This window comes from Paramisgurnus dabryanus, chromosome 19 (assembly GCF_030506205.2).
Source record: "Paramisgurnus dabryanus chromosome 19, PD_genome_1.1, whole genome shotgun sequence".
Classification (NCBI taxonomy): Eukaryota; Metazoa; Chordata; class Actinopteri; order Cypriniformes; family Cobitidae; genus Paramisgurnus; species Paramisgurnus dabryanus.
Genome location: NC_133355.1, coordinates 31,428,256 through 31,541,576, shown reverse-complemented (window position 1 = coordinate 31,541,576; position 113,321 = coordinate 31,428,256). Strand labels below are relative to the sequence as shown.

Here is a 113,321-nt window from a genome sequence, read left to right as displayed (position 1 = left end):
CTTATTTTCTCAAAACCTTGAACACAAATCCAAATTGTCAATCTAAATTCACAGAACCCCTGACTTTTCTAGCAAAATCGAACCATTTCTTCAAAACAATTTTACCTGTGCTCAAACTCAAACTAAGCTTTTACACATAAGTCTATAATCTACACCAGAGATCATCCATTAGACACTACCTTAAAAAAAATGTAAAAACCCAACATACAGGACATCTGCTAACAGAAAAACACATGTTTATTGTATATACCAATACAATTGACAAATACTGTTAAAAATCTCTATTACTGTTATTACAAGTTTAGTTCAGTAAATATAAATATAGTGGATACACAAATGGGTAAAGGCCACTATGAATTTGGTTCAGAGATTGGGGTTTAGTGTTTTAGCAGTTCAGAAAAACTGTAATGGCTGTGTTTGAAAAAGGAAATCAAAATACATCCTGTTAGATTTTTGGGTCTCACATAGAGAAATGTGTGTTGTGTTTGCAAAAAGTGTTTCATAAAATTGAAAATGGGGTCAAAGGCCAAGAATTAGTGTATGGTTTGCAGATTTGGTGCGTGGTTCTGTTGTTTGAGGGTCAGGTTTCAGATACGTGTAACAAGTAAGGATTTTGTGTGGAAATAGTGTTGTTTTTGGCAGCCTATTTTAGTTTTAGTCTAGTCTTTGTGTCAAGCTATCATTTTTGTTTTTATTAGTTTTAATCACATTCATACTCATTTTTTTTCTAGTCAAGTTTTATTCGACTAAAAGTCTGGACATTTTAGTCTTATTTTAGTCAGACTTATCCATGACTATTTTTGTCTAGTTTAAGTTGACGAAAACTGATGCCATTTGTAGAAGCCATTTAGTTATGTTGGGTCTGTAATTTTCTTTCACGCCAATAGAGGGCGCTTAATGTATATATGGCCTTGAGTTACCGCAGCCAGGTGTGCGAGAAGTAATCAGGTCAAACAAACTTTTTGACCGTCAGCGTCACAGTCATTATTAACGTAATATTTGAACTTGAGTAATTCTATTTTTATTTTATTTTTCTTTATTGTTTATTAATGATCAAATTTTGGAGTGCAAAGGAAGACACACCAATAAATGGATTGGAATATCCAAAAGTATATTTTGAGTTTTGCAAAGTGTTTTATCTAAGATCAAGTTTCAAACGACGCGTCAGAAGAACAAAGACCTCAAAATGGACAATCACGCACCTACACCATTTTAGTCTAGTTTTAGTCAGTGAAAATTGTATTTTAGTGTCTTTTTAGTAATGCAATTTTATTTAACCCATATAGTATAATGACCTAGTAGTAGTATAGACAAAACAATATTTTCTTTTAGCCAAACCCATTTTAATCAAAAGTTATCCTGTTATATTATTGTTACCTTATAGACTCAATAAAACATCCATTCCAGACATGGAATATGCTCTGATTTGAATTTACAAGATATTTATTTTACTAACCTCTGAGTGAGTGACTTGCCTCTTCGTAAAAGAAAAGTCTAAATAATCAAAACAGAAGTAGTCTAAGCAGAAACACACACAAAGGGCCGCTGCTGGTCAAATGGGTGCCCTAAGCGGATTTTTACAGTGGTGCCCCTTTAGTTAAAAACACAACATCATCACACACAACTATAGTATGTTATCTGTGAGAATAAAACTTTATTAAAATGCAATTGTTATCATTTATAATTGTATTTTGACAGCAGCACAAACTACAATCATACAAATATTATACATTATAGCCTATATTTCTGCATCTGTACCTGTGTAGCTTAAGGACTTAAGCTTAATCTAAATGACAAAGCTGGTCTTACATGTCATTATAAATCCAAGCAATTTTGGAGAATTACTAAATGTCTTTCTTGTAAGTAAATGAAAAATAAGCTTTAAGAAAACAGCAGATGTATATTACAGTTTTTCACGATTGCTTACATACAAAATCTTTTTATGTCAAACGATTTTTGAAACCTCTCACTCAAAGTGCAAAACTACATGCCAAATCTTCATTAATAAGCCATTTCTCAGCCTTTTAAAGTTTTAATTGCACAAAACACTTTTTTCAAACCACTACACACAATTCTTTACCTAAAACACAAAGATCTATGAGGAAGAGACTTTCTTTCCTTTTCCAAACACAACCAATCAAAATGCTACACTTATTCACAATGTCACACAAACACACCTCACATGTGCAAACACTAATTGCTTAACTGATCACTAACCAATCACTGCTTTACTTACAGTAATATAATACAGTAATAGTATACAGTAGTAAAGATAGGCCTATAAATAGGTCAAAGGTCAGATTACCTGTTTTGGCAATCTGTGCCCCCCCCCGCCAATTCCTGGACCAGGATCCCACACACAATTTACTGTTTTATACTTTAAAGAATATACTTTTGGTTTACATGTTTATAGTTTTGTTGTATGCTAATGTAGTTTGGACTAATAAATATTTTCTGTTTCTACATTGCATTGGCATTTTCGGTGTACTTGTTACCCCTCTCAGTAGATTACTTTCACTGTGGAACATTGTACTGAAATGTAGATATAAGCCCATGAAAGACCAAAGAGCTTTAGATTTAGAACAGCAGTGTTTAGATGGTATTTCCAAAAATGTATTATTATGAAAGAAGTATTTGCCATTTGATCATGTGTTTATGGCATTTTGAATGCAGTGTTGCATTTTGAAGGAGATGTGAGCTACTTTGCATTTGTGTGTGAAGTTTTGAGAATTGTGAGTAGAGTTTTGAAAAAAACGAGACTTAGTTTTGAAAACGTGTGTAAGCAATTGGTAAAAATTGTAACAAAAGCAAAAGTTGGTATGTAGGCTATGGTTATGATCTCAATAATACTGTCAGGATCCTGCCGGAACCTTGTCTTGTTTTAATTTCTAGTCCAGTATGGCAGGGTTCTGACAGTAGTGATGGGAAGTTCGGTTCATTTTTCTGATTCAGGATCTTTGAATCTCGTTCATCAAAACAAACAAATCTTTTTTCAAGTCATTTCGTTATTTTTGTTCATTTGATTATGATTACTTGTTATTTCACAAATTCCCCCAGAACGGCCACTTATGCAAACAATTATGACATTTCTAACAAGTTATGAGAAATAAAAATGCTTATTTCATTATTTCTTGACATTCACAGAAGCTGACCCCTGCACAAGAGACTCAAGCGATTAGCTTACCTCCTAAGTCAGTCCTCGTGTACAAGAAATTGTGCTTCTGTCGCATGACAGTCCCCTACAGACTGTGTATGCCATCAGAATTGATTAGTTCATGTCAAGTTTTCGGGTTTGACTCGAGTCATTCGATCTTTCCAATATAAGGCTATGCAGCCCATAGCGGATATAGATTTGATTAGTTAATCTCGAGTCTTTGGGTCAGAGTTGTTCTGCCTTTTGTCACGTTATGTCACTGGATACAGAAAGTTAATAACTGCAAACCTTATTAAAGAGTAACTAAACCCTAAACCAACTTTTTTTAGTTAATGATCTGTAAGAATGATGCCTTATTAGTGCTGTTCATTGATTTTAGTCAGTTTTTTGACATTTGGATATAAAGTGTTTTAATACTACAATATATGGTGTAAAAACGTCTGAGTGCTGCCCTCTTCAGGTTGAACGGTGGCTACTGCAGTTTAATTTTCCTATTGGATGTTAGGTCCAAAAAAATGACTCGTGACGTAAGCAGGTTCAAGCTCACCACGCCCTTGTTACAATCTAACCACACACTTGGTACGAGCTTAGTTCGTCCCCTCTATCTCCGTTGGGATCTGCCCACTTTTCTTGCGTTTTTCAAATATTGGCTGTGGGTGGAGTCAGGCTCTGACCAGGGGTTTAGTTACGCTTTAACAATAATTACATGATTAATATAAATTAAATGTACAATTATTTAATAATAGAGATGCCTGTGTAAGTTTATAACATAGCAATGATGTACACATAAACACTGTACACATAATTGTTATTTATTGTTTACACTGTATATCATGCCAACAAAAAAAATATTTAAAATAATTAAAACACACACGTGTGCACCACAGATCCTGAAGAAATTAAATATAATTTAGAGACTGACAGAAACAATAGCAGAACACAACTTTCATTTTTCAGGAAAAGTTTATTGTACTTTGTCTTTTGCACTGCGGATAATTTCAAGATAATAAATGGTCTGTAAATATACTGAACCGGGAAGCTGCCGACACATGACAAATGAACGAACGACTTGGAGGACCCAAAGACTCAAGATGAACTAATCATTTATCTCTCCGGTACAGATAGCATAGCCCATTGGGTTGTCACGTGTGAAAGGAACGAACAACTCGGAGGACCCAAAAACTCGAGATGAACTAATAATTTCTCTTTCTGGTACATACAACATAGCATAGCTCACAGGGTTGTCACGGGTGAAAGGAACGAACGACTCGGAGGGCCCGAAGACTCGGCAGGTGAACTAACCAATTCTCTTTCCGTAACAGAACCAATAGATGTTGCACATGCGCGGTCAACACAAAATGAACGAATCACTCTCCAAGACGACTCGTTACTCCTGAGTCCTACTATACTAAAGATTCGTTCAAAATGAACGAATCGTTCATGAACAACCCATCACTATCTGACAGTACAACGTTTGTGTGGGGAATGCGTGGTCTGTATTGTGGATGCTAACCACGTATTTCCCGTGTCTCGTCACTTTTTACCCGATCCCTTACCTGTTATGATTTTCACCTGTTCCCCTCATTAGTTCTTATTTATAGTCCTTGTGTTTGGTGTACTGTACTGGTTCGTTTTGTGCTGTTCCCTGTGAGTACTGAGTCAAATTTATCCAGTCCAGTCCAGTCCAGTCCAGTCCAGTCCAGTCTAGTGTTATCTGTTTTGTTTAGTTCAGTTTTGTGTGTAACCTGTCATTTATTTATAAGTCTTGTTTCCCCATCGTGGGTTTTTGTTTTCCTGTTTTTTTGTAAATAAAAGTTTTATTGTTACATCTTCGTCTGTGCTTGGGTTTGTTTCCTGTTTAAATTAACACTCAAGCATTCAGTTAAGCAGGTTTAGTTCATTCAAATAATAAGCGTAATTTATTTACAATGAATGTCTTTAGCATAGATATCTTTACCATAAATTAAACGCAACGCAGCACAATGTCATTTACAGTTTTTTTCAATCGCTAACAAGCCCTTACCCATACTTCAGATACTTTTTCTAAACACTTAACACAGACTCACACCTACAAAACACAAATGGCCAAATGGATCATTTTCTCCTCAAAAACACATTTAGTTAAATATATACTAACTCTTCATTTCAAAACAGAACACATCTTTTAGAGTAGCAGTACTGAGAGACTTCCGGCGCTGCACTGTGGCGACGAGTGCCTAAAGCACGTCTGAAAATGTTTGTTTGTTTGTTTGTTTTATGGTTTTCAAGTGTTTTTTTTGTTCGTTATATAAACCCTGAACTACAGGTTTGGAAGTGTTATTGTTAAGTCAGAGCGGGCCAACGAGGTTAAGATGCGTTTTGTTACGCAGCTTTTGTTTATTGTCCTGGTGATTCATCTGTTGCTGTCGACATCCCTTTTACGAAGCCAGGGATATGCGTCGGCCGCCGTAACAACACATGGGATTATACGTTATACCCGGGATCAACTCTGGCAACTTAGGGATCTGCACAGCGGAAACTTCCCAGTCGATCTGCCTGAGGAGTGTCTACGCACATCCACCGCAGCGAGGAAAAGAGGCCGGCGCGGAGGTGTACGGCGTAGGGTTCGCGCACGGGGGAGAAAGCCACCTCTACCTACGGTCATTCTGGCTAACACCCGCTCCTTGGTGAAGCAACTTACGGAGCTACGGAACGCTGTGAGGTACCTCTCAGAGTATCGGGAAAGTTGTATGTTGTGCTTTACGGAAACATGGCTTAAAGATACGATTGATAACTCAACACTCAGGATTAGCGGGTTTAGCGACCCGATTAGACTGGACCGTGATGCACAGGTAACCGGTAAAAGAATTGGTGGGGGAGTGTGTGTATATATCAATGAAGGATGGTGTGGAAACTACATTGTAAGAGACTCCCACTGCTCGGAAGACATTGAGCTATTGACACTGTCGGTCAGACCTTATTATCTACCTAGAGAATTTGGTCAGGTGTTTGTCACTGTGGTGTACATTCATCCCCGCGCTAATACTAAGGTCGCGGCAAATAGAATATATGACACAATGACCAAATTAGAAAACATGGCACCTGACGCGCCGAAGTTTGTTCTCGGAGATTTTAATGGATGTTCAATCAAAGGCGTTTTGCCCAATTACTATCAATACGTCAAATGCCCGACAAGAAGGGAAAAGACACTTGATCTATGTTTTGGGAATATTAAAGACGCTTATAAGGGTTATGCTAAACCACCCCTTGGAGATTCTGATCATAATGCAATTCAGCTTGTCCCGCAGTATAAACAAAAGCTAAAGACCAGCAAACCCGAGATAAAGACAATCAAACAGTGGACCGATGAGTCAGTTGAATGCCTAAGAGGCTGTTTCGAATGCACTGTGTGGGACATTTTTGTGAATACGAGTAAAAATTTGGAAGAGCTGACTTCAGTGGTGACTGACTATATTCGGTTCTGTGTAGACTGTATAATTCCCGAAAAAACTTTTAGGGTTTTTCCAAATGATAAACCTTGGGTAAATAAAGAATTAAAAGTTGCACTGCACAGGAAAAGGAAAGCCTTTGAACAGGGAGACAGGCTTAAAATGAAAGAAATTCAGAAGGAGATTAGACAAATAACAAATGACTGTAAACAGAAATATAAACGGCATATAGAGGCGGAAATGAGGGGGAATAACCTGAAACATGCATGGCAAGGGATGTATACAATGATAGGGAAGGAAGAGAAGAAAAGGCACATAGATACAAAGGGACATGATCAAGCATTTGCAAATGAACTAAATGTTTTTTATGCACGGTTTGAAACATCAGACTTTCTTCTGGAGCGTGATGCTATTAGACAGCAGCTACAGTGTGGTACTCCGCCAATTATTACAGCAGATGAGGTGCGTAGAGTTTTTAAAAAAATTGATTTCAAAAAAGCATCGGGCCCTGATCAAATAAGTGGAAGGGTTCTGCAGAAGTGTAGTGAACAACTTAGTACAATTTTCTGCCAACTTTTTCAGAAGTCTTTATATACACACTATATTCCGAAAGCTTGGAAGTCATCGCTCATAGTGCCAATTCCTAAGGTAGCAAGACCAGCTGATTTGAATGATTATCGTCCAATTGCCCTCACATCAATTGTGATGAAGAGCCTAGAAAAAATAATTCTGAGACATATTCTGCATGATGTGCAATGTAATATTGACCCCTTACAGTTTGCCTATAGAACTAGGCGGAGCACAGATGACGCCCTCCTGTATATGCTCCATAATATCTATTGCCATCTGGATAAGCCTAAACGATATGCACGGGTTCTCTTTATAGACTTTTCATCCGCCTTTAATACAATCAGACCCCACATTATGATGGAGAGGTTGGGGCAGTTAGGGGTGAATCCTAACATAATTAGGTGGGTTGAGTCCTTTCTGACGGAGAGAACACAGTGTGTTAGGGTGAATGAAGCTGTGTCCTCTCCAATTAACACCAATACAGGATCGCCACAAGGCAGTGTCATCTCACCAGTATTATTCACTCTTTACACTAATGAATGTAGAAGTGATACATCTGAGCATCTTACTATAAAATTTGCAGATGACACAGCAATAGTGGGGCTAATACAGAATAATGATGAGACCAACTATAGGGCTTGGGTGGACCGATTCGTAGATTGGTGTAGGTCCAGCTGTCTTCTTCTAAATGTAAACAAAACAAAGGAAATAATAATAGATTACAGAACTGTGAGCCAATCCCATCAGTGTTTGAGACTAAATGGAGAGGAAGTTGCGATAGTAACTGAGCATAAGTACTTAGGCACAATAGTAGACAATAAGCTGAAATGGAACAGTAATATTGACACCATCTATAAAAAGGGGATGCAAAGGCTGCATTTCATGAGGAGGTTGAGACAATTTAGAGTGGATAGAGAAATTATGCTACTTTTCTACCATTCATTTGTGGAGAGCACGCTACTTTTTTGTTGTGTAGCCTGGTATTTCTCCTTGTCTGTAATCAACAAAAACAGACTGAGTAAGATAGTTAATTTGGCCAGTAAGGTTGCAGGAACAGAATTAGAAAGCATGGCTAGTACCTGTGCAAGAAGGGTGTTGAAGAAAGGTCAAGCAATACATAAAGATGAGTCACATCCCCTACATCAGGCATATGAGATGTTGCCATCAAGGAGGAGATTTAGGCTACCTTATTTTCAAACAAATCGAGCTAGTAAGTCTTTTATACCAACTAGCATTGTATTGATGAATAAGGAGGGGTACCTGGAGGACAGCACTTTACAATAGCACCATGCACTTTCTCCCTTGTGGGACTATCATGGTATGCAAAACTGCACTTTGTCCTTGTTATGTAGTGGGGGTCTTTTGTCCTGATGTTTTGTATATGAGTGAGGGGTTGTTGGGGCGAGGGGAACTCTTTTGTATATTTTGTGTTGTGTTTGTTCTGTTATTTGTTTAATTGTCATTATGTATAGATGTATCAGGCATGCTTTATGGTGCAGAACAAGTTTCCAAAAGGATAAATAAATAAATCTCATCTCATCTTTCTCTGCACACAATAACTTTACCAAAACACTGGAAATCTGACTCAAAATAAAATTATTCTGTCAAAGAATAACACTTGTTTTCACTTCACAAGGTACATGCAGTCAATCAAAGTACAACAGGTTTCAAAATACTGGCTATTGTTGACATTACAAAAACTGCATAGACTTTTATGTTTTAGTTTTACAGGTATTTGCATGCAACATGCAATCAACCTTTTTTACACAAAATTTATTGGTTGGGAACTGTATGTCCACATGTACAGCAATGTTCACATTCAAAAGCATTCTAGTAAGAAGCAAATTAGTTGTTTTCCCTTTCCTGTTGACTACCAGAGGTACGGCTTGATAGAACAGAAAAAGTTTTACAGTATTGATCTTGATCATTATTGAGGAGCTTTCCTCTTCCCCCAGACCAGGGGTGGACAATTCTGGTCCTGGAGGGCCACAGTCCAACCCTAATCAAGCACAACCGTTGACCGCCTTAAATTGGGCTGCACGCTTTAACCATCCTCTCTTTGTAAAAATCAGTGAATTTCATCACTGACTACTGTTCTTGCAGCCCTTGGAATGCCACCACCACACATTCTTAAACCTCTACATTGCCCTCTCCTTGGGCCTGCTCTTCTCCCTGGCCCTGCTCCTCTCACTGCTACTCACCCTTCCACTGCATCTCTCACTGCCCTGCACCTCTCACTGCTCCTGCACCTCTCACTGCATCTCTCACTTCCCTGCACCTCTCACTGCATCTCTAACTGCTCCTGCACCTCTCACTGCACTTGCATCTCTAACTGCACCTCTCAATGGGCCTGCTCTTCTCCATGTGCCCCTTGCTTTTATGCTTCCTCATCCATACGTTACAGTGTTTGTCTTTATCTGTTTTCAAAAAAATCACTCCTCAAAGTCTTCCTTTTACTGTATAAGTATCAATGTAATAGAAAAAATAACCTAAGCCAGACTTGAATCAGCTGTGGTTGGCCCAATTTACCCAACATAAAGGTTTTTATACTCTATCTATGTTTTGGAATATTGTTTTTGCTATTGTGGGATGTTGTGTGTTAACATTTGTAAATACTACAAAAACAATCCATAATTTTGGTGAGAGGTATAGCTTGTCTGTTAAGAAAATGTAAGCATTGTGGAAATGTGTTTACTGACTGCATATTGTGTGAAAACGACATGAAATGAATGAATTGTATGGCCAGAAAAGACCAATGGTGTGCTAATTGTGTTTAGAGTTTTGAAAATGTGACAACTGATTGGACAAATGCTTGTTAGCGACTGAAAAAAATTGTAAACAACTGAAGTTTCATGATAGAATTTGTACACTATTTAAATCACGCAGATGATTAGGTGGTGTCAGCAATCAAAGCTATACATTTTAACAGGCTTGTGAACTGACCTGAAAGTGATGCATAGGCTTTATTTTGGACTTTTCTTTTCCATTTGAAGACAGAATGTTGCGTCTTCTCTGTCATAGCGGTCCATCGACTGTGACGCGTGCAAACGGAGGTGTATGATATCAAAGCATCGCGAGAACACACTGCTTCTCATGGTTTCTAAACGCTCTCGCGGTACTTTTATGTTTTGATTGATCTGCGCAGCCCCAAAATCTGCAGTCAGGTAGTGGGGGCGTGGAGATGGAGGGATGGCTAAAAAGACGAAATAACGTTATAACGTCTCGTTTTTATTCGTCAACAGTATTGCATTATACATTTAATTATAGTCATCGTCACATGACCAGCATTTTTGTTGCCTCTCGTTTTCGTCAAGTGATAAAGGTTTGTAACAACTATATTTAGTCATACTAAATGTGGACACTATGCAACACTATGTGGAAGCAGTTGAAAAAAACAATGTTTGCTTTTGCAAGAGATGCGTGACAAATTGCATGTTGTGTGCATGTTTAGTAGAGTTTTGAGAAAAGGTGCCATAGTTTCAAAAATTGTGTGTAAGCAATTTGGAAAAAAACCTGTAACCATATTTTTCTGTAACCAGATGCCCTGGTTGCTGTGTTTCTTATTTTTTGATGTGGCGTCTAATAAATGCTCTTTAGTGTTTTATATATTTACTGGCTGTGTTTATCATCTGAAATCACTGTTTGATTGTGAGAACAAACTAAATGGTTTTAAGGTGATTGATTGATTTTTGCCAGTAAAGTCAGAGGTTCTACAAATGTAATTTGAAGATTTGGTTTTGTGTTTAAGGTTTTTAAAAAGTGGGCAACAGTTTCAAGAAATGTGTTTTAGCAATTGTAAAAAAAAAAAACCCTAGAATTACATTTGTGACAATTAATGTTTCCATTTATAATTGGGGTAAGGAATTAAGAATGAGCCATTTATATTGAAGACATGTTTGTAAACCTCTGATCTGAATGGTGTGAGAGCCCCTCTGTTTCTCTGGTGGTTTCTTTGGTACCGTACAGTTTTCCGCTGGGTCACATGTGGACAAAGACCACTTTTAGCAGCAATTTTTCCAAATAAATTTTCAAACATTAAATTTGTAGGAACAATTTATTAAAAATCAACACATTTATGGAAAGATTTAATACAGTTTCCTTTGCTCTTTTATAGCTGTAAGGTAAGTAGCTTGTTGACTACTGAGTTTTTACATTTATGGATTTGGCAGATGCTTTTATCCAAAGCATTTTTAAGAGTAAGAGTGTTCCCTGGCTCGAACCATAGACTGTAAAAAAGATGGACGCAGTGTCCGTGACGTCACCCATTGGTTTCTGAAGATCGTTTTTGAAGCTTAAATTAGGCATTGCCTGAACTTTAAAGCTTAATATAATTTAAATGTATGAGTTATAAAAAAATTCATCCCCTCACAGTTTATTTTCATACAAACATATTATTTTCTACTGTTAAGTTGGCCATTTTAACATGGATACATATGGGAATTGACTCTCTTTTGGAGCCAGCCTTTAGCGGCCAGTCGATGAATTGCAGTTTAAGTCACTTCCGTATTGGCTTCATCAGAGAGATCAGAAGGTTGCCCCTCGGCTCGAAGCCATGAACTTTTGCGTTGTTAACCTAATGCTCTACCATTCTCTCAAAAATGCTATGAGGTTTTAGTGTCAAAGCTTAAGAAAATTGTGTGTTATGTAGGAGAACTTGCTTTGTAAGTTGTGTTCTCAGTTTAAAGACCTAGAGATCATTTGTTAATTGGGGCACACGCATTCTGCTCACATTCATAGGTCATGATTTAAACTCTGTCGTCTTGTAAAGTTAGTCTACCTTTAATACTTAATCTATGTACTGTCTGTGCCCTGTTGTTCTGTCTGTCAGTCTATCATTTGATCTCTATCTCTCTCTCTCTGTGGAGTAATAGCCAGCAGTCCGAATTGTTTCTTGATGTTCTTCCAGTCTGTGTGTTCTGAAAAATGGACAAAGCAGATTTTTCACTAGAAACCATGTGACATTTACTACAGCCAATAGGTAAGCTGAGGACCCTCTACTTTTCATCTGCGCTCCCATATTTTTTTTAACTATTTTATTTTCTCTCTGTTTACTGAAAACATTGGCTGTATGACCCTGCTGAAAAGATTTAGACTCACCAGTTGAAATTATTTTAGCACAAAAACATGATATAGAAAAATTGATATACTGTAGAAAAATGATAGAAATAGAAAGATGACAAACAGGAAAATATCTCAGAAATCTTCAAAAATGTCACCAATACACACAACTGTGGCAAAGAGCGACAGACATGTTACAGGTTAGGCTCAGGCTTTGCATTTTGATATTAAAGCACTTTACTTTTGCATTACAGTTAAGCCTGGCATCTAGACTAATTTTAAGTTTTCTATCCTCATAAAAGGATAAAATCCTGCAGACCCTGTTTAAGTTTAAAAACTCAGTGGTTGCGCTGCAGTGTATATGAACCTAGCTGGATTCTTATGTAAATTAAGGTGTGGGTGCCCACATTCGCTACCTTAATTGGACTTTTGGATCATTGTGTATCCTTTCCTGATATCAAGAGTCCAGGAGGCTTACACAGGTCACTGAAAAGGCAGCACCTGTGGCATTTTGGTACGGTTTTCCAATTCGTCCGTCATTGATGTGATGTCGAAATGACAGACTGAAAGGGACATCTCAGTTATGGATGTAACCCTCGTTCCCTGAAGGAAGCGAACGGAGACGTCATGTCCCCTTGCCACGGTTACTGTATCACTGCTGAGGTGACCTGGTGTCTTATGCTTGGCTTCTCAACAAAAACATAAATATGTGTCACACGGTGACGATTTCAAGGGGCGGAACCAAAAGTAGGGAAGATTGGTTCCGTCCGAAGGTGTTCCCACCTGGACGAGAGAGCGAAAACACTGGAACTTCCGGTAAACGCCGGGAGTCAAATCAAGCTGGATTTAACGCAGGTGTGAGTAATTAAATGTAGCGGCTGGGGATTGGACGATGTGAAGAAGGCGAGGGATATAAAGAGAGCTTCAAACACGCAAAGGTTGTTGTTGTGTTGTGGTAGCAGTGCTGCGGTGTGGTCGGGTGTGCTGACGAACCGTTCCGGTGTACAGAGTAAAGGTCTGGGCGAAGTCACGTTGGATAGCGTCAGGGATTGATGTTTTCTGGACAAAGAAGCAGAGAAGGATACGGAGCACGGGGCTGAGTATATCATTCATTTTTGGATGTTTCCAAATGAAATAACCTGCATGCATCATCGATGTATTTGAGTGTTTGTTGAGGAAACGACTCACCGGAAGTGTTGTCGAGGAAGACTTTTGGCCGTAGATTAAGTACGGAGTGAAGAGGATTTCGTCCGCTATGAGGAGAAGGAAACAAGGAAGAGCATCGTTAACCACTGTGAGTACTTGGGGGCATTGTACAGCGTGTTATTGTGGAAAGTCCATCATTCAACGTGTGTGAGTCTTCAGCAACCAGGTTAGCGGCCCTACCATGGAACAGAAGGGTGGGTGAACCGGGAAGTATAGTGAGCAAAGGAATCTTATAAATACAAGGAGAAGGAACGAAGGGAAGAGCATCATCGTTCATTGTGAGTACTTGGATTATTATACGGAGAATTATTGTGGAAAGTGTGCTGTGCAACGTGTATTGTGAGTCTTCAGCAATCAGGTTAGCGGCCCTACCACGGAGCAGAGTGGTGGGAGAGCCGGGAAGTAACGACCCAGGGAGAACTCTCTGTAAAGAGAGTAGTGTGGATTAACCTTACCTGTCACGGAGCCTCTTCAAAGGTGCGCCCCTGTCCATTTCTTTGTGGCTGTAAGTGAAAGAGAGGAGAGGGAAGCGTTCGGCTCGGCGTGACAGCGAAAAGGTCCCCCTGAAGGACAAGAGGCCTCTGGGTAGGTTTGTGCCACAACGTCCTACTACACCAAGGTCTGTGAGTACACCTACCGACTGGTTACAGTGCAGTCGCCGTAAGTCCACCGTCCACGAGCCGTAAATGAAATTGAATTGCCTGTTGAATGCTAAAGCTATTACCAGCTAAGAGAACGACTACACGAGACGTAGTTATTGATTATTACTTACCTCTGCTTTCTGCTACGAGCCGCCAGAGTGACCAACAAAAGTCCCAGTTACCTGTCAAAGTGATCCTCTGTGTTACAGCTATAAGCCTGCAGAAGGATAGAGAGTCCGAGTCCAGCACCTGTGAAATACTTACCTTGCACACTGCTACGAGATACCTGGGTGAGAACAAAATTCTCAGTTACCTGTCAAAGTAATCCTCTGTGTTACAGCTATAAGCCTGCAGAAGGAGAAAGAGTCCGAGTCCAGCACCTGTGAAATACTTACCTTGCACACTGCTACGAGATACCTGGGTGAGAACAAAAGTCCCAGTTACCTGTCAAAGTGATCCTCTGTGTTACAGCTATAGGCCTGCAGAAGGAGAGAGAGTCCGAGTTCAGCACCTGTGAAGTACTTACCTTGCACACTGCTACGAGTTACCTGGGTGAGAGAGAAACAAAGTCTTAGCCACTGTCAAGTAATACTCTGTGTTTACAGTTGCACGTTTGCAGAAAGAGAGAGGGCGAGCCCAGTCGCCTGGGAGAACCTACCTTGCTCGAACGCTATGACAAAGGCGAGGGACGGACTTCCCTGACGTGAGATAAGTGTCGGACAGTTACTTTACTGAACCCACCTGTGATATACTTTTCCTTTAATCTGCCTCCAGGAGAAGAGGAGGGCGCCACAGGATCAAGAAAACACGGCGTAGGAGCCTTGTTCCCCTGTCTTCCCCGCCCCGCAGCGGTGCCTTGGATCCCTGGCACTTGGCACCTCTCCCTCTCCCCCTGTACAGCGCACCTGGAGGACAGAAGAGAAAACCTTTTAACTCCCCCCTTTCCCCTTTCCCCAAAATCTTTTAAGTAATTTAAATAAAGTTGCCTTTTAAATTAATACTTGCGCTTGTGTTGTCTAGTCATTGGGTTGGCTTTGGGACCTCCTCGAGGTGGAAACTAGGAAGGGGCGTGGCTTGTTACATCTGTGGTCCGCCCCGACCTGTGGCATATGCAGTGCACCTGCGGGACGGAAGATGCAAATACTGCATGCCCATATTCATTGTCTCTTTCTAGTTGCAATCGAAGCAGATTGGTCTCTCTAGCAGCAGGGGTGGGCATTCCTGGTCCTGGAGGGCCACTGTCCTGCAAAGTTTAGCTCAAACCCTAATCAAACACACCTGAAAATCCCAATCAATGGCTTCAGTATGATTTGGAAATGACATTCAGGTGTGTTTGATTAGGGTTGGAGCTAAACTTTGCAGGATAGCTAGACAAGGAATGCCCACCCCTGCTTTAGCTGTACCCAATTTATTGGTCATCAACTATCTTCAGGGAATGAGGGTTACATCCGTAACCGAGAAATTTTTGTCTATCAGCTTGAATTCTGACCCTCAAAGACCTGTTAGTCTGCCTTTAAAATGTCCACCGCACTCCATTTATTATCCTAAATTAGATGCACCTGTTAGCTGCATAAAGACACCTGTCCACCCCATACAATCAGTAGGAATCCAACTACTAACATGGCCAAGACCAAAAAGCTGTTCAAAGATACTAGAGACATAATTGTACACCTCCACAATGCTGGAAAGGGCTAAGGGGAAATTGCCAAGCCGTTTGGTGAAAAAAGGTCCACTGTTGGAGCAATCATTAGAAAATGGATGAAGCTAAACATGACTGTTTCCAAGGTTGCTGTTGGTAATACACTAAGACGTCATGGTTTGAAATCATGCATGGCACGTAAGGTTCCCCTGCTTAAACCAGCACATATCCAGGCCCGTCTTAAGTTTGCCAATGACCATTTGGATGATCCAGAGGAGTCATGTGAGAAAGTCATCTGGTCAGATGAGACCAAAATATAACTTTTTGGTCATAATTCCACTAAACGTGTTTGGAGGAAGAAGAATGATGAGTACCATCCCAAGAACACCATCCCTACTGTGAAGCATGGGGGTGGTAGCATCACATGGGACAGGGCGACTTCACTGTATTAAGGAGAGGATGACCGGGGCAATGTATTGCGAGATTTTGGGGAACAACCTCCTTCCCTCAGGTAGAGCATTGAAGATGGGTCAAGGCTGGGTCTTCCAACATGTCAATGACCCGAAGCACACAGCCAGGATAACCAAGGAGTGGCTCTGTAAGAAGCTTATCAAGGTTCTGGCGTGGCCTAGCCAGTCTCCAGACCTAAACCCAATAGAGAATCTTTGGAGGGAGCTCAAACTCCGTGTTTCTCCGCGACAGGCCAGAAACCTGACTGATCTAGAGAAGATCTGTGAGGAGGAGTGGCCCAAAATCCCTCCTGCACTGTGTGCAAACCTGCTGAAAAACTACAGGAAACGTTTGACCTCTGTAATTGTAAACAAAGGCTACTGTACCAAATATTAACATTGATTTTCTCAGGTGTTTAAATACTTATTTGCAGCTGTATCATACAAATAAATAGTAAAAAAAAAATCATACATTGTTATTTCTGGATTTTCCTTTTTTTAGATTGTCTCTCACAGTGGACATGCACCTACGGTTACAATTTCAGACCTCTCCATGATTTCTAAGTGGGAGAACTTGCAAAATAGCAGGGTGTTCAAATACTGTTTTTCCTTAATGTACTTTTAGTTTACATGTTTATAGTTTTGTTGTATGCTAATGTATACAACAGTAATGTTTGGCATAATAATATGTTCTGTTTCTACATTGCATTGGCATTCCCAGTGTACTTGTTACCCCTCTCAGCAGATTACTTTCTCTGTAGAACATTGTATTGAAATGTAGATATAAGCTAATGACAGACCAAAGAGCTTTAGATTTAGAACAGCAGTGTTTACATGGTAGGCTATATCCAAAAATGTATTATTATGAAAGAAGTGTTTGCCATTTGATGCAAATGCTTCATTCCGACATGTGTTTATGGCATTTTGAATGTGTTGCATTTTGAAGGAGATATTTTCAAGTTTCAAGTTTGTGTTTATTTATATAGCACGTTTAAACACAGCAACCAGGGCTGACCAAAGTGTTGAACAATATAGACAATAAAAGAAAAACTGTCATGGTCTTGTCAGACATCTGTGTTAGATTTAGGTCTGAGTGCATCTGACAGGACCATGACAGTATTATGTTCTGTGTGGGGACATGTGGATTCACATTGTGTGTGTGGTTGCCACATGTTCTCAGTGTCTTGTCGCTGTCATGATCTTGCCAGACCTTAGTATAGGTTTAGGTCTATGTTCTGAGGGCAAGGTCATGGCAGCATTGTGGTCTGTGTGGGAACACGTGTTTTTCACATTATGTATCTGTGTCACGTGTTCCCAGTGTTTCGTCACTTTTACCCTGCTCCCTTATGTACTCGTGTCTTACGTAATTAATTATGTTCACCTGTTCCCCATTGATGTGGTGTCTTTATAATGCCCTCTTGTTCTCTGTCGTGTGCGCGTTCGTTGTTTGGAAATCTGTGTTCATGTGCTGCGTGTTTCTTGATACCTGTTCCTGTTTTCCCATGTTAGAGTTTGTGTTTCATCACAGTGTTTTGTTTATCTTCTGTTTACCCCCACGTGGGTGTTTTTGTTCTTTAATAAATACATAGTTATTTTTGTACATCCTTGCGTTTGGGTTCGTCTCTTAGTTTTTCCTTATTCGGTGTTTATCACACCGTGACAAAAACAGAGATAAAAAGCAACTCCAAAGCAGGCAATCACATTGAGGTAAAAGCTAAAGAGAAAAAATTAGTTTTAAGAGAGGATTTAAAAACATTTAAAGATTGAGCTGTTCTAATGTAAATGGGAAGTCTGTTCCACAACCTAGGCCCAGCAACCGCAAAAGATCTATCTCCTCTTTTCTTTAACCGTGCCCTAGGGGCAAACAGAAGGCCCTGATCACCAGACCTCAAGTTTAGTGAGGGATTATGAGGACGGAGAAGGTCGGACAAATACGTAGGTGCCAGATTGTGAATGGATTTAAAAACAGATACAAGAATTTTAAACTCAATTCTAAAATGCACCGGTAACCAATGCAATGATTTTAGGATCGGTGAAACATGATCAAACTAACGTTTTCTTTTGAGGAACTTTGCAGCAGCATTCTGTACTAATTGAAGACGAGCAATAGAATGTTTAGATATGCCATAATAGAGGGAGTTGCAATAATCCAACCTCATTGTAATGAGCGCATGGACAGCGATCTCTAAGGGGCTTTTTACACCTGGTCACTTCATGCGTTTTCTCTGATCGGATAGCTATCTGATCGTAAAAAGACCAGGTGTAAATGCCCTCTGAAACGATTTCGAGACGGATTTAAATCCGATCGCTCAAACCACTTCAGGAGGTGGTCTGGGACGCATTTCAGAGAACTGTAAATGCATCTGGTTGATGAAACCACATAAGTCGCGCTTTACTCCTCCCAAACGTCAGCACGTCACTCGCAAGTAAGCTGGAAGAGCGCCAAACAAACAAAGCTGACACGCCTATTGCTTTATGGAGAGATGACAGCGGGTAAAAAAGCTTCCTAGAATCAATAAAAGAGTCTAATGACAAATTCAAATGATATTAAACAAAGAAATATAACGTTAAGAGAGAGTTTTGTGAATGCTTTTCCCGTCATGGACCTGCATTAAATCATCGCGCTGTCACTCTCCTGCTGCGCTGTACTGCGAGCTTCAGCTCATGCCGAGCAAGGAGACGCGCGTCCCCTGCCCAACATTCAGTACAACATACAGTAAGTGGAACAGTTTTAACAAATCAGATAGCTATCCGATCAGAGAAAACACATGAAGTGACCAGGTGTAAAAAGGCCCTAAGGTTTTCTCAGAGAGAGAGGATCTGACCTTAGAGAGAAGGCGAAGCTGGAAAAAACAGGAGCTAATCAGCGCATTTATTTGTTTATCAAATTTGAGGTTGTGGTCCCAGAGAACACCTAAGTTCTTAACGCAAGAAGAAATTGGAGGAAGATAGTCCAGATCAATGCTACTGCAATTAAAATTATCATGGGGACCAAAGACAATGACCTCGGTTTTGGATTCATTCAAAAATAGAAAATTTTGAGAGAACCACATTTTTACTTCCTCTAGGCATGCAAAAAGAGAATTAACAGCAAAGTCTTTGTTGTGTTTCAGAGGAAAATAAATTTGGGTATCATCTGCATAACAGTGAAATGATACACCATGTTTTCTGAAAATGCAGCCGAGAGGAAGTAAATATAGAGAAAATAGAATAGGAGCTAGAATAGATCCCTGCGGCACTCCACAGGAGAGTTGGATTGGCGAAGAAGAAAAATTACAGAGTTTAACGGAAAAACTTCTATTTGTTAAATAGGACCTAAACCAGCTAAGGACAGATCCCTGGATGCCCACATTAAATTCTAGTCGGGATAAGAGAGTTTTATGATCGACTGTATCGAAAGCCGAGGTTAAGTCTAAGAGTATTAGGATCACAGGGTCACCAGCATCAGTCGCTAACAGAATATCATTAGACACTTTTAATAAAGCAGATTCCGTGCTGTGCAGAGGTTTAAAACCAGACTGAAAAGTTTCAAATATTTGATTAGAGTTAAGAAAAGTTTGAAGTTGATTAAGAACTGTTTTCTCCAACATTTTTGTAATAAAAGGAAGTGTTGAAATAGGTCGAAAACTATTGAAATCTTTATTATCAAGTGAAGTTTTCTTGAGGAGAGGTGTAACAGTAGCTTGTTTTAGTATATCAGGGATAGTCCCTGTACTCAGGCATTTATTAAAGAGTAACTAAACCCTAAACCAACTTTTTTTAGTTAATGATCTGTAAGAATGGGGCTTTATTAGTGCTGTTCATTGATTCATTGAAGTTTTTTGACATTTGGATGTAAAGTGTTTCAATACTACAATATATGGTGTAAAAACGTCTGAGTGCTGCCCTCTTCAGGTTGAACGGTGGCTACTGCAGTTGAATTTTCCTATTGGATGGTGGGTCCAAAAAATTACTCGTGTCGTAAGCAGGTTCAAGATCACCACGCCCTTGTTACGATCTCACCACACACTTAGTTCGTCCCCTCTATCTCCTTGGGATCTGACCACTTTTCTTGCATTTTTCAAATATTGCCAGTGGGTGGAGTCAGGCTCTGACCAGGGGTTTAGTTACGCTTTAAAAAAGGACACCAAACACATTCTAACCGATTCAAAGATTTGCTTCAAAATACGGGGAGAAAGAACATCAAGAGAGCAGAAGGAGGGCTTTAGATGATCAACAATTTCTCTGAGTGACAGAAGAGAAACTGGGTCAAAAGCACTCCATGTAGCTGAAGAACAGCACAGTTCAAGTGATACATCAGCAAATGGTTGTATCTGAGATCTTAGAGAGGTGATCTTCTCGCAAAAAAACCTTGAGAAGCCATCACATAGTGATACTAAGGGATTTACAAACACATTTACAGGTGGATTTAAAACAGAATTTAAAACAGAGAACAAGGTTTTTGAACTGTGATGATTTTTCAAAATTAGATTGGAAAAATACTTTGATTTAGCAGATGACATAGCTTTCAGAAAAACACTGAGAGAGTTTGACAGCATTTCATAGGATATTTGTAGGTTATCGCTTTTCCATTTGCGTTCTGCTCTTCTACAAGCTCGCCTTAAAGAGCGGATTGTATAATTCAGCCATGGTTCATTCTTAGGTTTAGCCTTTTTAATTTTTAAAGGAGCAGTGGTATTTAAAACCTCAGAGCACACAGTATTAAAAAGACTAAGATGTTCTTCAGCATCTAAGTCAGGTAAGAGTGACTCTAAGGAGTGGGACAGAGACACCTCATTAAAGGTGTTTGTAAATTCATCATGGAAACAGGGAGAAAAGGCACAAGTCCAATTTGCTGTAGGAGTAATGAGTGATATTGACTGAGGAACAGGCATAGAAAACAGTACAGGCATATGGTCAGAGATCAGAGTGTCAAAAACCTGAACGTCAGTAATTAAAATGCCATGAGAAAGGATCAAATCCAGGGTATGTCCGTGAGTATGAGTGGGGTCCTTCACCCACTGTACCGTATTAAATGAGTCAATAAGGTTTAAGAACTCCGTAGTTAAAGGTTTTGTTTGACAGCACACATGAATGTTAAAGTCCCCTAGCAGAATAATTTTGCTGTAATTCGTCATACAATCACCCAAAAAGGCTGTAAATTCATTTATAAAGTCTTTTACTAGGTGAGGGGGGCAGTACACTAGCGCTAATAAAACAGGATTGTCAAATTCTAGTCGCAACAGCTGTACTTCAAAACTACTGTAGATTGTTGAAGATACAGAGTGACAATAGTGACTAAAATTGTTTAAAAAAATTACCGCTAGGCCACCACCACGGCCAGAAGAGCGGGGAGAATTAAAAAATGTGTAGCCTGCTGGAACCAACTCAGCAAAAGGACTAGATCACCAACCTTGGTCCAAGTTTCTGTGATGCACATAAAATCCAATGCATGTGTAGTAAAAAAGTCATTTAATATGAACGTCTTATTGACTAGCGACCGAGCATTAATCAAAGCCATCCTAAAAGGTTGAGCCACGTCGGAGATCGCGGGAAGGAGTACTCTATTCAAAGAGCGAAGACTCTGTAGAGTAGCTCCACCACGGCGAACACGGACAGGTGGGCGATAGAGGATCGCCAATCGGCAGTCCGGGAGAGTATTCCGAAGCCAGCGAACAGGTGGATCGTGCAAACGCCAGCCGGCACGCCGGCCAACGCCCAGATTCCACGTTGTCATGGACGCTAAGCTGGATGCACGGCCGGCGAGAAGCGCCATTTTCAGCCTGACAGCAACCCCTCCGCGCTTGCCACGTCTCCTGCAGCGTTTTCTGCGAGGTACAACATAAGGCCAACTGCGCAAATCCTCTTGAATCTCCCAAGTGAAGTTTGGAGAGCAGGGTTGTGATATAGCCCCAGAGCTTTTTAACTCTGGGTTAAATGTAGCCACAAAGGAGTCACGATTGTCCAAAAGCACTTGGCGATCATAAGTCAAAAATGAGTAGCAGTTTGATGCTGATATAAACACAAGCAATATTAAAAAACAAAGCAGTAGAGACCTCAGACGGCATGCCACGTACACCGGCGCCATCTTTTTTTTTATATTTTGCATTTTGCGTGTGCAATTTGGGAATTGGAAACATGTGTAAGTTCTGAAAACATGTGTAAGCAATTGGTAAACTGTAACACGACAAGCCAAATCAAGTTCAAAAAGGTCCCGAAGTCATTCCGCATCAATAAGTCCACTGAATTACATTAATACAGGAGCAGCATAGAGCGGACTCTCGCTGCAAAAAATTTTGATGTATAAGTCGGACCTGACTATAAGTTCCAAGACCCGCCAAACTATGAAAAAAGGGTGACTTGTAGTCCGGAAAATTTACAGTTTATTACGATTGCTTACACACTAAAATTAAAATTTTCCCACAATTAGCAAAACCTTACACTCAAGGAGCAAAACACATGGCTAGATTTTTACAACTCTAAGCACATTGTCCGCTTCACACTATTTGCAAAACATTACACACAGTGATTTGCAAAACACTAAACAGACTTGTATACATTAGATACAGAAGTATATCAGGATGTCACTTCCTTGCAATTCCAAAGCACTGACTGTCAAATGACCACACTTATGAGCCAATCTGTTAAACACAGCCATCAGGTGCACAAACACATGATTGATAAATTGTAGACACACCAATCAGGTTTAAGAACTATAAAAATGCAGCAGGTCTTGCATGAATTTATATATATTGATGAGACAGGGTTCAAAATCACAAAAGCAAGAAAGAGAGGCAGAAATATCATTGGCCACCGGGCTATAATCATTGTCCCAGAGCAACGTGGGGGTAACATCGCCCTTCACGCTGCCATTTCAGAGCATGGGGTTCTCCTCCATCATGCCAAAATGGACCCTTAGAACACACCTCACATTCTCGCATTTTTGGACCAATTGCACCACATTGTCACAGCAGGAATGGAATGCACCAGATACAATACACTGTCATCTGGGACAATGTGTCATTCTACCGCTCTGCTTTGGTCCAGAACTGGTTTCAACACAATCCATAGTTGACAGTACAATACCTTCCACCATACTCTTCATTTTTAAACCCCTATCGAAGTGTTTTTCTCTGCATGGCGGTGGAAGGTTTACGATCTCCAGGATCAGGTACCCCTCATTCAGGCCATGGAGGATGCATGTGACCAAGCTTACACCGTAGCTGTGCAAGGATGGATTCAACATTCAAGATGGTTCTTCCCGCGTTGTCTTGCTAATGAGGATATTGCTTGTGATGTTGATGAAATTCTCTGGCCAGATCCAGCTAGGCGAAGAGATAATGTATAGTATCCCTGCTGAAAAAACAGCATAGACCAGCATCATTCCCATGCTGGTTTGGTGCTGGTTTAGCTGGTGGTTACCAGCATACCAGCACCATAACACATCATATGCTGGTCTTGCTGGTATGCTGTTTTTTCCAACAGGGATGACTGTAGTATTTTCTTTACAATATTGTCAGTTTTTTCTGATTATTTTTTATGGTTGTTGTTGTTATTTACTGTAATTGTAACCTGTACTGGATACAGTATTTTATGTTTGTCTGTTGTTTGCTGAGCTAACAGTGTTATGCACACTACTGTAGTAGCATGACAACTGGGACATGTTTTGTTTTGATTCTCCATGTTGAGTGATTTGGGTATGGAGAGAAATCAATTATATTTTCCTCAGTCTGCAATATTGGTCTTGTGTAGTGTTTGGTAAACTATTGTATAGTTGCACTTTTTCTTTGTACTTCATTTGCAGTACTCTAATCAATAAGAATTAGACTTGCTAAAAGTGTTTTAGGTTTGCAACAGCAGTGTGTAACTGGTTAAAAAAAATTGAAGTCTTATGAAATGTGTGTGTTTCTTATGGTAACAATATATTGTTTTTATAAAGTTGTGTATAGTTTTCAAAATTGTGCTTAAGCAATCGTAAAAAACTGTAAAGAAATGTGTTTAAGCAACAGCAAAAAACTGTAAACATAAATTCCAACATTTTCCAACAAAATCCAACATTTTCTCCAATATATCAGACTTGCTCATACAAAGTCAGGCTACTGAGTCTGAGTCATACATATATACTGATCTACATATTTTACATATTCAATCTCAACATCTCTCTGACAGTTACTTTAAGTATTGTAAAGAAATGTGCATAAGAGCTCATGAAAGAAGAGCTTAAAGAGCACCAATTATGCTAATAAATTAGCACGTTAGCACGTTAGCGTAATATCCCATAGTACATGTTATTAAAACTTGAACTAATGCACTGTGAGGTTTATAAATTGCTTACATACCTCACCGATTTCTGCATGTCTGGAAAACGCTCGGATTTAGTTCCTGTCTCCGCCTCCCAAAATGTCTAGTGTATTCGGATTGGTCAGATGACTACTCAACTGTTATTGGTCAACTGGGTTCGGCGTGTGTTTGAAAGGTTACGCCCCTGACTACGCGTGGGTTTTCCGGTTCTGACTGAGAGTCACAGGCAACGTAAACAAGCTCTATATTTCTCTATAAACGATGGTGTCTGTACTGCCTTACCACTTCGAGCTCGATCCAGAGAGTTCAGACGGCCGTTACGATATAAACGATCTCCGTCAATGAACGCGATTGGATTTAACTTTTTTAGGTGTCCTTAGCTCTGCCAGAATGCTAAACGAAGACGAAAATGTGTTGCAAAGACATCCAAAAGGTAATTATAACATACTACATTACTTTGCAAACTATATGGAAACACCACATGTAGCACATAGAAAGTATTTTTTGAAATGATTATAAAACTATTTCACTTATTAACATTATTTTACTATAGTAAACTTTATTATAAAAGACCGCTTACATACTATATTACTGTGCAAACTATATGGAAACACCAAATGTAGCACATAGAAAGTATTTGTTGAAATGATTATAAAACTATTTCACTTATTAACATTATTTTACTATAGTAAACTGTATTATAAAAGACTGTTACATACTATATCACTGTGCAAACTATATGGAAACACCAAATGTAGCACAAAGAAATTATTAATTGAAATGAATGTTCTACATTATTTCACTATGGTAAACTTTTTTATGAAAGAATGCTTACTTATAAGTGCTATGTTTTTACTTATTAGGTTTTAAGGAGAATGCAACATGTTCCAGGGCCTCTTACCTGCGTGATTCATCATCCAGGTTTTGCACAAATTGTCTAAATCCCTACACACAGAACATTTATTGTACCGACTATAAGCCTTTGAGGTGCAGGACTAGAGTAAGTTTTATTACATTTTTAAACCAATAACACTAAAGTATCATTATAGTAACAAAGTACCCAAAAGAACAAAAGATGTAACTTTAAAGAAAATATAATAGTCAGTCAAAAGTTTTATTTATTTATTACAAATATATATTTAAATGTTAAACAATATACAAATAAACATACTTTAGTAACCATATTGTGCTCTTCTTTCAAAAATTTTTCAATTTATTTCTTACAGCTATCTATTCAGATAAATGGCATATCAAAGCTTTGTCAGCTGGTGCTATTTAAGACGACACTATAAGGTTATCATCCTGTCGTGTGTTGTTCTCCAGATATGCTTGGAGCTTCCTGATCAGATCGGTCACAATTTTGGCTTTCGACGACCCCTGCACTGAAGATGGCATGCAATCACGTCCTCCTTTGAAGGTCTCTCAAACTGTGATGCCAGGTCCATTGGAATCGGGGTTTCCTTCAGCTTATCTTCACATACCTCATCGAACACAAGCCTGATCACATCCTCCAAATAACTGTAGAAATATTGCGGTCAATAAATCTTTTGTTTCGATCATTTATTTCCCTGCTTCATACATTAAGTTTTTAATTATGAATGTATTTGAAATAAAACATTACTGCTTACGGTGTGTCACTTGTGTGTTTTGGGAACATAGCCTTGTACTTTCCCTCTCCTGCTTTTGTTACGGCTTGGTGACATTGTAATGGATGGCTGCAAGGTACAAATACCTGTAAAATATAAACAAGCAATTAATTTCTTGTAAAAGTAAATACTACTTTATTTAACACGGTTACTAAAATACTTAAATACCTGCACAGCATTCCAATAAATGAGAAAATCAAATTATTTTTGTTGCAAATCTGAAATCTCAGGCTACGGACGGCAAAGGCATCCACTGATGATGGTGATGGAAACATTGTGAAACGATGCTACTGCCTGGGTTCCTATTATTATGCAGAGAAAAAAAACTTTGTCATCATCAGTTATACATCAAAGACTGGTAGCGGTTTCACTAGCTAAATACATCATGTGTGTTACACACCTTTGCTCCTCATATGCCAGTCTGACTCCTTGTACTGTGTGTAATGATGTTGCATGTTTGCATACAGTGTAGAAGGATGTGTCCAGCTGCGAATCTAGGATATAGACAAATAAAACAAACATGTATTCAGTCAAAAAGACATATTATAACAATAGAGTACAACGACTATAAATCGTTAGACTATTCATTAAAACGTAAATGTATTACATATTACATGGCCCAACATTAGCAACACACATTACGTGTTTACTTCGTTTCAAAATCTAAGAAAGCTTCAAGTAAATACAACAGTAAAATACATATAACTTTAAACAAATCATCTGTACTTAGAGTTTCTTGAGTTTGATCATGAGAACAAATTTTACCGGTAACAGTTTAGCTGGTATTTGTATTTAGCTTAGCAACTTAGCAAGTTTGTAAACATGTCTAAACCAACATAGATAAAAAAAAACGATAGTCTGCATAATTCAACATACACGTGTGTAAATATGGTACGTTGTTTATGAAATACAGTATTACAACACAAAACAATTAGCTTGCAAGTTTAGCTCTACACGCACATTATGTTAATCTCCGGTTACCGGTTACGTAACGTACAGTAAAAGGCAAATAATAAACGTGAATACTACTTACAGCCTGTGATCCAGAAGTGCACAGTAATCCAACTTTCAAGAGGAGACGTCGCGCAAATCCAGCTTCGGATCATGAAAAGCAGTTATTGAGAAAACTCCGTTAACAACTTCTGACTGGATTTTTCCGGAACTGTATTAAACATGACAGTGTTTCCGCTATATGCATTCAACCGTGGCGGCCCGCCACGCCTAAAACATCCCCGCCACGCCTGCGGTTGTGGATAGAAGGGATACAGCAAACGAAATCTCGCCGGATGAGCACTGTTTAATCCTAATCCTTCACCCAAACCCACCTCTAAACACAACATTTCACAGGATTGTAGGATGTATGTGTATCTTATGTAGCCAGAGCCGCTGTTTTTATCCTAAAAATCCTACCTCCAAATCTAATCCTAAACTTTTTGGAATTTTCTGTATCCCTTCTAGACAAAACCCGCGGCGGAAGCTCGCAAAATAAATAAAGCTATACCGAAATGTCCGCCCAGCAAGAAAGAAAAAAATTCCTTTCTGGATTCGCGTTGTTCACTCATTTATAAATAAATCTCCTAAAATATCATAATTTCCCCCATGGGTTTAGTTTCATGCACAAATAGATTTAAATCAACGGATGATGATTAGGCTACGTCTCTGTTTTGAGAAATAATAATAAAATAAATAAGTCTACACGAAATATGTTATAATTATCAGATTGACAAAACGAATAAAAAAAGTATTTGAGTTTTTGTTCTTTGTTCTTTTTGTGATGCGCTGTTAAACCAAAGCAGCAGAAATCACGTCATGTTTTTAATGATTTTAAATAAGCACAAGGTTTTCTCCTTATTGTGAGTTTACATAAATAAAAATACACAATTTACAGATTCGAATTTTATTTTACTTTTATCTGTCTGGCAATAAATTAAGGGTAATTTAAGTTGCAAGGTCATCACGCGTATGCTGTTCACAGGCGCATATACACGGACCCAGCGCGGGGCTGCGAGAAATGACATGATTAAACTTTCGATTTAACATATTACGAGTTTTTTGGACATTCATTTGTAATCACTGTACTCATATTATCAACTTATCTGGCCATTAGTTATTCAGAATATAGGCTATAAGCGCAGCGCGCTGCTGACCGCTCAGCTGTCAGTCAATCTTCTGTGCTTTAGATCGACACTCACAAAGTTTCACATTAAATGATAAGATGTTTGTACAAAAACAAAAGGCTAAATACTGAATACAACTCATATACGACTGCAAGACATTAGTCGAATCTGTTTGGAAGGAAACTTATTCCCGTGGAAGAGAAGGACGTTGGTAATAAAAACTGGAGGCAGACGGTGAGACTGTTTCATCTGTTTTCAGACGAAACAACAGGGTCGGGGTACCCGCGGGTGAAACTTCTAATATTTGATGTAACAGGTGTAATAATATTAACGTGTTATATGCGTTGTAGATCCAGGTCGGGACTCAATATGCGAGCGTGAACTGCGGGTCTAACATCCAAGAACAGAATTCGACTCGATTCCGACAGGTAACAGTTTTTAAATGTCCCCGTGCTTATTTGTGTTTAAGATCTGTCTGCGAAGAGCATAAAGGTTTCTATAACTGCGCGATTTGCGGTGTGACCGGGTCGGGCTCTTTATGTCAAACAGCCCGGGTGTGGAATAAATTGCTGCAGATGTCGGGTGTTCTGTCAATCACAGCGGTTCGGATTATCAGACAGTACTGTGCGTGACTTTGCAACAGCTCTGTAACGCTAAACCCGAGCACGAACTTGCACACTACATTAAAACTACAATGAAAGATCCATATGAAGCTATAAAACGTACGTATTTTTTAAGAAAATACAGTTTAGATCAAACATAGAAAAGCAATATGCTATAAATATAAGGAAAAGTAAATGACAGCATGAAAATGATAAAAAACACATGTTAGTTTACTGTAGCCTATTTTCTACATTAAAAAAAATAATGTACATTTATAATCATCATGGGCGCCCCCTGCCGCCACAGCTGGAAAAAATCCTAGAGGAAACACTGCATGATGTCCTCTGTGGAAGTCCATAAAGTGCTATTTTGCCCTCGCATCTAAAGAGACAGCGTCTACTCGAGAGATTTAATATCTTAAACAATGAAACAAGAGTTTGCAAACAGAGTCAAAGCAGGAACTCACAACCTCCGCCATTTTAGCTCTCTTCTGACTCGGCGCTCCCCACCCCCGTCTTTGAGGGCGTACCCAAGCAAAGCAGAGAGGGCTGAACTATGATAATGTTGGTCTTATCTACGTCACTAATCCCAGGAAGTAAACTGTTGCCTACAATCCGAGTGTTTTTTGTAGTCCTCGAACGTTAGAGACGATAACTCGCGTCATTGTTTTCTTTGAGGTATGTACTTTTTTAATATCGTTAGCATGTACTAATACACACTTACACACAAAAGGATGTTTAAAAACGTGTATCCCATAATAGGTGCTCTTTAAGGTTTTGAATAACTGTGTGTATATGATATATCAAAAAATATAATATTATGGCAAAGATGTTTGCAACGTAAAACAAATGTTTTGCTTTTGAGATGTGTTTGTAATATTTTGAATGCACTGCTTCTTTTTGCAAGAGATGTGAGGCATTTTGCATTTTATGTGTGCAATTCTTGGATTTGTGTGTAAAGTTTTGAAAAAATAAAAGAGACAAAGTTATAAAAATGTGTGTAAGGAGTTTAAAAAAACCATAATGAGATCAAAAAGGTGAAATATTTTTCACTAACTGTGGACTTCACCCCTGATATCAGCCATAAAAACAGGTTGCATTAACTATTCTAGCCGTGGCATTACACAATGTGGAAGTTAAAAAAACATTTTATGGGATTCCTTGAAGAAATTAACTAGGGGTGGGAATCGCTTGGACCCTCATGAATCGATTCAAAATCGATTCTTAGGGTGCCCTTATTCGATTTAGAATCGATTCTTGGCGTACTAATTTGCATATCTGTGTCGTCATTACGTCACATTTGCCCTCAAAGCCAGGTTAATGTTTGCGCTTTTGCTACTAGTCTCTGAACTGTCATATACTGTACTTTAATGCAACTAAGGGATAAATAATGTCTTTCTTATATACATATATGTCCTGTTTTAAGACATTAAACCCCATTAACCCCCCCCCCCTTACGAAAATTAACCATGGTTTTACTACAGTTAAAACCAAAAAACCATGGTTACTGTAGTAAAACCATAGTAACTACAAAATAACCATGGTTTTGGCAATCATGGTTTTCTAAAACCATAGTTAAACCATAGTTAGGGTAGTAAAACCATGGTTTTGCTGATAGTAATCAATACACCAAAAAACCATGGTTACTACACTTTTACCACAATATAACCATGGTTAATTTTCGTAAGGGCGGTTGAGTTCTGCCTTTTGGTTCTGATAACGTCACGTTATTATTTTGTAAACTAACATTTAGAATCAATTCTTGACATTTGTGAATTGATTTCAGAATCGATTTCAGAATTTTTTGTCCCACACCTAAAATTAATGGTCTTTTTGTGCCCTGTGCAGCACATTATTTAAACCTGTTGGTAGCTGATGCAGGAAAAAGCTCCCCAGAAACTGCCTATTTGGTTATCTGCAAAAGCTATTCACCTTTTCTCAGCTTCCACTCAATATTGGAATATTCTAAAAAGCCACTTCAATATCACTCTAAAATCCTGGACAGAGACTAGACTAGAGAGTCAGGTGATGAGCATAAAACCTGTCAGGTACCAGGCTGCAAAGGTTAGTGATGCTCTTCTAGAAGTAAAGTAAAAAGCCACTGATCCAGTTATTAAAGCTGAGGCTCACACTTTAGCTGAGGAAGTGGGATCATAACGCTTTAAAATCTGCACTGTTGTATGGTATGATATTCTTACCCAAATTCACCATTTAAGCACACAAACATCATTTAAGCACCACAAAACATCACTTTTTATATGAGTCTCCTGATGAGCCATTTCATGATGCAATGAAACAAACAGTTTTTTTTTTATAATTTTGTGGATGTTTGCATTGAATCACTTTATGGGTGGTTTGAAACACGCTGTGAGGTTGAACAAAGTTTGGAGTGCTCTAAAGCTACCCCAAGCTTTCATTCTAGGAGGTATGTCAACAGTGTGACTCACTGAGGCCCTGTCCCAAATGGCGCACTTCATGTGGACTTTCGGTCTCGTGGCCTTAAATTGTGCATTCTCGCCTAGTCTATGAGTCCGTAGGGTGTCCCATCTGTAATTTTTACGCTTTCAAGTGTGCTCATCAGCGCCTCCTTTGCCCCCTTGATGCGGTCTTCAGTGAAGCCTGCACTGCAGTAGGCTTCGCGTACTTTCCCAACCCAGAAGTCCTTGCAAAAGACCAATCAGACCAATCAGATGACGGAAGGGAGGAGTTCACACTGACAAGCAACTTCTCTACCTATTTCCAGTGTGACGCTCGAGTCTGTCCCAAAATACAACTCCTGTGCACCCACGTGGACTCGCATCAAGGGTCCCTAAAGTCTGGACTACATGATGTCATCAAAGTGTGGACTCTGAGGAGGACCACAAGTCCGGAGTGTGCCATTTGGGACAGGGACTAAGTGATGCCTTGACTTACATAGGGTGACCATACGTGCCATTCTTTCTCGGACGCATCCTGGCCAGGATTTCGGTTGCATCTTCCGAAGGTCATATTTTTCAACCACATACGTCACTGAGGTTTATTGTTTTAGGTTCTATTTCAGAAAAGCAACCGTTATATTTTAAGGTAAGAATAAATACGATTGTGTCTTATGCTTTTAACTGAAATGTGAGAAACTTGATGACATGTGCAGTCAACAAATGGAACTTCTGGAAAATGCACCTGACATCCTGTCCAGGACCCTTCCGGAAAGAACATATGGTCACCCTAAAGCCCGATTTATAGTCGTGCGTAGGTTCTACACCGTAGCTACGGCGTAGGCTATCCGTAGCCTGTGCGTAGCTCTGCGTAACCTGACGTGCACCTCGAAAAAATTTTAACAGCGCGTCAGATCTACGCGGACCGCAAGCGCTGTGATTGGTCGACCAGAACCCCTCCCGTCAGGTAAAAAACTGGAGGAGATGACGACAGCCTTCACGTGGCCTCCTCCATAAGTAGCAAGAAACGGTGCAAGACTAGCTTGCGAAATGAATGTCGCCAACCAGTCATCATCATCAACATCATCTAGCTGGCAGGCCGAGGTGCAAGAGACCAAAGGGACATCCCGATCATCGAGTACCAAGGTCTGTCGGTGTTCCAACTTAATGTAGAGGGCCTTACCACCGCCAAAATGGAAGTCATCTACCATCTCGTTGACTCCCACAAAGTAGCAGCCGTCCTTCTCCAGGAGACACACTGTGACAGTGATAACATCCTCAAACTGCCTGGTTTCCAGCTTGCTGGGTCTACCTACAGCAAACAGCATGGACTTGCAACCTTTGTAAGGACCAACCTTAGTTGGACAGCCACTGGCCAATCTCCACCAGGCTCGAGTGTCGAATGGCTGTCCACTAAGGTGCAGACCACAACGTTTGTCAATGTCTACAAGCCCCCACCATCAATGCTGACCATGGCATCACTTCCACCGGCACCTGCACCCCTCATCTATGCAGGGGACTTTAACTGCCAGCACATAGACTGGGGTTACAGTTATACTACACCAAATGGAGAGACATTAAGCCAATGGGCCTCCAGTGCCAATGCGTTGCTGCTGTTTGACCCCAAAGAACCTCCAAGCTTCTTTTCAGCATGCTGGAACACCTACACCAACCCGGACTTGGCTTTCGCTGTGCGGCACACGGCTCAAAAGCCAGAGAGACGGTTCCTTGATAGGTTTCCCCGCTCATACCACCGACCGTCCATCATAAAGGTCCCATCCCTGTTGCAGCCAGTTGTTGGGAAACCCGTCAGGAGATGGAACTTTCGTAAGACAAACTGGCAGTTATTCACTGAGGAGACAGAAAAGATATCATCCTGTCTCCCAGAACCAGACAATGCCGATGTGGACGCTGGGTATGCAGCCTACTGTAGAGTACTCCTTGGGGCAGCAAGGAAAACCATCCCCCGTGGCTTTAACACAAACTACATCCCGGGCTGGGATGCCTTCGGAGGTCCAAGCTCCTGGGGATATGGCGCCGCGCTGCTGTCATAGCCCTTCCAAAACCAAACAAGCCTGCTGAAGACCCCAAATCCTACCGACCCATCTCACTGCTCTGCGTCCCATTCAAAATCATGGAGAGGCTGATCTATAATCGTATTGAGCCAATAGTGGACCCTCAACTCCCAAGGGAACAAGCCGGCTTCCGGCGCGGTCGGTTAACGGTTGACCGTTAGACATCACCCAAGACATTGAGGACAGCTTTCAAGAAAAACAGAAGGCTGGAGTAGTGTTGCTTGATCTCACAGCTGCTTATGATACCGTTTGGACCACGGACTCCACCTAAAGCTATTAAAGATCATTCCAGACCGGCACATGGTGAAGTTCATCATTGAGATGGTGACGAACCGCAGCTTTACCTTAAAGACCAGTGACGGTCAATGCAGCAGGCTTAGAAGGCTGAGGAATGGTGTTCCGCAGGGTTCTGTCCTCACATCGATGTTATTCAATATCTACATCCACGACTTACCAAAAACAACATCCCGGAAATATGGTTACGCTGACGACCTGGCCATTATGATGAGACGACAAACATGGGAGCAGATGCAGGCCAGCCTAAACCAGGACATGGACACCTTGGCAGCCTACCTGCGTGAGTGGCGTTTACAGCTCAGCATCGGCAAGACAGTTGCAGCAGCTTACCACTTGAACAACAGAGAGGCCAGACGGGAACTGGACATATTCGTGAATAACAAGCGCCTTGAGTTCCAGCAAGCCCCACGGTACCTTGGCGTACGCATAGATAGATCTTTAACATTCAAACAACACCTTGAAGAAGTGACGGCCAAAGTGTCATCAAGGGTCGCAATAATTTGACGCCTCGCTGGTACTAGCTGAGGTGCAACTGCCAAGGTGCTTCGAATATCAACAGTAAATCTCGTTATCTCCACAGCTGAATACTGTGCTCCAGGCTGGTGCAGAAGCCCACACGTCAGAAAAGTCAACACAGCCATAAACACCGCCCTTCGGATTATAACTGGTTGTTTGAAATCTACCCCTGTTTACCATCTGCCAATACTAGCGGGAATTGCCCCGGCCGGCCTCCGACGAGAGGTGCTACCCCCGCTCTTGTAAGGAAAGCCCAAAGATACAACTGGCATATCCTGCACAATACCACCATAACAGCATTGCCACCTCATAGACTGAAGTCCCGCCACCCGTACAACAAGGCAGCACAAGATCTGCTCAGGTCTATTCCTGAGGACCTGTCCACAGAGGCATGGCTCGCGGCAGCCTGGAAGCAGGAGTGGGAGTCAACAGGGCCCTCATGAATCCACCGTTACATCTTTGACCCTGGAGGCGGTCTTGAAGGAGAGGATCTGCCACGCCGGCAATGGACCCTGCTAAACCGCCTGCGAACCGGGGTTGGACGTTACAAAGCATCGATGAGGAAGTGGGGCCTGGAGGACAGTGCAGTGTGTGAGTGCGGGAAGCCAGAGCAGACTGCTGAGCACATAATCACCATCTGTCCATTGTATAAACCACCCTCGGAGGCCGGCCTATTCGATGTGGGACCTGAGATGAGATTGTGGCTGAGTTCTACTGAGCTGGACATTTGATGAGGACACACGAAAGAAGAAGAAGAAGAAGTTAAAAAACTGTGTCATAGGTATTTCCGTTTGTGACGGTGAAAACAAAGATGAGCCAAGTTGAGGAGTGATTTAACTCAAACTGCATCAAAAGTCGTTGTTTATTTACTTCCATCGTTGCTTGTCTTCTCAAATTATACACAACAAGTTGCTGTTTCTTCTTCGTTTGTGGGTTAACTTTCTACTTCTTCTTTGACGTTCGCGCTGCTATTGTGGTTACAAACGTGGATACTGCCTACCAGCGGTCTGCGCATGTGTTTGCACGTCGACGCGGACGACGACGCAAAACTATAAATGAAAACCCACACGGATCCTACGCCGTCGCGGCTACGCCGTAGGACCTACGCACGAATATAACGAGCCCTTAACTAACAATGGTCAGGAAATGCAATTGTTCATTGTTTCAAAACAGCTTTACATACAAACCAATACGGAACTTACTCAGTTAGATATCCCCAGAGACATCAGAAATCTGTCCCCTGTTTGCCCATGCCTGAACCTGTTCCTAAACCTGCTTCCAAGATGGCCACTACGCCAGTGCCTGTTCCCAAGATGGCTGCCACCATGCCTGAACCTGTTCTCAAGATGGTCCTCGCCATGTCTGAAACTGTTCCCAAGATGGCCGCACCATGCCTGGGCTGCGTTTAGCCCCAACAACATGTTGCACACGTTTATTAAACAGAAACAGTGATGCGTTGAACACCCTGTTCTGATGACGCAAGGGTTGCAACTCTGGTAGCTGAGAGGCCATTACTTGTGTTCTTTTTTAAATGTTTCTGGAGCCTGATGAAATCATTGTGAATACATGTTTAATACTGTAAAACATGCTCAATGTTACAGTCACTGCCCTTGCCGTCCAGAATGAAAATTTTTTTCCAATTTGAAACCATTGTGCGAGCTGTCTCTTTAGTACCACGTGGTTAATTAACATGTTGCTACTGATTGGACTGCAGTTCTGAAACACCCACCAAACAAGAGAAAACGTATCTTAAACCCTGTTGCACATCGGTGCACACCTTTTCCATTGGTGCACACCTTTTCCAGGAAACATGTCCTTCAACCCGAAAACCATAGCAAAACGCTGCGCAACGTTTTGATCTTGAACGTACCCCTGAACTTGTTCCCAAGATGGCCACGGCCATGTCTGAACCCTACTCCCTCGTCTCCTCGTTTATCATCCCGTAATTGTTTCAGTAACTACACCGGTGGCCCTTTTGATTAGTTTCCTTCCCATATGGCAAAAAATATATTTTTAACATACTTTTAAATATATTTCAAAATATACCACAATATGGCCAAAAAAATATTTTTCACAAATATATTTTTGGCCATTTTTTCTATATTTTGAAATATATTTTAAAAGTAAATAGATTTTAAAGCATTCAAAAATATATTTAGCCCTTCATATATTTCGATATAAGTAAATATATAACACATTGCACTGAATGAAAAACTTTGTTTTTGTTACAAACATGTAAACATAACATTTAAAAAAACTTCACTTTATAAAATAAGATATAAAATATAAAAATAATACATTTTTGCCATATGGGATGTAAATAAAGAATTGTATTTGCTTGCCCTTAACTCTTTCACCGCCATTGACGAGATATCTCGTCAATTAACTCTTTCACCGCCAGCGTTTTTAAAAAAAGTTGCCAGCCAGCGCCAACGTTTTCATGATATTCACCAAAGTTTAATGCCTTCCAGAAAATGTTCTTCTTTAAATATATAAACATACAAAATACCAAATGAAAGAACAGACCGTCTGCTTTCAAACAAAAAAAAAAAAACGTTTCATCCTACCTTCAGTGGTTCTTTTCGTAATCAGCTTTTGAATATGGGTAGGTTTCTGCAAAAACACCACATTTTGAGCAAAAAGCAGAGACAATTCAATTTTCGGACTTTTCATAGAGATCCCATTCAGAGCGATCTTTAAAACAGAAACGGACATGCAGCCGCTTGCCATAGGGCAATACTTACGGGTTTAAAAAGTTGCGGAAGGGTGAATAATAGCGGCATTGCGGAAAGACGGAAAATCTCGTCATTGGCGGGCAAGCGTTTTCTCTTAATTGACGAGATATCTCGTCAATGGCGGTGAAAGAGTTAAGAGAAAACGCTTCCCCGCCAATGACGAGATTTTCCGTCTTTCCGCAATACCGCTATTATCCACCAGGTGGCGCCCTTACGCAACTTTTTAAACCCGGAAGTATTGCCCTTTGGCAAGCGGCTGCATGTCCGTGTCTGTTTTAAAGATCGCTGTGAATGGGATCTCTATCAAAAGTCCGTCACAAAAATGGAATTATCTCTGCTTTTTGCTCAAAATGTGGTGTTTTTGCAGAAACCTACCCATATTCAAAAGCTGATTACAAAAGAACCACTGAAGGTAGGATGAAACGTTTTTTTTTAGTTTGAAAGCAGAGGGTTTGTTCTTTCATTTGGTATATTGTATGTTTATATATTTAAAGAAGAACATTTTCTGGAAGGCATTAAACTTTGGTGAAAATCATGAAAAACGCTGGCGCTGGCTGACAACTTTTTTTAAAAACGCTGGCGGTGAAAGAGTTAAAATACATTTTGAAAAATATTTTTATATATCAAAGTTAAAACATACAAAATCAATTGAGCATTACTTTCTAGAACATGTATTTAGTATATATTTAAAATATATTTTTGGCCAGAGAAAAGTTTTTTAAAGGTATAGCGAAATATTTTCTTTTTCCGGGTGGATCATCAAGGCTATTGGTCATCCCAGTTGTCAATCATTCTGGCGATATGTTTACGTAAGGCCGTTGTACGTGCTTGTCCCTACGCTTTTTACGCATACGCACTTTCAGGTGTATATGTGTGGTGGGGTACGGTTTCAGCCATTCATTGAAGCTAGCGTTCTTATCGTGTGCTTTTTTTTAAATGTCTGAGGGTTGCAAGAGAAAAAGTGTTTACGATTTGGATGACAAGAAGAAAAAGGCCTCTGAAGAAAGAAACAAGACCAGAGTGTTTTTGGGAGAATATTTCACACAGGTTGGCCTTCCCACTGAAGCCTCAGTAGCGAAGTTTCTACTCAACAGGTAAAGTTTGGCATGCTATTAGGAGAAATCTTTAGCGATACTAGCCCTGGCACAAGTCGTGAATCGCGCAGAAAGTTTAAACAGTAAACATCTCAATGTATGAGCCATGCCGGCAGCAACTTGTAAACAGAGTGAAGAGAAGAGGCTTGTGCATGCTCTCTTGTGCACATGTTAATAAGCGTTCCCTCTTGGAAGCAGGTAGAGTGTAGAGCTGAAGATCTTTGCCCGAACCCGACGGAACCCGTCGGGACCCGACGGGCTCGGGCGGGTTCGGGCTTCATTTCTAACATTTTACACGGGCTCGGGGCGGGCTCAGGCTTCCGCTCCGGCTTTGTGAGGTAAATGTGCGGTCAAGTTCAAATCAGTAGCGCAGGATCGCGCTGAATTCATTTACAGTGGATTTAATGATTTTCCTCATCAAAAACATGTAGCCTAATCTTGGTGAGTAGGTTTTTCAATGTATAACTAAATATGAATCGAGTCTTACATAATTTAGACAGAGGATATAGACTAATGTTGGCAGTAATGGAGAGAAGTGCCGACGCAAATCCCGCGGAGCCTGCCTCTTAATTTCGTTATTGCCAAATACCCATCTTAATTCAGAATGTATTATCTTAATTTAATTCGTTAAGAAATAATAATTTTATTGGCATATTTATAGTGTATTGCATAAGCCTATTTAGAATGAGATGTTACAATGTTACAGATTACTTATTTCTTTGTTTCAACTTCCAAGTCGTGTAGATTATTAGTCATGAATAAATAATGTTAAAACCTGTGTAAATTTCTCATTCTTGACAAAAGCTGTGTGTGTGCGCACATTTAAATAATGTCGGGCTGTAAACGGGTTCGGGCTTTTAAAAAGCTGTCAATCTAAATGTACGTTCGGGTTCGGGCTGCATTCTGTCGGGCTCCGGACATTTCGGGCCTAACTTTTAAGGCCCGATTACAGCTCTAGTAGAGTGTTGTGCATGTATATTTTGTAAAAAAAAAGTGGAGGGGCGTTTTTTTTTTTTTTAAATCAGGAAAATCTTCCGCTATGCCTTTAATCAGGGTCAATTATAGGATTTCATTCTTATGGGGGCTTAGCCCTCAGTGAAGATGTGAAGAGAGCATTGTGATGCCTTTTTTATAGTATTATTATATTAATAAATTCATGTAGGCTACATACATTACTCTTCTATATAGTTTCAAGCCCTTATGATTTTTTGATTTAACCTAATGATAAAAAACTCTTGAACAGATATAAAGGTATAAAAATTATTTATTACTATTATTTATTATTGTGTATCTTGAATTAAATTTTATGTATACTATATGCATATTCAAAGTTTACTGAATACAAACAATTATTATAAGGATTTATATTTGTACGAGTCAGACTGTTCTTTTCATTATACATTATAAATCAGTTTTACTTTCCAGTTCCATCATGCATCTATGTAGCATTCATAACCCGATTCATAAACTTACTAACAACAACCTGCACTGCTTCTAAATATGATTGTAATAAATCATACATAACCCCTTTAGTTCCTGATCGGAAAATGAAAAGCTGTTATGTTTTAAAACAACATAAGGGTGAGTAAATAATGGAATGTCTATTTTAGGGGCTAATAACCTTTATCATGACTATAAAACTGCTACAATCACTTTAATATCTCTTACCTGTTTCTCACCCCTCCGATCTCTCAAACTTTTTCCCCACCTGTTTGCTGTCCTTTCCAGCATTTAAAAAACTTTAAGGGTCAAGTTATGTTTAATGTCAAGTTTCTGTCTAGCCTTATTGTTTGTTCCTGTCTACCCTGTCCTTTAAGTTTATCTAGTCTTATGTTTTGTTTTCCCCTTGTGAGTTTTGATTTGTTTATGATGAATATTCATGACAGACACAGAATGACTATACTCATAAACACATTTTGTTTAAATATTCCAGTTTCATTAATGGAGAAAAGCACTCAAATTATTAGAAGTTAAAGTATAGAAATATTTCTAGTGGATGAGCTTCTTTTGAAAACTTAAATGTAACATGCCTAATTTTGATGACAGCGAGATGCATATGATTATTCTTCTTTAATTTGCAGTGCGAGATACTTGATATGTAAAGATACACAATGGTCAATGTGCAAGGTTTAAACATTTTATTTTTAAAATGTTTTGTCAGTGATGTCCTGAGTTAGACAGGATAAAATACTTCCATTACAAATATAAAAACATCCTAAACACCTTATAGGTAAAACTGCATACACTTTTATTTAAAACTATTCCAAAATACAATTTGAACAGAGAAAAAGAATGACAATAACTCATGTCTGAAAACTTATTTTATACAGAATTGCTTTTACTGAAATATTGATATTTATTTCAGAAGACAATGATACTTAATGATGTTCAACAATTTAATTTGATGGAATAAAAAGCATTTATATATTATATTTTCGTTGTGATTTGTACCATCACATGGATGGAAATATGCATATTGAAATAATATGCAGATGATATTATGTAATAAAACTAGGCGTTAAGGTGGTCTTTCGATTGGGATTTATAATGGGAATTATGCAATTGGAGGACATTTTGAGGAATTTGAGGACATTTATACAAAGCTTAAAATGAGCAAAGATTCAAGCTAGCTAATCAAAATATCTAAAATATCAGATGCGTGCTTTCTATTAAAATGCACAGCCCAGAAGGGACCATTAAAGCACATAGAATTACATCAGAGAGAAAGTGAGGGGGAGAGAGGAAAAATTCTTCTAGTATGAGCAAATTTTATTGCTCCTCTTCCTCTCTCTCTCTCTCTCTCTCTCTCTCTCTCTCTCTCTCTCTCTCTCTCTCTCTCTCTCTCTCTCTCTCCCTCCCACCCTTTCTCTCTCTCACTTTCTCTCTCGCTCCCCCACTTTGTTCAGTCAATCAAGAGTTTTTCAGAGCAGTGGAGGAGCAGGAAACCGACTGATAAGAGGACAGTTGTGGAGCATCCAGCATCAAGACTCTTAAGGTAAAATCTGTTATGTTATTTTTTTTCTTCAAAGAAACAACATACTTCATAGACATTAGATATTGGTCGCAGTTCGATTGAAGCTGGTAAAAATTATATAACTTTATGATTTGTTGGATGTCATAAAGTATAATAAAGTACTTTGTCCTGTTCCTGTTTAAGTTAATAAGTTAAATAAATTATAAGCCTACATGTGTGTGTAATATATATATATATATATATATATATATATATATATATATATATATATATATATATATATATATATATATAAATATTAGAAAGTGGGGGGGGGGTAATAACATCATATTTTTTATCAAAAAGACATTGGCAACAATTATTGCAACCCTGTTTTTGGGTGATGTAGTTCATCTAACAATTTAGTGAGTAATGTCAACTTAAAGCAACAAGTTGAACTAACTTAAATTGAATAAGCAAATTTCTAAGTTTCCTTAATTAGTGACTTAAGTCCTCTCAACTAAGATTACGACCGTATAAACACCATTACAGCATCTTTCCATAAAGTTAATTCACACACAAGTTGGGTAAAGAGCAATTTAGTATATCCAATTCAGCTAACATGCATGTTTTGGACTTTGGAAGCGGGGCTTGATATAACAAAAACCGCTAAATGCGGGTAGATTTCGGCTGTGGCGGGTAAGACACTCAATCCCACTAGCCACTTTGGCAGGTTGAATTTTTTTACTGTAGTTTTGAAAGTTATGCGAAATGCCAAACAATGCGTAATAAGACACTGGGAAACTACAACTCCCATGAGCACTCCCTGCATCCAGAGCAACGTAGGCAGGCCTACAGTAGGGGTTGAGTTTTTTTTCTGTGCCCGTTTTGCGCAAGCGCGCTGCTTTCATTTATCATAGAGAAGATTTTGCGAATGCAGGGGACACAGTCTGAGCGAATACACACTTTGGGAAAGGTTAAACAATTGCATGGAAGTTATTGAAGAGATTTAAATTGTGTGCACGCTCTCTGGAGCAAGAGCGGAGAGATATTCATATGCACACGTCCCAGTTTTGTCCTGGGAAACTCGCGAGCAGAGAGGTTCGCACATAATTAATGTACAGTAGGATAGGCAACAATAATCCCTCTCGACATTTGTAAATATTTAAATTGTTTGTCGAGGGTTTTTGTGTTTATCTTTTTACACTTTTGTGTTTTCTTTTTATCTTTCTACACTCCAGCGCCACTTAATTAAAGTCATTTTAGGATGCCAAAGTTAACTTTAATCATATAAAATGTATTTTACGAACAACAAAATTGTGGCCAGTGAAAATGCTGAGTGGCTAGTAACTTTGGAAAACAACTAGCCACTTTGGCTGGTGAGCAAAAAAGTTAATGTCAAGCCCTGTGTGGGAGTGAACCCACAATGTCACAGAGAGAACATGCAAACTCCACACAAAAAGGTCTCCTGAACAAAGTCTTTGTCTGACTTAGCCCTTGCTTGAATCAGAGACCTTTTTGCTGTGAGGCAACAATGATGCGCGCTAACCCACTGTGCCACCCTCTACACTGAACACACAGTTCTCAATTCTGGTAACAATGAACAACGTCCTTCTTTCAAAAACAACTCTAAATCCAGCATATAACTAACATTAACAAAATAACAACATAAATAAAGCCAGCAAACATGATCTAATAGTCATCTTTTTGAAAGTTGTTATTTGATATAATCCATGAAGTCATGTATCTAAATAAGATGTCCAGGGGCCCGTTCCAGAAAGTTGATTAAGTGAAAGCTCCGAGTATGTTAACCCTGAAATGAGGGAAACTCTTTTTTTTCTGTTTTAAAATGAGAGGTAGGTTAAACCCGAGACAGTGGGGTAAGTCAAGCCTGTTTCAGAAGGAGAGGTAATTTATACTCAGAATCTGTTTCCGAAGTCCGAAAAAAATCCACTCATCAGAACTGCTGGTCTAGTGGGTAGTGCTGTGCGCAGTGGTCAGGGCAGATGTACTGTCGGCGACCTGAGTTTAAATACCGGCTTGGCGTATTTCTGTTTTTTTTTATGACAAACATTTCTAAAGTTCGTAGCCTTTTATGCCCAATTATTAAGCCTAATTTCATTTTTAGCTGAGCTGCGTCATTTGTTTTCTCCATGGGATTGCATCTGCATGAAAATGAATATAATAACCTACAGTCCTCAGTTTATTTACTTCTGATATTTTGACCATGATGAAAAATTAAATATACGCTTTTTCCAACCACCGCTCTTTTCTTTGAATTATTTGCTTGTTGTTGCTGTACACTTTTAGTTTTAGTAGTAAAAAGGATTTAGACCTCTGTTTTAATTGCTTTTGCCATGGTGAATCGTAATATCGGAGCTCCATTGATGATGGCTTTTCAAAGTGGTTGTGCACGCGCTTAACTCAGAGCCCCTATCCCAAATGGCACACATGTGGACTTTCGGTCTCGTGGACTTAAATCGCGCGTGATCGCTTAGTCTACGAGTCCGTAGGGTGTCCCATCTGTCATTTTCACGCTTCAAAGTGGGCTCACCAGCGCCCCCTTTACCCCCTTGATGCGGTCTCCGGCGAAACCCACACTGCAGCAGGCTTCACGCACTTTACCAACCCAGAAGTCCTTGCGAAAGATCAATCAGACCAATCAGACGACGGTAGGGAGGAGCTCACACTGACGGGCAACTTCCCTTCCTATTTCCGGCGTGACGCTCGAGTCTGTCCCAAAATACGACTCTGTAGGTGCACCCACGTGGACTCGCATCAAGGGTCCCTAAAGTCTGGAATACATGACGTCATCAAAGTGTGGACTCTGATCAGAGGAGGACCACAAGTCCGGAGTGTGCCATTTGGGACAGGGCCAGAGTCAACCTACTCAGAGTCGATTGAACTAAATCAGATCAGCTGTTCTGTAACCGAAAACTCAGAGTTTCCTTTTTCAGAGTAAGTCAACTTAGAGTTCAATTTTTAACTCAGTGTTGGTTGAACCTCTTTATTGAAACGGGCCCCAGGACCTCTGGTATAAAAATAGGTTTACAACAACGTTTTGGAGGTATATTTAAATGTAGACATTGAGGACTTTTTAATCCCAAACAACTTGTGGTGATGGTGGTGCTATTTTTTTATTTATTTCTGACCCCAAGATTCAATTGATTTCTGAAGTTTTCCATCTGTGATATATATCAGTGCTGCACGATTAATCGCATGCGATAGTCATGGGCATCTCGTCAGTAAAGCCGGTTCCTTTATTAGTAGGTGATAGTAAGTCGCCATCACCTGCCTTCAGATGGAGCAGCTTTTACTACACAGGGCAGTACCGTATAATTAATTATGTCCGTGATAATGAATGCGAAATTTCCCCGATTGTCAGTAATCTACGGCTTTGTGTTGTAAAAGCTGCTCTCTCTTTCTCTCTCTCTCTCTCTCTCTCTCTAGAGAGAGAGAGAGAGAGAGAGAGAGAGAGAGAGAGAGAGAGAGAGAAGAGTTTGGTTCCAAAACGCAATAAATCAATTTTTACTAATTTGAGTAAAAAAAAATTCTATACCAACAAAGTGACAAGATGAAAAACACTATTTTCTGTAACAAACTTTCACATAGCATCTTTAGGTAATAATAACTTAAAAATGTTTAATCCATAATTTGATTTTTAATGATTTATTTATATTCGCAAATGCAATTAATCCATCAAAAGTTTTTTTTTTTCATAATGCTATTAATCTATTGAATCAAAATATAAATTTGCATTCATCTTTGCCATGTTATATTCATTTAGTTGACTAGTGGTATACACTGATTAAAAAAGAAACATTAATGACATTAATCAAAAAACACTTAGTTTGTCATTGCTGCTGCCTTGGCACGTCGTCGCTGAATGATCAGCTGTAAAAAAAATTTGGTCCTGCTTAATTTTCATGGATCTCAAGTAAAGTAATGAAAAGTTTGTCATAAGATCCGCTGGAGTCAATGTGTTAGCATGAGTTATCACAATCTGACACAAATTGTTGACATTTCACTGCTGTCTCATGATTGGCTGGTCAGACATTTGCATAAATAAGTGTTTACATGTGCTGCATATATGGACATATATTACCATATCCAATCATAGGCAGAGCTTGTGGGGGTCAGGCCCCCCATTGGCAAATAGAACAAGTTATATTCCTCAACAAATATACATACCAATTTAGGTTCTTATATATTTTAAAATGTTACTTTGCAAGATACAGTGGCTTGCAAAAATATTCATACCCACTGAACACTTTTTTGTAACATTATTTCTGTATGGATGTTTATTTAGTTTATGTTAGTTTTCTCTGTGACTATCGATTGCCATTTGTGCTAATTGATGATTGTGATAATTGGACTCAGCTGATGGCCTCTAAGTGTTTGTCTTTCTAAGAGGGTGCCTGTTTGTTGTACATTGAGCACTGAGGATACCAAGCTGCTGAAACGTTTGCTCAGGTTTCTGTTTTTAATTCACATTTTTGCACTATGCACTTTAATAAATACATTTTTAAGTCTTTTTGGATTCAGTGTGCGGTCAGCCATTTTTTCTACCTCAATAACAAATGGTGTCCAATTTTTTTTATTTTTATTTTTACAAATAAATGAAATTAAAAGTGTGGCGTGCATTTGTATTCAGCCCCCTCTACTCTGATACCACCAACTAAAATCCACTGAAACCAACTGCCTTCAGAAGTCACCTAATTAGTAAATAGAGTGCACCTGTGTGTAATTTAATCTCAGTATAAATACAGCTGTTCTGAGAACCCCTTAGAAGTGTATTCGAGAACATTAGTAAACAAACAGCATCATGAAAACCAAAGAACACACCACACAGGTCAGGGATAAAGTTGTGGAGAAGTTAAAAGCAGGGTTAGGTTATAAAATACTATCCCAAGCCTTGAACATCTCCCAAAGAACTATACAATCCATCATTCAGAAATCGAAAGAGTATGGCACAACTGCAAGCCTAACAAAGACCGTCCAACCTTAACTAACAGGCCTTACAAGGAGAGCATTAATCAGAGAAGCAGCCAAAAGGCTCATGGTAACTCAATTTAAAGCGTTATGTGTTCCGGAAATCTAACACTGCACATCACCCTGAACACACCATCCCCATGGTGTGTTGCATCATCATGTTGTGGGATGGTTTTCTTCAGCAGGGAGAGGGAAGCTGGTCAGAGTTGATGGGAAGATGGATGGAGCCAAATACTGGGCAATCTTAGATGCAAATCTGCAAAGATTTGAGACTGGGGCGGAGGTTCACCTTCCAGCAAGACATTCGGTCTCATACCCCAATAGAATCTGGACCTTCTGTTGATAGACCCGCCCCACACATACACAACCCAGGCAACAATGTCGTTTAGTAGGCATGTACCTGCTGATTGGCTACAAGTGTGTTTTGGTAGTCGGCCTGACTCTTTTCCAAAGCGTTTTTCAGATATGGTGCACCCCACCTTTTTGCAGTGCAGATGTGGGTCGGGAATGTTTAGAAAATACATTTTAGAAAAACATAGAAAAGTAATAGGCTATACACTTGTATTTTAAATAAGGCTTTGAATTGTGTTGTGTTTTAGAAGTAAAGAAAATGTCCTAAAACGCCCTTTTTTTCTTGTAGTGTAGAGCATTACGGGGCGGCAGTGGCTCAGTGGTTCATGTAGGTTGTCTACAAACCGGAAGGTTGGTGGTTCAATCCCCGGCTCCACCGGACCAAGTGTCGAGGTGTCCTTGAGCAAGACACCTAACCCCAGCTGCTCCCGACAAGCTGGATGGCGTCTTGCATGGCTGACACCGCCGTCAGTGTATGAATGTATGGGTGAATGTGAGGCAAACTTGTAAAGCGCTTTGGATGGCCATAGGTCTGTTAAAAGCGCTATATAAATGCAGTCCATCCATTCCATTACGCATTTTAACTTTAATATAACTGTTGTTTATATTTGCTGTCAAATTCATTGTGATTTACAATGCTTCAATATTTGATCACTGATTATACTAAAAACGTATATAGTGGGACTAAATTCATATTTATTAATATTATTAAAGCGTAACTAAACCCCTGGTCAGAGCCTGACTCCACCCACTGGCAATATTTAAAAAATGCAAAAAAAGTGGGCAGACCCCAACAGAGATAGAGGGGATGAACTGAGCTCGTACGAAGGGTGTGGTGAGATTGTAATATGGGCGTGGTGAGCTTGAACCTGCATACCTAGGGTCGTACCGCTTACATCACGAAGTACCGCAACATCCAACAGGAAAACTCAACTGCAGTAGCCACCGTTCAACCTGAAAAGGCAGCGCTCAGACGTTTTTACACCATATATTGTAGCATTGAAACACTTAATACCCAAATGTCCAAAAAGTTACTCAAATCTACATCAGCACTAATAAAGCCCCGTTCTTACAGATCATTAAAGGTCACGTTCTTTCTGATCCCATTTTTTTTACTTTAGTTAGTGTGTAATGTTGCTATAATACCATAAATAATACCTGCAAAATGATAAAGCTCAAAGTTCACTGTCAGGCGATATATTTTCTTTAACAGAATTCCCCTTTCATAGCCTACAGTGAACGGCTGGTTTGGACTACATCCCTCTATTCAATTCAATTTTATTTATATTGCGCTTTTCACAATTGTTAATTGTTGCAAAGCAGCTTTACATGAGTAGATGTAGAGGAGAACACAGAAAATCAATAGATAGTATAAGAAGTAGAATATAGCGGCTAAGAATAAACCGTACAAGCGAGCTAATTAATAATGTAACATATACAGTAAACTGCTAAGTTAAGCCAAAGTTGGCTGACTCTCCCTGTGACGAAAAACCCCCCTAGGAGAAAATCCGGTGGGAAAAACTCCTAGAAGGACAAAAACCCTTGGGAGAAATTAATATATATTTATATATATAGACACGGTAGGGGTAGGAAGCGGGTAAGCGGATAAAACTGGTTCAGCCGGTGGTCGTTGGTCGCGCATCGGCTGGGCATCACGTTGAAGGACAGCCAGTAGATCAGTGGTGCGATGACCTTCACAGCTACAGGAACTGGGTCTGTTTGTCTCATTGTCCTCGGGGTTGAGGACAAGACAGGGAGACAAAAAGAGAATTCTATTAGCGTAGGGGCCGTTCGCATGTAATGCAAGTGTCATACATTATAGTGGTTTAAGTCAGCTCGGTTCCAGGCTAACTATTGCGGCAATAGTATATTACCCATATGAGGTATGTGAGTGCTTTGTTCTAAATAACTACTGCAGGAAAAGTTCATTTACTAGACATTTTATGTGAATTCTTTGTTAAAGAAGAATGTCTTAAGTTTAGATTTAAATTGCTCGACTGTGTCTGATACTCAAACATTATTTGGTAAATCATTCCAGAGCTTAGGGGCCAAGTAGGAAAAGTTCTACCACCTTTAGACACTTTTGATATTCTAGGGATAATTAAGTAACCCGAATTTTGTGATCGCAGTTTACGTGGTGGATTGTATTCTGAGAGTAGTTCTTTAATATACGAGGGCGCTAGGCCATTTAAGGCTTTGTAGGTGATTAGTAATATTTTAAATTGTATGCGATATTTAACTGGTAGCCAGTGTAAAGATGCCAGAATTGGACTAATGTGGTCATACTTTTTAGATAGAGTAAGCACTCTTGCGGCGGCGTTTTGAACCAGCTGTAGCTTGTTTACCTGATTTGCATGGCATCCCCCGAGTAACGAGTTACAATAGTCTATTCTAGAGGTCATAAAAGCATGGATAAGCTTTTCTGCATCTGATGCAGACAGCATATCGGTGGTATAGGTGGTAGATCCATATAGATTCTATGATTGACAAGTCTGGCCCTCCAAGCTTAAATGTCAAGCTATGCCTATGTTACTACATTATTGTAACTCAAGCATTACATCCAAATACATAAAATAACGTTGTTTTTAGCATATAGGTGCACTTTAATGTAAGTAACCCATCAAATTCTCTCGCCAAGTCTGCTTTATGCCACATTAAATGCTTTCTAAATAAATGCAGACATATTTTTTTCTAATTTTAGGTGGCAGGAGTGGCCCAATATTTAGAAAGTCTGGCTGCGCCCCTGCCCATCTCCCTATCTGTTGCCATAATTATTAATTAGTTCCTGCTCTGTGATTGGTTTCCACTGTGTATATATTGCCTTAAAATGAAATTATAAAATTATTTATTAATAAACTTAATGAATTTTTTGTTTGCTTGAAACAGAGTGGGTGGACACTTGAACAGAAGAGACAGAGTTTCATCCCAGCTTTTATGAGAAAAATCCTTTACCATCCAATGATTTTGGGGTGTTTTTCCCTTCAGCATGGGTTTTCTTTTCCTTTTCCTGCTAATGGCTCTGCCAAGCCCTGCCCTCTTGAGTCAAGATTTGCAGACAAGAACTCAAAGTGCACCCAGGGATGTGAAACCTCAACCAATTAAAGTTGTTATTTCAGACACATGCGCACAAGACGGGTCAAAAGATAGAGAGATAGACTTGGATCCTGATTCTCCTCTTGTGCTGACCCATCAAATCCGTCTGGTCCCAGTGTCAGGAGAAGGCTGCAGTCAGTGTAAAGTGGATTTTGCAGCCTTGTATGAACGCATTGAAACACTGGAGAAGGAAGTCTCTGATCTGAGGGAGAAATGTGGAAGTTCAGAGGGATGCTGCACCTCGCAACAAAGCAAAGGTAAAGTAGTTTCTAAAGGTGATGCTCTCTAAAAATGCTGGGTTGTTTCAAACCAAAATGCTCAAACCATTGGTTGGCTAAGAACAACCATATACAGTGGTGTTCAAAAAATAACAATGCAACATCAGTAACCTGTTAAACCACTGTTATTTGTAGTAGTAATATTTCTGCATTGGAAATGACTTACTTGCAGTAGTAGTAATAGAAAAACAATAGACCCATTGGTGATGATATCCCAGCCCAGTCTCACGAAATTTCGTTATATAGTCACGTATTTTTTTGATTCTTTTTTCGTGCTATTATCACGAAATTTCGTGTTTTTTCGTGATCGTATAACGAATTCCTGTTTTCGTGTGATTATCACGTATTGGTTACTCAACTGTTTTGTCCTATTTTCTTACCATTGTCGCGTCGGTTTAGGGTTAGATTTACATAAAATGACATCCCTAACCAAACCCAACTCTAACCCCAACGCCAGGCAACTTATAAAAAAAATTAATCAGAAAAAATAGTATAAACCAATATATAAAGTGACATTCTAATGCAAGCACCAAATCTAACCCTAAACCGAAGCGACAATGGTTTAAAAATAGGAAAAAGCAGTTGAGTAACCAATACGTGATAATCACACGAAAACAGGAATTCGTTATACGATCACGAAGAAACACGAAATTTCGTGATAATAGCACGAAAAAAGAATCAAAAAAATACGTGACTATATCACGAAACTTTGTGAGACTGGGTAGGATATCCACACTACTTGTTCTGATTTATAGACTCATTTATTGAAAGTGGCGTGATCAAATTCACAAGTTCGCATTAACATGTTATCAATAGGGTGATAAGAAAATTTAACATATTTTTGCTGTCTGAGGGGAGGGCTCCAAGCTTAGAATTTTTGTCCGAATCCAGAGTAATCCCCAAAATAGCCGCATAAATGACGACAGCAGCCAGAAGAACTTCCCCCAAAAAGTATAAGTATAAAAAACGACAGAAATAGGTTGTTTTCTAGGGCTCTTGCTGAATCCGAAGTGACCGGTAGGCCTTGTTGGCTGAGATGCTCGCAGTGTCGGATGGGTAAGCCCAGCCAAGGGTCAAATGGGGAGTGTTCATGCAAATGCCTTGAGATTGAGTGAGGCATCGAATTTACGCATTTGACTGGGGGGACCCTCGCAGCAAACGATGGGGAATTTGGCTGAGATGCTCACAGCATTAGACAGGTAGGCCTCGCCTGCAGTCAAGCTGTAGTGCTTGTGTATTACAGCATGAGTTTTAAGGAGCAAACTAGACATCGGGTGTAGGATTTCGACCGGGATGAATCCAGCTTGGTGGCTTTAAAGCTACTGGTGTAAGAGATGAATGACCAACAAAAAAGGTAATGACATGTAGGGTAGGTTAAATGATTTAAAGTTAAATAATACATTTGTTGAGTAGGTCAAATGCCTTGGGGTATAGAGCTATTAATATTTTAATAGGTGGATTAAGGTAAAAAGAGCTTTAAAAAAATTACGTACTGGGATGTACTTGCATCTCGTTGTGGTGCCACCGGGCTACCTACCGGCAATGAAGAAAGGAAAAATCAACTTGATTTTGCAGCCTAGCACATGCTTGGCAGTTAAATTAATAGTTAAATTCTAAGAGCATTAAAAGAGCTTTTGTAAAAGCATTAAAGCAATACATTTCGTTAAATATATTTAGTCTAGATAAATTCCATGATTGTCATGAGTAACTCGTGATTTATCACAAATTACAAATTTTTATCTGTACTAAATTTACCTTAATTTTCAAGTTTTTAATGCTCTAATCAACATTTGCGTGGACAAATATAGATGCTTTAGGCCAGGGGTGGGGAACCCTGGTCCTGGAGGGCCACTGTCGTGCAGAGTTTAGTTCCAACCATAATATAACAAACCTGAAAAATCCAATTAAAGTCTTCAGGATCAATTGGAAATGATATTAAGGTTTGTTTGATTAGGGTTGGAATTAAAATCTACAGGACAATTGCCCTCCAGGACCTAGGGTTCCTCACTCATGCTTTAGGCAAAGGTACTGTATGCTTCTCATAAGTAAAACCTTACTCAACATAGAGCATAAAGAAAATAGACATGTTTCAAAGACAGTACAGAAGTTTTTATATGCATGGAAAAAGAAGATTGAAAAATGTGCATTCCTTCCACAGGTGAACTATGATCTGTCACACCACTGTTAAAAATGGTTATAAAACAAAATAATAATACCCTCAAAAGTGTCAGAATCGATATGGAAGGTGCTGTATTGATGCACGCATCATTAGGAGTCCTGTCATTTTATGTATTGTTTTCTCATAGTTTTCTAATTGTCACTTGGGGTTAGAATCACTTTCTGTCAAATTTTTAGACATCCTAACCCATACCCCAACCATTCTAAACATCAATCAATAAATATACTCTTTATATTTTGTTGGATATTTTGTATAAATGTCCAGTTTTTTTAGTTCATCCCAAACTGTTTTGGGAATTTGGGGAAATTATTTAATGTAATGTTAAATTATATGTGGTTCAGGCAGGATTTTTAAGTGTCCAAAGTCACTACGCATCAAGAGTCAAGTGCTTTGAAACAATTCGAACACTGATCATCACTACATGTACATAGAATAAACCTGAATGTGTTTGGTCACTTGTTTAAAGTGTAAAGTACAATGCATTTAGTAAAAACATACCTATAACAAAACCTATAACTTACGAATTTTGCCTTTTAGACTGATTCATCTTGAGCAGCAGTGGACTGAAATATTAAATCAGGCCGGGAATTTTATTCATTTCAGGCCAGCTATGCTGCTGCTGCCACCCTGTTCATGTAATCCACCAGATTTGCTAATCTTGTAGCGTAATATTTTTTTTATTGATATAACTCTCAAGAACTCACTAGGAATGCACCACATACAAAGACAAATACACAGTTGGCTTACACTGGGATGAGACAGTTCAAATGTTGAAATATTGATATTTTATGTATTTCTAATATTCAAGTATAGACTTCCTTGGCCACCTTAATAAAAAAAAATTCAGGCCATCTAAAGGATTTTTCAAATTTAAGGATGCCTAAAGACCTTTTAAGAAATTGCAAATTAAAAGGTGAAATGACAGTAAAAAAAGTTTTTATAAAAATGGTAAACTTCCTATTTCAGCCTTGGTCATTCACTGTGGTTTGCACAAAACAGCAGAATTTATTAATAATGCAAATGTATTATCTGCTAGATGCTTTCGGAATGACAGTATAGGGGTTTCCCCTGTCATGACTGTACACAAAGCAATGTGGCACGCCGGCACCTGACCTTTGATACTTGCAGCAGTAGCGCCAGTAACGTATCAGGTCATAACTATGAAGATTGTGCTTTTACTGGTAATTTTGACCAACCTGCTCCCCCAGCATTTCTGTGATTTTGCAGCATCTTGTTGCTTCTCTCTCCAGGGCTTTTTTATCTGCTCTCTGCTCATCCTTTTCTTTGGTGCCCCCTTTTTTGCACGATTGTCAAATATAGCCAAAGAGGCAGTGTGTGGCTGATGTTGGGTCTGTGGTGGCATTTTTTCTTTGCAAGGTTCGCTATTGCCTGATTCGTAGATTTTGGAGGTCTGTCATTCATTCATCAGTCTATCACATGTCAAGCTGAGCTGACTAGACAGCAGGCAGGCCAGAACATCAGGCCTTTACTTTGTTTAAAGTGTTTCTTTAATTTTCATGTAAATGTGCTGAAGTACAATACAATACGGAGATTGCAAATTGTAATGTTTGTGTAATGATTATAACGTAAACCTCTCTTAACAGGTCCAATGGGTTCTACAGTTCGTCCCACGACAGATGACTGTCCAGATGACTGCAAAAATCAGGGTCGCTGTGTAGACAGGAAGTGTGTGTGTTTCCCAGGATTCAGTGGACCTGACTGTAGCACAACTGAATGCCCTGATGACTGCAACAACAGAGGCAAATGTGTAAAAGGACAGTGTGTTTGTGATCCAGGCTTTACTGGTTCAGCGTGTTCTTCCAGTGCATGTCCTGAAAACTGCAATTCCAGAGGACGTTGTGTTAACGGCAGGTGTGTGTGTGATCTTGGGTTCACTGGGCCCAGCTGCAAGACAGAGAGCTGTCCGGAAAACTGTAATAACCATGGTCGCTGTGTGAACAGCAAGTGTGTGTGTGACACAGGATTTACTGGTCGTGACTGTTCCAAAGTATCTTGCTCAGAAAACTGTAATAACAGGGGACGGTGTGTGAATGGACAGTGCGTGTGTAATCCTGGCTTCACAGGGCAAGCTTGCTCTGTCAAAACATGTCCAAATAACTGCAACAACCGTGGACCATGCATAAATGGCAAATGTGTCTGTGAGGGTGGGTTTACAGGGCCGGACTGTTCATCCATGTCTTGTCCTGGGAATTGCAGCAACCGGGGCAAATGCCTTGATAGCCAGTGTGTGTGTCAGAGTGGTTTCACTGGACCAGACTGCTCATCCAAGGCTTGTCCGAATAATTGCAATGACAAAGGCAGATGTGTTAATGGTGAGTGTGTCTGTGATGTGGGGTTTTCTGGTCAAGACTGCTCTGCCAAAACCTGCCCCAACAACTGCAATAACAGAGGACGTTGTGTAAAGGGCCACTGTGTGTGTCGCCGTGGTTTTACAGGGACCAGCTGCAGTAAGTGTGAGTCTGGCTTCACAGGGGACAACTGTGATACAGGTGAGTAATACTCATATTTAATATATTACTTGTTGTTTATTGCAATAACAAAGGTTTTTTTTTATTACCTTGAGCTACAATGTAAATAGCATGGTAAATGAATATGGTAATCCTTCCCTTACAAAAAGTAACCCATGTCTAGTAACCATGTAGTATGTTTTTTTTGTTTGTTTGTTTAAACTGTAGTAATGGTATTACCATCCGAATATAAATATGCAGTACGACTCTTTTTAAAGTAACAAATTATTTTAAATACAGCTGAGATGAAAATAATATATAATTTAGAATTTATAAAAGCTGTTTAGCGGTTTCCACTGAAGTTATTTCAGAGGCTCCTGGGGTATATGACAGTTGTGGCAGTTGTAACATTGTTTGTGCTGCTCCAAATGAGACTGCTTCAGCACTGGCTTTACGGCCAAGTCCAGAGATGGGCGTGGTGCGGTTCTTTGTCTGTTACAGAGGACAGCAGCAGTGGAAAAGCTGTCTCCACCAGTGGGGAACCTTCAGGGCCTTCTACGCCTTCAGAGAAGGCCTAAAAAAATTAATAAAAAGATTTTTTATTATAATAATACAAATAAATAATATTCAATAAAAATATGTTTTTACATTTTTTAATTTCTATTTAATTCAATTTAATACAATACATGTAATATATTTTCTCTCATCTATGTTCTAACGTTAAGCTTACTGTCAGGTTCATGTCATGAAAACATCTAATCCAATCAGAATCGTCTGTCTCTATTAAGGCCCGGTTATCTGGCTCATTCATTGGTTAGGACATGAATCCCAGGGAAGGCCAAGCTATGTGTTTTGGTGTGGAGAGTGATGGGTAAATCGACCAATCACGTTTTGATTTCAAGTGGGCGGGCAAAAAACAAAACATTGTAAGCCTTCATGAAGTCCTAATCATGCAACAAACTGGATGCGAGCTGCCGTAAAACACCAAAGACGAAGATCATAGACCGTTAATATTAATACAGTCTAATGGCCCGAATTTCTGCGGTGAGAGTGGTTGAGGTAAATGGCGGAAAACGTGATTGACGTTGTGGCTAGCTTGATAGGGCTGAGGTAAAAACGAAATTACTTAAGCGCGTACTCGTGAAGAGCACAGCTGGGAGAAGCGCGTGCAGAGGAGCCTGAGCATATGACGCGAACACGAGAAAAATAATGGGTTAATTATACTTTTACTTCCTGACAGTTTCACTTGTTACGTGAGGATAGTAATGACTGACAGACGACGCCGAATTACATACAATATAATTTCCTAGCTAAATCTGAGAAAATGCGAAAACATTCAAATATTTTTTACCTCGCTATACCCGATGGGCAGGGCGGAGATATATTTTGGTAGCCCGACAAGAATTCGCAATAGCCCCGGGACCTCGATAATCTTGATAACATTGAGCACTGAGGTCAGCCTTGCGCTTTCTCTTAGCTTAAGATCTTTACCCATTCCTTAGAAAAAGTTGCTCTCAGCAGCTTTGTGATTAGGTTTTAGGAGAAAACTCTTACCTAAGAACTTTAACTGCTATTTAGAAGAACTCCTACTCGTAAGATAATTTTTTTTGTAAAATGGAACTAAAGTACACAATATAGGCAAAATTGGAAACGAATGGCTTTGAATGGGTGAGATGTATAGTCTGCTGTAAGTATGCTTGAAACTTACTCTTATTTCTCTACAGCACTGTTAGGTGTCTCACAACTCAGCATGAGCAACATCACTGAATCATCCGTCAGTTTGTTCTGGACTCCACCTGCAGTTCAGTACGACACATTCCTCATCACCTTCACCAGCACGGTAATAAACGAATTACCTGCATGCACTGTGACACCTGTATAGTATGTCTATTATCAAATAGGCCATTAAGGGGACCTTCTGGCTAAATGATGTGTCACTAATACGCTGCAATATATTTACTAATAGCTTCACTGATTTACCAATAGTTTACTCTCAGCTTTGTTATAAAGAAGATGGTTGAATAATATCTGTAGATGTTGACCCTGGAAAACATGAGATCATTTCCATGTCCTCTATTAAGTATGGACCTATCCTGATTTACCTCACCCTTTATGATGAGATCACATAGAGCAGTGTAGAATTTAACATCTGTGATACTCAAACTAAAATGTTTAAATTAATGTTACAAATGAGGTAAAAATTAGAAGGATTTAGAGCAACACAAGAACATCAATAAATAAGTGCACTTGTCTCATCAAGTCTAACACATAATACATAGCCAAGGTCTCTTTGGACAGAAAAGAGAAAGAGAAAGATGGAAACATATATTAAGCTCTGTATTAGTAATGAGATGTTGGAGGACGAAATGGGTTTTTAGCTTCTTAAAGACGATTCTTAAAATCAGCTACAGAATCTTGTCGCCAACGGCAGATCACTATAGAGGTTCATCTATAGGGGTTTGGTTGTGGAGGTTTGGAGTATGACCAGTAATGCATTGCAATAGTCCTGTCTGGACAGGACAAGAGCCTGGACTAGGACTAGTGAAGCATGCTCAGATAGGAAAGGTCTAATTTTCCTAATGTTGTAGGGCGGTGCTGGCAACCTGCTCCATGAAACAAAGCTGATCATCAGTGACCACTCCCAGGTTTCTAACTGCCATGGAATGCATAATGGTCAAGAAGCTAGCTGAGTAGAAAGACTGTGATGAATCTTAGGGTCAGATAATAAGAAAAGCAATTATGTCTTTGCAAGGTTCAGCTTGAGATGGTGATCCTTCATCCAGAGTGAGATGTCACTCAGGCATGCTGAAATGCGAGCAGAGACCTTGGAATCGCCAGGTTAAAACGGCAAGTGAAGTTGTGTGTCAAAAGAGCAGTGGTCCAAGCACTGAGCCTTGAGGTGACCCGTTATTGAGATTGGAGTATTGGGGTTCAGAGACGTCACTTCTCCAGGATTCTCTAAATGACCTACCCAAGAGGTAATACTTGAACCATAGTAGTACCGTACTGGAGACACAGATAGCCTTGTTGAAAGGAGGATGTGGTTATTGACAATGTCAAATGTGGCAGATGGATACAGTTGGATCATTACAGATGATTTGGAGGTTGCCGTTGCCCGCTTTAGGGCTTCAATGTCTGAGAGCAGCGTAGTCTCGGTAGAGGGACTGCTTTAAGAGTCTTGGCAATGAGGGGAAGGAGAGATACGGGTCTGTATTTTTCCAATGTTGCAGGGTTAAGTGTGGGTTTTTTCAGCAACAGGGTTATCCAGGCCTCTTTACTTCAGATAGGAGAGAGAAAGAGGGAAGCGAGCATGCATTAGGAGTTTGAGCATGTGCAGAGAACTGACTGCTGATAGTGTTTGTTTTCTTCACAAAGAAAGAAGCAATATCATCAGCTGTTAAGTCAGATAAAGGTGGGGGGAGGGTGGACAGATAAGAATAGAGAAGGTCTTAAAGAGAGCATGAGAGTCAGGCGAGCTGTTGATTTTTGAGTAATAGTACTGAGCTTTAGCAGAGGAGACATCTGTGGAGAAAGAGGCAAGAAGAGACTGGTAGAGAAAGAGCCGGGTGGAAGTGGCGGAAGCAGTAGCCTGGGCTGGTCCACATGTTAAAGGGCATAAGCTGTCCAAGCAGGATGTAAGTGAGGAGCATAGAGTGTCTGTGGCATTGATTTTAAATAATAGAGAGAGTTGGTTAAGTGTTGGGAACATGGAGGAGACCACAGAGGATAACATTACATTTAGGCATTTAGCAGACGCATTTATCCAAAGCGACTTACAAGGATTCAGAAACAATAAAGCCATGTGTCATAGGGAGGCAACAGTACAAAAAGTTGCTAATAACAAAATAACAACAATACCTGTTGAGAGAGAAAGAAGTGCGGTCAATATCCATGTCAGTATATTTGGAAGAGATGGGTTTTGAATTGTTTTTTGAATGTTGCAAGGGAGAAGGGAGCAGGGAGAAGTGAAGGAAAACAAGTGGGAACGTGATTTAGTGCCCTTTTGTGAAGGTAACACAAGATGCTGCTCATTGGTTAAACGTAAGGTTCTGGATGGGGTCTAGGAACGTATTAATGTGTGAAAGTTTTAGGGGTGTAACGGTTCAAATTACTCAAGGTTCGATGTGTATCATGGTTCTAGGGTCACAGTTTCGTTTTGGTGTGTGTATGTTTATATATTATATATATATATATATATATATATATATACACTGTCAAATTCAAATAAAATAAAATAATTTATTGGGTTACAAACACCTAACACTTCTTTACAACATAAAAACCTAAGCAATTTTTAACCTCTGCCAAAATCAACATTTTCACTTAAGAACACTTGCATTATTATACTACATGAACCAACATACAGTGCACTTCAAAATTAATTTAAAATAGCTTAGAACACTGGGTAACTTTTTATATTCTATGGCACTATCTTCACGTTTTTTTCGCAAGATGATCAGTTTACATTTAAACAAAGAAGGCAATGTGTGCTGTTTCAGTCTCACCTGCGTTGGCATGCTATCAACAACACCCTGGTGATGACAGATCAAGTGACTCGTTAAATTAGATGTATTGCCTTGAACATACGGCACTTGCAAATTTTACAGTTTTGTCCACATTTTCTTGAGCATCGCTGATGCAGTAGACTAAAATGAAGTTGCCGGTGCCTCTATTAGCGGCTGTTCTCTTCGTTTGATGCGCTAAATGGTCCGCAACACACATACACACGCGTGTGCACCAACACGTGAGGAGGAACTGTGAGGCTGGCAACAGATTTGCCAGGAGTTGATTGGACAGGTACACACACGCATAGCTTAATCTATATTAGAATGCGTGGTCGAATCAAACATGTTGCACCAGTATGCCTGTGCGGTCCCAGTGAAAGTCTTGTAAGTGAGTAGAAGCGACTTGAACCTGTGGAGAGAGATGAAGAGGGGCGTTACATGAGCCCTTTTGGGCTCCTGGAAGATGATCCGAGCTGATGTGTTCTGAACTAATTGGCGTGGAAGGCCAGCAAGAATAGCAGTAGTCAAGATTGGAGATTACAAGAGCTTGAATCAGAAGTTGAGCAGCATGCTCTTTGAGATATGGTCGTATCTTCCTGATATTGTAGAAAGCAAAATGGCATGATCGCACTGTCTTTGCAATGTTATAAGAGAAGGACAGTTTGTTATCAAAGACAACACTGAGGTTTCTTGCTGTTTTGGAAGGAGAAATGGTTGTGTTGCAGAGTTGAATGGACAGGTCGTGCTGTAGCGTGGGTTGTGCTGGTTGTGTCTTAAAAAGGTTCAGCTGGAGGTGGTGTTTCTTCATTCAAGCCAAGATGTCTTCTAAGCAGGCTGTAATGTGTGCTGCTATGGTGGGATCATCTGAGTGAAGATCTGTGTGTCACCAGCATAGCAGTGGTAGGAGAACCCATGTGCCTGTATGATAGGTCCTAAGGATGTTGTGTAAATGAAAAAAAGGAGTGGACCAAGCATTGATCACTGAGAGAACCCAGTGACCATCTGGTAAGCTGTGGACTGTGCACCCTTCCACAAAATCCTGAAGGATCTATCAGAGAGAAAAGATTTGAACCATCGGAGGGGAGTACCCGTGATGCCTAGAGATGATAGGGTGGCAAGTAGGATCTGATAATTGACTGTGTCAAAGGCTGCCAATAGGTCTTGTAAAAGTGAGATTACCAGACCTGTGGGTTGGTGAGGTGGGGATTCACTTGAGGTCAAAAGACACAGCTAGGATGTTGAACTCGGCTGCCTGTGATTTCTCAAGATGAATGTTGAATTCATCAAGTACTACTAAAGGAGTACCATCCTTTGGGAAGGAAGACAGAAGTACATCCAACTCATTCCAAGAAATGTGCGATAGATAAATAATAATAATAATAAAAAAATTTATGCCCAATGACCGACAATAAACAACAATAAAGAACCGAAACTAACATGAGAATTGGCGAGAGCGAACACAATTTCAACACTTGAAAGAAAGGTAGACACCACAACGTTTCTTAGCAACAAGACTGCAAAATTTAACAAGACTATAAACAAATACACTTACACGCTTCGGTTGATAAACTGCTTCTCCTAGAAAGAGGTCCGTGCACACTGTTTAAATACTTTTTCCTGCCATTGGACTTTCCCGACAATAAACAACAATAAAGAACCCAAACTAACATAAGAAGTGGCGAGAGAAAACACTATCTCAGCACGTGCAAGAAAGGTAGACACCACAACGTTTTATAGCAACAAGGCTGCGCTAAATTTAAAAACCAGTAATTTACCAGTAAAGGCTGTATGTGTAAAGGGACTAATGTCTTATGGGACTTTAAGCAGGTAAGGATTGTGCAAGTCTGCATTCGTTGCATCCTTGATATCAACAAGACTTCTGGGTACTTCCATGTGTTCTCTGTACTTGTGTTCTTGAGTAATGCAACTATGGGAACGTTCAAGCTCAAAACGGTGCGCAACATTTTGCTATGGTTTCCGGGTGAACAAGATGTTTCCTGGAAACGGTATGCAACAGGGTTTGAGATATTGTTATTGTTTCATTCATGTCACCTGTTGCCCTCTTAAAGATGTTTGAATAAATTAGTGTTTGCGATTGACAACGTGATTGTGTTGTGATGCGTCAGCTTTGCTAACTTTGTAACTCGTTACCCCAACACTTGATATAGCAGACGGGTTCACAGATTTTCTTGTCCGTTGTACTCATAGATTCCTGCAGCTAAGCTTGGATGTACATTTACATTCCAATAAAGGCTATTGAAAACATGCCTCTGAAGTTTGACTTTTTGTACCTTTACATTGCATGTACAATGCTTACAATGCTTATTGGCAACTAGTAATCATATTTTCTGTTCCATGAAACACATGTTAATGCTCAGTAGTACACATATATGGTTCTTTATATTTATATTTATAGAGCACATTTTACACAGTCACCAGACTGACCAAAGTGCTTTCCTGAGTTAAAAACAAGTCAAAACACAACGATAACACATCGCAACTCTTGTCAGTTTACAATACACAGTGGCGACTCATGTCAGCTGACAATACGCATACCTACACAAGTTAGTTGACAATACACATATAAACTCATGTCAGTTGACAATGCACATATCTACTCAATTAGTTAACAACGGCTAAAGAAAACAATTGGGTTTTTAATAAAGATTTTAAAATACTTAGGGAAGGAGCAGCTCTAATGTGTGTAGGAAGGCTATTCCACAATCTAGGACCTGTGACAGAAAAGGCTCTATCTCCTCTGTGTTTTAACCTTGTGGAGGGAATTATAAGCAAGTTTTGATTGCTGGGTCGTAATTCTCTAGAGGGGTTATGTGGGACGAGTAGTTCCAATAAGTAGTTTGGGGCCAGATTATGTAGACATTTGTAAACAAGTAAAATGATTTTGAAATTTATCCGTTATTGAATCGGTAGCCAATGAAGATCTCGTAGAAGAACGTGGTCGTATCTGTGGCCTTTTTGAGAAATTTGGCAGCAGCATTTTGTACTAATTGTAGAAAAGCTACTTGGGTTTTTGAAATAATAAAACATTACTTTAACATTCCTGGTGCATCCATCTTTTGTAACTGCACATTGATAAACAAACAAACAAACAAACAAACAAACAAACAAGAGGGCAGCACTCAGACTTTTTTACACCATATGTTGTAGCATTGAAACACTTTATACCCAAATGTCAAAGAAGTTACTCAAATCAATTAACAGCACTAATAAAGCCCCATTCTTACAGATCATTAACTAAAAAAGTTGGTTTAGGGTTAAGTTACTCTAACATTTTAATGTAACACTATAGTCATTATGGACTTTAGAAAAAATATTTGAGGATGAATGCGTAGTGCACAATAGGATCCTGTGCACAGCCTAAGCTTTTGTCCTTAATGGCATTTTTTCTTACATTATTTTTACACTTTTACACTTTTTTACACTTTTACTTGAGTAAAAAGCTTGAGTTCATACTTAAATTTCTACAAAAGTGTTTTTTAAACCCTAGTATTTATATTTCTACCTGAGTAATGAATTTTGCAAAATTACCTCAGCATTTTCAAAGGGACCTCAGCTTCATAATTTATTAACGATTTTGAATATAAAAATTTCTTAGATGCAGTAGCCAAATTTAAAGGGCACCAGTCATAAGAATTACATCTTTATAAAGTGTTAGAACACCAATATGTGTCCAGAGGGTGTGTGTAAACAACCAGTCTACATTAAAGACACATTCCTGTAAATGCTGGAGGAATGGAAAATTACCTAAGACCGAGCTGCTCTTGTCCTGACAGATGGCGCGAACATGGTGAAGAGATTTACGCTCGCTGATATTTCAGACCTTAGCTGCACAGCACATTCATTGCAGCTGGTGGTGAATGATGGTTTGGCCAGACAAAGAGCTGTGATAGATGTGATTGTCATGCTAAAGAAATGTGTCACTCACTTCCAACATTCCTTCTTGGACAAGCAGCGTTTAAGAAACTTCCAAAGGGACCTTGGCCTAACACAGCACCATTTAATCTGAGCAGTCCCAACAAGGTGGAAATCAACACACCACATGCTGCAAAGGCATTGGAACAATCTACTCTGGGGAACACAGCAGATTTTACTTGCCCAGCTGCTCACCAGTGGGACATTGTGCCAACTTTGGATGAAACATTCATCCCCATTGAAAAAGTCACACTAGAGGTGAGCTACAGTAATGCTTCTGTGTCCAGCATCATTCCCTGTGTGACAGTGCTCAAGATGCTACTTGAAGATGAAGGGCCATCAACACAGGGCATCAGAAGGTAAAGAGGGAGAGACTAATCAAACGAACTTGAAGAAATAAAATTTGTGGTCGTTTTAGATCCATGTTATAAGAGTCATGGATTCTCTTCTGCCTCTACACTAAACCAGGCCAAAGAATCACTTTAAAATGATTTAGAAGAAGCAGAGAGAGCCAATCTGAGAGTCCACTGCACAAGACCAACCCCCTAAAAGGCAAAGTAGAGAAGAGACACCCTACCATAGCAGAATGCACAAGATCTTTAGTTCTCTTTCCGGCCACCACATTTGGCTAAGGACAGCATTAAAGATGAGTTACATCAGAACCTCAAAGTGCCACTGTGTTGGTGGAGAGCAATTGAAGGGCGTTTCAAGCTACTTGCCAAAAAAGCAACAAAAAAAAATTACTCGATCTGTAATAATCGGTATTGACAACGGCCCTGATAAACACATATCAACCTCTATCCAAAACCCCTGTTTAGAAATACATGGATGAAGATTCTAGCCTCTAAATCATCACTCAACCACTTTTTCCAAATTAAGGAGTTGATTTACAGCTGTCGAAGTACCTTGGAAACTCATTGAGTGGTCCTCCACACTCACTCATCTCTCTTGGATGCTCAAACACAAAATAAGATGTGGAGAGAGAGGGAGAACACAGTAATTGTGATAGCAGTAACCTGTGTGCGGCTGCCATGAGGAGTGAGGAAAACATAATTGAAAAAACAAATGGCAACGAAGCGAGATCGCATTTTAAACCTGCCAACATGAATCTGGATAGTCTTCAGGGCAACTCAATTTAAACTCTGATTCTAAGCCAATGTTAGCCACTCTAAAATTAGTAAGTCTGTATCAAACTATCAAAGATATTTTTCCGAAGTTTTATTTTGAAAAAAAATGTATTCAAAAATAATAATTAACGCAAAATGCAGGAATTTCGATAAAAAGAATGACGAGTTTTTGAAGCATTTAATTTGTCTGCACATGCGTGGTAATCGCCAGTGGAGTACAAAAATTTTAAACCGGGCATTGGGTCAAAATTGGACGAGCCCAGCCAGTTAGGTTATAATTTAACCCTTGCTAGGTTGTTTAAAACCATGTTTGTGTCAAATATACAAACGTTTTGGGTTAACTGTAATCCAGCTGCTGGGTTAGTCACTTTTTAACCTAATGCTGAGATGAACATAACCCCGGGTTAAGCATTGGGTCAAAATATACAGCGTAGAAGCTCATAAAAGGTATTTTCACTGATGTTTTAATTTGTTTGCTAGCCAGTATAAGTGCATTCACGTCTACAAAATATAAGGAAACATGCCCTCATATATTAGCTAATATTAGTTATCCTAAGTTTATAATTCAAAATTGCTTGCTCATGCTTTGCAAATTGAGGCAAAGGCGTTTTTAGTTTACCCCCATAAATGACACATTTCAGATACAGTGTCTATATTTTTCTGCCTTTTTCTAGTTAACAGTAATACTGGCTGTGCCCTGTGAATGATAAAATACTAACAGTAAAGTTTTCGAATATGCCATTGAGAAATTTGCCATTCATAAAACTCACAAACTTTGTAAACACTGCCATCGTAAACACACGCATGTAGTATACATAAACTTTGACTACACACACATGTATAATTCATGATACATAAAATAAATAATAGTAGTGAATAAATAGAGGAGTCCCTAAACTTATATTAAGAATTTTGGCATTCTGGTATGCTCATCAATTAATGTATGTAAAATGGGGTAATTGTGTGTCTGCCCCTTTCAGTGTATGTAATGGGGTCAGACAGGGAAGTATTTTGTCCCCTTTTCTTTTTAATGTTTATATGGATGAATTGTCAAAACGGCTAAATGATTGTACAACAGGCTGCGTTGTTGGTAATACTATTATCAACCATTTAATGTACGCAGATGATCTGGTGATTTTTTGTCCATATAGTGCTGGTCTTCAACAGTTACTGAGTACTTGTTCTCAGTATGGTTCTGATTTTGATATTATATATAATGCCAAAAAGAGTAATATTATGATTGTCAGGAGTAGGGAGGACAGGAAACTGACATTTCCTGACTTCTTTCTATCTGGAAATGCCCTAAAAGTATGTAATGAGGTTAAATATTTAGGGCACTATATAACTGATGACCTATCTGATGATAGGGATATCTACAGACAGTGTTGTGCACTTTATGCTCAGGCGAATACTTTGATCCGTAAGTTTGCTATGTGCTCAGAATCTGTGAAGACCACACTTTTTAGAGTGTATTGTACCCCTATGTATACTGCCCATTTGTGGCGACATTACACGAAAAGAAGCATGCAGAGGCTAAATGTTGCATATAATGACGGAATGCGTTTACTGATGAAGGTTCCACGATGGAACAGTGCAAGTCAAATGTTTGTCAGTGCTGGTGTGCCAACCTGTGCTGCTGTAATACGAAATCTTATGCATAAATGTATATGTAGATTATTGGACTCTTCTAGCAGTATCATTTTATTACTGACGAACCTGGCACAGAGTTCAGTCAGGTTTTTTTCAAGGATGTGGAATCATTGGCGTTTTAGTTTATATGTACATGAGTAAGTGTAACTGTATGTGTCTATGTGTGTATATTTGTTGTTGTTGTTGTTTTATGGACCAAGACAGAGTGTCCTTAATAAAAGATTATTAATTATTAATTATACCTTTAAAGCTGTTTAAGAGTTTTGGTCACCATTACTACTACTGTGTAATTGTTTTTTTTTTGTTTTTTTAAGTTAAGATTAGTCGAAAGTCATAAAAGCTTGAAACCAAATGGGAGATTAATATATGTTTATGAATTCACAACTGAGGACTAAACCCTAGAACCACCCATTCACATGCTACTTTAGGGTAATTTGATAGCCTGTTTCTGGGTTATTGTCTAGTAAAAGACACATGCGCCCAATATGTTGTGGGATGGATGACGTAGGAGATATCAATGAGAGACTGGTTTATACTCATCAGATGTTTTTGTGATGTTGCCGAAATTACTAAAATATGTAGACAACTCTAAAACACTTATTTTTGCATGCAACAGTATTCACTACAAACTAGTCCTCATTCAGACAACTTCTACAAGGCTTAAATATCCACAGAGTAAAATAGTTTTCACACAGAGACATTGCTGAGAGTGAAAATTTCTACGAAACTAGAAGAGTTATAACATAATATGGATAACCAGCTTTTGTCCAAAAGACTGTGAATGTTCATGGTAATTTTTTAGTTCAAGCTGTTATGCTGCTTATAAATAACATTTTTTATTTAAAACTATTTTTCCCAGTGGCCTCAGACATTTGAACCCCACTGTGCATATGCCTGTTTTTGTATCTCTTTATGTGGTTATTCAGAAAAGGTAGGTACTTTATTTTGGAGTCTTCGTTTCGATAGCAACAGCAAGAACAGTCCACATTTGTGACTAAATGAAGATCAGCAACGACACCTCCAACAGTTTATTTTTTAGCTTGTTGTTCAAACAATGTTAAAACGTCATGCAAATCTTCTTAACTCTTACTTAGCTATTTCATCTACTTGAGTAGATGAAAGGTGTGAGCTTAATGGTTAGAGAGTTGGATTTGTAAAGTGAAAATTGCAAGTTCGATTTTCAGTGCCCTCAGGAAATTCCCACAATTGTGCCGAAGGTGCCATCGTGAATGGTTGCCCACTGCCCCAGGGTGTGTGTTCACTAATCATTGCATGGGTTCAATTTAGAAATCCAAATATGGCTCACGTGAAACTTTCATGTGCTCACGAGAAACCTTCATGTGCAAAATATTTTTTTAAAGGTTTAGTTTCCCGTGCGCACATGAAACTTTCGCTTTCACATGCGCATACGATAGTTTCACGTGCGCATGCAAAACTAAACTTTATTTAATTTTTTCTCCATGTCCCCTCAGGGGCTCCGTAGCAATCATGTCACTTCATTTCAAATTCAAAGTAGTTCAAAAGATACAATGATCAAATTTAAAGGTAAATTGTTAAAGGTAATAAACTGGTTATGCACATGAAACTGAAAAGCGAAAATATGAATAAAAATTAGAAATAACTCAGATGTACAAATTGTACAAATATTTCGGAATAATGTCAATGTTTCACAAAGGACAAATTACAACATGAACACTGAAAAAAACATGGAGTTGCCACTGACAGCAAATAGGACAGGAAAGGCACATTTTTCTGCACAAAGCATGAATGGGTGGGAGTGGGGAAGATGAAAGCAGAAAGGAAACTAGGGAGAGGTCATTAGGCAGATGCTTGTTGCCATGGTCTGTGTAAATATGGTCAAAAACATCCCAGCAGCCAAAGAGATGACATCACAGAGCAGCTGCTGTGACCCACTCTGGAAAGAGGAGAATAACAATAATAGAAATGATACATAATTCTCCAACTCCAATAACAAATACATGCAGAATGAGACTATAATAAATTGCATAGCTGAGTTGCTGAGATAGAAAGGGTCTAGCTGGGCCTAATTACATTTATTATAATAAACATTATAATACTAAAATTTTATGTCTGGAGATCTGCAACAAATTGAAATCAATTCACACATATTACATTTATGCATATGGCAGAAGCTTTAATCTAAAGTGACTTACAGTCACATTCAGAGTTTATATTTTATCAGTATGAGTGTTCCGTGGAATCAAACTCATGTGTCTTTCGTAAATCCAGACAGTTGTTATTTAATGCCAAAATTATGATTTGCAAGCTGTTAGTAAATCTGCCCCTATATCTGCTATTTAAAAAAAATAATCATATGTATATACTTTACATTTCGCCATCACTTTTGCTAAAAAAATATCATGTTTATACATTATTTAATGTATTGAATGTATTTAATGTATTCATATTTTGAAAAATGTAATGTTCAAAACTCTTCTATCCCCATAGAAAGACACAAATCAGAAAATATCCTCTAAGATCAATGGTAGACTGACCACTTACACTCAGACTGGCCTGACTGCTGGACAGAAGTACATGGTCAGCATAACTGGAGCAAAAGAGGGCATGATGGGAGCAGAAAGCACAGCAGAATTCACCACCTGTGAGTATAAATAACCAGGGGACTCATGTAAAAAAATGTAATTGATTTCCACAGTGTGCATAAGCACAAAAGGCAGATATTGTGGGGTTTTTTGTGAAAAATTGTATTTCGCCCACCTTGAAAAACCATATATGGGGCTTACCATATACTGTATGGGGCCAAGTTTAAAAAAAATCAGGATACACAGATTAATGTAAGTGCAAATACATACACCAAAGTTTATTGACACAAAACTCAAGACAAAGAGAGCACATGGCATCTAGAAGCAAACAAGAGCCATGTGCTTCCAAAACAGAAGACAAAGGCTGCATTTACACTGCATGTTTGAAATGACTCAAATACGATTTTTTTTCTTTCATCTGGCACAGATCGGATATGACCCACAAATGTTTAAGCAGGTTTCAGGCATCATTTATATGTGAAATAAATACAAAATATAAATCGGATAAATGCATTCATGCTGCAATGTAAGCGGACAGATTAGATATTCCAGTGTCAAGATGTGTTCAATGTCATTGAGAAAGCAACATTGGGAAATGTTGTCAACTCAGGTGGACACCACCTACGATCACATTATTCTTTTTAGCAGTCTCCGCTTAGTGGATTACTACTGAAGTTTCATGTCTTGTTACAGATAAAGTGGTATAATCTTGTATTTAAATATTGTATAATATGTGACTTTTACTTTCACAAGTAAACAACATGATGATTTCTTTAATCATAGCTCCTAAATGATGGTCCTTTATCGTACAGTGAGGATGTATTGTATCGTAAAGAAAGGCGTTGTTACTGTTTTGTCACCAAAGAAAGCCTGCAATTATTCTCTGGCAGTGTCATAAATTTAGCATGATCTTACGACCTACACAGAGTAACCAATGAAAATGTAACATAAAATAATAACTCCTTGAAGAACAATAGGGTCCCAGTGGCGGAGCCAGAGGGGTAATTGGGGTGGCAATTGCCACCCCAGACGAAGTCCTTGCCACCCCTGTTGCCACCCCGCTGAAAACATTACACTGTTTGATTTTTACGAACATTTCTCAAATCTCCCAGCGGACGTGAATGCGCTGCTACACTTTTCATTAGGCTTATTCGACTTCATGCGGCGCCGCAAGAACCGACAGCCGGTGACGTCAAAGTTCCACGAGAGCGACTTAAAAGCAAACCGCTCTCGCGGTACGTGCTTAGCATTAATACTTCAATGAGCATTACTAGTCTTGTGAAACTGACTAATACTGTCACGCCTGCGTGAAGATGCTTAAAACAATAAAAAACATGTCGTAAGCAAATGTTCAGCAACAATCACAGACATTAGGTAGGCTTATTCATATTGGCACGTGTAATGCAGCATATTGAACTTAATAAAACCACCACAGAGATAGTACAGGGATGTAAACAGCGCACTTTTCGACGCCTCAAGCTTTTTTCACGTCAGTTTGGGCGACTTGGGTCTGAGAGGGTTGGATTATAATTTTTAACAAAGTCATCTGAAGCCATTCTATAGCTTAATGTGAGGGACAGAAGTCTATTTACATCATTACATTAAAGTTTACGGAAACTCGTTCCTTCCTCCCTTAACATAACATGTCTAGACCTCTTTAAGCAATTTTCCTTGTGTACTTATGGTAAATAAAAACAAGCAAATTGTTACAAATTTTGGTTTCTTCATGAGGTGTGTAACCAAGTTTTCCTTTAGGGACAGCAGAATGAAGAGAAAAAGCAATATTACAAACTTCTTTCTAAAGAAGCAAAAGTCAGGTGCAAATCAGGGCCAAACAGATCACAGTTGTTCTATTTATGCTGTATACTTAATACATATAGGCTATAATTGTGTACATTTAGGAAAATAAACTACTTTAATTTAATCTATATACATTTTGTGGAAAATAATTTATTTTTAGTGTAATTGAACACTTTGTATATTGACCCCCCAAAATAATACCTTGCCACCCCTTTGCCACCCCAGTTTTAGAAGTCTAGCTCCACCACAGTAGGGTCCTCACACCCTGGTGTGCTCGGGCCCTAATTACTTTTTTTTTGATCAAGTAAAAGTTAAATACTGCATAAACTCTATGTAAAGTACTGCTCTTTTCCCATGCCATGACCAGGTCCATATTGCCCCTTTTCAGCGCTGTCTCTTCTTTTTCAATGCTCATAAAAGCACAACTGGCAATGGGCAATTCATCTTGCTGTGTTTGTTTACGACTGCACCCTGATGATGTTTACTTACTTGCATTGTGGCTTACAACCAGTAGTTTACATCATCGTAGAGTCTACAGACATGTCCTACCCAAGTATATTAGATACATGACACACGGTATGATCTGTAATGATCTTATAAAATTGCACAGTTTGTAGCAGGCTTAAACAGGCATGCAACACAGGGTTGCCACAGGACCTTGGCAGTTAAAGGATGTTTTATAGAAATTTTTGCTGCAAAATAAAAAAATAAAACATACAAATCTTACAGTTTTCATTCAACACCGTCCTTCAATACAATAGTACTTTTCATAAAGTTGAAAATACCACAGGAGTTATCTTTAGTAGTGATGGGAAGTTCAGATCATTTTTCTGATTCTGATCTTATGAGGTTATGCAGCACATAGCGGATATAGATATGATTTGTTCATCTCTCAAGTCTTTGGGTCTGAATCGTTTGGTCTATTGTCATGTAATGTCACTGGATACAGAAATTTGTTAATAACTGCAAACCTTATAAACAATAATTACTACTAATATAAATTCAATGTACAATTATTTAATAATAGAGATGCCTGTGTAACATGTCAGGATCCCATCACCATCATCAGTCACTCCTCCCAGTCGTTCACTCTCCCCTGAGTTCTAATCCCCATTACCTGTGTCTCATCACCATATTCCTTTATAACCCTCTCATTCCCTCTCACCTATCGTCTGGTCTCATCATAAATGGATACTCAGACTCACCCGTGCTACTCACCACAAACTTACCTGTTGTCGTCTTCTGTACCCTCCGAGAATCCTCCAATCACCATCTGCAAAGAGACATTATTATTATTCAGCTAAGTGCTCTTCAGAACTTCCAGTTCCCTTTCAATACGGTTCACTTCGCATTGCGTCAGTTTGCTGACGCTATGGGGGGAAACTCCTGTTTACTCCGTGATTGAAGCCTATTGGTTAACGTCTGTAGAAAATACAGACCAATGACGTTTGAGCCCGCGCGGGGGCGTGGCACACGTCCCTATATAAGCCGGTGCAATACGTCAATAGCTCATTACTTTTCTCCTTCGGCGCGAACCTTCTCGCTGCTCCGAAGAAGAAGCCCTTACTCGCCGTCGATCCAAGCACTGCAGCGGACTACAACACACCAGCGTGTTCCCCTGCCGCTTTCCGGTGAGCCTAAAAGAGAGTATCTAAAAGAGCAGAAGCGCGTTGAGATAATGTCGCTTCGGCATTGCGGCTCCTGCCGAGCCCCTTTGCCTGTGGAGGATTTCCACAAGGAGTGCGTCATCTGTCTGGGTCCTGCCCACGCCGAGGCCGTACTCGCCGAGGCGGGCTGCGCCCACTGCGAGCTCCTTCCTATCGCGGTGCTGCGCTCCCGCCTCGAGATCTTTAAACGGAAGGCTTCCCGTGCTCTCCCGCCTAAACAGCAGCGGAGCCGTGAAGCTGGAAGACGCCCTGAGACCGAGTCCACGCCGGCTCATCCCCCGCGTGCTCTGTCTCCCCGCCGTCACCCTGTCACCTTCGCCCATGAAGACCTGCGCCCCCTGCCGAGTGCTAGCGGCATGGTTTCCTTTGGGTCCGGTGACAACTTGGAAGTGATGTCATCCTCTGAGGAGTTAGAGGATTGGGCGGCTTCGGATGACGACGCCCACGCAGCCGCCGCTGATGAACCTACCGAGTCGCGTCCTCACGACTCTGAGCTCATCCGCATCTTGACGCAAGCTACGGCGGAGCTCAACATCAAGTGGTCGCCGCCGTCAGAGCCTCAACTCAGCCGGTTGGACGAGTGGTTTCTGCAGCCCGGGCGCCGTCAATCGTCCCGCCAACGGCCGGCGCCGTTTTTCCCTGAGGTTCACCAGGAGCTCACCAAATCTTGGCGTGCTCCCCACTCCACCCGAGCTCAGAGCGCCGTCTCCCACGTCCTCTCCGTAGTGGACGGCGCCGACGAACAAGGCTACTCCAAGATGCCGCCGCTCGAGGAAACTGTCGCCGCCCATCTCTGCCCGTCTTCAGCCGGCGGATGGAGGGCGAAGTTGAACCATCCATCAAAGCCCTGTCGCCTGACATCGACCCTGGCGTCAAAATCTTACGCCGCTGACGGCCACGCTGCATCCGCTCTCCATACGATGGCGGTGCTGCAGGTATACCAGGCAAAGCTCCTCCGTGACATGGACGAGACAGGTCCGGACCCGTCGACCTTTCAGAACCTACGCAGCGCGACTGATCTGGCCCTTCGCGCCACTAAAGTCGCCACTCCGTCCTCGGATTACGCTGGACCCGACGCCGGCGCCGCCTCCCTGAAGAGAGTCTGAGGAGGAAAAGAGGCTCTGGTCCCGCTTCGGCCGGCCCGCCCTCGAAAGTTCTGCGTGTTTCAGTCCCCTCGGGCGCTGGACACACCCTCGCTGTAACAGCGAAACACAAATTTTTACCTTTTCACAAAAAGAGCAAATTTCCTCCTCTGTACACACAAACACACACACACGGCTTAACGTCCATAAGCATATCGACGCTCGCCGTCAAATTTCACGTTTGGCAATCCACCCCCGGTTATTCACTCCAATTCGCCCGGAGACCACCCCGGTTTCGCGGCGTTCTCTACACCACTGTCCCAGACGATCGTATGCAGATCCTCAGGGAAGAGGTGCGTTCTTTATTACTAAAAGACGCGATAGAGACGGTCCCGGCGGATCAAAGCGAATCAGGCTTTTACAGTCGTTATTTTCTCGTTCCAAAGAAAGACGGCGGCCTCAGACCGATATTGGATCTACGCGTTTTGAATCGCGCTCTTGCCAAACGGCCGTTCAAAATGCTTACAGCCAGACGAATCATGGCGTTAATTCGACCGGGCGATTGGTTCATATCAGTGGATCTGAAAGACGCTTACTTTCACATTCCGATAGCGCCACGTCACAGGCCGTTCCTAAGATTCGCGCTCGACGGGACAGCATACCAGTACAAAGTTCTGCCCTTCGGATTATCTCTGGCACCACGCACATTTACCAAATGTGCGGATGCGGCTCTCGCCCCTCTCAGACAGAGCGGCATCCGCATATTGAATTACCTCGACGATTGGCTTATTCTAGCACAGTCAGAGAGGGAAATTACTGCGCACAAGACCGTTGTACTCCAGCATTTGGAGAATTTGGGGTTCAAAATCAACCTCCAGAAGAGTTTGCTCACCCCCACGCAGCGAATCGCGTTCTTAGGCACGACGCTTGACTCATTAAAGATGCGGGCATGGCTTACACAGGAACGCGCGCTCACGGTCAGACGCGAGGCGGCATCGTTCAAAGCGGGTTCACATCTCCCTCTCAAACGATTCCAAAAAATGTTGGGTCTGATGGCAGCAGCATCCCCACTAATACCGTTGGGAATGCTGTTCATGAGGCCGCTTCAGTTTTGGTTGAAAGCGAAAGTTCCGCCCCGTGCTTGGTTGTCGGGCCGCTTATTAATCAAAATCACGTACAGCTGCGTGAAAGCGCTTTCGATATGGACATCCCCTCACCTTTTCCTCTCGGGCACGGAGCTCGGCTCCGTGAGCAGGAGGAAAGTGGTGACTACGGATGCGTCTGCGACGGGTTGGGGCGCTCACTGCGACGGCGAGCTCGCCTTCGGTGCGTGGAACAACCAGTTGTCTCAGCTACATATCAACCACCTCGAGATGTGGGCGGTTATCTTGGCGCTACGACACTTTCGACCGAAACTCCAACATCAACACGTTCTAGTGCGGTCGGACAGTATGACGGTGGTTTCGTTCATAAACCACCAAGGAGGGCTGAGATCTCGCTCCCTATCCAGGCTGGCGAAACGGCTTTTATTATGGGCTCACGCGAACGTACGTTCGTTAAAAGCGACTCACGTACCGGGTGTAGCCAATACGGGTGCAGACATTCTCTCGCGCAACGGTCCGCCGCCGGGAGAATGGAGACTGCATCCTCAGACGGTCGAGAGAATATGGACCGTCTTCGGCCGGGCGGAGATCGATCTGTTTGCATCAGACGAGAACGCGCATTGCCCGATCTTCTTCTCGAGACATCACGATGCCCTGTCGCAAGCATGGCCGGCGTGTCTTCTGTATGCTTTTCCTCCGGTGGCCCTGTTACCACAGGTCCTTCAGAGGATAAGAGAGACGAAATGCGCGATAATACTGGTCGCCCCGTTTTGGCACAATCAACCATGGCTCCCCGACCTATGACAGCTGAAAACATCAGCACCATGGCCAGTACCGCTGAGGAAAGACCTCCTATCTCAGGCGAGAGGGACGATATGGCATCCACAGCCGGAGCTATGGAATCTACACGTTTGGTCTCTGAACGGCAACCATCACGCCTTTCAGGACGAGTGTTAAATACTCTAACTGAAGCTAGGGCCCCATCTACCAGGCGCCTTTACGCTCAAAAGTGGTCTATTTTTTCTGATTGGTGCACGACGAAAGACTTAAACCCAAACACCTGTGAAGTGGAGCATATTCTCTCCTTTCTGCAGGAAATGCTGGACAGCGGTCGCGCGCCCTCGACGCTTAAAGTGTATGTGGCGGCGATAACGGCGAATCACGCCCTTATCGCCGGTCGCACCGTGGGAAAACATGATCTCATCATTAAATTCCTCAGAGGCGCTCGCAGACTAAACCCACCGCGACCTAACACGGTCCCGTCTTGGGATCTGTCCACGGTCCTGAAAGCGCTGCGCGGTCCCCCTTTCGAGCCCCTCGAACAGGCTGACCTGCGCGCTCTCTCGTTTAAAACCGCTCTCCTCCTGGCGTTGGCATCGGTTAAACGAGTGGGCGATTTACACGCGTTTTCAATTGACCCGTCGTGTCTGGAATTCGGTCCTAACGATAGCAAAGTGATCCTTAGACCGAGAGCGGGATACATTCCTAAAGTTTTGACCACGCCATTTAGAGTTCAGGTGGTTTCACTTCTCGCCCTTCCGACGGCGGACGGCGAACAAAACCCGAACACGCTCTGCCCCGTCAGAGCGTTAAGAATATACACGGACCGTTCTGCCTCATACCGCAAGTCAGATCAGCTGTTCGTAAGCTTCGCGCAACATTCCTTAGGTATGCCGCTCACTAAACAGAGGCTATCTAAATGGATCGTCGAAGCCATTGCTTTGGCTTACGCCTCCCTGAATGAACATTGTCCAGTTGGTTTAAAAGCTCACTCCACGAGGGGGATGGCTTCATCTTGGGCTTGGTCTACGGGGATTTCTATCGTTGACATTTGTAACGCGGCCGGCTGGTCCTCGCCGTCTACGTTTGTCAGATTTTATAGCCTGGATGTCCCTGCCTTACAAGCACAGGTCTTATCGGCTTAATGATTCACGCGACTGCGTTTCTGTATGCCTTCACGGTGCGTTGCTAGCTCACCGTCATGGCTACCTATTAATAATTCACGCACAGCTCGCGGCGCGCTCAGGGAACCCGCCGTCTCGTGCTCTATTGTATATGCATCATGGTGCGTTTAGAAACTTCACTGTATGCGTATTACTGTCTCATATATGGTGCTTACACTTGCGCTCGCTAGAGCTATGTATATGCTGGGTTAGGGCCACATGCAGTGTCTCTCCGGTAAGGGCACCTCAGTCCGTTGTGTATGCACGGCGGGATGGGATTACGTTCCCCCATAGCGTCAGCAAACTGACGCAATGCGAAGTGAACCGTATTGAAAGGGAACGCTTAGGTTACTCACGTAACCCCGGTTCCCTGAAATAACGGGAACGAAGCATTGCGTCGCTGGCCGTGCTACAAACGTCTACGCAGCGAGTGTTATTCGGCTGCGCGCTTCAGTCGAATAATAATGAGCTATTGACGTATTGCACCGGCTTATATAGGGACGTGTGCCACGCCCCCGCGCGGGCTCAAACGTCATTGGTCTGTATTTTCTACAGACGTTAACCAATAGGCTTCAATCACGGAGTAAACAGGAGTTTCTCCCCATAGCGTCAGCAAACTGACGCAATGCTTCGTTCCCGTTATTTCAGGGAACCGGGGTTACGTGAGTAACCTAAGCGTTATCCCTCTACTTCCAGTTATACTGACATGGGAAGCGTGTTCACGTGACAAATAAATGAACGACTCGGGGGAACCAAAGACTCGAGATTAACTAATCATTTCTCTTTCTGGTAAAGATAGCATAGCCCATTGGGTTGTCACATGTTACAGGAACGAACGACTTGGAGGACCCGAAGACTTAAGATTAACTAGTAATTTCTCTTTCCGGTACATACAACCTAGCATACTCAAAGGGTTGTCACTTGTAAAGGAACAAATGACTTGGAGAACCCAAAAACTCGACAGTGGAACTAATCAATTCTCTTTCCAGCACAGCACCAATAGATGTTGCACATGCGTGGTCAACACAAAATGAACAAACCACTCTCCGAGACGACTTGTTACTCCCGAGTCTTACTAAATTTTTTTTCAAAATGAACGAATCGTTCATAAATGACCCATCACTAATCTTTAGGCTACTTTACACAACATCAGCTGCATATTTTTCCATGCAGTAGTAGTTGTACTATATTTTCATCATCAGACTCAAATCATACTCTTAGATCAGGTTCCAGGACTGTGGTACAATTTGTTTGTGTTATCTCCATTTTATTGATGTTTAAATAATGTATTCATCAATTCCTGTGCAGTGATCTCCAGACCCAAAGACTTACAGATTGTGAAGACATCAACTAAATCAATCATTGTCAAATGGGTAAAAGCACAGGGAGAGATTGACAGGTACGTCCTCTCCGTTACACCCAATGAGACATCATGCAGACTTCCAGAGGTCTCCAGAGACTACCTGCCCCCAGAAAGGCGCATAGCCCAAATTGTTGGCTTGGAACCAGGTTGCTTATATGACATCTCATTAGTGGCGGAAAAAGATGGCATCAAGAGCCTTCCGGCAAGCATACAGGCAACAACTGGTGAGTTCTTAGAAAGATTAACTACATATATACATTCATATTTTATTGCCCAATGACACAATCTAAGCTTTTTCAAACAGCTCCCAAGATGATGTGTAACTTGGCACTGTGTAAATAATTAATATGCTTTATTTGAGAGATTAACTTTTATTTTGTTGCATCTTAACAAAAGAAGCACCTTATACTTGTCAACAGTAATTGCACAATATCTTAAACCCCTTTGAAATGTGCTATAAAAAGATGTACACTTCCCAATATTTGAGCAACCCAAAGTCCTATTTTTCCCTGTAGTTATAAGGGATTATACCACACTAATTGTGACATTTATATTTCAATGGTCCAAGCAACACAACATTTCTAAGGTACTAATAAGAACGTTTTAGGTGCAAATGTATACTTTTGAAAGGGTTCCACCTCAGTGACAGCGAGGGACTTTTTTGACCATTTCTTCTGACAGTGTAGGGGTATAGTGTTATTTTTTTTAGCTTGTTATCATAAATAATCTACTCAGTAGGGAGTCTGTTATAGATTCTTGGCGCGGTCATCACTAGACTTTGAGCATGCAAGTATTTGTTGGACGTTGCTGTGGGGAGTGAGTGGGGAGCAGATCATCAATATGATCCTTGGCTTTGTCCATTTATGCTTTTCACTAGAGAGAAAGGTCACACAGTGACATACCAGTTTCGCAATGGTCACAACGCTCCACGTGATATGAATTCGCAGGTCAGAGTTCACCAGACTTGAACTTTGCTATGCAGCGACCTGCAAAATATCATAGCAAGAGCTTGCACTTCCGGTCTGACTTATTCACATACACATGAATGCAAGTCAATGAAATTTTATTTATCCTTTATTTTTCCAGGAAAAATCCCATTGAGATAAAAAATCTCTTCTGCCAGGGAGTCCTGGCCAAAATGGCAGCACACAAAGTTTTACATAAAAGTATTTCAGACAGACAATACAAACAAAAAAAGAAAGAAAAGTCCAGCGCTCAGAGCTTCAATTCTTAAAAATAAAATATATAAAAGTTAAGTAAAACACGAACATGATTCTTTCAGGTAAGAGTTCAAAAGGTTTTTAAAAATATTTAAAGATGGGAGCACATCCAGCATCAAAATACTCTGCATTTCATTCCATAATCTAGGTGCATAAGAAGAAAAGGCAGTTTTGCCGAACTCTGAGTAAGATCTAGGTACAGTTAAGAGTAATTTAAAAGATGATCTAGTGTTATAATTACCAGAACAATAAGATAAGAGACTACAGATATAAAAAGGCAAATGACCTTTTAAAGCTTTTACAATAAACTGCAACATATGCATTTTTCTCCTCTGATACAAGGAGAACCAACCAACCAAGTCAAACAAGGTACAATGATGGGTACGTGTAGGAGCATTTGTCACAAATCGTATTGCAGCATGGTATATGGATAATTTCACTGGTACTTGTACCATGTGACAATAAAGTGCTTGATTGATTGATTGATTGATATACTATCTAATTTTTTTAGTGAAGATAAATTAGCATGCATATAAATCACATCACCATAGTCCAACACAGAAAGAAAACAACTTTGAATAATTCTCTTTTTTGCCTCAAATGGAAGACATTTCTTTAAACGAAAGAGAAACCCCAATTTGGGTCTGAGCTTTTTTGAAAGATTTTCGATATGAATATTAAAACCTAACCTTTCATCAAGCCATATGCCCAGATATTTATAGGTATGTACTCTTTCTATACAATACCCTTCCAAAGTTGAAATTGGTGGAATCAAAAATTTGTTACGAGAGCGAGTAAAGAGCATGTATTTAGTTTTCTTAATATTTAAAACCAGTTTTAAATTTAACAATGAAGATTGCAATATCTGGAAGGAATCTTGTAATAGCTCTACGGCTTTTTCCATGGACTTTGCTGCCGCATAAATAATTGTGTCATCAGCATATAAATGCAGTTTAGCTGTAGTTATCTCATTACCTAAATCATTTATATAAATTGAAAATAAAATTGGTGCTAAAATTGATCCCTGAGGGACACCTTTCTTAATTTCAAGTTTTTTTGAGGTAAAATTTTCAACTGAGACACACTGCGTTCTTTCAGATAAATAATTGTAAAACCAATTTATACTCATTTTACTAAAACCTAAGCAGCTGAGTCTGTTCAACAAAATATTGTGATCTACAGAATCGAAAGCTTTAGAAAGATCAACAAATAAAGCAGCACATTGATTTTTATTGTCCAATGATGTAATAATATCATTTGTGACGAGTGTTGCCGCTGTTACAGTACTATGGGCTGACCTAAAACCTGATTGAAACTCATTTAAAATATTATTTTCTGTTAGAAAATGCTTAATCTGATCATTTACAAGGGACTCAAAAACTTTTGCCATAACTGATAACCTCGAAATAGGACGATAGTTATCTAAATCATAGGGGTCCCCCCCTTTTAACAAAGGAAGGACCATGGCTGATTTCCATGCATACGGTATTACATTTGAATTTAAGCTTAAGTTAAAAATAGAAGTGATAGGTTCTGCTATAAGATCTGCCGCAATTTTTAAAAAATAAGGCTCTATATTATCAGGCCCTGATGCCTTTTTACAATCTAAATTTTGTAAGGCTTTATGAACTTGTGGGACTAAAATAGGATTAAATGTAAAAGGCTGAATAGAATGGCATGTTTCAGCTTCAACATTCTCTTTTCTTATACCGTTCGTTACATGAGGATCCGGGGCTGAGCCCGCAGCAATGAAATAATTATTAAAAACCTCAACAATATTTTCTTTCCCTTTTATAATTTTTTCCTTTACTTTTAAATAATCAGGTAAACTCATAGAAGGTTTTGAACCAGAAGCTGATTTAAACAGCTTCTAAAATTTAGAGGGATCATTCAAATTTTCATTTATCGCATTTAAGTAATAATCACATTTAGCTTTTTTTTACCAAATTTGTGCAATTATTTCTTAGTGTCCTGTAATGTACCCAATCCAGATGGTTATTTGTTTTCTTTGCTTTAACCCATGCAGCATCACGATCCTTGATGCGCGAAGAAATTAATTCCGTAAACCAGGGATTATCTCTCCCTCTCACTCTAAATTTTTTAAAAGGAGCATGTTTATCACATACACTTAAAAAAAAAAAAAAATGAAAAGTCTAGTGTAACCGGCCCTTAAGGGTTGTAAAGATTGTAAAGAGCCCAATCACAGAGTTTTTATTAAAGGAGAAGGAGATTGGTTGGAAGTTATTTCTTTTTCATTTCTCTGCTGTTTATTTTAAATAATCTTTTCTTTCTCTTACAGTGACTCACAGTGACTTTAATTAACCAGCAATCCCAGATTTTTAGTTCCATTTCATTTTTTCTCACATTTGTTCTTTCTTACAGGAAATGTAAACTACTGAAGATTTCAACCGGATAAAAGTTGACCAAAACATACTGAGTTACTTTGAATAAAGGTCAAGTTGAGAGGAACCAACCTAGTCCTATTATTGTTTGGATAACTGAACTAAACTGTGCATTAACACTACCATTTTATTAACAGGTTTATATCTTATAAGGGCATCAAGACATTTGAAAATATTTTTTAAAAAAAATATCATAAAATTCTAACCTTTATTCATGCCTAGGCAACACCTTAAAGCCTGCAGACAGGATGACAATGGGGACTGTGACCATGCATGTAAATTTGAATGCTGTCAACAACAAAGAAAAGGGTCCATGGTTAACAAACACAACAACTCTGTTCCCGAGGAAGCAAGGACTAAGCACAATGAATCAGCCAACAAAAGAAAGGTCTGAAGATTCAGATATAACAGGAAATAACACTGACCTTAAAACAGGCATTTTCATTAGACCTAGGCAAAAAAGACCCCTACCCTTAGATAAAGATAGGACATTACCCAGACCTGGAACAAGCACAGACACCATAAGAACACCTTATAGTCCAGAAATAAAACATTTAAATTCTACCAGGATAGGCTTCGGACGGAGACGAATAGTTGTGCCTTCTTCAATAAAGTCAGCAATATTGAATCCAGTGAGACCAAAGACCCCAGATGTGGACTTAACCCATCATATTTCTGATGGTAAACTACTAGAATTGCTCATGAAAGAAACACAACCTGATGAGGGACTGCATTTTAGAAGAGCACCTTCTAGGATAATGAGAAATGGCACTACAAGCCCCAAATATCAGAAACACATAGCCACTTCATCTACCACATCACATATTTTCAGTAATCTCACTGAATCAACTGAAGAGCCAACAATCACAACAGAAAAAAACCTTACAGCCTATATAAATGGGACAAAATGTGTAAGAAAAGTTTTGGTTGGTTACAGGAAGATAGGTGTACATGGAAACACAACATCAGAAGGAAATACACGGTTTAAAAACCTTACAGTTATAGTTGGCCACATAAATGGAAATGATGTCTTAACCAAACTTCTAACAGGCAGTTCAAGTGATAAAGGGGTGGTTAGAAGGCTGGATCAACCAACAGCTGAGACTTTTGAGGCTAGACGAAGAGTGAACGAGGAAGCAGGAGAGAAGGACACTGAAGCTGATACGGAGAAAGAGAAAACTTTTGCAGGTATAATGAATGCCATCCCCTCTTCAGCAAGGCAATCTGAGACAAATGATTATCCCATCACAACCACAGCTTCTTTTCCAAATCTTTCTACCCAACCATTTTTAGCACAACCTGAGAGAGTGGAACAAAATACAGGAGATCAGTCAACTACAGAAAGATCACCCAGGAAAACCAGTATCAAGCAATTATCCATCCCCAGACTAACAACTAAAGCAAAACATCCAAGTTCAGCTCCCCCCCCATTAGATGGTAAATCTCCTTTAGAGTCAACTTCATCTTCACAGAAAAGCAATCACCCATCATGGTCTGGTTCCATTGCCTCCCAAGCTTCAACTCCTGAACCAGTTCAGAACTCAACAACTCAGAGTTCTCTTTTATTCATCAAAGCTCCCATAAAAAATAACACTGTAAATTCAAATAGTGGCAGGCAGGTTTTCGGTCTGATGCCATTCCAACGCACACCCTTAAGGGGTTCTCTTCATCATCATTCTTTTGTCAGTCGAAACGGCTCAAGACAAATTCTACAAAAACCTTTGTACCCATACCGAGGTCCCATAAGGCGACCTTTACCTTCAAAAGGCATAATAAGAAACAACAGAACCCTCAACCAAGTCAATCCTATTCAACAAGTAAAACCTGCCATCCTTGCTGCTAAACAAAACAGCACTAGTATCAGTATTAGACCCAACACAATTCTACACAGGAGCAATGGAACAGCTAATAGACATACAGCAAACAGAAAGTCACAAATAAAACATAGTGACACCACTCAAATGGGCCCAAACATAAAGCAGTATGAAAATGAAATGTCTGATAAGTCTTTTGTTACAAACCCTCTAACAGAAAAAAATAATAAGACTCAGGAATATGTGTTGAATGAACCTGATAGCTCTATTGAGAAAGTAAGGGTCAATAATGTAACATCAACTGGGTTTGTAGTATTATGGGAAGCGCCGAAAGGAAAGTTCCGACATTTTGTAATCACTCATACTGAGCTTGCAGAACAAAACAAAGCAGAAAATGTTGGGATGACAAAGGACCAAGAGAGTAAGGAAATAAATGAAGATGACCAAGACAGCCGAAACAATGAAGATAAAAGTCAGAAAGAAGTTCTTGAGGCAAAAGCAGCAAAGAAAGGCAGTTTAAGCAAGGAAAAAAGTGCTGGTCACAAACTCATGCCAAATGTACAGAGCATAAACACAAATAAAAGTGGAGAAAGCACTAAGAAATTTACAACAGTTCTCCCTGGATCAGCCCGTTCGCACCGAATTATAAATCTCAGCCCACAGACAAGATACTCTGTGTCCATAATTGGAAAGGGACCTGCATTTCGCTCCAGAACTCACAACCTCACCGTACATACAGGTACTCAGAACAGTAAACTCAGTTCTTAACCTTTAATCTTTCTGTATCATACCCAACTGGTAGTTAATAGGATTTTTAAAGCTTTTTGTGGAAGTTCTGAATATTTTCAGCATTTAACACTGTTGCTTTTCGTGTTGTATAGTGTATAACCCTTGACCAGCAAGGGATTTTTAATCAAAGCAAAGTCAAATTCTTTTTGATGCCCAATCGATTTCTGCCCAGCAACCACCAACCGCTTTTCTTTAATTTGTATTTTTTAATTCTTATTAATTAAATAAATAATTTTATAGTGTAGTATTTAAGATAAAGTATTTTTGCTACTGGATCACCTAAGTCTGCCCAGCGACAACCAACCACTTCCTTTAACTTTTTTTAAATATTTTTTTATAATATAGTATTTAATATTTAATATACTTTCTATAGGATGATCTATGTCTGGCTCTCTCTAGGTTTTTTTCTAACTGGGAATTTTTTTCTCACATTTTTCTCCTATGAGTTTTTTCCAACCCCTTGGCATTAGATTAACTTAGAACTTTCTTACATTATGTTACATTACTACTACGCTCACTAGTACGGCCTAATCTTAGCCGCTGTAGTTTGCTACTTTTGTTGTCCTCCAAGTTTTTTTCGTGCTTTCTTTTGTTTTTATTAATGTAAAGCTGCTTTGGAAAAATATTAACAATTGAAAAGCGTTATATAAATAAAATTGAATTGAATTTAAAGCTTTGATTAAAATGCATTGTGTAAATGTGAATAAAATGTTAGTGTAACTCATTTGTTGTCAGTGCTAACCTGTGTGCATTTGGTCATTTGTGGACAGTGTGGGCTGCGTACTGAGCAACACATAAGCAATTACCATGCTTAAAAATGAAGATACAGTCATTCGAAAACCCATAAATGAATAATAACTAAGAAATTGGTTTTCAGTTTTAGTCCACATCTCTGTGTTAATGTACTTCATACATCTGTAAAGTTTTTTATTTCATTTGTTTAGCTTAGTTTTTAACCGTGCATATGCCAGTACGTCAGTCCATTCACAGTCATCATGCAAATGTGTGTCATGAATATCATCAGAAAAAAATTTATTTAGTAGTTTCACATTGTGTTATTTCATGTGTTAATATCTAGCCTAACTATTCACAACTATTCGACAGCCAAATACATATTTAAAATATTATAAATTATGTTTTAAAATGTTTAATTGTTTTCTATTAAACAATGTGCTACACTTTTTGGGTTTTGTGAGTATAACCATCAAGTTGTGTCCTTGCACACATTAGCAGGAGACTGGTGTGGTAGAATTGCTAGCCACCCTGTTATGTGCATAGGTACAATAAATGTAATGATCTAGTTCTGTGTTTCCCTAGTACCTTTATTTTGAAGTTCTGTTCTGTCTGCAATGTTTTGTAGTCTGTTGTAGTTTTTTTGTTCATTGCTCAGTGTGTTAATTGTTTCCAAGGTGTGTCCTATTGTCCCTCATTACTGTGCATATATCTAGCCCTATGTTTCAGTATACAGTATTATATGTAACTAAAATGTAAATAAGGCAAAGAACCCATGAAAAACAGGGAAGCGCACCAGTGACTGAGCAGAAATTGAAGCTTCGTTTGTCATTGTCACTTGATTTCCACATTAGCAATACAAGCTTCGAATAGAGGCTTTGTCTGGCACACCCATTTTTGCTCGACACAAGCTCCAAAGCCTTGGTTCAAATGTCACATCACCTCATCCTTACTGTTTTAGTACCAAACATGGACCCAGCAGCTGCGCTCTTCCAACTACATCAAGGGAACCACCCCATTGAGGAACTTTTGTCGTTGAGGCTGAGCCATCAAATACATTTTGATGATGAGATTGCATTAATGGACATTTTTCGTTTTGGTAGGAAGACAGGTCGAGGCAGTGGATACAAATGCTGTGTTTTATTTAAAACAAAAACAAGGTAATCCAGGGGAAAGAGGACACAGAAACCATTATACCAACAACAACTGAAAAACAGGGCTATATATACACACAGTAATGAGGGACAATAAGACACACCTGGGAAAAAATTAACACACCGACTAATAAACAAAAAAACTTTAGCTGTTTTTTTTCAATTCTAAGAACGCAAAGAACGGACTTGCATTCTCGTGGAGACTGGTCTTGCCAGGCGACCTTGAAAGAACGAACTCAGAAGGTCGCGAGAACAAAGAACACACTGAGATTTGTGCGATCTTCCTGCTGGTCACGTGACCTCCCCAGATTTCAAGACGCAAGTCTGCACTCGATGCATCCTCGATATCAAGAACTCATCCGGGTATTTTCATGCGTCCTCTGTACTTGCGTTCTTGAGAATTGGAATTGAACTTCGACTGTTAATGATGACGTAGAGCGAGGACACACGGACGCAAGATCGCTGAAGAACGCATATTGAGAAACAGCCTTTAACAGATTACAATACATGGCAGATGGAACAGAACTTCAAAATAAAAGTACTGGACTACGGAAACACAGAACTAGATCATTACAATATTTAATTCTTCAAAAGTTAAAAGTTGGAAATTAGGCTAACTTTGCATTTTCTACATTTTAAAGCTGTAGTCTACGATGTTGAAAATCGGTTGAGAAAGCCTGAGGCGGTTAGTAAGTTTTAAAAAACTCATCCCGCCCCTCTGTGCTACCTGAGCCCTCCCACTGGGAAACGAACTGAACAACGTCACTTATTCAAGCTTTGATCACTGGTAGTAAACATCAGAACAGAGATTTACCGAGCAGTAAACACATAAAGCCTTGAAGGAATGAACAATTACAATTATGATTGCAATTGACGTTATTTACATTCACAACAACGTTTGGCATACGTTTCCCCTCCTGAGCTTCAAGAAATGACTTTGTAAATATAATTACTTTGACCCGTGATACGCGATGCTAAACGGCTAACATTCCAATGCCGACCGGCAGCATGAGCATGTTGTTGCCAGACTGATAAAAAGATTTATGTAACACCACACACAATCTTTGTAAATATAATTACTTTGACCCGTGATACGCGATGCTAAACGGCTTCAATGCCGACCGGCAGCATGAGCATGTTGTTACCAGACTGATAAAAAGATTTATGTAACACCACACACAATCTTTGTAAATATAAGTACTTTGACCCGTGATACGCGATGCTAAACGGCTAACATTCCAATGCCGACCGGCAGCATGAGCATGTTGTTGCCAGACTGATAAAAAGATTTATGTAACACCACACACAATCTTTGTAAATATAATTACTTTGACCCGTGATACGCGATGCTAAACGGCTTCAATGCCGACCGGCAGCATGAGCATGTTGTTACCAGACTGATAAAAAGATTTATGTAACACCACACACAATCTTTGTAAATATAATTATTTTGACCCGTGATACGCGATGCTAAACGGCTAACATTCCAATACCGACCGGCAGCATGAGCATGTTGTTGCCAGACTGATGAAAAGATTTATGTAACACCACACACAATCTTTGTAAATATAATTACTTTGACCCGTGATACGCGATGCTAAACGGCTAACATTCCAATACCGACCGGCAGCATGAGCATGTTGTTGCCAGACTGATGAAAAGATTTATGTAACACCACACACAATCTTTGTAAATATAATTACTTTGACCCGTGATACGCGATGCTAAACGGCTAACATTCCAATGCCGACCGGCAGCATGAGCATGTTGTTGCCAGACTGATAAAAAGATTTATGTAACACCACACACAATCTTTGTAAATATAATTACTTTGACCCGTGATACGCGATGCTAAACGGCTTCAATGCCGACCGGCAGCATGAGCATGTTGTTGCCAAACTGATAAAAAGATTTATGTAACACCACACACAATCTTTGTAAATATAATTACTTTGACCCGCGATACGCAATGCTAAACGGCTTCAATGCCGACCGGCAGCATGAGCATGTTGTTACAAGACTGATAAAAATATTTATGTAACACCACACACAATCTTTGTAAATATAAGTACTTTGACCCGTGATACGCGATGCTAAACGGCTAACATTCCAATGCCGACCGGCAGCATGAGCATGTTGTTACCAGACTGATAACAAGATTTATGTAACACCACACAATAGAAGTATAAATAGATGCGTACCTGTTCAACAAAAAGTCTGCCGTGTCGGCGTCGGTTTTCAGCCCCAAATCTCCCTGAAGCTTCCTCCAACGGTCAATTGCGGACCCTTTATTGATTCTACTTAGAGTCCGGCGTTTTTCACACTTTTTTTACCTCTGCTCTTTCCTCTACAGACTTCCCTTTTCTTCTAACCTTTACTGTAGGGACAAGAAGCTTGCTGCTGTCGGTTAGTTTTTTTTCCATTAGTGAGATGTTGCTGCTTCGCTAGCTAACATACACTGACACAAATTTCATGTCGCAGGCACGAGAGGGGCGGTGTGGTGTGCGATGGGGTGGAGACGCGATCGCGAGGTGGATTTTCAAGTGTATGGGGATTTGATGAGAGCAGTTAACCAATGTAAGCTGTCCGGCCGGACAGTTTACATTGGTCAATTTATCTGCCGCCGTACACCCAATAGACTGAATGGATTTTTAAAATTCTTTTTTCTCTTCATATTGTTAGGCCATAGCTTTAATTCACAGAAACAGCTTCCTTATTATTTTTTTAAATACTGTTTAAACCATAATTATATACAACAAAATTGTATAGTTTTAGTAAAAAACAACAACATTGAGATATTCATGAGACTTTTCATGATCACCTTTCATGATCACCATTTATCGCTGCTTTAAACTTCTTTCACTCAGGGTAAGATCCCTACTGAAAAATCCAGCTAAGACCAGCATAAGCTGGTGAGCTGGTTTTAGCTGGTCCCCAGCTTGGTTTTAGCTGGTTTTGCTGGTGTAGCAAGCTGGTCTAGCTGTGTTTTGGTCACTTTTTAAGCTGGTCTAGCTGGTCTTAGCTGGTCAGGCTGCAAGACCAGCTGACCCACCAGCATGACCAGCTTTCCCAGATTGGGAGGACCAGCTTAAACCAGCTAGTGCCACCTTAAACCAGCTAAAACCAGCTACCAGCTTATGCTGGTCTTAGCTGGATTTTTCAGTAGGGATTAAAGTTAACCACCATCATGGCTAAACTCACCACTCACACCAAATCTAGGGTAAGACCATGGTCGGCCCCCTAGATCTTTGCATCAAAAACTAGTACATTTCAAAAAGTAACCATAAAAATTTGAATATACACCCCTTCAATATTGGCCAAAAAAACAAATTGTGCTCTTTTAGTGTTTTGACATGATGAACTCACACCATTTACTTTTGTGTATTCACTTTCTCATTAATTTACTCTTTTCTTTTCTCTTTCTCTCTCTAGGAGCATCATCAGCATCATAAAATCATGCTTCTGTTTTCTTGCCCCTGCAGGATTTCATGTCAGTCTTTAACTGTGACATTTCTGTTGGTGTCTGTATAGGCAGTAGCCTATATCGTATATATGTTTTGATTGCACATATATACTTATGTCATTATGTTTTCAAAGACAACAAATACCCAGTCTTTTATTTTTAAAACATAAATTGCAAGAGAATTGTCAGAGATTGTTAAAGGGGACCTATTATGCAAAATTTACTTTTACATGTTGTTTGAATGCAGTGTGTAATTAACCACTCTATGATAGAGCTGTAATCGGGCCTTAAAAGTTAGGCCCGAAATGTCCGGAGCCCGACAGAATGCAGCCCGAACCCGAACGTACATTTAGATTGACAGCTTTTTAAAAGCCCGAACCCGTTTACAGCCCGACATTATTTAAATGTGCGCACACACACAGCTTTTGTCAAGAATGAGAAATTTACACAGGTTTTAACATTATTTATTCATGACTAATAATCTACACGCCACTTGGAAGTTGAAACAAAGAAATAAGTAATCTGTAACATTGTAACATCTCATTCTAAATAGGCTTATGCAATACACTATAAATATGCCAATAAAATTATTATTTCTTAACGAATTAAATTAAGATAATACATTCTGACTTAAGATGGGTATTTGGCAATAACGAAATTAAGAGGCAGGCTCCGCGGGATTTGCGTTCGCACCTCTCTCCATTACTGCCAACATTAGTCTATATCCTCTGTCTAAATTATGTAAGACTCGATTCATATTTAGTTATACATTGAAAAACCTACTCACCAAGATTAGGCTACATGTTTTTGATGAGGAAAATCATTAAATCCACTGTAAATGAATTCAGCGCGATCCTGCGCTACTGATTTGAACTTGACCGCTCATTTACCTCACAAAGCCGGAGCGGAAGCCCGAGCCCGCCCCGAGCCCGTGTAAAATGTTAGAAATGAAGCCCGAACCCGCCCGAGCCCGTCGGGTCCCGACGGGTCCCGTCGGGTTCGGGCAAAGATCTTCAGCTCTACTCTATGATGGAAAAATCCACCAACTACTTTTTCTATAATCCACAAAAATCAGAAGTGGCGTCTGTGCTGTTTCAGATTTCAGCCTACAGTGATGTCACTGAACCAAAGTGAACCGTACAACAGACCAACTTTTGCAAAGCGTACCAGTTTCTGCATATTGGGTCAGAGGCATTTCATTATTTAAAATATAAAAAATTAAAAACTCAATTGAATTGTTAGTGTCAGAGAGAGAGGACGTGCTAACTAAAAGGTTTTTATGCACCTTGTGAAAATTTCAATTAAATTATATTATATTATTATAAGTGTATAATATGACCCCTTTAGTTTTTTTGACATGTCTGCTTCTGTTTATCTCCCTTTCCTACTCTTATTACAATATTAATTTTCCATGCTCACATATTTAGGTCCTGAGCCTCCATCTAATCTATCATTCAGTGATGTGACCGACGGCTCTTTTACTGTGTCCTGGGCCAAGACGGAGAGCAAAGTGTCTGGATTTAAGATCACCTATACTAACGTCCAAGAAGGTAAAATAAAACTAGTTTTCTGACATTCACAATGTAGGCAAACAAAGTAATCATTTGTGATCACAAATGAATATCATTCTTCAAATGTTTGTGCCCCCATTCTGCCCCATTGTTTGTGCAAACAGCTTAATTTGACCTGTAGTTACCTATGACAGTCGAAATAAGGTGAAATGAGGTTTGTTACTAATCAAAATTTACACTGTCCCTTGCCTACCATTTTTTACAATTCCAATTAACTCTTACCTCGCTAGTATTTTCTAAATAAGTTGCCAGTCAGTGCCAGCATTTTTTGATCAAAGTCACAAAACTTTAATTGCCTCCAGAATATTTTATTGTATGAATATTTAAACATTCTGGTCCTGTCTCAAATAGCACTTGTGGACTTCCTCAGACTCCACACTTTGATGATATCATGTAGTGCAGGCCTTAGGGACCCTTAATGGGAGTACACAAGTGTGCACCAGAGTTGTATTTTGGAACAGGAAGAGAAGTTCCCCATCAGTGTGAACTCCTCCCATCCGTCGTTTGATTGCTCTTTCGCAAAGGACTTCCGGATTGGTAAATTGCATGGAGCCTGCAGCAGTGCAGGGTTCGCCGAAGACCGCATCAAGGGTGCAAAGGGGGTGCTGATGAGCACACTTCCGAGTGTAAAAATGACAGATGGGACAAGCACACGCAATTAAGGCCACAAGACCGAAGGTCCACATTAAGTGCGCCATTTGGGACAGGGCCTTTAAAAACATCTCGTCAGGCTGTTATTTCCATTCCCTGGTGGAGGGAACAAGATGTTGTATCAATGATGTTACACTAAAGGTTTGGTTCATAGAGATCTATCTCTGATAGAATCTAAAAAGGCCAAATGAAATACTGGCAAGTGTAATTTGAATAAGAAGAAGTTGTTTTATTTATAAAGTGCCTTTCCAAAGCTCAAGGTGTCTTTACATTGCACTTTACAATACATTTAGAAACTTACATATACATCACAGTCACATAGGACACATAGTTACATTATTCAAAATGCATGTTAAATAGATATGTTTTTAGTTGGGTCTTGAATGCACTCACAGATGAGGTAGTACGTAGTGTAATAGGCAGCGAATTCCATAATTGGGGATCATGAATACTAAATGATCTTCAACCTACAGTGGATAACCGGAAACGAGGGTTGGACAATAAACCAAGTTTCGCTGATTTAAGGGACCGTGCAGGGCGGTAAGGGTAGAGTAAGTCAGACAGATATTGGGAAGCAAGACCATTTCATGTTTTGAACGGTAGAAGCAATACTTTGAAGTGGATATGTGATGCCACGGGTAGCCAGTGAATGTCATGTAGCAAAGGAGTAATGAGAGCATAGTGGAGGTGAGTAATCTTGCTGCAGAGTTTTAGACATACTGTAATCTTGCAATAAGTTTTTTTTGGGGAAGACTGAGTAATAAGGCATTGCAATAGTCCAGACGTGAAGTGATTATTGCATGAATTAAGATTTCAGCATCAGCTAAAGTGAGAGAAGATCGGAGACGTAGCAATATTACGGAGATGGAAAAAAGAGTTTTAAACTAGAGAAGAAATGTGAGAGCCAAAAGATAGAGTTGAATCGAATAAGACACCAAGGTTACGAACTGATGACGAAGGCATAACGTGAGTTCCATCAACATTAAAGGACTGGGCCATCCTTTTGGCTGAGGGAGTAGAACCAATCACTAATATCTCAGTTATATAAATGTATAAAGGGAAAGATGGCTTGCACACCTGGCTTTGTGCTTAGAAACCTGTAAAGCATTTCCAAGCTGGGAGAGATATTCCCTCCATCAGGAAATTAGGTTACAGACCTAACTGAGACTTTTCCTTTCTGTCACTTACTCAACGTTGTGTCGATGATGTGACACTAGGGGCTCCTATCCTAAATGCAACAAAAGCACTTGTCAACGTCATGACTTAGCCGGGCAAGCATGAACAGCCCATAGCGTGTCAACAGTAAAAACCTTCTAATGCACATAGTAAGGAGTTTCCATAGTTTTTCACTCATGGAGAAAAAAGTTTGAGAAGGGTTAGGGAGGGCCAGTTCTCTTATGACATGCTACATCTGCACCCTGTAACTTTTTTGTTTAAATGAGAACATAGGTGGCTGGTGACCTAAGATGCATTGGTAAGGGGTGAGATCATTGGTGTATTGGCAAAGAGAATTTTGGATGTATTCAGCCCAGGGAAGGAACCAGCTCCCACCATTTTGGTTCTGGAGACATTCCAACCTGAGGTATCTCTTGATTTCTTGGATCTTGCGTTCAGGTGTGATAACTTAAGGATAGACTCACTGTGACTCCAAGCATTAGGAATGCCTTCCAAACTTGAGATATAAACTGAGGTCCACAATCTGGTATTATGTTTTTGTGCAGACCGTAATAGCAGAAGATGTGTTGGAACAGGAGTTTGGTTGCCTCAAAGGCCATAGATAGACCCTTAAGTGAAATTAATTTGCAGAGCTTGGAAAAAAAGTTGACCATTATGACAACACGGGTATGGGAGTTGGACAGGGCTTGTTCAGTAATGAAGTCCCAGATGGGACCATGGACGGCAAGGCACAGATTATGGAATCAATTTACCAACAGGGATTTTTTGGGAAGTATTGGTGATGAGACAGACTTTTGAATTCAATTCTATTTATTTAGTGCTTTTTACAATTTAAGAGTTGCAAAACGAGATAACTCCGTTTTAAAAATTTTTGTCAAAACATGTTTATTATTATGTTATCATATTATTATTTTGTTTTATGGTGCTACTTAGCTCTATTTTTTAAGTTATGAAGGTTTAAATCAAAACAAACCAACTGCAGTTGAATTGATATTAATTGGAATGCACAACCATAAAATTTGCACCAAAACTCTTCAATTGTTCATCGTTCCAAAGCAGCTTTACCCTTGGGGTAAACACAGAGGACAAATGCACACACATGCAGTGGATTGTTATGTGAAACAAAACAGTACCCAATCAAAAAGCGAGCTGATGCAAGATAAAACCATAACAACTACATGCCACAGCAGGCACAGTCCAAAGTAAGATACACATCAGAGATGTAAAAAGTAGGCCTGGCAAACTCGATTGCTTTAAAGGATCACTCACTAAAGTGATCCGGGTTGTGTGAGTCACTTGAGTCACTTAAGAAAGTATTGCTAAATCCCCAAGGAAACTCAGTACAGACCCACTTGTAACCGGCTGATCCACGCGACTCGAGATTATCAGAGTTGGAAACATTGCAGACTCGCAGACCATGGGACTCATGAGACTTCACTTGCTCTAGAGATCAACTAACCGGCTGATTTGCGCGAACTGACTCGAGATTTTCACTCGCGGGGGATCAGCCAAGGCCGGTTAGTGGATCTATAGAGCGACTGAAGTGTCCTCAAAAGCAAATCCACAACAAAAGCCTTTCACTTCTGAAATAACATGCTTATAGGTTTTAGGTTTGGTGTGTATGGTCGACCATTAAAAAAATTAGGCCTAATAATAATAACATAATAATATAGAGAAAATATAGAAAAAAACTGTGTCCCGATTATGTAGCCCCCACGAGCCGGAGAGTCTTGAGTCTGCAATGTTTCCAGCAGATCTGCGAATCTGCAGTGTTTCCGGCTCTGATTCGAGAGACAGTTTGCGCTGATCAGCCGGTTACGAGTTGAGAGATTCTCCAGTCAGAGCAGATTCACATGTCTCTCGAGTCCGCATTGTTTCCGGCTCCGAGTGAAAATCTCAGCTCAGTTCGCGGCTCGCGCGGATCAGCAGGTCTCTCGAGTTTGCAATGTTTCCGGCTCTGAGTGAGAATCTCGGGTCAGTTCTCGTGCAGATCAGCCGGTTACGAGTGGATCTGTAGTCCGAGCGAAGTCTCATTAATAATGTTAAAAAGATGTTTGTGTGTGTGGTGGTGCTGTTTATGGTTTTACATTGAATTGTAGTAGGACTCAACTGATCCGGGTTAATGATACTAGAGACTCGCGACTCATGAGTTCATTTAAAGATCCGGGTGAAAGATCCGAGTGAGTCACGACTCAAACAGGTCTATTAAAAAGCAGTCCATTGTATTAATGCCATTTCTTTATGCCTGTTGTTCGCCATGTTTGTTTACTGTGAAATCACATTTGGCCTTTGAGGTGGTAAAAACTAAAACAAATGTCCATGTGACTGTGAATACGTGATAGTTCTTCATTTTGACATTAATTTTTTACACCAGACACACATATACACCGATATATATGTGGGGATATGTGTGGAAATTTGCTGATGTGTTGTTTTTGATTTAATGGCAGGTAAGCCAATCTCTGTTAGTGTGGATTCTAAAACCATCCACGTGGCTCTCTCAAAACTGTCACCTGGTTCCACCTATGAGGTCAGTGTAAGGTCAATGCTAGGACAAGAGGAGAGTGACACAATCAAGGACATTGTTACCACTTGTAAGTTTCCTATCATTATTTTTTGTAGGGTTAGTTTTATCCCAAAATAAAAACGTTATTATTTACTCACCCACATGTCATTTAACCCTAAAAGCTTTGTTTGTTCTATGGAATCAAAAGATGGATTTTAAAAGTTTTGAGAAAGTTTATAATGGAAGTGGATTGTGACTGCCTCTTCTCTTGAAAATGAGTTTGGAGGTACAATTAATAATTTAATTTGAAGTCTTGACGTGGGGTGTGTTTCCGAACAATGACTTAACTCGCTGCTGAACCACGATGCATAGTTGGAAAAGCTAACTCACATCTGTTTCCTGAAAACATTATAACTTTGTTGCACATCCATTGTTTGAACCATGTTGGTTGAATAATATAGTTGATTAAGTTTCCTACAGTCGTATGCAAAAGTTTGGGCACCCCTGATAATATCCATGATTTTCATTTATAATTTTTTTGTTAAAAAGCAAGATAAATAAGTTAACATGTCTGTAGTTCCAACCACACAAGTTTGCAATGCAGTTTGTGGATGTCCGCCGGAACAATGGTTTCTGGAAACACCTAAATCAACTGTGCTGTATAGTTGCGACTATAATTGGCTAACTCTGCTTTTCAAAACCGCACACCTCTTTCTCTCTATCCACACAAATGCTGGGATGTTTTAACCTACGGCTGGGTCAATATTGGACAGAGCACACAGGTTAAAATAGCCCAAACGTGTGTTCTGTCCAATAATGAAGGGAGTCATAAGTTTGAAGAAGTCATATTTTGGTAGCACATTACTGTCCACAACGCAACAGTAGAGGAGTGAATTGTGTTGTTTGCCTATAGTCTCACAATGAAAAAATGGCACTGGTCAAGACTTTCATCAAATAATGAATTACATTTTTTACCAAGTCTGTTGGTATTTTACAATGTATTTGAAACTGGACACTCTCGCCGAAACCAGAAAACCAACATAAAACACTTGTGTGTTTTGGTTCTTGAGAACAAAGAAGCAATCAGGGCTTTAAATTACATTAGGGTTAGTAGATAATGGCAAAGTTTCATATTGGGTGAACTAACCATTTAACCATATAAAGTAATAGTCATAAAGGTGATTAAAGATGTGGGCTCTTGATGTGTTTCAGTGTTAGATTGAATAATAATATATATCTACAAACATTCCCTTAGTGCCTGACACACCAACAGACCTGAAGGCTATAAACATAACAGACAGCAAAGCCCTGTTGTTGTGGAGACCTGCCCTGGCAACCATTGATCATTATATAATTAGGTACAGTTCTGAGACAGGTAAGCAATATTCCATCATTTTCTCAAAATTGATTATCTGGGCCTTTATATGTGTGTTTTAAACCAGATAGTAGAAAAGAAAAGAGAAAGAGGAAAAGAAGAGTCCCTAAAGTGAAAATCCCCAACATTTCATTGGAATTAACCTAGCAATTAAAAGGGAGAAACACACCAGATTTATCCTCCCTTGCACAAGCTTTCAATTGTACTGTAACATGTTATAAAAATATGTACATGATTAATAACATTAAACAAATCATCACAACACAGTACATTAACAAAAAATAAAATATTCTTCTACATTTTATTTACATTCCAAAAACTTCTTACCTTCTTGTGTTTTTCACTCATCTCACTATAAGCACCTGGGTCTGGAATAACCATGAAAGTATCTGGCAATGCTGCAGAACAACAGTTACAGACCCTGGAAGCTTCCACTGAGTATAGAGTGACCATCCAAAGCCAGCTGGGAGACATAATCAGCTCAGAAGCCACCACAGTTTTCACAACATCAAGTGGTTAGCAAATGAATTCTGTAATAATTGAGGTGAAGTGCCTTGAATGTGAGCTTTTCAAAGAAACTAAATTAACTTAAATTGAAACTACTTTAAAGCAGTTTTTATAGTTTAACACTTTTTTAGTTTAACATGTTACACATCCATCTGACATACCGACATGTTGCAATTTCATGTATGTACAAAAGGTAAATTTTTCAAATAGCTCTGTATCTTCTCATCATTTTAAAAGTGCTTAAGTTTAAAATTCTCATGAATGCATGGTATGTGTTAGGTGCTGATAAACAAGGGGACAGTCCTCGTGATCTGAAAGCCAGTCAGGTGACACCTCGTACTGCGGTGTTGTCATGGAAACCACCTGCTTCAGGCTTCACCAGTTACAAACTAAGTTATTACACAGATGGCCAGGACATTAAGGTCAGACTTACACATCAACTGATCTTACAACACCTGTTTTGCTCAGTACTGTACTTCTTTTTAATTAGCTAATAGACATAAGTTTGTGCTTCTTTTATACAGGAAGTGATTCTTGACCCCACAATCAAGGAGTACAAGTTAACTAGGCTACACCCAATGTCAACATACACAGCTCAACTACAGGTTGAAAGAGGTGGTCTTCATATGACTGCTATCTCTACAGAATTTACCACTGGTACTGAGATTTTTTTATTTATTTTATAATTTGGCTGTATATTTGAAATATTTTTATGAGAAGCTGTATAATATAATGACGGATTTGTGGTCAAAAATTGTTATGGTATACATGGTATTGTTATGATATTGTCAAACTGCTGAACCTTGTCTTATAGGAAAAATACAATAACAATTTATTCAATTCAGATATATGTATAGTAGTTTTCACAGTTACACTGTCACAAAGCAGCTTTACAGGAGGACACAGTGTAAAATACACATAAAACCCAGGTCAGAAAATTAAAAAAACATAAAGCAAAGTTACAGGATGCAATTATGTGTATGCAAGTCTGAAGAAATGTGTCTTTAGTCTAGTTTTAAACTAGGAGATAGTGTCTAAGCCTCAAACCGTATCCGGGAGGCTGTTCCACAGTTAAGGTGCCAGGTAGAAAAAAGCTCTCCTTTGGTGGACTTGCTATCCTTGGAACTTCTAAAAGATCTTAAAGAGTGTAAGAGTGGTTTATAGCTTATTAGAAGAGCTAAACCTTTTAGGGCTTTATATGAATGAATGAATTAATATTTTTATTTAAAGGGGCAATAAGTAGGATTTTAAGTGTTTTATTAATCAAAATCAATGTCTTTATTCATAAATATGTCCTTGTTGGTGTCAAATGACCTCTGCCAGTGATCTGACTTTTCTTTGTAAGCTTAGAATTTCTTTTCTTTACTTACATTGAACGGGTAAGTCCAAGGAGGCTTCCATATCGTTCCGCCGTATTGATAAACTATAATAGCAGAGAGGGACAAAAAGCACTAGCCTACCAACGCGTTTCCACAACGCGTTTTCATTCAGAACTAGCCTGGTCCAACCAGACTCTCGTACATTCATTTCATTTGTACAGAGAGTCTGGCCACGCTCCATTGCAAAGCGTTACTTCCGTTAAGGAGGATCCATTGTTGAAGTTTAAAACTATTGGATCTGCCCAGAGTCACTCAGGATCTGCCATACGCAGTCGCTAACGTGTGGTCGTGACGTATATAATGCGCCAAAACCGCCCGGAAACAAGAAGTATGAATAATCAGACCAACAGACATTTAGCAAACCTGGTTCTTGCTCCGGCTTTAACTTCTATATATTCGACAGCTTTGCAACGGACCGAACAGCTTTTCTCACGTCTTTCTCCGCTGCCATTACTGAACTACAACTCAAAATGACGCACGACCTCAACGTCATCATTTTTAGCCACCCCCCTCTGTTCGCTGATTGGACCTGCAGATTTTTGCAGGAGAAAACAAAACTCTACAAAGCAGTCCCAGACGTACTGCTAAAGCGAAATGAAAATTAAGCGGAAGCACGTAGGAGGGCGGAGCCAGGCTAATTCAGAACACGTGAACCAGCTGAAACAGACAAGAAGATCAGCGATTACATAACGGCTACCGTAGTTGCAACACACATCTGGAAAGGGGAGGAGCTAGTGAGCACGTTTGAATGCAAAATACAATTCCACCACTAGATGGGGGTAGATCCTACTGATTGCCCCTTTAAGTGTCATGTACTCATGGTGGCCAGCCTGCTTATATGACACTATCCAGTCATTAGGAAAGATTTCCATCAAAAAAAGAAAAGTAAAACAAACAATATAATAAGCCACAAGATCCTGACATAATCACAACTAAATCACCTCATTTCAGGATATAAAGTCTTTTGTCTTCGTGTCCATGCCTTCTCAACAAAAGTTGCCATACAAAAAATTTAATTTTCAAATAATCATAACATAATTTCATCTTCAGATAACCAAAACAGATCCGTTTTTTTTTTTGCATCATATTATACAAATCAATTCTTAACTTGTGAAGTGGGCAATAAAACATAAAATGAAATTCATCCTCCACCAACTTAATCACATACAGAAAATCAACCTAAATCACATACAGAACATAACCTGTCCTCCTCTGGGACTCCTTCAAAGCCACCCACTTCACTTTAGAAGTGAGAAGCAATATTTTGTAATTGTCATGAATTTAATTGTTACCAGTGTAGATGCTAAAATTGGGGTTTATGATTGCACTTGCGTGACCTGGTAAGAAGTAGCAGCTGCATTTTGCACTAATTGTTGCCTATTCATTGAGAATGCTGGACAACCATCCAGCAGAGCATTCCAATAATTAATCTAGACGTTATAAATGCATGACAAGCTTCTCTGAATCAGAGACAGATATTCCACAGTATGACAATTTTTCTTAGGTGGAAGAAAGCTGTTTTTGTGACATATGATCTTTGCAAATTGTACTCATATTCTGTTTACAGTTTATCGGTCCTGTGAGTAGTATCTCTGTCTTGTCTGAATTTTAAATTTACTGGTCATTCATTGTTTTATGTCTGGCATACATGCAAGGATAGTTTAGAGGTTTCATCCGGTCTCGATAAGATGTGAATTTCTTCTGCATAGCAATGGAAGCTAATCCCATGTTTTCTAATAATATTTCCAAGGGACAATATTGAAAATATAAAAAGTTTTTATATAGACTTTTCAAACGTTGTTAAATGCAATTTATATTTCATTTTATTTATATTGAGTTTGCTGTAAAATGTGACAAATACATCAAATTCTCTCCGTCTGCTTTTCACAGGGAATCTCCGCTTCCCGTTTCCCACTGATTGTTCCCAAGAACAGCAGAATGGAGCACTAGAGTCTGGTATCGTAGAAGTGTTTCCAAAGGGGAACCAGGAAAAGCCAGTGATGGTTTACTGTGACATGGAGACTGATGGAGGAGGGTGGACGGTACATGACATTACATTATGTTATGTTTGTGCCTTGATTAGTAAAAAATAAATTAGTAGGTGATTAGTAAAAAAAGAAGAAGATGATTTTCATGCAGCTGACTAGTGTTGTCATGAAGTCACCATAAAATCTGTGTAAGTTATTTATTAAAAAATCTATTGTATTAAAGATCATCTATTCACAAAAGTCACTGATCTTAAAAAATTCATTTTTAAAATGACCCTTAAGCTTGAAACATTTTCTGTTACAGTAGATTCCAGCACACAGATAGTAGCTAAATATTTATTTTGTAATATATGCTATTAGTGCACCAGTTTTATTCTATTATGTTTGTTTATCTAGGTTTTTCAGAGGAGAAAGACTGGAAAAACTAACTTTTTTAGGGGTTGGCGTGAATACAGCAGGGGATTTGGTGAGCTGGATGAGGAATTCTGGCTTGGTGAGTAAAGAAGCTGTTACAATTTATTTTTGTTGCCATTTGAATCCCTCAGTAATAAAATAAGGCAAATTTTTTAAATTGTACATTTCTTGTTTTGGTTAATATATTTAAAATAAAAAAATGAATGAAACAGGATTTTATAAAGTAGAATAAACATGTAGTTCATGCTTGTTTGAGTTTGCATATTATGCATAATATGTTATTTATATTTAGGAAAATGTATTAAATTGAATGATTTTAAATGCAAACTATATTTGTGACCCATGCTGGTAAAATGAGTTGGAATGCGGACCGTCTAATTTTGGGCTACAGGAAACAAAGTATAAATGTTGATTTTGGTCAAAATTTTGGTTTTCATAAAAATAAGTACATTGAGGGCTCTATCTTACACCCAGCGCAATGCACGACGCAAGTGTCCTTTGCTTGTTTCCACCCTGCGAAATTATAATTTTCACGTTTAGCGCCATTTTAATGCATTTGCACCCCCTTTTGCGCCCATGGGTGTTCTGGTCTGAAAACAAGGTGTGTCCATGCGCATTGTTGGCGCGTTGCTATTTTGAGGCAACTAAAATAGACTACTCCATTGACCAACAAAAACCTGCTCTAAAGTCTAAAGTCAATGGCGCAATGTGTTTTATGTTATTTAAAGTATTAGTTAGTAATATGCACCTACAAACGGGACAACAACGCAGGTTTGCTGATTACATACATAAATGCGCAGCAGCACAAAAACGCTTTTAAATATGAAAGATGAAAGGATTGAATGTAAAAGATTATTATTGAGTCTCTTGGACATAAATGAGGACCGATTATGAGACGTTAGAAGGCGCAGCTGCTTCACCTGTAGCCTGGTAAGTAAATAAATGCTTTGCTTTAAACAAATGCATCTATTGTTAAATGTTTGAAATGCTATCTTATGCATTTATTGTACATGATGATACTGTACCTGTTGATATGGTGAGATAAGAAACATTTCAAGTAATGCTTTGTAAAAAAAAAAAAAACATGGCGCTGTTCAAATGCTGAAACGCTTCTGCTCTCTGCACGTTTGTAAATTCTTTATCTCTTGTTTTTATTTTTAGAGTACAAACCTTTTCTTGCATATTTGCAAATTATTTTATGAGATTACATTGAATATGTAGGATATCAATACATTTACAGCAATTCAAAGCCTGCTATTTGTACTTCTATGACTGAAAGAAAAAGGCTTTTAAAGGTTTTAATTCAAAAAATTAAAATTTCAATAAAAATGAAAACAACACATTTTTAACATTATTATTAAACTGGTGGTCTTCTTCCTCTGCTTAGTTTTTCAGTTTACAAGGTCCGTCATCTAAATAGGGATAACACACAGCGCCAGCGCAACTGGCTTTTAAAGGGGATTAGAAATAAGACTCTCATTGGTTTATTGCACGTTACGCCCAAAACACACCCATTACTCATTAGGAAAATATTTACAACCCTTTTCAACTGTGCGCTCGGCGCTTAAACCATTTTTCCCGCCGTTAAATGAGCAAAAGTGGCATCGGACACGCCCATTTAGATCGTGCCCTCTAGACGATGCGCTTAGATCGTTAAAATAGGGCTCTAAGTCTAGTGCTCGTCTAGTGATCCCAATGCTCTAAATCAGGGTTGGGGAACCCTGGGTCCTGGAGGGCCACTGTACTGCAGAGTTTAGTTCAAACCCTAATCAAACGCACCTGAATCTAATCAAAGTATTCAGGATTACTTAGAAATGAATTGCAGGTCTGTTTGATTAGGATTGGAACTAAATAATAATCAACATATGCAACCTACAAATGCGACCTCCGGAGTAGGGCTGGGCAATATATATCTGGGGATTCTCATGCGTGTTTCATCAGTAAAGCCGGTTCCTTGATTAGTAGTAAATCGCCATCAGCTGCTTTCAGATGAAGTGGCATTTATTACACAGACCCGTAGTTCAGTGACAAGCTGGGCCATATCGCTTTACTTATCTCAGGCCATATATCCTCAATAATTAATGCAAAATTGCCTGATTGTCAGCGAACTACGGCTCTGTGTATTAAATGCTGCTTCATCTGCGATTTACTACTAATCAAGGAAACGACTTTACTGATGAAACACGCGTGAGAATCCCCCGATATATTTCGCCTAGCCCTACTCCGGAGGATGCAGCCTTTAGATTGAAAAACGGCCTTGGTAAACTTATCATTCGTCCATGGAGTTATAAAATTTAAGTTTCAGCTTTACGCAAATTCCATGGATGAATGATAAGTGAACTGAAAATGGTTTCTCAAATGGAAGGCTGCATCTTCTGAAGGTCGAATATGTGTAGCAGACTTGCTTTTCCCTTCACAGAATACAAGCCAAGGACAACAGATCGGGGGACACTTAATGAAATAAACAACCCTGATGCATGTCAGCCTCTCACGCATACAATGTTAGTGGGAAGAGTAGCAAGAGAGCATTACACAGGTCTAGCCTCAGCAGAGTCTCATAGCGTCTGATGCAAAAACTGCTCTCTCACTGCGTGCGTCACTAATCAGGGCCCCAATGACAACATTCACTCTAACTTCAGTTCCCATAGTGTTTGTGCAATTATAAACATATATGCAATCAACATACAAAAGGAAATTAATTGAAATAAAACATAATATAGAGCAGTGTTTCCCAAACCTGGTCCTCAAGTACCTGCTCCCAGAAAGTTTTCTCCTTATTTAAAACACCTGATTCAACTCAGGTTGTTAGGGAGACGTGTTAACCATTCTGGAAGGAGGCTGATTCTTGAGTTGAATCAGGTGTTTTAAATAAGGAGACATTTAAAACTTTCTGGAAGGGGGTACTTGAGGACCAGGATTGGGAAACACTGATATAGAGTAACAGCTCGTGGGAACACAATAGGTTTTGAGAAGTTCACAAACAAAAATAGTCAGAAAAAAGACAAAAGAAAGTAGAGCACTGTTCTGTAGCCTGTTACATATGCAGGCTCCATATGTTATTAAGACCGATTTTTTAAGTTAACTGAGCACTACATTCCAGAAAGCTTGTCAGATTCCACAGGCATGTAACTATTTTCATCTTTTTGTATAACATTACTTCCCCCAGCAACAATGTGTTTTTTCTCTAAGTTTTCTAATTTTGTGTTCTTTTTTTAACAGTTTACATTGCTGTATAATCAATATTAATGTCAATAGTTTCAATAAAAAAACTGAGCGTTACATTCGCAAGACATAAGCATATTACAATAATTTATGCAAGAATAACAATCAACTTTATAATAGTTAATATTCTGAAACAAGACAATACGTTTAATACATATGCAGCCTACAAATGAGAGGATGTCACTATTCCATTGAGAAATGGCCAACATTACTCAGACTTGTGAATCACTTTTTGTGACCTAATGAATGAACTCTAACCCTTTATTTCTGGAAGATTTAATTATTTTGTATTATGCCTTTTCTGTCTCTCTTTCTCAGGAAATGAACAACTTCATAACTTCACTCAGATAAGTCCAATGATGTTGAGAGTGGACCTTAGAACGGGAGATGAGTCGGTTTATGCTCAGTATTCCACCTTCTTTGTGGAAAGCCAGAAAAAACACTACACCATCACAGTATCTGGATATTCTGGCACAGCCGGTGAGAGTCATATATTCAATTGGGAGGTTTCCTGGACAGGGCTTATCGTAATCCCAGACTAAAAAGCATGTTGAGCTGCCTTAATTTAAAAACACCTTGCACTGACATATCTTAACATATTTTCTCAAGATGTACACCAGTATTGTTTTTTTGTAAGGTTTGTTTGTGTATATGTCTTAAATGACTTAATATAACCAAGGCCTAGTCATGGATTAATCTAAACCCTGTTCAGGAAACTGACCCATTATGATGATAGCATTTAAAACTAGCTAGGCAAGATGAGATAATAAAGAGGTATGGAAAAGTTGCTGGTACTTTCCAAATGACAAAAATAGATGGATAATACTATTTCTTGCTTTTATTAATAACTTTTCTGTTTACTTTCAATGAAATCAGTCTCCAGATAATATGGGTACTCTCCTATTCAGCAAATAATTTTTTTTGGATTATTTTCAACCCAGCTTTGGGTCAAAAAGGGACAAATCCATTTTGAGTTGAAATTTATGCTGGGTTGTTTTAACCCATTGTTGGGTCAGATCAAAAAAATAATAATTTTGTATTAACCCAGCAGCTGCGTTTTCTCTTCTTGACCCATTGCTGGATTGAAAATAACCCAGCATCTTTAGAGTGCAGTAAAATGGTAAGAATTCTTAAAAAACATGTTTATTTAAGGAAAAGTTTAAGATATGCTTCTTGTATTTTGCTGTATTTGTTTATGTAAAGGTGACTCAATGACATACCATGATGGACGCCCCTTTTCCACCAAGGACAAAGACCCTCGGCCTTTTATCACCCGCTGTGCCATGTCTTACAGAGGTGGCTGGTGGTACAAGAACTGCCATGAGGCCAACCTTAACGGCCTTTATAACACAAACACCAACCACCAGGTAAAACAGCAAAAATCATTCATTAAAGGAGTCAAGTTTTTTGCAAAAAACATCAGATTTTGTTTTATTTATGTATTTTTTCTAAAGAGTCACAGCATATTCCCTGGGAAACTGACAACATTTTGGATGATAATGAAATGCCCTACATTTTACAAAATTGTTTTAATTAAACTCTTAGGGGCGGTTTCCCGGACAGGGATTAGACTAGTGCTAGACTTAAACACTTTTAAGAGCTCTCCAAACTGAAAACAACTTGCACTTACATGTCTTTAAATACATCAGGGCCCTTTGTTTTACCTCAAAATGCACACAGGTAATATTTTTAGTAAGGCATGTTTGTTAAAACTAGTTATATTTCCTAATTAAACTAAGGCCTAGTCCTGGATTAAGCTAATCCTGGTCCAGAAAACTGCCCCATAAAGTATAAATTATTATATGTTATATCTTGATTAGCGAGACTGAGAGTTATCTAATGAAAACCCCCAGCCACTTATTACAGCACAAAGTGATTTTTTAATTGGGGATTAATACCTGTCATGTTAAAAGTGGAATGAAAACATGTAAAGGTCAGTTAGGGTCTAAACATTGACAGACAATCACAAATATAAACCATATATTTCAAAAGTTGTCTTCATGCAGTTTGCTTTCTCCTGTCAGGGTTTGGTACTGCATATCTAAGCTAATTAATATTAATTATGTTATGTGACATTCACACTTACTGATTGGAGACGTGTGACATCAAATTACTGCAAGAGCTATTCAAACACATACAAAGCAATCTGCTATTAAATTGCTCTTGCGGTAGTTTAATGTCATACGCCTGTCAGTCTGCACGGCACTACATGCGGTCTTCATGCAGTTTGCTTTCTACTGTAAGCATTCAGTGTTGTATCTCATATATTAATCAATGACATTATGTGACTTTCGCCCTTACTTGTTCCCTGAAAGGCAAGGGTCAAACGGTTAGCATTTGCTTGATCCTAAAGCCATTGTTTACCACAGATAAATTCTTTATATGAGGCTCAGGCTGATCGTTCCTAGTCGTGCAGATTCACCAGTCATCACTTCCAATAAGCCAATAGAGAGCACTAAAACGAACCTTTAAATTAGTAATATACAGCCAAGACGTCTTTTGGACTTTTTCTTTTTGCACTCTCAAGTTCCAGATTTCAAATTGTTGTATCTCAGCCAAATATTCAAAGAATGGACCCATACAACTCGTTTTGTGTGGTGTGAAAAGATGTTTGCCCCCTCCTGATTTCTTATGTTTTTGCATATTTGTCACACTTTAACAGTTCCCTGACGAGTTTTCACGGTAATTTTTAATTTCGATATTATCCACTGGGTGGTGCTTTTACCCAACTTATATAAAACTGAAGCATCAACTGATCTAACAACATAGAAAACTCTGTGTATGTTTTGATCATCGTTCTGAATCTGATCTCTAACAAATTTCCTTCATAAAAATGCAATTATGCAATGCAATTCAGCTTTTTGCTCAAAATTTGGTTCAATAGTACATTGAACTACAGACTTGAGTCATTTACCACCATTACATTTAAGAGGTGTTAAAATTAATAAAATCATCCAGCATTCTAGTAACAATAACCTATTGTAAATCTCATCACACCGACAGGCAGATAGGGGACCAAAGCATATTCGATTATCTGACACTATTTTTGCAAGGTCTTGACCTCTTTAATATTATCTTTAGTGATCTCCAACTGGCGGAGTCTAGTATCATTTGTACCAACATGAATAACAATCCTAGAAAATTTACTTTTAGCATTAGCCAGCACTTTTAGTTTAGATCTAATGTCATCCGCTCTGGCTCCCAGTACACATTTAACAATGGTGGCTGGTGCCTTTATTTCCATGTTTCTTAAAAAAGAAACATGGAATCTTGCACTTCTTGCACTTCTAATACCTATAACCAAGGCACTTGTAACAGGTGTGTGCTGCTGAGTGGGGAGAACCTGTTTGAAATGATAACAGGAGCGGGAGAGTGGCACGCTTATCCTTTTGACTATGCTGCCTGACTGTCAAACAGCTGGCCTGCTGCATCAGCTCTGATGTCGGAAACGAGCCGTGTTTGTGGCCTGTTACAGCAATTTATAGCGATGAAAATGCATTTAAATATTCTTGTTAGCATGCTCTTCAACACTGCTTCTGACCCACTGCCCTGCTAAGTTTAGTTCCTTCCCTGTTTCAACCTACCAGTAATGTTGAAGTGATATTGAAGACTTTAATGATCTGCTTTAGGTATGTTTGATAAGGGTTTAAGCCAAATTCTGCAGGACAATGGGTCCGCAGGGGCAGGGTTGAAGATTGAAGACCTCTGCTGTAAGCAGTATGGTGCAGCGAGCTATCAGACGATCTAATACAGAGTGCAGTACAAATGCACAACATGTTTTGACAAATGGTGAACTCTGTGAATGTCATGGTGTTGTTAGTATACTGTAGTAATAATCAGTGTTCGAATTGAAGGGGGTCTGGGGGGGTCCCGGACCTGCTATAAGCCTTGAGGGACCCCCCATAAAGCACAAAAATATAAATTAGGGGGGTCCCCTGGTTTTTATTAAAATTAAAATACTACATGAATTTAAAATTCTCATGTTGTGCTGTCACAAAGCGATAGGCTACTGTCCGTTATTTGTCCCAATTTCGCAATAAACTGATTTACATGATTTCTGTCTGAAATAAATATAAACTTGCGAGTGCGCCTCTTGCTGTTTTCTGGAGGAATTGAAAGACGAGTTAATGACTCTGTCTGCATGTGGATTATTTTCACCTCAGTGACGGTAAGAATATTTAGTAGCCTAATCTTTAGGGTTTTTTTATTCTTCTTAAACTATTATTTCATAACAGTGGTGAGGATACACACTCAAATTGACAGCTGGTCCACCAAGTCAAAAGAAACACAACATATTTTATTGGGAAAGCAGAAGAAATCACGCATAAATGATAACAAATTATAGTCTCTTTAATACTAATCGCTCAAATTAACACAGTCTCACCCAATGGCGTCAATATTTGACGACACTTGACCATGCGTCAATATGTTGACGCGGAGGGTATACCTTTCGCGTCATTTTTTGACGAACTGGGGACTTCAATACTATTATGTCCGTTGCATTCTCTTTCCTATTTTCTTACCATTTTCGCGTCGGTTTAGGGTTAGATTACGCAAAATTAAACAGTGTACGCGAAATTAAACAGTTGTCACCTGGCGTTGGGGTTAGAGTTAGGTTTGGGTAGGGATGTCATTATGTAAATCTAACCCTAAACCGACGCGAAAATGGTAAGAAAATAGGAAAGAGAATGCAACGGACATAATAGTATTGAAGTCCCCAGTTCGTCAAAAAATGACGCGAAAGGTATACCCTCCGCGTCAACATATTGACGCATGGTCAAGTGTCGTCAAATATTGACGCCATGGGGTGAGACTGGGTTGCTCAAATATGCATCATTCAGAAATAACTATTTATAGAAAGTTAACTTTTGCATGTGTTTTTAAACCTTGCAAATGTTAACATGCAAGCAATTTTAAACAATTAAACAAGACGTTAAAGTGAGCTGTTGTGTGTGCGCACAGACAATGACACACACACACATACTCAAATGGACGCACACTCATAAGCGGATGCACAGAGACGCGTGTTTCTAAAGCATGCAAACACAAAATTATCCTGAAATACCACAGTCTAAGTTGGCACCTATTCTCATAAAAACATTCAGTTATGTCCTAAAGTGAGTGCAAAGAGTTCAGAAAGAAGTCAAATCTTTGTGTTGGTCTAAAAGTAGCAGTTCTTATCTGCTTATGTTTCATTTATATTAATTAAACAACAGAAAACAAAGGAAAATAATTTCTGTATCTTTAAAAAGATTAATTATATTTAATTTATATAATAAAGAAGACAGTGTTATTTTGATTCTATTTATGCATCTAAATACTACTGTTAGATCTTACTTTATTTGTATCTTTGTTCTTTTCTATTTTTATATGCTCATCATTTCTTAATTTGTTCTTATTTTATTTTACCAGCCCCAGTTTTGCTGATCCAAAAATTATTCGATCTATGATTTAAAAAACGCAATGTAATCCATTTAACCAATACTATATACAGTAGTAAAATGATTTAATTTGAGAGTAGGCATTGAGGTCCACCCTATTTCACCCCTATTCTGTTTAAAATGTATGGCCTTGTAGTGTTTCACACTAATTTGAGGGGGAAAGAACGATTAGGGTTTGAGTTAAGGGTAATTTGGGGTTTCTTTGATTAAAAGCAGGATCAGATGATTGTTGATCCAGGATCACATCTTACTTTGTCAAATCACAGCAACCCTATAATAATGGGGGGGGGGCTTGGCCAGTGGGTGTTGCTTAGCTAGGGGGGACCCCCCCATAAGCTTTTACATAATTCGAACACTGAGTAATATCTGACTAATGTCATGTGAATTGGCAATCATGGGATTCAGTAATGCGTTTTTAATGCCAGGTTACATTAACACATAATTTTCCATAGACTTATGTACTTCCTAAAATAGTCTTGGCTACCCCTGTATAAAATTGTAGTTCTACCCCTGCGTTAGAATAAAAACACTGAAGCATCAGTCACATCTTTTAAGACCTGGTCCAGTCCATTCTGAACAAACACATAATGATCAGGCAAATGGTGAGACAATTTCAGAAACTCATTCTTTAAACTAGGGTCCATCCATCAGAAGGCTATGTTTTATAATGAGATTTTATGATGGCAATCTTACTGTTAGTAAACAAAGTAATCAGTACTTCACTGTCCTCATTAGTTAAACACATGAGTGCTAGTGAGCAGGAGTAAGCAGGTATAAAGAGGGGTTGGTGTCTTGTTGTTGTCGGGGGCGGTCTGACAACAAAACAAGGAATGGCACACAAGCAATTTTAACAATCTTTTGTTGTCTTTCCAATTTTTAACTTACACCACACGATTTATAAACCTATTTTTTATGTGGAACACAGTCTATGTGTAAACCTACAAAATATTTCATAATCATGCATATTTTTGTCTTTCAGGGAGTGATTTGGACTGAGTGGAAAGGCAAAAATGTCTCTATTCCCTTCACTGAGATGAAATTTCGACCAGCATCATTTAAGCCCTGAATTCTGGGATAGACAGAGCTAGTAAATGAGACAATGGAGAAGCAGGGACACATACCTCGATGGCCACAAACATACATACAGACTATATTACTGCATACCACATACATGCAACACACACCCTCACAAACAAATATGATTAACACACATGTAACCACAATAAAATTATTGTAAACTAGATAACAGCACATAATCTAAAATATCTAAAGGCTATATATGCCAATCATATACAGTGTCTATAATATATTTCTAGAGTTTTTACAAATTCTTAAGTTTTTCATTACCGTTTCTAGATTATCTGTTGTCTGTGCATAGCGAATACCTCACAGCTGTTGTCAGGAATATTAAAGAATATATTTAAGAAATATTATGCATCTTTTTCACTAGGATGACATTATAGGTGAGGTTTCACAATATTTTGATGCTTATATTCATAGTGTTCTTATGCTGTATTGTATCTGAGTGTCAGAATTCTGTGATTTCATAAAATAAAAAGCTGAAAGTGAGTATATGTCTTTTTTAATATGGTTGGTCTCCTATGCAGTGGGGGCTGGTGCTAAAAACATTTGGGCTGTGCATCACTTTACATGTTTAACATCTCATGAAGCTGGTAAATGAATGCTTTTTTTCTCATAGTGACAGCGGAGGTGATAAAACACGCAAACTTTGTGCTGAACAGGCAAATATGAACAAATCAAATAACAAAACACTATTGCGATTAAAATAGCAACAAATGTGTAAAAATCTGAATTGAACTAAACTCATGACACTGTGTATCTGAAACCATCTTGTATAATAAACGCATGAAGGCAGATTAATGCAGACACGTGTCATTAGTTTACTCCCTTCTATTACACTGTAGTGTTTAATTTTTAGCAGCACTGTGCAGACCTATCAGTGAATGGCATCAAAGTATTGCGAAAGAGTTTAGAGAGTACTTGAGTATTTGCATTCTCGCAGAACTTCTCATACATCAGTTGCAATCTGCATTAGGTCAAATACCATGACTACAAGTTGTAAGTGCAATAGGTCAAAATGACTCTCACATTTGTCCTTTATCCTGTGCTCCACGCACCCAGGTCAGCCAGGGGGGGATTATGGGGCTCAGGACAATAGCACTTGGATATGGTTTTGTATAGTAAAGTAAAATGTGAGTGCACCCAGTGTACGCACACTCTGTAAATATGTTGGATGACTTTCCCCACTCATCATTAACTATGAACTTGCTCAGGAAAGCTACGGGAGGCAGGTGGACTTTGACCTTGTCCTGAGGTAAAACGTTACCATGTCCTGAGGACTTTTCTTTATCTTCAAACACGCTATTATTTCAACTAAAACAGTTTTACTTGACCTTTGTATAATTAAATATTATATTCAGTTTAATTTTATTTGTAATACTGCTATTCTTAGTTAATCTTAATATTTGTTAAACTAGCCCAGGGGTAGGCAACGTCAGTCCTGGAGTGCCAGTGTCCTGCATATTTTCGCTCCAACCCTGATAAAAACTTGCCTACCTGTAGTTTTCAGGTGACTCTTTTGACATTGACTAGTTGTTCAGTTGTGCTTGATTAGAGCTGAAGCTAAACTCTGCAGGACATTGGCACTCCAGGACCAACGTTGCCTACTCCTGCACTAGCCTATTATATCAGGTGCTCTGCCCACTCCTTGTCGTTCTTCTCACAGCATCCATGCCTATTTAAGTTGCATTTTTCTTAAAGATAGTGAGGTATACTGGAGCTGAAACAGCCGGGTTTCATGAAGTGTGTTAAATGTTCCTTTAAAGTTGCCTAACCACAGGCCAGTACATTTCTTTTTGCTTCAATAGCGCAGTACAAGAACATGTTTTCCCTAACAACAGACAAACACAGTTGCATTCTCAGGGTGCTCTTGTAAACTGCATCAAGGAAGCAACAAAGTCGACCAAGCCACGTAATATACCAAATTATTACACGGCTCTCTGGAATGCTTGATTCTGATTGGTCAGTTGAGACATTTGCAGGTTCGTTCTTTTCAAATAATAACCGCTCCAAAGTAATAACGCATAGCCGGTACTACTTGTACGAGTAAAATCGCTTCGCGCCAATAAAGATCAATAAAGATTACTGTTTGGCGCCATCTTGTGACAAACACTGGACAACCACGACAAGACACAGACAGCTTACTGAGACTGAACTTGACAAAATAGAGCATGACAGCTACGAAGCCAACACACAAAAAAATACAGAATGGGCATTAAAACTTCTCAAAGACTGGCTAAAAGAGAAAAAATGGAGACAGACAAGTATGAAGCAGAGGATCTTAATAAGGTATTACGATCATTTTATGCATCTGTGCAAAGTTTCGCGGAAGGATAAAAATGTTAATTTAAAACAAATATGCCAATAAAATGTTTCAAATTCATATTCATGTCTGGTTTTTTCTTATGTGACAAGTAGCCGTGTAATAAGCGGGATAATGTAGAGGCAGCCGGTAGTTATCGGGAAATAAGCCCCTTCAGTGTGATACAAGACCCTCCGCTTCGCGTCGGGTCCTGATCACACTGTCGGGGCTTATTTCCCGATAACTACCGGCTGCCTCTACATTATCCCTTACTTATCCGAGCACTCGCTCTTATAATGTCCACGCAAAGCCAGCTCAAATGCGCCACAAAATGTTATGCAGTCTATCACGCAGACTTTGAAACATCAAACAGGGAAAACAATAAAAGGCATTACTTACATTGCATCCAGCTAGCTATTTCTGTCAAAAGTGCTGCAACACAGTGTAAGCTCAACCGCGACCACTTGACTCCTTCTGGTCGATCTGGTCTAAGCTCCTTAATCATTTATTTATTCTTCAACTGAATGCCATATAAAGGGTGATTTTGTAAGGATAAAATCTTATTTTCTTTCAACTCGAGATATTTCACTTGTTTTCACTGATCTGTACTGTAACAAGCAGTTACATATCAATCTGCAATGCGGTTATGAGACTCTTAGACCGATCCAACCGCAAAAACATGAAAAACAATATTAATTTGCTAACAACAAAAGTGGAAGGGTTTAGGGCGCCCAGTGCTTCGCCCCAAGGCGGATCTGAAATAAGCCAATTAGAGCTCAGCCTCAAGTCACATGATTTTAACAAATTTACTGACCTACATATACACTCCTTTAGGTGCCGCCTCAGACACACACATGTGAGACACACACACAATGAACTTAGTTTTGTCATATCAGACGAAAACATGACTCAGTTGCGGGGAATGCAGTTTACAGAGTTTATATATAAGGCAAAAAAACAGAGAGTTCAAGGGGTACACTCGGCCGAATCCAACAAAACCCATGGAGAGGGAGAGCGAGAGTTCAGCATGACCTGCCGGCATAGGCTGAGTGGACAGCACAAACTGGCCTGGAGAGGCTGACAGAGAACCCTGCTGCAGACAATTGTAAGAGGGAAAAGGAGAATGACAACACAGAGGGAAACAAACAGCCTGGAGCCTGGAC

At 39.5% G+C, this 113,321-nt stretch overlaps 1 protein-coding gene and 1 long non-coding RNA gene across 4 annotated transcripts; both read left to right on the top strand.

Annotated features, from left to right (window-relative positions):
* The first annotated feature begins 24,468 nt into the window (after positions 1–24,468).
* Positions 24,469–25,921, top strand: LOC141281061 (uncharacterized). The gene is made up of 3 exons (XR_012335455.1): positions 24,469–24,858; positions 25,289–25,425; positions 25,749–25,921. It is a non-coding gene; the product is annotated as an uncharacterized lncRNA (long non-coding RNA).
* Positions 25,922–40,814: 14,893 nt separating this feature from the next.
* Positions 40,815–110,369, top strand: tnxbb (tenascin XBb). 3 transcript variants are annotated; one of them, XM_065290902.2, is made up of 19 exons: positions 40,815–40,916; positions 49,104–49,567; positions 53,372–54,277; positions 55,960–56,075; positions 67,920–68,073; positions 76,918–77,196; positions 80,817–81,782; positions 81,888–83,147; positions 89,974–90,096; positions 94,395–94,538; positions 95,706–95,825; positions 96,185–96,340; positions 96,612–96,754; positions 96,857–96,989; positions 99,602–99,753; positions 100,096–100,192; positions 103,654–103,815; positions 104,539–104,702; positions 109,756–110,369. In XM_065290902.2, the coding sequence occupies exons 2-19, from the start codon at positions 49,204–49,206 to the stop codon at positions 109,840–109,842; spliced, it is 5,526 nt and encodes a 1,841-aa protein (XP_065146974.1). In that variant the 5' UTR covers positions 40,815–40,916; positions 49,104–49,203; the 3' UTR covers positions 109,843–110,369. The 3 variants fall into 3 exon arrangements, with proteins under 3 accessions (XP_065146974.1, XP_065146972.1, XP_065146975.1); XM_065290900.2 differs by having other exon boundaries at positions 80,817–83,147; XM_065290903.2 differs by lacking the exons at positions 80,817–81,782; positions 81,888–83,147 and having other exon boundaries at positions 109,756–110,363.
* The last annotated feature ends 2,952 nt before the right edge of the window (positions 110,370–113,321 follow it).

Bases quoted from the DNA above. Each gene is read 5' to 3' on its own strand.
- tnxbb (XM_065290900.2), top strand. From the start codon at position 49,204: ATGGGTTTTCTTTTCCTTTTCCTGCTAATGGCTCTGCCAAGCCCTGCC. The intron at 100,193-103,653 runs GTGAGTAAAGAA...TCTCTTTCTCAG, and splicing joins GGATGAGGAATTCTGGCTTG to GAAATGAACAACTTCATAAC. The intron at 104,703-109,755 runs GTAAAACAGCAA...TTTGTCTTTCAG, and splicing joins ACACAAACACCAACCACCAG to GGAGTGATTTGGACTGAGTG.